Below are 144,179 nucleotides of genomic sequence, written 5' to 3'. Positions count from 1 at the left end.
CTTTTTAGAAATCAGCAAAGGGGGACCATGAAATTGATGAAGAAAGGGAAAATGGGATATGAGCACAAACTAGCGAAAAATATAAAAACGGATTGTAAAAGCTTCTATAGGTATGTGAAAAGGAAAAGACTGGCGAAGGTAAATGTAGGTCCTTTACAGTCAGAGACGGGAGAATTTATAATGGGGAATGAGGAAATGGCAGGGAAATTAAATAAGTACTTTGTTTCTGTCTTCACGGAGGAAGACACAAAAAACCTCCCAGAAAGACGAGAAAACCAAGGGTGTGGCGAGAATGAGGAACTTAAAGAAATTATTATTAGTAAAAAAACAGTACTAACAAAATTAATGGGACTAAAAGTCGATAAATCCCAAGGACCGAATGACCTACATTCTAGGGTTTTGAAAGAGGTGGCCATTGGGATAATGGACGCATTGGTTGTCATCTTCCAAAATCCTATAGATTCTGGAATGGTTCCTGCAGATTGGAGGATAGCAAATGTAACCCTGCTATTTAAGAAAGGAGGGAGAGAGAAAACGGGGAACTACAGACCTGTTAGCCTCACATCAGTAGTTGGGAAAATGCTGGAATCTATTATAAAGAATACAATAACTGGGCACTTAGAAAGATTGGGCAGAGTCAACATGGATATATGAAAGGGAAATCCTGTTTGACAAACCTATTTGGAGTTCTTTGAGGATGTAACTAGTGGAGTAGACAAAAGGGAACCGGTAGATGTGGTGTATCTGGATTTTCAGAAGGCCTTCGATAAGGTCCCACACAAGAGGTTGGTGAACAAAATTAGGGCACATGGAATTGGGGGTAATATACCAGCATGGATTGAGAATTGGTTAACAGACAGAAAACAAAGAGTAGGGATAAACGGGTCTTTTTCAGGATGGCAGGCTGTGACTACTGGGGTACCGCAAGGATTGGTGCTTGGGCCCCAGCTATTCACAAACTATATCAATGATTTGAATGAGGGGACTAATTGTAACATTTCCAAATTTGCTGATGATACAAAGCTAGGTGGCAGTGTCAGTTGCGAAGAGGATGTGAAGAGGCTTCAAGGGGATCTCGATAGGCTCAGTGAGCGGGCGAGAACATGGATAATGTGAAGTTATCTACTTTGGTAGAAAAAACAGAAAGGCAGAGTATTTCCTAAATGGTGAAAGATTGGGGAATGCAGATGCTCAAAGGGACCTGGGTGTCCTTGTACATGAGTCACTGAAAGTGAATGTGCAGGTGCAGCAAGCCATTAGGAAAGCAAATGGTATGCTGGCCTTCATTACAAGAGGATTTGAGTACAGGAGTAAAGAAGTCTTACTCCAATTATATAGGGCCTTGGTGAGACCACACCTAGAGTATTGTGTACAATTTTGGTCTCCTTATCTAAGAAAGGATATACTTGCCATAGAGGGAGCGCAACAAAGCTTCACGAGATTGATTCCTGGGATGGCGGGACTGTGCAGCATCGGCAGCGGGTGGAGGCGGAGCAGCGTGGCAGAGCGACTACAAGAGGCCCCAGAGGCTCAGGTAGGCCTCAGTGCGGCATCGGCAGCGGGTGTAGGCGGAGCATCGTGGCAGAGCGACTACAAGAGGCCCCAGAGGCTCAGGTAGGCCTCAGTGCGGCATCGGCAGCGGGTGGAGGCGGAGCAGCGCGGCAGAGCGACTACAAGAGGCCCCAGAGGCTCAGGTAGGCCTCAGTGCGGCATCGGCAGCGGGTGGAGGCGGAGCAGCGCGGCAGAGCGACTACAAGAGGCCCCAGAGGCTCAGGTAGGCCTCAGTGCGGCATCGCCAGCGGGTGGAGGCGGAGCAGCGCGGCAGAGCGACTACAAGAGGCCCCAGAGGCTCAGGTAGGCCTCAGTGCGGCATCGGCAGCGGGTTGAGGCGGAGCAGCACGGCAGAGCGACTACAAGAGGCCCCAGGGGCTCAGGTAGGCCTCAGTGCGGCATCAGCAGCGGCGGGAGGCGGAGCAGCGCGGCAGAGCGACTACAAGAGGCCCCAGAGGCTCAGGTAGGCCTCAGTGCGGCATCGGCAGCGGGTGGAGGCGGAGCAGCGCGGCAGAGCGACTACAAGAGGCCCCAGAGGCTCAGGTAGGTCTCAGTGCGGCATCGGCAGCGGCTGGAGGCGGAGCAGCGCAGCAGAGCGACTACAAGAGGCCCCAGAGGCTCAGGTAGGACTCAGTGCGGCATCGGCAGTGGGTGGAGCAGAGCAGCGTGGCAGAGCAACTACAAGAGGCCCCAGAGGCTCAGGTAGGCCTCAGTGCGGCGTCGGCAGCGGGTTGAGGCGGAGCAGCGCGGCAGAGCGACTACAAGAGGCCCCAGAGGCTCAGGTAGGCCTCACCAATCTCCAATCTCAGGCAAGGAGAGAGGTAAAAAGTATTCAAGGAGTGACGTCACCACAAAACAGGTAGGTGATTGGTTGGAGTGTTTCTCTCGTTTTTAAACTTTAAGTCTGTGGTTTATAGTTTTTAAGGTTGCTGTGGTGTACCAAGGCCTTTCTGGTGCAGAGTGACTGTTGGTAAACCATTTAACTTGTGTAACTAGAGGGATTGATTTAATTTAAATCCAATTAATTAAAGGGGATACGAGCATCTAAAATCGGGCAGAGGGTGTCCATAACTAACAATAAAAAATGTAATTAATTACATAGAATGGAGCAGGTGATGTGTTACTGTTGCGAGATGTGGGAGCCGGTGAACCCCATTGAGGCTCACGGTGATTACGTCTGTGACAAGTGTCTGCTGCTACAGGAACTCCAGCTCCGTGTTGATGAGCTGGAGTCTGAGCTTCAGACACTGCGACACTTCAGGGAGGGGGAGAAGTACCTGGACTCTGTGTATCAGGAGGTGGTCACTCCTATGAAGTTAAGTAATTCAGATGTAGCCCATGGTCAGGGACAGGACGGTGTGACTATGAGTGAGGCAGGTATGGGGATCCAGGAGTTAGAGCTGGAGGAGCCGCAGCCCTTGCTCTTGACCAACAGGTTCGAGGTTCTTACTCCCTGTGGGGACAGGAGCAGGGACTGCAGGGAGGATGAGCAACCTGGCCACAGCACCGTGGAACGAGGGGCCATTCAAGAGGGGGGAGTAAATAGAAATGTTGTAGTGGTAGGGGATAGTATTATTAGGGGGATAGATAGAGTTCTCTGCAGCCGAGAGCGAGAGTCCCGAAGGCTGTGCTGCCTACCCAGTGCCAGGGTTAAGGACATCTCTGGGCTGGAAAGAAACTTGCAGTGGGAGGGGGTGGATCCAGTTGTCGTGGTCCATGTTGGTACAAACGACGTAGATAGGACTAGGAAGCCGGTTCTGTTAAAGGAGTATGAGCAGCTAGGGGTCAAATTAAAAAACAGAACCTCAAGGGTAATAATCTCTGGATTATTACCTGAGCCACGAGCGAATTTGGCTAGGACAAATAAAATTAGAGAGTTAAATGCGTGGCTCAAAGACTGGTGTGGGAGAAATGGGTTTTGCTTCCTGGGACACTGGCACCAGTACTGGGGCAGGAGGGAGCTGTTCCGTTGGGACGGGCTTCACTTGGCCAGTGCTGGGACTAGAGTCCTGGCGGATCATATAACTAGGGCTGTAGAAAGGGCTTTAAACTAACTAGTGGGGGGGAGGTTCCTAGAGAGCAAATAATAAAAATGACAACAGAGAAGGTCATAGAATTAGGTAACAGTGGGGAAATTAAAAACCAGAGCGTGTCAGGAAGGGACAGAAGGTATGGAGTAAAAGGTAAAGTAATAATTAGCACTGTTGCCTCACAGCGCCAGGGACCCGGGTTCAAATCTGGCCTCGGGCGACTGTCTGTGTGGAGTTTGCACATTCTCCCCGTGTTTGCGTGGGTTTCCTCCGGGTGCTCCGGTTTCCTCCCACAGTCCAAAGATGTGCAGGTTAGGTTGATTTGGCTATGATAAATTGACCCTTAGTGTTAGGGGATTAAATACATGGGGTTATGGGGATAGGGTGGGATATGTGTCGGTGCAGGCTCGATGGGCCGAAATGGCCTCTATCTGCACTGTAGATTCTGTGATTCTGTGATTCTGTGAAAACATATTTGAAAGTTCTCTATCTGAATGCACGTAGCATTCGTAACAAAATAGATGAGTTAATGGCACAAATAACTACATATGGGTATGATCTTGTGGCCATTACAGAAACATGGCTGCAGGGTGACAATGCCTGGGAATTAAACATACCAGGTTATTTAACGATCAGGAAGGACAGGCAGGAAGGAAGGGGAGGTGGGGTGGCTATGTTAATAAAGGAAGGAATCACTGTAATACAGAGAAATGATATTGGGTCAAAAGATCAGGATAATGAAACAGTTTGGGTGGAGGTAAGGAATAATAAGGGGAAAAAAACACCAGTGGGCATAGTCTATAGGCCTCCGAACAGTTGCAACTCTGTTGGACGGAGTATCAATCAGGAAATAGTTGAGGCTTGTAATAAGGGAGCATCTATAATTATGGGGGATTTTAACTATCATATTAATTGGACAAATCAAATTGGGCAGGGCTGCCTTGAGGATGAGTTCATTGAGTGTATTAGGGATGGGTTTCTTGAGCAGTATGTAACTGAACCGACCAGGGGGCAAGCAACCTTAGATCTGGTCCTGTGTAACGAGACAGGATTAATTAAAAATGTCCTAGTAAAGGATCCCCTTGGAATGAGTGACCATAACATGGTTGAATTCCATATTCAATTAGAGGGTGAGAAGGTTGGATCTCAAACAAGCGTGCTAAGCTTGAATAAAGGAGACTATGAAGGTATGAGAGCGGAATTGAATAGAGTGGATTGGGAAAATAGATTAAAGGGTAAGACGATACATGATCAGTGGTGTACATTTAAGGAGTTATTTTACAACTTCCAAAAAATATATATTCCACTGAGAAGAAAAGGATGTAAAAGAAAAGACAGCCATCCATAGCTAAGTAAAGAAATTAAGGATAGTATTCGACTAAAAACAAGGGCATATAAGGTAGCCAAATCTAGTGGGAGGATAGAGGATTGGGAAAACTTTAAAAGACAGCAAAAAATAACAAAAAGATTGATTAAGAAAGGGAAGATAGATTATGAAAGTAAATTAGCAAAAAATATAAAAACAGATAGTAAGAGTTTTTATAGTTATATAAAAAGAAAAAGGGTGGCTAAAGTAAATGTTGGTCCCTTAGAGGATGAGACCGGGAAATTAATGGTGGGAAATATGGAGATGGCAAAAACACTGAATGAATAATTTGTATCAGTCTTTACAGTAGAAGACACTAAGAATATCCCAACACTGGACAAACAGGGGGCTATGGGGGGGAGGAGCTAAACACGATCAAAATCACTAAGGAAGTGGTACTCGGTAAAATAATGGGACTCAAGGCGGATAAATCACCTGGACCTGATGGCTTACATCCTAGGGTCTTGAGGGAAGTGGCGGTAGGGATTGTGGATGCATTGGTAATAATTTTCCAAAACTACCTGGACTCAGCAAAGGTCCCGGCAGACTGGAAAACTGCTAATGTAACGCCCTTATTTAAAAAGGGCAATAGACAGAAGGCTGGAAACTATAGACCGGTTAGCCTAACATCTGTGGTAGGTAAAATTTTGGAGTCCATTATTAAGGAGACAGTAACAGGACATTTGGATAATCATAATTTAATAGGACAAAGTCAGCATGGTTTTATGAAGGGGAAGTCATGTTTGACAAATTTGCTGGAGTTCTTTGAGGAAGTAACATATGGGGTGGATAAAGGGGAACCAGTGGACGTAGTGTATTTAGACTTCCAAAAGGCATTTGACAAGGTGCCACACAAAAGATTATTGCTTAAAATAAAAAATCATGGGATTGGGGGTAATATTCTGGCATGGATAGAGGATTGGCTATCTAAAAGAAGGCAGAGAGTTGGGATAAATGGTTCATTCTCGGACTGGCAATCAGTAACTAGTGGTGTTCCACAGGGGTCAGTGCTGGGTCCCCAACTCTTTACAATCTATATTAACGATTTGGAGGAGGGGACCGAGTGTAACATATCAAAGTTTGCAGATGATACTAAGATGGGAGGGAAAGTAGTGAGTGAGGAGGACATAAAAAACCTGCAAGGGGACATAGACAGGCTAAGTAAGTGGGCAGAGATTTGGCAGATGGAATACAATACTGGAAAGTGTGAAGTTATGCACTTTGGCAGGAAAAATCGTAGAGCAAGTTATTATCTTAATGGCAAGAAACTGGAAAGTACTGAAGTACAAAGGGATCTGGGGGTCCTGGTGCACGAAACTCAAAAGGTTAGTATGCAGGTGCAGCAAGTGATTAAGAAGGCCAATGGAATGTTGGCTTTCATTGCTAGGGGGATAGAATATAAAAATAGGGAGGTATTGCTTCAGTTGTACAAGGTATTGGTGAGACCGCACCTGGAATACTGCATACATTTTTGGTGTCCATACTTAAGAAAAGACATACTTGCTCTCGAGTCAGTACAAAGAAGGTTCACTCGGTTAATCCCGGGGATGAGGGGATGGACATATGAGGAGAGGTTGAGTAGATTGGGACTCTACTCATTGGAGTTCAGAAGAATGAGAGGCGATCTTATTGAAACATATAAGATTGTGAAGGGGTTGGATCGGATGGATGCGGGGAGGATGTTCCTGATGATGGGTGAAACTAGAACTAGGGGGCATAGTCTTAGAATAAGGGGCTGCTCTTTCAAAACTGAGATGAGGAGGAACTACTTCACTCAGAGGGTGGTAGGTCCATGGAATATGCTGCCCCAAAAAGCTGTCGAAGCTACTTCATTACATAAATTTAAAACAGAAATAGACAGTTTCCTAGAAGTAAAGGGAATTAAGGGTTACGGGGAGCGGGCAGGAATTTGGACATGAGTCTAGGTTCGGATCGGTCATGGCCCTGTGGGTAGCGGAGCGGGCCCAGGGGCCGTGTAGCCTGATCCTGCTCCTATTTCGTGTGTCTAATTCTGTGTTAGATTCAGGAGATGGTTCTGTGATAGTAGATTGGCGGTTAGGATCAGATCAGCCATGATCTTATTGAATGGTGGAGCAGGCTCGAGGGGCCGATTGGCCTACTCCTGCTCCTATTTCTTATGTTCTTATGTTCTTATGTCATATGAGAAGAGATTGAGTAAACTAGGCCTGTATTCTCTTGAATTGAGAAGAATGAGAGGGGATCTCATTGAAGTATACAAAATTATTACAGGGCTTGATAGGATGGATGCTGGGAGAATGTTTCCCTTAGCTGGGGAGTCTAGAACCAGGGGCCACAGCCTCAGGATAAAGGGTAGGCCATTCAGGACTGAGATGAGAAGAAATTTCTTTACACAGAGGGTGATGAATCTTTGGAATTCTCTACCCCATAGGGCTGTGGAGGCTCAGTCATTGGGTATATTCAAAACAGAAGTCGATAGATTTATGACTAGTAGGGACATCAAGGGATATGGCGATAGGGCCAGTGAATGGCGTTGAGGCAGAAGATCAGCCATGATCTCATTGAATGGCGGAGCAGGCTCGAGGGGCTGAATGGCCTACTCCTGCTCCTATTTCTTATGTTCTTATGTTCTTATGTAATGATATCCCTTCCCCTTTTGTTAGGTAATGGTATCAAGGAATGTGGAGCTACAGTGGGTAAATGGAGTTCAGGTACAGATCAGCCATGATCTAATTGAATGGCGGAGCAGATACGAGGGGCTGGATGGCCTCCTCCTGTTCCTATGTTCCTAGTAGGTCTGAGGCAACTGACAGGTGGGGCGAGGGGTTGATGGTGCACGGAGTAAAGGAACAGAGAATTTAGATGGGGATATTGGGCTGAAGGAGATCACAGAGATAGAGTGAGATGTGATCATAGCCAAAGATGAGGATTTGAAATCTAATGTATTGGGGGTACATGGAACCAATGTAGGTCAATGAGGACAGGGTTGTCTGGCAAGCAGGACTTAGTGTGGGACAGAATACAGACAGCAGAGTTGGAAAAGTTTGAGTTTATGGAGGGTGTAGGATGGGAGTCCAGTAAGAAGGACATTGCAGTAGTTGAATCTAGAGGTGACGGAGGTATTGTAAGTATGTCAGCGGAGAAGCGGCTATGGTCGGGACAGAGTTGGGCAATGGTGGAAATAACTAGTCTTGTTGATGGGTAGGATGTGGGGTTTAAAGCACAGTTCAGGGTTGAATAGGACGCCAAGGTTGTAAATGGTCTGGTTCAGCCTGCGTGAGTGGCTGAGGAGGGGGATGGAGTCACTGGCCAGGGAACGGAGTTGGGAGCGGGGGCTGAAGACGGTGGCTTTGGTCTTCCCAATGTTGAGCTGAAGGTAAATTGCAAATAATCCATGATTAGCTGTCGGACAAGCAGTCTAACAGCACAAGGCAGTAGAGAGGTGGTGGAGAAGTAGAACTGGCTGTGATCAGCATGCATGTAGAAGGTGACCCTGTATGTGCAGATGATGTTGGCAGTATACAGATGGGGAAGAGGAAGGAACTAAGGATGAATCCTTGGGGTTTCCCGAGGGGGGATAGAAGAGAAGCCATTGCTGAATATATGCTGGGTTCTGATAGGTTAAGAGTGGAACCATACATGGGCTGACCCATCCTTCAGAAAAGGAGGGGATCGGGAGACAAAATTGGAGAAAGCATGGCAAGAGAAATAAATATAAACGCAATCAAAACTGCGTTGTGGAGTTCCCCCAATATCTTCTAGTTTTAAGGGCGAGACCATATGCTTAACACGTCGTTTAATTGACGCAATCGAAATGTTTCCCACCGTTCAATGTGAGAACTCAAATTGCAGAGGCTGGTCGATGTGCAACTTCGCCGCTTGGACCATTTTGCAATGCTGAGCCGGTTGGGCTCTGCACGCTTGTGCAGAGAGCGCGCTGCCTGCCATCTGGGGCCGAAATGTAATAAAATGCGGACGTGTGGCTGGAATCTGTAATCAGTTTCGATTCGACGCTGACTTTATTTGCCTCGGAGGGGGTCCGGCCACCGGCTCGCGCCGTTTGATGGAGTAAAAATGTCAGTCAGGACTGGCTTTTACAAACAAGAATTAAACAAAACGATATGGGAAGTGCCGGAGAGGTACCAGAATCTGACTCCCGTTGGATCAGGAGCTTATGGATCTGTCTGGTGAGTAAAAGATCTCTGATTGTCCTGAACCCTAATAGATTCACCCAGCGGGGCTTTATGAGGTTTATGTTGGTTTGTGGCTGTCTTTAGATTTTTTTGCCATAATATGCACACTTTTTGCAGAGTGCTCAATATCGAATCAAAATTGTGGTTTTAAATATATAGGATTTGTGGTGTTCGTGTGTGGCCCTGTTCTAATGCTGCTAAACGTCGAAATTGATCTTTTGAAGTGTGTCATAGCAAGCAACATCTGCGCAATTTCTGTTAGACTGCAATGATTAAAAATTGCAGTGACTACTTTAATCCGGATCCTGGGGATAAATGGAAAGGTAACCATATTAGAATGGGCTGTATGGGCGTGGTTTGTACAAGCCAGTTTCTCGATGTAGATGTGTGAGTGCACTGTATCGGTGCGATTCTTGATATAGAAAGGGGGTTTTAATACGTGCATTTTGTAATTGCACCGTGTGAGCAGTGAAACAGCAGCGGCACGATCCCTTCATCAAAGATATTTGCACAAGTAATGAGTCTTCATGTCGGTCCCTTTGGCCTGGTGGCGAGGCGCACACCATCAATTGTGTCTGCGTTCAACTGTGACAAGTGACTGTAATCAGTCCTGTCCATTGGCAAGCCTTTTATCAACCAACTTTATAACAAGACAAAATTACATCATGGACAATTTAATCTTCTGTAATTACTTTATTGTAATTATTTGCCTTTTATTCTGCCACATATCACAGCTTTAATTGCGATAAGGGTCCAAATATAACAGTGCTTAGGTTAATGCTATTGCAAACGGCTTATTAGCCAATGTTTTCCTTATTAAAATATGTATTTAAATATACACGTATGTGAAATTTTATTCCTGAAATAATATTTCAGTAAGTTTAGTGACTGAAAGCGGATATAGCGCTAGTTATGATTTTTCTACTGATGATGCTTAGAACCTCTGTATGCCTAAAATATATCTTACCTCTCTGATCTGTCTATGGTACTGCTGTATGTAATCATTCCACATAGTAGTTAGAATGATATAGCACAGAAGGAGGCAATTCAGACTTTAGTCCCTGTGCCGGTTCTTTGAAAGAGCTATCCAACTAGTCCCACTCCCCTGCCCTTTCCCCGTAGCCCTGCAAATTTTTCCCCTTCAAGTATTAATCAAATTCCTTTTTGAAAGTTATTATTGAATCTGCTGCCACCACCGTTTCAAATCAAAACAACTCACTGTGTAAAAGAAAATTTGCCCCATCGCGCCTCTGGTCCTTTTGCCAATTACCTGAAATTTGTGTCCTCTGGTTAACGAACCTTCTGCCACTGGAAACAGTTTCCCCTTATTTCCTCTATCAAAATCCTTCATGATTTTGAACACCTCTCTCATATTTCCTCTTAACTTTCTCTGCTCCAAGGAGAACAACCCCAGCTTCTCTAGTCCCTCAACATAACTGAAGTCCCTCATCCCTGGAGCCATTCCAGTAAATCTCTTCTACACCCTTTTAAGGCCTTGCCATCCTAGTGTGATGCCCAAAGTTGAATACAATACTCCAGCTGGGGCCTAACCAATGTTTTATAAAGCTTTAGCATAACTTCCTTGTTTTTGTACCCTATGTCTATTAATAAAGCCAAGGATCCCATATCCATTTTTAAAAGCCTTTTCAACTTGTCCTGCCACCTTCAGAGATTTGTGTACATACACCCTCCGGTCTCTCTGTTCCTGCACCCCATTTAAAATTGTACCATATAGTTCATATTGCCTCTCCTCATTCTTCCTACCAAAATGTAGCACTTGACACTTCTCTGCATTACATTTCATCTGCCATGTGTCTCCCCATTTCACCAGTCTGTCTATGTCCTCCTGAAGTCTGTTACTATCCTCATTGTTCACTACATTTCCAAGTTTTGTGTCATCTGCAAACTTTGAAATTATGCCCTGAATACCCAAGTCCAGGTCATTAATATATATCAAAAAGAGCAGTGGTCCCAACACCGACCCCTGGGGAACTCCATTCCACATTTCCCTCCAGTCTGAAAAACAACCGTTCACCACTACTCTCTGCTTTCTGCCCCTTAGCTAACTTTGTATCCATGCAGCCACTGCCCCTTTAATCCCATGGCCTTCAATTTTGCTAACCAGTCTACCAAGTGGCACTTTATCAAATGCCTTTTGAAAGTCCATGTACACAGCATCAACCGCACTATCTTCATCAACCCTCTCCGTTACTAGTTGGTGTATTTCTACTCAGCTTGCACACCCGGATAGCAAATTATTATTTTAATGTGTCATTTATATATAAACACAGCTCCTGCTGGAAGTGTGCTGGAAATGAATTGTGCTCCCCTAATTCATCAGCACAAAAGTAAGAGAACATAATTCTTTGGCTGCACCTTTTGGTCTTGCTTGTGTTAATAAATAAATGAGTTTTGGTTAAAGTTATCAGCAAAAGAAAGAATTTTGGTTAGTTTTATCGGTGATGCTTTCTCACTCGTGTGTAGGGTCTGTGGTACTAACAGTTTTACGGTGGTGCAGCACTGTGGCTGGTCAAGAACAGCATTCATTTTTATTATACGTTCTCTGGTTGTGGGTGTTGATGGTGAGGCCTGCATTTATTGCTTATCCCTAGCTACCCTACAAAGGTAATGGTGGGTTGCCTTCTTAAATCTTTGGTAGCTGTTTGATTCAACTGAGTGGCTTGCCAGCTCACTTCAGTGGGCTGTTAAGAAGAAGTATTAAGGGGCTTATCTTGAAAGTAGTTAAGTCACCAGGCCAGGATGAAATGTATCCCAGGCTATTAGGAGAAGCAAGAGAGGAAATAGCGGAGGCTCTGACCATTGTTTTTCAATCCTCTCTGGCTGCAGGCGTGGTGCCGGAGGACTAGTAACGTTGTACTGTATTTTAAAAAGGGAGAAAGGGATAGAATGAGTAATTACAGGCCAGTCAGCCTAACCTTGGTGGTGGGCAAATTGTTGGAAAAAATTCTGAGGGACAGTATTAATCGTCATTTAGAAAGGCACAGATTACTTAAGGACAGTCAGCATGGATTTGTCTGACTAACTTGATAGAATTTTTTGAGGAGCGTTGATGAGGGTAGTGCGTTTGATGTAGTTTTAACAAGGCTTTTGACAAGGTCCCACATGGCAGACTGGTCAGAAAAGTAAAAGCCCATGGGATCCAAGGGAAAGTGGCAAGTTGAATCCAAAATTGGCTCAGTGGCAGGAAGCAAAGGATAATGGTCGACAGATGTTTTTGTGACTGGAAAGCTGTTTCCAGTGGGGTTCCACAGGGCTCAGTACTAGGTCCCTGGCTTTTTGTGGTATACATCAATAATTTAGACTTCAATGTAGGGAGCATGATTAAGAAGTTTGCAGATGATACAAAACTTGGCCGTGTGGTTGATAGTGAGGAAAAAAGCTGTAGACTGCAGGAAGATATCAATGGAGGTAATGCATTTGGGGAGGGTTAACAAGGCAAGGGAATACACAATAAATGGTAGCATACTGAGAAGTGTAGAGGAACAGAGGGACCTTGGAGTGCATATCCACAGATCCCTGAAGGTAGCAGGACAGGTAGATAAGGTGGTTAAGAAGGCATACGGGATACTTTATTAACCGACGCATATAATATAAGAGCAGGGAGGTTATGCTTGAACTGTATAAAACACTAGTTAGGCCACTGTGTACAGTTCTGGTCACCACATTACAGAAAAGATGTGATTGCACTAGAGAGGGTTGCAGAGGAGATTTATGAGGATGTTGCCAGAACTGGAGAATTTTAGCTATGAGGAAAGTTTGGATAGGCTGGGGTTGTTTTCTTTGGAACAGAGGAGGCTGAGGGGAGACTTGATTGATGTGTATAAAATTATGAGGGGCCTAGATAGAGTGGATAGGAAGGACCTATTTCCCCTGGCAGGGAGATCAATAACCAGGGGGCATAAATTTAAAGTAATTGGTAGAAGGTTTAGAGGGGAGTTGAGGAGAACTTTTTTCGCCCAGAGGGTGGTGGGGGTCTGGAACTCACTGCCTGAAATGGTGGTAGAGACAGAAACCCTCATCGCATTTAAAAAGTACTTGGATATGCACTTGAAGTGCCGTACCCTACAAGGCTACGGACCAAAATGTGGGATTAGGCTGGATAGTTTTTCGTCTGGCACCGACGCAATGGGTCAAATGGCTTCCTTCTGTGCTGTAAATTTCTATGATTCTAAACCCCTTAATACTTCCTCTCTCACTAAGTTTATCTCATCTAATATTTCACACTCCTCCTCCTCAACTACAATGTTTGCATCGTCCCTCTCTTTTCTGAAGATAGACGCAAAGTATTCATTAAGAACCATACCCATGTCTTTCATCTCACCGCACAGGTTATCTTATGACATGCATATGTGCCAGAAATTCATTTTAATTGGGTAATTAATATTAATTCAGCAACATGACTTAGTGCCACCGAATAAAATTAAACTTGGTTGTCACGGTGTTTAGAATTATGCTTCCTGTCTGCTCTGTCAAGTGCAAACAGCTCAATGCATTTCAAGCCTTAAAAAAAAATTGTAAAATGCAATTCCATGTGCACTGAGTACCGGAATCAAACTGGCTTTTTCCCTCTTAAGCTACATTACATTATTCCTTTGCACTGGGGCATAGCAAAATAAAATGAATTTTGTTTGTCATTCACCAAAAGCCTCACCTGTGACCTCATTAAAATGCATTTTTACAGGCACAAATATAATAAATGAGAAACTTTTCTTAGTTTTCCCTTTTAATGATAACTGCAGTAGATCAATATAACCAAAATATAGAACCCGATAACAAGGCTTTTTGCTCAGAAAAGGTTTACTCCCAGGAACACATTGGGCCATAATTTTTATTAATTATTTGTTCATGGGATGTGGGCGTCGCTGGCAAGGCCGGCATTTATTGCCCATCCCTAATTGCCCCTGAGAAGGTGGGGGTGAGCCGCCTTCTTGAACCACTGCAGTCCTTGATTTGCCCTTGCCCGTTTAATCTCAATGATATTTTGCGCCACATGTTGCTGAAAGTGCGAGTTGATAACGGCGCAGCAAGGGAAACCGGGCATCTGGGACCTGAGTGAACAGGGCAAGCAACTGTGCATCTCCTTAACCAATCAGATTGAAGGATTGTGAAATTAACAATGCAAGGACTGAGAAGGAAATGTAAATTAGAGTGAGTGAATTCAATATCAAATCGGGTACAGAAGGAGAAATAGAGAGGGAAAGAAAGATTGGATTAAGAGAGAGAGAAAAAAAGAGACAGAAAGGAAAAGTTAAAAAAACTAAATTTCACATTTTTAAAATATCCAGGAACAATTGAAATGTAAAGGAATTAGACCCCACACATGTAATGGTTATTTTTTGGTGCTAGATAGGTTCATTGATAGTAATTAACAATTAACAGATCATTAAAAGAATCTCTGATAGCTAACCCAGGCTTAATTAAATATGCGCAAAAAAGGCTCCAAAACAAGCTCTTGCATCACTTGAGACTAGCTCTAACTTTCTGCGGTGAGTTTAGTTTGTATCTACCGTGCAAGTACAACAACATCGCCCAGTGCATTTCAATGGTGAGGCAGACAGCGAGATGCCATTTTCGCAAAGCTAACTGCACAGTGGCGTATCTCCGACAGCAACTTTTGGATTTCCCCAGTTAACCGTGCATCTGCCCTCGTCTGAAGTTGCTGTGGCATTTGCGCATAATTATTTTGACAGTAAATTATGGGCCATTACCAGTGGTGTTCCCCAGTAGTGTGCTATATCATCATATATTATTTGAAACTATTACGTTAAAACTTCACGTCATAACGTATGTGCATTTAATTTAGAAAACTGAATAGAAATGCATGAGGAAAACATTCCAAAAGGGATGTGGTGGCATTCAGTGTCAGGTGAACTAACACAGAGCTAGAAGCAAAAGCTGCAAGCGTGTTGCAGCTCTATCAGCATCTGATAGAGAAAAGCTAATGGGTGCGTTTCATTCATCAGGATTAAGGCAGTTCTGTTCTGAGAATAAAGAGCATGATTTATAATAGCAGAAGTAAAGGTGGCAGCAGCAATAGGCCAGTCAGCTCTAAAGTTCTGCCAAATTACACTGACTGCGGCCAATATCACTATGTATAGAGGGGATGTAGACTATTGTTGGGCAGGGGGTGGGGGTTCATTTAGTTACTGTGGGCTCCTGGAACTTGTTTGATTGCCTTTGGGGATTGGAGAAGAATTTCCTGGTGCTTTTCCCCCTAAATTGACCAAGGATCTGTTTCCTCTCCCAGGAGATTGTGGCTGGGGTGGGGGGAGGTTCATGCTGTGTATAAATTTCAACTGATGGACCAATTGGTCCTGTCCGCCATTTTCATATGTTCATAAAGTGTTCCCAGTATAATATGAAGCCATTTCACATTCGCACGAATGCGATTGTGACATTGTTCGAAGTATATATAAATGTTACGTGTTAAGATGGGGGTCAAAGATTCCCATAGGCACTCCTAGTGGGATAAATTCAGTGTCAAATCTCGCACATGAATATTTTTATGTAATCCTATGGGGGATGTAAAGGAAAACGACGTCATTTATATTTGTTAGATAGCGTAAGTTGATAATTCACAACAGAATATCAAATCCAAATACCACTAATGTTCTGTGCTGTAGAACTCTCAATTTGTTATTTGTCACTTGGGGAATTTTCCAATCTCAGCAATGCATTTGGGGAAGACAGAATGGATACTAGAGAAAAATGTAGGGCAAGTCACCCAGGGTTGCTGTTGCACACTTCCCAATTCAACAACGGCATTGGCACAGACTATAAAACAGGTGTTTTCTTTTACATGCCAAAGATAGAAGTCCAACCTCTGGATGGCCTTTACTCTGCACTGTTGATTATTAGTAACGTTTTAAATAGCTGGTATCCTCAAGGAAGCAGTCAGCTTCCTGTCGCATTTGGGCAGGACTCCATAAGAACATAAGAAATAGGAGCAGGAGTAGGCCATGTGTTTTGAGCTAAGGGAGGGACAAAGAAATTTGCTTTGTTGCAACCCAGTCACCGCTGCACTATTTGTCTGAATTTACCACACTGTCCTTACCACTGACAGTCGGTCCCTCTCTAACCTAATATTGGCAGCACATCATTAGGTGGACCGTCAAATATTCCAATATGCCAGTTACAAATGTTAGTGGAAATTTGATGAATCCCCAGTAATATTTGTCACCATCTACCCAATGTTGAAATGATACTCATAAATACCAATTAACATAATTAATGAGAAGGAAAACCCCAGTGCCAGAGCATTCACACTATAAAATCTGTGGATTAACTTTTGGGGGTATTAGAGCAAACATGTTTAAAAGATCACTGGGAATGGTGCTCCAAAGAGCTGTGCTACAAAGTGGCCGGATGTAGATGCCCACACAATGGTTTTCTGACTTCAGCTATAACCCTGCGATAGTCTTACATATTTTCTAGTAGCTAGTTATGGAGCACCGTGGCAGATGCATGGGAGCAAGTTTTGCAACCACCCATTCGGCTGGCAAATGTGCAGCACCGGTAGATTTCTAGCAAGAAAATACTAAATAACTTACCCGCTTTGTTCTAACTTTATATGGTCATTAGGAAATATGAAATTAATGAGGTGACATTGTGGCGTTGCCACATTGGGGAAACACTGTGTATGTAGATAAACCTGTATAATCCCCTTTTAACTGCTGTATTCCCCTCCCCCCGCAAGACCGTTGCAAGCTGAGAGGAATAAGGCACGTTCAGACTTGCCTGCTGCTGAGGTTCCGGCAGGTGACCAATCCGTGAGTCATCCAGGGTGCCTTGGCACATTGGATACAAAACTGGCTTAGTGGCAGAAGGCAGAGGGTGATGGTCGAAGGTTGTTTTTGTGACTGGAAGCCTGTGGCCAGTGGGGTACCACAGGGATCGGTGCTGGGTCCCTTGCTGTTTGTGGTCTACATTAATGACTTGGATATGAATGTAAAGGGTATGATCAGTAAGTTCGCGGATGATACAAAAATTGGTAGGGTGGTAAATAGCGAGGAGGGTAGCCTCAGTCTGCAGGACGATATAGATGGGTTGGTCAGATGGGCGGAACAGTGGCAAATGGAATTTAACCCGGAAAAGTGCGAGGTGATGCACTTTGGGGGGACTAACAAGGCAAAGGAATACACAATGAATGGAAAGACCCTAGGCAAGACGGAGGGTCAGAGGGATCTGGGTGTGCAAGTACACAGATCCCTGAAGGCGGCGGAACAGGTGGATAAGGTGGTAAAAAAGGCATATGGGATACTTGCCTTCATTAGCCGAGGCATTGAATATAAGAGCAAGGAGGTTATGATGGAGCTGTATAAAACACTGGTTAGGCCACAGCTGGAATATTGTGTGCAGTTCTGGTCGCCACACTACAGGAAGGATGTGATCGCGTTAGAGAGGGTGCAGAGGAGGTTCACCAGGATGTTACCAGGGCTGGAGCGCTTCAGCTATGAAGAGAGACTGGGCAGGTTGGGTTTGTTTTCCTTGGAGCTGAGGAGGCTGAGGGGGGACATGATTGAGGTGTACAAAATTATGAGGGGCATAGATAGGATGGATGCTGAGGAGCTTTTTCCCTTAGTAGAGGGGTCAATAACTAGGGGGCATAGATTCAAGGTAAAGGGCGGGAGGTTTAGAGGGGATTTGAGAAAGAACTTTTTCACCCAGAGGGTGGTTGGAGTCTGGAACTCACTGCCTGAAAGGGTTGTGGAGGCAGAAACCCTCATAACATTTAAGAAGCATTTGGATGTGCACTTGAAATGCCATAGCATACAAGGCTACGGGCCAAATGCTGGAATATGGGATTAGATTAGACAGGGCTTGATGGCCGGCGCGGACACGATGGGCCAAAGGGCCTCTATCCGTGCTGTATTACTCTATGACTCTATCACAGGTTCGCGGGCTTCACGAATTCAGTACTGTATTGTGAGAGTTGGAGTAAAGACCTATTTCTTGTAGCTCGCTGTGTTGCCTATTTCTTTACGCAGGAGACCGTAGTCCCCCACATTGGTGACCCCGAATGTCGGCGGCCGAAGCCCCCGACTCACGCAGCCCTACAGAGGCCAGCAACGACCCGATGGCAACCAGCAGCAGCTTGATGTCGGCCGGCGCCGCGTCCTTGAAGCTCCCCACCTTCTGGGAACACCAAGCACCAGCTTGGTTCGTGCACTCGGAGGCCCAATTCACCCTTCGCAGGGTTCAAGACGATGAAGAAAGGTACCTCCACGTAGTCTCGGCACTAGCAAGCTCTACCACCGCCGAAGTTCTCGACCTGCTGGGGAACCCACCACAGACCGGCAAGTACTCAACCATTAAGGGCCGCTTGCTGCAGGCTTACGGCCTGTCCAAGGAGGAGAGGGCCCGCAGGCTTCTCTCACTACCAGGCCTCGGCGATTCTACCCCGACCCAGTTGATGAGCCGGATGCTTGCGCTCCTGGGCTCTGAACCGCAGTGCTTTTTGTTTCGGGCCCTTTTCCTCAGCCTGCTTCCTCAGCAGGTACAGACTGCCCTCGCGGGGTCCCCGATCACGGACTGCGTACAACTGGCAGCCGCCACGGACAAAGTTTTCACCGTCGCCCAACTCGGCTGTGCAGCCGCGAGGCTCCCCGACACCACCGAGCGTGCGCCGCCACGCCAGGCCGCAGAACTATGCTACTACCACGCGCGTTTCGGCCACAAGGCCCACCCTGCTCTTTCGATCAAACCAAGATGGCCGCCCGGCCCAACGCACCAGTCCCGCGCCGCCGTCTAGGCCCGCTTGACCGCACCCCCGCCGCCACGATGGCCATTGGCACCGCAGGTAAACTGCTGTACATAACCGACTCTCTTTCAGGGCGCAGATTCCTTTGCAATACCGGAGCCCAATGCAGCATAATTCCTGCCTCCCAGCTCGACATCCAGGCAGGCCGCAGCGGCCCACCCCTCGTGGCGGCAAATGGCGCAGCCATCGCTACTTTCGGAAAGCGACGGGCCGAGGTTTGTTTCAACGGCCGGCGATTTACGTGGGATTTCGTGACGGCCTCGGTGGCACATCCTTTGCTGGGCGCCGATTTTCTTTGCGCCCACGGACTTCTGGTCGACGTCCGCGACAGGCGCCTGATCGACGCAGCAACTTTCGCTTCACTGGCCTGCCAGCAGAGCAACAGCCCGGCCCTCGTCGGGTCCTGCTCCGCCCCGGCGCATGACGACTACGCCCGCCTACTCGCCGATTTCCCGAGGCTCACACAACCGACCTTCTCAGCCGCGGCAGCCAAGCATGGGGTCGAGCACTACATCGCCACTACGGGACCACCAGTGTTTGCTCGAGCCAGACGCCTGGACCCAGCCAAGATGGCGGTGGCCAAGGAAGAATTCACCACGATGGAAAAACTGGGCATCATCCGCCGCTCGAACAGCCCTTGGTCGTCCCCCCTCCATATTGTGCCCAAGCCGGGTGGTGGCTGGCGTCCCTGCGGCGACTACAGACGGCTCAACGATGCCACCACGCCCGATAGATACCCCATTCCGCACATCCAAGACTTCTCAGCACACCTAGCAGGAAAGTCCGTCTTTTCCAAGGTCGACCTGATTCACGGCTACCATCAGGTCCCCGTCCACCATGCAGACGTCCAGAAGACGGCAGTCATCACCCCCTTCGGACTGTTCGAGTTCCTGCGCATGCCCTTCGGGCTTAAGAATGCCGCACAGGCCTTCCAACGGCTCATGGACTCCGTCCTATGGGACCTGAGCTTTCTGTTCGTCTATCTGGACGATATCCTCGTGGCCAGTACCAGCAAGGCCGAGCACATCGCGCATTTGCGCTCCCTTTTCCAGCGCCTCAGCCAACACGGGCTAATCGTCAACCCGGCCAAATGCCAGTTCGGAGCAGCCCAAATTGACTTTCTCGGCCACAGAATCTCGCCAAGGGGAGCCATTCCCCTACCTTCCAAGGTGCAGGCGGTGGCGGACTTTCCCCAGCCCACCTCGGTTAAGGCGCTGCAGGAATTTTTGGGGATGGTGAATTTCTATCATCGGTTCGTGCCCAAGGCCGCCGCACTCATGCGCCCCCTCTACGAAGCCACCAGGGGTAAAACGGGCAAAGAGCAACTCACCTGGTCCAGCGAGATGGCGACAGCCTTCCACCAGACCAAAAGCGCCTTGGCCAACGCCACACTACTGGCCCACCCCATCCCGGGCGCCAAGACCGCCCTCACCACGGACGCCTCGGATTACGCCGTCAGCGCCGTCCAGCAACAGTGGGTCGAAGGCGCGTGGCAGCCACTGGCATTTTTCAGCCGACCGCTGCGCAAGAATGAGCAGGCTTACAGCACGTTCGACAGAGAGCTCCTGGCCCTGTTCCTGGCAATCCGGCACTTCCGTTTCCTTCTGGATGGCCGGCCGTTCACCGCATTCGTGGACCACAAGCCGCTCACTTTCGCCATGGCAAAAGTAACCGAACCCTGGTCCGCGCGCCAGCAGCGCCAACTCAACTTAATCTCGGAGTTCACCACGGACATCCGCCACGTCGCCGGCAAGGATAATTTGGTGGCCGACTGCCTCTCAAGACCCTCGCTCCACGCAGTGCACCTGGGCGTCGACTACGCCAGCATGGCGAGAGACCAGGCTGCCGACGTGGAGATTCAGGCCCTCAGAACGTCAACTACCAGTCTCACCCTGGCCGACATCCACTTCCACGCAGCCGGCACAACCCTCCTGTGCGACGTCTCAGTCCTTTCGCTTAGGCCGGTCGTTCCATCCGCCTGGCGCAAGCAGGTTTTCGACATCATCCACGGCCTCTCACATCCAGGGATGCGTGCGTCTCAGAAACTTATGTCTGCCAAGTTCGTCTGGCCTGGACTCCACAAGGATGTGAGAGACTGGACCAACACATGCGTGCCGTGTCAGCGCGCTAAGGTCCAGCAGCACACCAAGGCGCCATTGGAGTGTTTCCCGGTGCCCGAGAGGCGTTTCGACCACATCCACGTCGATCTGGTAGGCCCCTTGCCACCGTCGCACTGTTTTACACACCTGCTCACGATCATCGACCGCACCACCAGATGGCCCGAGGTGGTTCCCCTCGCCTCCACCACTACGACCGACGTCGCGCGAGCATTCGTCTCGACATGGGTGGCCCGGTTCGGCGTGCCGACCGACATATCCTCGGACAGAGGCCCCCAGTTCACCTCCCACTTCTGGAATGCCATCATCGCCGGCCTCGGCACCAAGTTGCACAGGACAACAGCCTACCACCCGCAGGCCAACGGGTTCTGCGAGCGCTTTCATCGTTCTTTGAAAGCCTCTCTCCGCGCCAGCCTGGTCAATACCAGCTGGATCGACAAACTACCCTGGGTTCCCCTGGGATTGCGTACTGCGCCCAAAGAGGACCTCCGCGCCTCTGCGGCCGAGATGGTCTACGGCCAACCACTCAGAGTACCAGGCGACTTCCTCCCCCTGACAACGGAGCCGTGGTCGGCCGCCAGACAGCTTTCCCTGCACCAGGACGCGGCCCAGCAATTCCGTCCAGTGCCCACTTCGCAACACGGCCCGCAGCCGTTCTACGTGCCTCGAGACTTACGACATGCGGAGTTCGTCTTTGTGCGCCGGGACGCGCACAGAGACCCGCTGCAGGCACCATACACCGGCCCCTTCCCAGTATTGGAGACGGGGGACAAAGCTTTTCTTATCGATGTCGGCGGGAAGCCGGACCTTATTTCAGTAGACCGCCTCAAACCGGCGCACCTGGACCTTAGCTTCCCGTTTCGGCCGGCTCTTCACCCACGGCGGGGCAGACCTCCCGCGTTGGCGGCGGCCCCACAAGAGGACCAAGACACGCCAGAACCTTGCTTTCCGGCCGCCGCCCCACCTTCGCCGGCAGCCCGTCCAGCCAGCCCACCAGCCGCCAGACCAGCCGACAAACCAACCGGCCGACCTCCCAGACAGCCCTCCTCACACGCCAGATGGCTACTACGGCCGCTTGGTCAAACCTCCGCAGAGACTGACTTTTACAGTTAACGAGGATTCTGGGGTGGGGGGGGGCGGGCGTATGTGGCGTTGCCACATTGGGGAAACACTGTGTGTATGTAGATAAACCTGTATAATCCCCTTTTAACTGCTGTATTCCCCTCCCCCCGCAAGACAGTTGCAAGCTGAGAGGAATAAGGCACGTTCAGACTTGCCTGCTGCTGAGGTTCCGGCAGGTGACCAATCCGTGAGTCATCACAGGTTCGCGGGCTTCACGAATTCAGTACTGTATTGTGAGAGTTGGAGTAAAGACCTATTTCTTGTAGCTCGCTGTGTTGCCTATTTCTTTACGCGGGAGACCGTAGTCCCCCACAACATAATCTTGTACAATCATCATCATCTGAGATAGAGTGGATGGCATCCCATTGCATGAATTGTAACTGAGCATGTGCAGGATGGTGGCACTGACTATTGCAGCACTGGTGCACAGGACCAGGGAGTGGAGGGAAACAGACTTGATGGTCTAGAAGTAAAACGGGCGCCTAAGGGCCCAATATGGCAGGCAGCGTGCGCATGCTCATTCCGCGCTGGAAGTGCGCCGCCCGCCATATTAATTATGGCTCCTCCATAGGGGTCGTGCACACCTGAAACTGGCATTCGACCCATTGCATATGCAGATCGGGGCCTGACCGTCTGTTTCAGGCCCCTTTGCAAAATTGGACTGCGAATGACCACAGCGAGCGCCATGCATGCTGTGGTCAGTTTTTTCAGGAGCTCAACAGGTGAACCAGCTATCCTAAAAGGGACCATGTGGAGGCAGCCACTTGAAATGTAAGTTTATTAAGTTGTTTTTACTTCATTTATTGTGGAGCCAGGAGGAGCGTACTTGTTCCTCCCAGTTGAACATTTAAACTGTGGGTAGCTGCCGGTCACCGATTGCCTCGCCACCGACCCCCCCCCTCCGGACCCTCCTCAGGCCCTCAGCCAGCATCCGAGCTGGCCAATCTTGCTGCACCCTCCGTGAACGCTAAACTGCCTCAATCATGCCATAAGTGAAAATATGCTCAATAAACTGCCATATTGGTGTACAATCCGGCATGGACTGGTTGGGCCGAATGGCCTGTTTCTGTGCCATATATCCTATGTAATATGCGATGCATTTTTAAATAAAAATGAGTAATTTGAGTTTGGAGAGTAGTCGCTCTGTGAGTCAGTAATTCCCCCCCACCCCGCCAAAGGAAAGCTCAGGTTTAAGGGGCTGCCTATATATATTTGGATGCAGTAGCATTTTGATTTTATTTAGGCTTATGTGAAATTTTCCAACAACATCATCGACAACCCATCAGGCTGTGATAGCACTGCAGGGTGGGACAACCGGTATCCACCCACTCAGAATCATAGAAACCCGCAGGTGAGAATTGCTTCGGTTTCTATGTGCAGCTACATTGTAATCACACTGGTGACGCTTTCCTCTGGTATTTGTAATTTGGTGTTTTTAGAATGAGTTTGCAATTTTGCGAGTAATCTTCACAAGCACATTTACAACATCATTAAATATACTGAGCAGAGGAATTTTTACTCTCCAATGACAAGAGTCCAATAGCCCCTGTGAATTGAATATTTGCTTCCCTAAATCCTGGGACTGCCCCTCCAAAAGCAATAGATTACTGACTAGATATGTTGGAGCCAAGGGCAGCTGACAGATATAATTGCAAAGTTCTTCTGTCATCTACTCATACTTCCCAAAATGACATCTCAATTCTTTGTTGCATAATACAGGTTGACTATCCCTTATCCGAAAACCTTGGGACCAGCTGTGTTTCGGTTTTCGGAAATTTTCGGATTTCAGAAGGTATTATTTCAGACTGGGAAACTCTGAACATTAAATTAATTTGGTAATTAGTATTTGTATTTAATATAAATTTTTAAAGTTCAGGCTACCTCTTGCGACTGTTGCGTGTCTCATTCCCCTTCCTGCTTCTCTGTGCTGCCGCTCCCAGTCTGTTTACAGCTCCCCCTGCTCCGTATCTGAATTCCTTGACTTAGCGGGGATCTGGGGCTCGACTGCCGCCGCCAGTTGTGGGAAAGCCGGATATCGGCTGACTCCTACGCTAAGCTGGCCCGCAAATCAGGTCAGAAAAGCATCGGCCGCGCCGGGTCATGTTTGGCGCCACTCGGGTTATGTCGTGCGCACGACTTACGCTCCACAAAAAAACTTTAGGTTTTCAGAGGTTTTCGGTTTTCAGAAGTGCGGATAAAGGATAGTCTACCTGTACATCTGTTTATCTTATGTAGTCAAATTATTAGGTTATGCGTTTTGATTCTCAACAAAACAACCTGCACTTCCAGGAAATTTTGAGCATTTAAAAACAATGAAGGAATTATTACGGTTAGATGATCAGGCCATGGAACGGAGTTTGCAATAAGAATGTTAGTAGGCATTCAGCATCTGTGAAGAGAGAAACAGAGTTAATGTTTCAGGCTGATGACCTTTTGTCAGAACTGGAAAAAAGCAGGAAATGGAACAGATTTTTAAGCAAGTGTAGAGGCTGGGAAAGGGGGGAGGGGATGAAAGAACAAAAGGGAAGGCCTGTGATGGGATAAAGGCGGAAGAGGTTAAGAGACATTGGGGGAGAAATTAGGTGAGTAGCGCCACCTGTTAACGCCTAAAGAGGCAGTCAGTGGCTGTAGCGCCACTGGCTGCGTCTCCCGCGATATTCAGTAGGGGCGCTAATGGTGGCATTAGGCATTTGCGCTGCGCCGTCACCGATGACGTCATCGGTGTGCGCAGCGCCCCATTTGCACCCCGTTCGCGATATTTGGTAGCGCACTCCACATTTGCGCCGCTCGCTACCCGCGCCCGGTTCACGGGGCCTTACTGTGCCGGCAGCGGCGCAAGTTAAGGTGGAGGTGCGGGGCGGCCGCCACCTCCGTCCCCGACCTCCTAACCACCCCCCCGCGGCATTGCCGGCTGTTTCCCGAGAGCCCGGCACTTCTCCTTGGTGCCGGGCTGATTTGCCGGCACTCGCGAGCGGGGATCGCGCTGTTGCAGGCACCTCCCCCTTAACAATGGGAGGAAGGCCTGCAGTACCGCAGCGTGCCGTGCCGCAGCGTGTGGCGCTGTGGCATGTTGTGCTGCGATATTCAGTTTCAGCGCCCTAAGAGGGACGCGGAGCGCCTCGAGCCTTGCCCCGTGTCCCTCGAGGAGCAATGAAACTGAATATCTGACGATCGCTAAACCCTCGAACGCTGCGCTAAATCCTGCGCTCAGGCGACTTTTGCGCCACTTTGGCGCCCCAACCCAATTTCTAGGCCAATATTAAGCGATATTCAAGGCAAAAGGAGATGGTAATGAGACAGGTTAAGAAACAAAGGATGGCTCTAGATGAAGTGTAAATTGCGCTGGCAGAATGAAAGACAGCTGCTGGTTATGATCTGAAATTGTTGAACTCTATGTTGAGTCCAGAAGGCTGTAAAGTGCCTAATCGAAAGATCAAATGCTGTTCCTCGAGCTTACGCTGAGCTTCCGTGGAACAATGCAAGAGGCCGAGGACGGTGAGGTCTGAGTGGGAGTGGAGCGGTGAATTAAAGTGACAGGCGACCGGAAGCTCGGGGTCCCCCTTACGGACTGAACGGAGGTGTTCCGCAAAGCGGTCACCCAATCTGCATTTGGCCTCCCCAATGTAGAGGAGACCACATCATGAGCAGCGAATACAGTATACTAAATTGCAAGAAGTACAAGTAAATCGCTGTTTCACCTGGAAGGGGTGTTTCGGGCCCTGGACAGTGGGAAGGGGGGAGGTATAAGGGCACGTGTTGCATCTCCTGCACTTGCACGGGAAGGTGCCAGGCGAAGGGCAAGCGGTGTTGTAATATAGGAAACACAGCAGCCAATTTGCACATTTTCAAGACAAGTTCTAATGGGCATCATTCAGTGCTGAAAACAATTTGAACAGTGCTTTTGGCAAAGGTTCATCACCTATGCCTTCTCCGATTCATTTCTCAAAGACTTGTGGCTAGAAGCTAGTATCCAGGCTGTTTTAAATATTTTGTAATAGATGCTCAGCTCTACCATAACAGTCTTGTGAAGGTCAGTAACATAGTGAGAGGCAACAGCATTATTTAGAGGAGGACAATTCTTGTTTTTGCCTCACCTAAACTATTTCCCTGAAGCCCTCAAATCACTGTCTGGGATTTTTGCAGATTACAACACTCGGGGGAATTTTGCAGGGGGTCAGCGTGCGCGATCGGTGGCGGGTCGGGTGGAAAGTGTTTTTTTTTGACAGTGGGTCGGGCCCCTGCTGTCAATCCACCACCACACGCCTTTACCAAATGTCGGGTCTCTCAGTGCTGAGTACCCAACACGCAGTGGCGGGGGAAGCAATTAAAATCATTAGAGGCTTGTTTACAGCAACTTAATGCTTTTTTTCCCAGCTTTTTGGATTTGACATGTCACCCACCAGCTTCCTGCTGTGCCTAGACCTCATCTGTAAAGCTGAGGTGGGAGGTCACTTGCCATTGTTTCAGCTGATGAGCTGACAGCTTCAAATGTCAAGTCAAAGCTCCCAGCTGATTAAGAAATGTTCCCTTAACCACTAGCTTCTCTCGACTGCATTTCCACGACAGATTCAAAATGCTGCAAGTCTTTACACAAGTCTCCATCCAGTCTGACCTCATTACCTCTCCCGCCATTGACATATCGCTTCTGTCATCTCTACTTCACCTGCCATCTATTACATCAGCATTGGTGCACTTTATACTCTCTCACCTTGGTCCTCAGAATCCCACCACAATCAACCCCATCACTAGGCACACCAACAGCACCAAGAACAACACCAACCTTCTCCGCAATCAACTGATGTTGCACAGGACACAAGTTATCAGCATCTGACCTCATTGCTGTCCTGGAGGCCTGGGATGGCCTCCCCATAGCCAGATTTACTTCACTTGACACTACACCCTGGCTGCCACATGATGCGCCAGGTTGGCAACACCCCACACCAACACCATAAAGCATCCCTACAATGTCCAAGCCATTCCTATCACACTCATGTCCATTGCGTTTGGGGGGGTGGGGGGTAACATTATGTCTCACCATTCACTACAACACACTAAGTCACTTCCAAAGGTGCACACAAATCTGTTCAAGAACGCAAAGTGTTGAAAATAAAGGTTTCAATGTTTGACAGCACATTAACAGAAACTTTACATGAACATTGCATAAAACACACAAGTGCCTACCCTTGTGTGTTGTTAGTTGGTATGATTGCATTAGGATGAGGGTGAGTGTGAGGGGTTGCTAGTGAGATGGGGATGTGATGAGAGGCACAGCAGGATGAGGTTGAGTGTGGCTTTTTACTAACGTTTTGTGATCTACTGAGATCATTGAAACATTTGCGGCACTGCACCCAGGTCCTCCTGACCACATCCCTGCTTGTGCCCGCCTCTGCAATGTGCAACCAGACTGCGTTGATCTCCTGGGGAGGTCTCTTCCACCCATGGGAAGGGAAGAGAACCTCCCTGTGCGCTGTGACTCCCTCCATAAGCATATGGAGGGAGTTATGGGAGAGCCTGGGTGCAGCCCTGCATCTCTGTGCAGTGCTTGTCGGTGTTTGCAGCACCTCAATGCTGTAGAACACTGACAGCTCAAATGTCAAATTAAAGTTGGCCATGGTCCCTTTAAGGAAACTGGCTGATGACACGTCCTCAATAGACGTCATCAGACCGGCTTCCTTCAGTTGGCCGGGAAACTTGCTGGGCGGGTTTAACGAGCCCAATCAGGGGGAAGTCATTCCACACAGTGGAGTGGGGCCGGGACCCACCGCCGACATCGCCCATCCCAGACCCGCCGTGGTTGGTAAAATCCAGCCCTCTGTCTTTAAGGGTAGTGGAGTACAGAAGCAGGTTTCAAATTCACAAACTTGATATGGGGAAGTGTAAAATATTTGGGAAGGGTCCAAGTATATATGCTTTGCCTAACTACTGAGAAACACAATATACCGAATGAAAGTATCATAAGTTTCTGTTGTCAAATAATTTCCTTGAACTGGGTAATAATAATGGGAAGCAGCATCTTGAGGGCCACTCGCCTCTGGGGGCCTTGATTTGAATCTGGCCCCAATAATGGCCTCCTCTGTCCAATGTATTTCAACCCTCCTGTCCAGACAATCCCAGTATTGCACAATGAGAATTATGAAGTCTGAGTTGGAAAGCACCCTGTGCAACAGCAAGTCTACATGCCAAAAAGAAATTAAGAAACAGATTACTGTTTTCTGCAGAATGACAGGAAGCCTGAAGAACATCTCAACTGAAGGGGCTAAAATGACTAATCCTGCACTTCAGCTGCCATGGGAAGATAGGAGCTCACTTTGCATGATGCACGGTGCTTTGTTTTATATTGGCCTTTGTGAGCATCATAACTGCACTGCAGCTTTGTTTACTGGACTGAAGTTTCATTAAACAGGAACCTCTGATACCAGATGGCTGAATAGCTGGTTTCCTTTTATAGCACTGCTCCTTTTTTCTTTGCACTTCATGTCATGAAAGTTCTTGTGGTTGTCAGCTCTCTTCAAATGGTGCATCACTGAACATGCATGTAAAACATCTGACCTTTACACATGCCCAGCTCGGGTACAGACCGCAAACTTTCACACGTGGGATAATTGCTATTTTTGTCGTTCCTCTAAAGGGTTACACTATTCACCCAAAATAAAGGAGAAATTTGACTTCTGCCCTAAACAGGCGGTAAGTCGATGGAACGATTGCTCTGCGCACCTGTCCGTGTCGGCCTAAGGCCGGAGCCAATTTCGGCTTCAGACATGCATCCCGATACAACTCACCGGTCAGGGCCTGAGTAATTGCAGCTGGCTCTGAATCCGGTCAAATCTCTATAGCCCTGCCACATCCAATCATGAATGATGGTGGACAGTTAAGCGACTAATGGGAGGAGTAGGAAGGTCCATGAACATCCTCTTTCTTAATGATGGCAGAGTTCAGCACGGGTGTGAAAAAGACTAGGCTGAAGCATTTGCTACCATCTTCAGCAGGAAGTGTCAAGGGAATGATCCTTCTCTGCCTCCTGCTGAGTTCCCCACCATTACAGATGCCAGTCTTCAGCCAATTCGATTCACACCATGTGGCATCAAGAAACAGCTGACTGCACTTGCCACAGTAAAGGCTACGGGCCCCAACAACATCCTGGCTGTAGTGCTGAGTACCTGTGCTCCAGAACTAGCCACGACACTACCGTACTGTTCTCGTAAAACTACAATACTGGCATCTACCCGGAAATATGGAAATTGACCAGGTATGTCCTGTCCGCTAAAAGCTGGACAAATCCAACCCAGCCAATTAACGCCCCATCAGCCTACTCCAAATCATCAGCAAAGTTCAGAGAAGGTTCACTAGGTTGATTCCGGAGATGAAGGGGTTGTCTTATGAAGAAAGGTTGAGCAGGTTGGGCCTATACTCATTGGAGTTTAGAAGAATGAGAGGTGACCTTATTGAAACATGTAAGATTCTGAAGGGGCTTGACAGGGTAGATGCAGAGAGGATGTTTCCCCTCGTGGGGGAATTTAGAACTAGGGGGCATAGTTTCAGAATAAGGGGCACCCTTTTAAAACTGAGATGAGGAGAAATTTCTTTTCTCAGAGGGTCGTGAATCTTTGGAATTCTCTTCCCCAGAGAGCTGTGGAGGCTGGGTCATTGAATATATTTAAGGTGGAGATAGACAGATTTTTGAACGATAAGCGAGTCAAGGTTATGGGGAGCGGGCAGGGAAGTGGAGTTGAGGCCAAGACCAGATCAGCCATGATCGTACTGAATGGCGGAGCAGGCTCGAGGGGCCAAATAGCCTACTCCTACTTCTTATGTTCTTATGCTGTTAAAGTTATGAAAGGAGTCATGAACAGTGCTATCAAGTGGAACTTACCAATAACCTGATTAGCGATGCTTAGTTTGGGTTCCACCATGGCCACTTGGCTTTAGACCTCATTACTGCGTTGGTCCAAACATGGACATGAGCTGAATAAATATCCACCACCAGCATACCTTGTCTGCAGTGTGTGCCATCATTAAATCTTTACTAGCTTTGTGCCAATTCTGGGGACTGCATTCAACTACTGTGCACTCTCCTCCCAGGCTTCCTCTCAGTCCTTGATTTGGAAGTCTTGACATCAATTCCAAATACAGACTTCTAGCACTAGTAAGTCTTGGCTTTGTTGCTTTTTCTTCATTCATTGTGCCATTTTCTGATTAGCAGTGCTGGCATCACTTAACTGGGTTGAGGGGCTTATTTTCTGTTTGTTTAATATTGACTATTACTGACCTCCACTGAGGGAGTGGTGTAAAATGGCAATTGGCAAACTAAGGCATTTTAGAAACAAAAATGGAGCACTGTCCACTTAGTGTGACCGGTATAACGTTGCCATCACAAATCCATTTGAAGTCCTTTTGCATCTCACGGCAAAAATACAGCAACATATTTCTTCTAAAGTACCATGATCCCACAGAATGCTGTATTTCAAATTACTGTGGCTGCTGTTTGGGAATCTGTTGCTGAATAAAGAATGTGACTGGCTCCTAAAATACAGAAATGCATACAGATTCCAAAGGGAATCACAATCATTTAACAGCTAAATGAGATACAAAGGAGAACTTTTCAGATAACTGCTTAGAAAGCTTTCATCTTGTATGTCACGGTTTATTTTGTGCTAGAGCAGTCTATGCAGTAGGCGGATTCTAAATGTGTGCTGTTTTGTTTGTTTAGCTCTGCTTATGATACAAGAACACGACAGAAAGTAGCTATAAAAAAGCTATCCAGACCATTTCAGTCTCTGATCCATGCAAGGAGGACATACAGGGAGCTGAGATTGTTAAAACACATGAAGCATGAAAATGTAAGTGAATATTTTATTACAGTTTGCTGACTATGTGTAGTGACATCATAATTACAATCAAAAAGATGCTTATGATTTTGTTAAAAATAGCAATCAGTGCAATTATTTTTATTCTTGCAAATAAAACAAAAATGTGAGAAATTTTAGCAATACGAACTCTGCTATGATCACTGATGTTGATTTGACATGTAGTCTTCAAAATCTCATCCAGTTTATTGTACTTTTTTTCTCCTTTTAGGAAGCCTTCAGGGTAATTTTTTGACATTGCACTCCCAGTGGAGAGCTTCACATGTTAAAATGCCTAATGAAAATTTAGGTGCACAGTGCCCATGATATCAAACAGACGGAAAATTGTGGGTACTGTGAACCCGATTTTCCAATATGTGCTCTCTGTGGAGCACAAAGTTAGAAAATTGCCCCACTTACACTATACACTATTTACCATATGAGTGGGCAAGTGATCTCCTTTTAGGATTGTACCAATTTCATTCTGCCACTGGTTGCTGGGAGATCTCTAACAGCTGCCCTCAATTTTTCCCTCCTCACTGACATCTTAGCCCCGTAAATCTTCAGCCCTACCAGCACATTCCTGCCATCACCTCAGCGGGAGTCTGCCGGAAGGGCCGCAAATTAGGCCAAGGCCCAGATAGGCTCAGCCCCAGTCTAATATGAGAGTTCCTGTTTGGCTTAGATGGGGCAAAGCATCTGAACACCCAAACAAGTCCATCGTTCTTACGTTGGGAATTCCCACTTTCCTGGCCCTCAGAGGGACCCGACACAGAGCTGGTAGAGCTACGCCTAGGGAGACCAAGCATGCCTACCCGCCGAGGGGAAGAAATGGAGTCCAGCTAGCAGTCGGCCAGGATCAAGTCCTGGACCCTCTAAGAAATATGTCAACTTACAAAGTGGTCAATGGGGGGGGGGGGGGGGGTGTGGGAGGGTTAAATGCAAGTTTGCAGGGAATTCGGCCGGTTTCCCCTCCCCTGCAGGCTACTCTTCAGCCAGACCTTTGGGCCTCTTCACTGGATGGGCACTTGTCACTGCCATGAAAAACACAGATACCTTTCTTACCCTGCCAAAGTGGCAGAGATCTAGGTGGGTATGTCCCAACACTTATGACAGATTGTGCCCTCCTTATATCCTTCCATCTCCTGGAGCAGACAATATTAACATTTTATATAGTTTGCTCCTATGCCAGCTGCATCACGCACATCTGGGGAGATTTCCCACATGGTGTCTCCCTCCTCTGCCTCACTCCAGGCTAAGTTTCCATAGTTTCATCTGTGAATCTGTCTTTTCGCTCTACGGCTAAATTTATCAGCAAAATTGCTGCGTTGACAGCTGGTCTGGGTGTCCTTTGTTAGATTTCAGGATTTGAGTGGCTCATTGTTGTATTTAACGGTGCTCCTTCACATTAATTAATGTGGCTCCCCACTGGATGGGCCACTCTGCAGGTGTTCAAGCATTGAAAATGGTAAAGCAAGGTGTTAAGCAGCTTTCTTTTATAAACCTGCAGAATTCTAAAGTAATGTTCAGTTAACCCTTGATTAGCAAATCAACAGTAATTTCTAGGCTATAATTTTTAACCCTTTGCTCAATCAAATAATTGATGATTTTATATTTCTAGAATGACCTTAAATGTCACAAAGTAGTTGACAAAATCCAGTCGCATTCCGTACGTGTATGAATAACAACAAAGGAGACACAAAATATCCTTCCAATAGACTGTAAAATACTAGACTTGTTCCGCCAGTGACTGAGGTACAGCCACCATCTCTGAGGCAAACAGACCAGAGAAGTCCCAGGTTTCATACTTGGATTGTGCTGGGTTAGCTGATCTCAGGCAGGGAAGCAGTAGGAGCACAAGAACTGGGTTTCGGAAGGGAAAACCAGCCAGAGTTCCCATTCCTCATCACTTTAGAGTGACCCCTGCTTGAACTGCTCGTATGTGGCTACCAGGTAAGGTTAGGATCAGACCCAGCTGCGATGTTGTTCATTGCCTATTCACTCATTGTTAAAGCACACGTGAATAATGGCTACCTGCCACCCATGGAACCGTAGATCTGTAAGGGAATCATTGCTATCAGGAGACAAGAAGACAGCTTAATGGGCAAGTGTACTATGTGATATGATGCTGTGCCATACAAACCAGCAATATCCCAATGCTGAATAGCTTGATATTCAGCAAAATCATGGTGGGAATACTGCAATTGGCCCCAGTGTGCCTGGCTAAGGAGGGAAGAAAAAAATCAACATCTGATTACTATCTCATGATCTTTGCTGGAAGTGTGAGTGACTAGTGTGGACTGGAGGTGCTCTTGACTGACGCTGCCCAGGCACACATGTGAAGTACGGCCATTTGGAGAGCCTTTACTTTGGACCTCCAATGCTCAGCATGACTTTCTGCCCTCAGGAGAGAATATCAGAAATGTCTTTATTAATTTCTAGTCTCTGAAGAAAGTGTATTAATTCAATTTGTGGAAATACATTTATCTTATTGCCCATTTCCTAAATTTTACTGATTAGTTTTTGGCCTGATGTGTCACAGCCATTTAATTAGTTCCGAATGGGAGGGTCACATGACTACATGGTCTCGTAAGAAGGAAATATCGTATTATTTGGCTTTGGCAGAATTAAATTATAATGGTCTTTAAGGAGAGCAATGCAATTCAATAATTGTAGATTTTCTAGTCATTTTTAAAATTTTATTAAAGACTATTAATATATACCACTATCTTAGAACATTTTAACAAGCACTTAAAACTGTCACAAAAGTATAGAGAAGATGATGAATGAATCCACTGGAGGATTAATAGCTACTTGTTAAATCCTTAATTAATAGCTGTCCATTGTCTCACAAATGGGTCTGTGAAAATTTCATCCTTATATTTAAAAGCTGTGTAAAATCTAAGGTCATCCCATAAACTGCATTAATCTGTTGATTCCTTTTAGGTAATTGGATTGCTAGATGTCTTTACACCAGCAGTTACATTGGAGAACTTTCGTGAAGTGTAAGTTGAATCGAATTTAAAATACAGACTGTGGTGAAGATTTCTTCTGTTCAGTATTTGCAGCTCCCCAGTTTATACTGGAGTGACTGTGGGCCTCTTGAGCAGCCTCGGAATGAGACCTACCCCCGAGAATGACTCGCAACTGATTCTGAACAAAAGAGCTCAAACCGTTTATAGTGGCAAATGACTGCAGATTTGGGGATAAATCTGGACTTGTTTTGTTACTTAGGAACACGACATAGGTTGTTTAGCTTTTTTGGTTGTGGTCCATTAAATCCTCAGAGTTGCTTGGTGAAATCCTGTACCGGGTGATTAGTCAGGGTAGGAGAAGGATGAAGAACTGACACTGTCTGACACTCCTTGTTTGAACCACACCTCCTCCAGCTGGATGTTAGGAGAGCACCATTGATGGTGGTCACTGAGTGGTAAACAGCTCAGTCTCCTGGCTGGAGTAGAAGTGGAGTAATAGATGGTCGTTTGAGGAGTCAGGCTTTGGTGCTTAAATGCTGTTACAACATGTGTCTTTTTTGGAAAACATATGCAACTTATTAAAATTAAAACTGGTCTGACTGCTCATGGAAGTGATACAATATTAAAATGCTATAAGATGTATGTAATGTGGAGAGTTCTTATTGTTTGGACATGATGGGCTCAATTACCTTGTTCTATGCTGTAAACTTCTACGGCTCTATGTTAGACACAATTTCCGTGCATTACAATTTATAATTAATAACCACTAGTGCAGCATTTGAGAGGCGAGTTTCGATGTTAGTTTATTCTGGCCAGGTATACCTGAATTGATGAAGGATGAGACCTACCCCTGGGATTAATTTCATTGGCCAGAAGCAAGTAAAAGAGCTCCGACTACTCATATTAGCAAAAGCAGCAAGGGTTTACAGACAAACCTGGACTTATGTTCTACTATAGATAAGATGTAGCTAACTTGTTTCACCATGATTATTCATTCATTGATTTTTGTCTCCTAAAAATCTACAGAACACATGGTATATAATTTGGGCAATGTTTAAATGATTTGTAGCTCAACGATGGTTTCCTTGGTGAACCAAACGCACCTGACACATTGCTCCCCAGTGAAGTTAAGGTAGGAGAAGTGCTCCCTGAAGACCTGCTGTGGATGTAGCCTCCTGCACCGTGTCCTCTCCCCTCTTCTTCCTGCTCTCCTCTGTCTTCTTCGCTGCTCCCCCTCATCCTCCAGCCCCAAAGGCAGACCACCCATGACAAAAGCAGTCCAGCGCCAACAAAAGTCTCTTAGCAGAAGTCACAATTGAGTTGTAGAAGTCAGAAAATAGGCAAAGAAAAAATACCCAGAAATAAAGCAGCAGCCTAAAAGGATAAACCTGTAACTAACCTGTTTGGAGGGGATGAGCCCTTTAATTAGCAGGGTCCATCTTGACTGTTAACACCATGGTCTGTTGAATGAATTTATCTTGTGGCAAATCACAGACCAACAAGTGTAGGACCCTGAAATAAAAAAAGAAAATGCTGGAAATACTCAGCAGGTCAGGCAGCTTCTGTGGAGAGAGAAACAGAGTTAACGTTTCAGGTCGATGACCCTTCGTCAGAACTGGAAAAAGCTGGAGATGGAACAGGTGTTTAAGCAAGTGTAGGGGCAGGGACAGGGGGGAGGGGGGATGGGAGGAAAGAACAAAAGAGAAGGTCTGTGATAGGATGGAAGGCAGGAGAGATTAAGAGACATTAAGGGAGATTAAGAGATGGTGCAAGGCAAAAGGAGATGGTATTAAGTGTAGGACCCTTATTTAAACATTATACTGAGCATGATCCAATTTGGTGGACGGTGCACTTCCTTTGCAGAATGAACACGCTCATGTTGCCCACTATATTGGGCCATTAGGCGCCTGTTTTACACGTATAAAACGGGCACAGGGCGATGGAATTTCTCGGCTCTAGTATAAACTTATCCTACTGCAATTCCACCCTCTTGCCAGTGGAGGTGCTGAAGCGGCATTGCTGGCGGGAGGTGTGCTTGCACAGGCAGCTCCCATTATGAATGCGGACTTAGGAATTTATAACAGAAATACAAATATAAGGACAGAATGTATGATTTTAAAATAGGGACTGAATTATGTCTGCGCATCTGGTTCAATTATCCCTGGTAACCTTACCCCGCTTCATCTGAAGACTACTCTTGGACACCACTCCCCATGTCCCATGTGCAATTCGACGAAAGATTGACTAGTAATAAGAAATAATACTAGGTTTTGGATGGATTTTTTTCCTTCTCTCTGTTTATCAGCGGAGCCACACACGGGGAGTGGGAGCTGGTAATCTATTGCTAATGTTTCTGCTGATGTTTTCTTTAAATGGCTGCAGGGTAAGAATAGCCCAAGATAACTTGTCTTTTAAGGAGGAAGCAGTTGATGTCCACTTCCTGCATCTCCCAACTGCGGAGTCAGGAATAGAAACATATTAAAAGGGGAACTGTAAGGTTGAACAGACACTCTACTGACTTGTGACAGCACATTGAAGTGTTCTGATGGGCTATTGGCAGTCGTTGAGTGTATTCAAGACAGAGGTCGACAAATTTTGGGGAATTAAGGGATATGGGGATAGAGCGGGAAGGTGCAGTTGAAGTAGAAGATCAGCCATGATCTTGTTGAATGGTGGAGAAGGCTTGAAGGACCAAATGGCCTACTCCAGCTCCTATTTTTTATGTTCTTATGAATCCATTATAAGGCATTTTTAAAGAGACCATTTTGAAATGTTTCTTCAAGTATTTACTGATACATTTTTGCTTCCTGATCTCCAGTTAAAAATTATAAACTTAGGAACAGGAATAGGCCATTCAGCCCTTCAAGACTGTTCCTTCATTCAGTTAGATCATGGCTGATCTGTATCTTAACTCCACTTACCCACCTTGGTTCATCATCCTTCAATACCCTTACCTAACAAAAATCTATTAATCTCAGTTTTGAAATTTTCAATTGGCCTAGCCTCAACTGCTTATTTATAAAAAAAAATTAAAATCCATATGATTTTTTTTAGGTTCTATTTTGCAATGGGAAAGGAACTGTTATTGAAACTCAACAATTATGATGCTGGAAAATCCAAACTATGTGACATGTCAGAGAAGCTACTGCATATTTGGGGAAAGGATTTTATGATTAAAATGGCCTGTGTTTGCCCCCATCAAGGATTACTGCAAATGTTGGTAACATTTCTGTCAAACTGTTTTGTTAAAATGTTTGTCTAAAGCCAGTTGTATTTTTATTACTCTAGGTATTTGGTGACGAACCTCATGGGTGCAGACTTGAATAACATAGTCAAGTGTCAGAAGCTGACAGATGATCATGTGCAGTTTCTTGTGTATCAATTACTCAGGGGACTTAAGGTACAGAAATCAATGTACTCTGTGTAGAAATAAAATTAGACTAACACTGGACAATTAAGAAGGGTGTGTGATTCTCATTTCTCTCTCCCTTTCTGTCCTATGCATACTTTTAGTGTTGTTTCAATATAATTTATGTATTTACTCCGTCTTCTATTCATTTTATCCTCTCTCTCATCTTCCAATCTAATGCTACATGAGACTCAATGACTGACTCCAAGCATAGCCCACATATACACACCTCCATTAGTCATTGTCCCAGCAGCAACCCATTTTCTGCCATGGATTGAAGCACTGATCACCACATAACTAATTTAGAATCATAGAATAGTTACAGCACAGAAGGAGGCCATTCAGCCCGTCGAGCCCGTGCCGACTCCTTGCAAGAGCACTTCAGCAAGTCCCACTACCCCGTCCTTCCCCCTGTAGCCCTGCAAAAAAAATTTCCTTCAGGTACTTATCCAATTCCATTTTGAAAGCCACGATTGAATCTGCCTCCACCACCCTTTCAGGCAGTGTATTCCAGATCCTAACCACTCACTGTGTAAAAAAAGTTTTTCCTCATGTCACCTTTGGTTCTTCTGCCAATCATCTTAAATCTGTGTCCTCTAGTTCTCGACCCTTCCGCCAATGGGAACAGTTTCTCTCTATCTGCTCTGTCTGGACCCCTCATGATTTTGAAAACCTCTATCAAATCTCCTCTCAACCTTCTCTGCTCTAAGGAGAACAACCCCAGCTTCTCCAGTCTATCCACATAACTGAAGTTCCTCATCCCTGGAACCATTCTAGTAAATCTTTTCTGCACCTCTCACATCCTTCCTAAAGTGCGGTGTCCAGAATTGGACACAATACTCCAGTTGAGGCCGACCCAGTGTTTTATAAAGGTTCATCATAACTTCTTTGCTTTTGTACTCTATACCTCTATTTATGAAGCCCAGGATCCCTCATGCTTTTTTAACTGCTTTCTCAACCTGCCCTGCCACCTTCAACAATTTGTGCACATATACCCCCAGGTCTCTCTGTTCATGCACCCACTTTAGGATTGTACCCTTTACTTTATATTGCCTCTCCTCGTTCTTCCTACCAAAATGTATCACTTCGCACTTTTTTGCGTTAAATTTCATCTGCCACAAATCCACCTATTCCATCAGTCTGTCTATATCTTCTTGAAGCCTATCACTATCCTCCTCACTGTTCACTATACTTCCCAGTTTTGTGTCATCTGCAAATTTTGAAATTGTGCCCTGTATACCCAAGACAAGTCATTAATATATATCAAGAAAAGCAGTGGTCCTAGTACCGACCCCTGGGGAACACCACTGTCTACCTTCCTCCAGTCTGAAAAACAACTGTTCACCACTACTCTCTGTTTCCTGTCACTTAGCCAATTTCATATCCATGCTGCCACTGTCCCTTTTATTCCATGGGCTTCAACTTTGCTGGCAAGCCTATTATGTGGCTCTTTATCAAATGCCTTTTGGAAGCCCATGTACACCACATCAACTGTATTGCCCTCATCAACCCTCTCTGTTAGTTCATCAAAAAACTCAATCAATTTAGAATAGTTCTTTTTAAGCATTCCCAATGCCAAAGGCTATATTTCAATGCACAGGTATTTATAAATATTATTTAAGGTATTACATTGGTGCGATACCACTATCAATCTCAATTACATACAGACACAGGAATTTTAGAAGTGAATCCTTTCAGGTCTCACTAAGCAGCAGATAGTCTGTGTCACTGCACAAAACATAATATAAGCCTTTTAGTGATACAGAATAATTGGAATACATCATCGTGCATTAATTAGTTGGTGAAAATATTACCATGGTTATCAGTAATTACATCTTTTACTGTGGGTGTTATTTTATGAGTGAAAGCTAAAACGGTCATTCATGTGTGAAATAATAAGTTCCAGTGTGTGTACCCCACCTGCCTTCATCAACTAGAAAACCACATGCCTTATTCAGAAGAATCTTTTAACTGGAAAAAAGCAATTCAGATGTTGTGACAGAACATTAACCTGCCTTTTCTCTCTACAGATGATGCTTGACTTATTGGCCCGTAATTTACGGCCCCTACGGGTACATACGCACCCATAAGGGCCGCGCAAGTTCCGGGTTTTCACACACGAAGCGCATGCGTGAAAACCCGGAACTTGTGGGACAGATCATCCGCATCCCCGGCAAAAGGGCATCCGCGGGCGGAGAGTTGTGCTATTTGCCCAACTTCTGCCCGGTGAATGCCTGTGAAATTCTTACACCTGAGTAAGAGTTTAAATGAACATAAAAATAATTATTTTTCAATCATTTAAACATTAAAACCCTGTGCAATAAGGTAAGGTTATTTTTAGTCCATTTAAAACATTTACATTTATTTTTCAAAAAATTAAATATTTAATTAAATGGCATTTTAATTAATTTTAAAATATCTATTTCTTTTTATTGATTTGATGTGTAGATGTATTTTTTGGGGTATTCACATTCATGCTTATGGGGTTTCTGTACATATGGAATCCCCATAAGCATGAATGGGGATCCCCCTTCTTTCATTGGTTGGGCCGGCCCACGTGATCCCAGGGGCGCTTGCGAACCGCCTGCGCTCCTGGGATACGTGGGGCCTCTGCACGTGTCTACATTTAAAGGCCCAGGAGCGCGAGTCTCCCTGGATCCTGCGGCAGAAGGTACATTTGTAGATTTTTTGCCGGTCGGAGGCCTCCGCCCGCGGGAAGCCTCTGACCGCAATTTCAGGCCCACTGTGTATTTCTAGGTTTTCTTGTTTATGTTCCAGATTTTCAGCATTTGCAGGTTTTTTTTCATTTTTCCCCTTTTTATTTATCATCTGAGATACTTAAATACAGAATTACATCATTTACAGAATTCTTTTCAACTACAAAACTTACATTCACCTATGTCATTAGTGAGTTATAGATTTCTCACATAAACTAAAGAACCACCATAATCCGTGATCTTGGCCAAGTTATTCTTGTGATTGGGCAGAAATTCCTGCTGGCAAAAGTACTTTTATCAGTGGGAACTGGGCCCAAAAATAGCTCCCAAACAATTGCACACAAGATTCCTAATCTGATTATCAGCTGGTGAGTGCTTTCTCTTGCACAGAAAGGGCTTCTATTCCATCAATGGTACTTGGTCAGTGATCAGGAACTTCCTATAATGTAGGTCAATGATGCTCCCTGGGCAGCAATCACATTGCTATCATTTATGCCAGGTTTGTTTGAAAAGGAAGGCAGACTGCAAGAATGGATCCTTGGAGACCAAAGCTACCCTCTCCTGCTTTTGATTCAAGGCAATATTGCAGCAGCCACAGACAGCGTCAGTGTCTGTCTTACCTAAACTTTCAGAATGATCTTACTTTCTGTACAACTGGCTATACAGCGTCAGCCATGGCTCAGTTGGTAGCAGAAGGTGAGGGTTCAAGTCCCACTCCAAAGACTTGAGCACAAAAATCGAGACTGACACTCCAGGGCAGTACTGCCTTTTCAATGAGATGTTAAACTGAGGCCTCGTCTGCTCTCTCAGGTGGACTTAAAAGATTTCACTATTTTGAAGAAGAGCAGGGGAGTTCTCCCTGGTGTCCTGACCAATGTTTATCCCTCGATCAACATCACTAAAAACAGATTATTTGCTCATTATCACATTGCTGTTTGTGTGCAAATTGGCTGCCACGTTTCCTACATTACAACAGTGACAATACCTTAAAAGCACTTCATTGGTTGTAAAGCACTTTGATTAGCTTATGAAAGGCACTATATAAATGCAAGTCTTTTTTATACAAAACTGAACCCCTGCATTTTAGCTTTCAGCGCATAGAAAGGCAAGCAGAATGGGCAGACAAGTGGCTGATGGAATTTAATACAGAGACGTGTGAGGTGATGCATTTTGGCAGAAGGAACAGGGAGAGGCAATATACATATAATAATGGCACAGTTTTAAACAATGTGCAGGGACAGCGGGACCTGGGAGTTAATGTGCATAGGTCCCTGAAGGTGGCAGGACATATTGAGAGAGTGGTTAACAAAGCATATGGGATCTTGGGCTTCATAAATAGAGGTATTGAGTACAAAGTAAAGAAGTTATGCTGAACCTTTATGAAGCGCTGGTTAGGCCACAACTGGAGTATTGCGTCCAGTTCTGGTCACCACACTTTAGGAAGGATGTGAAGGCCCTTGAGTGGGTACAGAGGAGATTTACCAGAATGGTTCCGGGGATGGGGGATCTTAGCTACAAGGACAGGTTGGAGAAGCTGGATTTGTTTTCATTAGAGCAAAGGAGGTTGAGGGGTGATTTGATAGAGGTGTACAAGATTATGACGGGTTTGGATAGGCTAGACGGGGAAAGGCTGTTCCCACTAGTTGATGGTACAAGGACTAGGGGACACAGATTTAAGGTTTTGGGCAAGAGATACAGTGGGGAATGTGAGGAAAAACTTTTTTATGCAGTGAGTGGTGATGATCTGGAATTCGCTGCTGACGGAAATGGTGGAAGTGGAGACACTCAATGTTTTCAAGGGGAGACTGGATAGGCACTTGAGGGAAATAAACTTGCAGGGTTACGGGGATAGAGCGGGGGAATGGGACCGACCTGTCCAATAACATTAATCAGCATTGAAAGGCGTTTTACTTTTCTCTACCACCACCTCTCCCTCTCATTCTCCATCCTCCCTCGTCTTTCCCAGTTGTTTGTGAAAAAACAATTGTTCAAACTTTTTCATAAAGCAAACTTTAATTTATTGTCTTTGACAAGTAATATACAAATGTGATGAGGTTTTTGATTTATAATGTCTTTTTTTCCCTGTTTTCCTTCTGACAGTATATCCATTCAGCTGGTATCATTCACAGAGTAAGTTTTGGGTTTTTTTATACACTGCACCCGGTGTAAAATATTTATCTTTTCTATAGCATGTATTGCTTAAGTAGAAGTTTAATAGGACCAAAATAAGTAATGTGGGGCAATCAAATCAGTTAAAGACCTTGGGCCGATGGAGGAAAGGTAGTTTCACCGTGCGGGTGACCCAAGTGTCTGGTCCCATCAGAGTTCCCGGGGTCAGGCCATTTGTTTAGTGGTGATGGGCCCCCCCGCCAGTTTTGGCGCAACTTAGACACTTGTTAGATGGGGTCAGCAAAAGGCAGCCTTACCAGCTGTTTGCAGGCAAAGCTGGTAGGTCCAGCTGTAAACAGCTGCAACATTTTGAAAATGGCCCTCACTTCGAAGACCATCAATTTCCCAGTGGCCATGACTTCAGCCTTGGGAGTGTTTCAGGCCATGAACCTGGCCTAGAAGGGTCTTGTGGATCCCACTCCCACCATTCCAATGGCCAGTATCTTGCCAGCGTACAGTGCCTCGAGACACAGGAGGCCGGTAGTTGAAGACCAGCCAGAATTCCAATGGATGACACCATCCCACCCAATCTCCCTCCTTTTAATATGCCAGGTGGCAGACACAACTACCACGCACCCCTGCCTCTAGAGGGTCCCACTTTATTTGCCCCCTCCTCAGCATCACCAATCCAGGATTGGAGCAAAGCACAGGAATGAAGACCTGAATCAGGGACACAATTTGAGGCATGATAAGGGGCTATAAAAATGCAAATATTATTATAATTAGATTCCAGATGGGGCTCCTGTTTCTGGGAAACCTGTTTCAGTAGCTAATACAGGATGAGGCTATAGCCAATAGGAATGGTGACTGTGAATGTTTGCATAGATCTAATAATATTACAGCAATAACAGAAACAGACTTAGCAAAAATACAGGACACAAGGTTTATTTCTTCATGCTATAAGGTTGATCAAGTTATCATAAAAGAAGTGGAATAAGAAAATCCTGTAAGTTTCAGGATGACTGCAATCACAAAGTAATAGAAAATGAATGACCAAACCTACATAATATAGTCCTGTTCATGCACTTCAAAGTATTCAATGTTTCTAGATCAGTTTGGACTTGTATTAAATATTATTTTCCCTTTGCAGGACCTGAAACCAAGCAATTTAGCAGTAAATGAGGACTGTGAACTACGAGTAAGGATAACATAGTTCCCTTTTTATTTAATGTATATTTGAGAAAGAACAATTTTTCTTTTTTTTACCTCTCCCTCTCACTCCGCCTCTTCGCTCTATATATAGTTTTAATATCGTTGATCTGACTTACAGATTCTAGATTTCGGGTTGGCCCGGCAGACCGATGACGAAATGACTGGTTACGTAGCAACTAGATGGTATCGAGCTCCAGAAATAATGTTAAACTGGATGCATTATAATCAGACAGGTAAAAGTGGCACTTATTCCTACAGAAACGCTGCACAACTTCCAAAATCACTGCCCCAGGTGATTTAAATGTAGATTGTAGGGCACATGTTCCAGCCTCGAGGTTGTATCACGGGACCGGTGCTCTGCACACTTTGTACTCTCATGTTTTATGAAGGGTGACCCCTGCCAGATCTTTTGGGTTTGGACTAATTATATATTCAGTGCAAGCTCCCATCCCCAATTGGGCTTCCCACCAGCAGCTCACAAGAGAGGGGGCAGAAAATCTGGCGCAGTCACAGCTGCAAATTAAAAAATGAATCGGATGAATTTTCCCATTTTTTGGCACATTTCCAGTCCATAATCGGGACAAAAATTTTTTGTGTCAGGAAAATCGGGCAGAAGCTCTTTGTCAGCTATTTTATGCTGTAAAACTGATGGAATCAGCTGTGAATCCACGGAAGTCATCATAACGTGGGTTGCAAAAAACAATCTTGAATTGTAACTTGTTTTTCCGGTGTCCAAATTGCGCATTGTCCCCACTAACTTTTCCGTAAACTCTTCCTTGGCATCCATGGCTGCTAACTTTTTATGAGCTAAAAGCTTTCAGTAGTGGTACTTATGTATTTGAATAATCCTCTGATCCATTCGCTGGATTAAGGGCATGGTGTTTGGAGGAAGAAAAGCTAACTTAATGACTCAATGTTTTCAAGGGGAGACTGGATAGGCACTTGAGCGAAATAAACTTGCAGGGTTACGGGGATAGAGCGGGGGAATGGGACTGACTGGATTGCTCTAGAGAGCCGGCGTGGACTCGATGGGCCGAATGGCCTCCTTCTGTGCCGTTATGACTCTATGACTTGTATGCCATTGACAAGGGTGGGCAGAGCAGTTATCGACTAATAACACTATTTTTCGAGCATTTTGAGACAAGTTTTTGGATCCATCTTGTAAAAAAAAAGTCATTCAGACTTTGACCATCCTGGCCTTGGGCTAATGATTGACTTGAAGATGTTTCATGTTTTTCTAGCATTGCGTGTTTTTTGACTTCCACACTACAAAAAGCTGTAGCTTATCTGCTCCAGTTATGTTGGCAGTGACGAGAATTGAAACATTAAACACTTTGGCCTAGAAATTCACTAGCCTTAGCGCCGCTTTTGAGGCGCTAGAGGGACTAGCGCCAGAGTTATGGCCAGTTGAAAAATTCCCTGGGGCCCTAAAGCGGCGTTGCACCGGTAGCGCTGCGCCGGCACCGATGACGTCATCGGTGTGCGCAGCGTCCCGGTTGCCATGCCGACGGGCCCCAGCGCCGAAATTCGGTTGCGGCCGCCTCGCCCGTGGCAGCCGCAACTAAGACTCTGGCAACAGAGTCCAACATGTGTTTGCGCCGGCGCATTAAAGGCCCTGCGGCGGCCGGCCCCTTTCCCGCCGGCCGCCTGCCCGCAGCTCCCTCCCCGGACTTCTCCTCCCCCCCCCCCCCCCCCACCCCCCGGAAGAGATGCAAGCCCGGCACTTGTCCGAGGTGCCGGGCTCATTTTAAAACAGATTTGCGCGGGCCGCGGCCGGGTGCAGGCAGCTCCTCCTTAACGGAAGGAGGAGGCCTGCACTTCCCCAGCCTGCCGCACCGCATCGGGTGCCGCAGCGCCGGAATTGCGGCGCTAAACGGCAGTTAGCGCCCTTTTCCAGGCGCTAAGACCCTTCAGTAGCGCCGGCAGCCGTTTGGGCGCGGCGCTACTGAATTTTTGGCGCGCCCAGGGGGACTTAGCGCCGGCACTAACTTCCGGCGCTAAAGCCCTGGCTAAGCCAAAACCCAATTTCTAGGCCTTTATGTTGTTTCCCACCAGTACATGGTTGATGCAGTAGTTTTGTCCATATTGCAGTTGCAAAACAAGGCTGTCTCATCGATAGTAGAAATATGGCCCGAATTGTAGTCCTACAGAAGTTTGTGGAGACGAACCTTCCATTCGTCGAGGAGATTTATCCTCACTGCAAATTTGCAGCAAATTTACCCTCACCACCAATTTTCTTGTACACAACACCATGCCGAGGTGTGAAGTGACTAAACCACCCATTGCTGGCTGTGAAATTTTGCTTGCCTAGCTGCTCAGCAAAAGCCTTGGCCTTCTCAATAAATATGTTGCGATCGATTGTGATGATGGGATTTTGGATGAGTTTTTCATTAAACCGCTTGGCTAATGCATCCTCAACATCTTCATATTTTGTGGGTTTTCTTTTCTTGATCCGTTACGCGTATGTTCCTACATTGTACGCGGCGGATTTCCACCAGCTGTATAGGCTGCTGTACTTCACAGAGAAAGTTTTGCAGACTTCTTTTCTGGACTTTGCATTCTCAGTTGCTTTGTACGATACTTATCGTCGAGTGTTCTGAAGTCATGTTTCCGTTTAATTGCAGCCTTGCCATTCATCTTAAGTAAACTATGATGGGCACTCGCAACCTGGCTAATTTATAGGCCTAAAATGCAGGTGGCACACCTGTCAATGTAAGTGGTAATAACAAAAGGCCTGTAAATACTGTTGGGGATTTGCAAATCTTGTCGAATTAGACGTGTCAGAGTTTATGTCAATGTCGATATTCGTGGTAAGTTTTTGGTATTAGCGTGCGGAGTTGGGACGGTATTATTTTCTTCTAAATTCCTTTACTTTTTTTTCTAGTTGATATTTGGTCTGTTGGATGTATAATGGCAGAGTTGTTGAAAGGAAAAGCGCTTTTCCCAGGAACTGATTGTATCCTTGACAAATTTTGCTTGCTCTACAGTATTTATTCTGATTTTCGACTAGCAAATGGAATGAACTGAAAGTAGAATGACTTTGTTCCTGAAAGCATTTGAAATACCAATTACCGGGAGCTTCTCTGATGTTGTAATAATTACGTTTACCATCAAGTATAGTACTGATCCGTACAGACCAGTGGTAAAAGTCAGATAGCCAGGTGGTGAAGGAGCGAATACTCGAGCCTAGTCTTCATTCGCTTACAAGCCTTTACTTACAGAGCAACACATTACACACCGTGCACCCCCAAGATGAGGCTCTCCCACTCCCTGAGCCTGCTCCCATATTATTGAACACGAGTCCCCCATTAATGCCTACCACCAATGCTTCCGCTACGCTGCGCGGCTGCCTGGAGGTCCCGCGCAGGCCACTTAATGGCTTTTGAATGGGAGGTTTCATGCATGCGCAAAACTTTGAATGGGCCACACAGCCAGTTAAAGGGACCGCGCACCCAAAAGAAATTAGGGGGAATATTGCCCACCACCTGACTACAATTAACACCAGTAAGGTGCGTGATGTGACCAGTCTGCATTGTGTTGGCTGATTTCAGCCAGGTCACCAATGGGGACATTCGAGATAGCCCCAGTGTTCCTGGGCCAGGGAGGGGAAACATCAGATAAAGGCCATCTCCTGGCTGTTGTCCATTGATTCCCTGGCAAAAAAGTGTGCCTGATTGGATGTTGGACAGGATCAGGCTCAACTGAAATGCCACTTATGAAGAAATTACCTTGCCATTGCTAATTGTCCAGGCTTACTCATGCTGCAATGTTACTTGGGTGAGGGGTGGGGCTGGCTGTCAGCTGTAAAACTGTACCCTAACTTTCCAGTGCTGATAATGTTGTTTATAAAATGAGTGTGTTTTTTAAGTGGGTAATGCAGTAAGCTATAACACCTTGGTATAGTAACACAGAGTGTTGGAGTATTCTGTGTCACAGAATGGTCAGATGTAGGTTTACTCTCATAATCATCCATATGATAAATTACCAATTTCAGTTCTCTAGTCGAACCCATAATTTTCCTATAAAGAGGGAGAGTAAATCAGAAAAACTTGTCTGCTATTTCTTATTTTCCCTCTTTCCCTGACAGGCTGCTGGATTGCCTCAGTCCAAGACACATCCTCGCTTGTTGCAGCCAACTCGAGTCTCCACTTCATCTCTTTCCAGAGGAGAGAAACTGTTGGTGGCTCCTGCCCCATGACCTGACCACAACTTCTAGCCCCCTTTCTAACAGAGAACCACCTTCTCTTCTCCTACTCCAACCCCCTGCATAGTCTTCTCTAATACCTCATCGATAAAAAACCTCTTCCTAATATTTTGATGCGTAGACATTCGCTCCATAAAGCTGACCACTTCAGCCTAAAGTGCATCGACCAGCTTGCTGTCATTTCAGATGAATCACTCCAGAATCTGGGCCTGGAACGGAAATATCTCACAACTTCTACAGCACACAAAGTATTCTCTCCTTATGCAACTTTAAAGTTTTATGCTTGTTTCAGTTTTAAAAAAATCTTAAGGAGAAATTTAAGACAAAGGCAAACCCCCTTCAATTGCATTTCTTGAATTTCCCCTTCTCCTTTTTTGCTTTTGTCCCTTGGTTAATTTACTTGGCACCTCCTTCCCTCTCTGAACCTAATTCCCACTCTCACCAAGTTACCATTTTAGAAGTTGCCTCTCTGTTCCCACCTCACTCCGCTCCTGGCTCACACTGCTGTGGTCTCAATGAACAGATTAGTGCCTCCATTAAAATAGCAGATGGAGGAATGTCATGCGAGCACATTAAGGATTTGTACACTAATACCAGTAACCGTCATTTTTAGACTTTGAGGTTTCAATTGAGGGGCCATTTTTCAGCTTCGTGCTCCGAGCCAGTGAGGCTCCGAGCCGGGGCACGAAGTTGGAAAATTAACCCTCAAGTTAAACCGCGAGGGCAGTAATAGAGAAGTTTTATTTTTCACCTACTTGTACTGGAGCTGATCGAGGAGAGTTCGATGTGATTCTGACATTAGTTACTAAAAGTAAAAACTCTTATACTCCCCAGCATCGATATTCTTGGTATATACAAAAAACCTGCCTTCATTTTTTTTTTTAAAGTACTGCAGTTAATAGTTAAAGTGTGAATTAGGCCATCCTTATTTTCTCTAGATAATAGCCTTTTCCAATCTTGTATATAAAACTTGGTGAGAGTATATTAAGCTACAGAGAGAGGTATTGTGACTTATCAACAAGAAGATTCTCTTTTCTCCTTTTTATATTTTCCTATAATGGCACAGATATTGACCAACTGAAGCGAATAATGGAAGTTGTTGGAACACCCAGTTCTGAGTTGCTAAAGAAGATATCTTCAGAACATGTAAGTTAATGTTTCAACCTCACACTAAATGCTTTTCAACAAGTAAAGCTGTTTATCTCCACATACAGTCGTCAGGGACCAGATTGGAGAGTAAAGTTAATGAGACGATTCTGCCTTTGTCTTTATTGGATAGATATTTTTCTCCGTTCCCTCTTGTGTATGTTGACTCTTTTCGTGGATTATGGTTCCAGGGTAATTGTGAGAACAGATTGGTCAATGTTCCCATGTGATCCTTAGAGGTGTGTGTTAGCAGGCTATTCAAACACATGAGCTATCCTAACCAAGCCCAATCCTGTGCTCACTTAGCATAAACACACTTCCAGCAGGGATTTGCTCAGGAGCAATCAGCCCACAGGAACCCAGATACTGTAGTTATTCCTTCTCTAATCTGGGGTTGCTGCAGCCAATTGCATTGCTCCTGCTACTGCCCTGGCTGAGATCTGCTGAATCATCACGGACTGGGAATCGATGTTACATAGAATCACATTGAAATTATAACAGGCCATTTGGCCCAACCAGTCCATATTGGTGTTTATCCTCTGCACAAGTTATCCTAATCCCATATGCCCACCCCATTCCCATATCCCTTTTATCCCCCTTTCCTTCAATCACCCATCTGACATATTCTTAAATGTTCACATTGTCTCCACTTTAATCACTTACTCCAGTCTCACAACCCTCTGGCACAAACTGCTCATGATTTTCCATCCATTTATTTTAATGGACAGAAAATTGCAACTTGTATTCGATTTTGCAATAAGGGATTCCACAGCCCCTTGTCAAGCTATCATACCCATTGCTAAAGAGGAATCTGCATCATTCTATTTATGGGGAGGGAGATCGTGACACCACAGGGCTCAACTTTTTTGAGTTCCACCCCATGCTAGCTGGTTAATCACAAAGCACCATTGAACACAGCCATGGTCTGAGTTGCACTGCCCACCCAGCCAGAGAAGATTCCAGGGCTTAGAGTCACTTGAATGTAAAATAAGAGAAATTTGGAACTCTCTTTTATATGTTAAATATAAATGGTGACCATGGAAATTAAATTAGCCGATTGTGAATCTATTTAGTTTGTCACTACTTTATCATATTCTACACTCCTTTACTGTTGGCTGTCCTTTCCCAAATCTCAACATTCCTTAAAATAAACTGGTGATATAAACCTAAAATGAATTACCCACCGTGTCTTAACTTTCACCTGTACAGTAGTTTGAGATAACTTACATGTTAAGTAAAGAACTGGCTTGAAAACATCTCGCTGTACCTAATGCAAAATAATATTTTGGCATTGATTTTGGAGATTCGCTCTCATTTCTACTATTGTAAAAGTTAAAGTTTTAAATTTATATAAATGACACTGAGTCACTGAGAGCATCAACAACTGTTTATGGTGGCACCTCAGTAGAGTCAGAAATATGCTGGTTGCTGTCTTATTGACCCCAAAGTCATCGATCATGTGGAGGGAGCCAGAAAAGAAACCAAAAGATTGTTCTTCTTACCTTTGTTGTATCGCTGCAAAAATCAGAGAACACAGAAACAGCAGCAGATGGAGAGAGACAGAGCTAGGGCAGTAAGGGAACAGTAACAGAAACAATGGCATACAAATGGAGAAACACAGAGAACAAATAAGGAAATGAAAGAGAGTAGCAAGAGGGAAAGAATGAAAAAGTGAAACAGCAAAAACAAAATAGACAGAGACACTTGAAAATGAGGAAACAAAGAAGAAAATTGATGAAAAGGTGCTTAATTCAAGAAAGAGTGATTTGAATTAGGCTTTTATTGCAGGAAAACACAAGAAAGATGATTAAAGAAAGTCAGAGGAACAAATATTCATTGCACAGAGAGACAATGCCAATAGCGCCTATAAACAGACCTCATTAGGGACTTTGCAATGCACGCTTTCTACAGGTTATTTTATTTCTGACCTGCATTTGTTCTCTTTTTATGTTTGTGTGATTTTATGGATTAGTTAGTCTAAACATGTTGATCCCAAGGCTTGCGTAAACATTAGTAATCTTCATTTATTCAAAACACCATTCAAATTTTATCTGGGATTTTGTTTTAAACATTGGAGACTTTGTTTCCACGTTAATTATTTACATGGAAATAATGTGATGTCGGCATCAAATTCTAAATAAACATCCAAGAAGAAAATTGACCTGCAGCTTACGTTACCAGAGCCTTCGCTTCCCAGCTAACTAGCAATATGAATTCTGAAGGTAATTAGTTGCTATTGAGAAACAAAAATGTTGGCATGTCGACAATTTGGGATTGCCCAAACTCGAATTCTAACCTGAATTTCAAGATCTTCTAGTATAAATTAATTTTTGAACCTGAAATTCCAGAATCCCATTTCTTTGGTGAAGCAGAAGCCCCCATGGTTAAGGACATAGACCCGCATCTCAAATTGCGGGATACGGTCATTTGTATGGCTGGGGTGGTCCCCTGGTACCTGTAAGGGCACTTTAGTGGTTCCTACCCCGATCGGCCCTTGTAAGGTGGAGCGGCCCCCGATTCTTAACCAACTTCGAACTGGCCTCTAGAAAATGAAGGAGGCTTTACCAATATTTGGCTGGATATTTTTTACAAACCTTAAAACCCAAATCCAAAATAAAATGTAAGCAGTTTATGCAGAATCCCAGCTGTTGTAATGATTATGTGCAATGGGTTAGCATAGATTTATTGCTCATTCACAGTCAGTCTCGTCTCCCAGACTATGAGGGGGTTATCAAAACATGACAACGGCTTATGCTACTTTAAAATGAATTACTATCCTACCAAAAACATATGGGGGTCGAATTTCTGTGGGGGTTGTCCCGATCATCCAGCATAACTTTGGCAGAAGAACCATGGAATTCCACTTACATTGCTCAATCTGAGATTTCTGTGGAAATTAATTGCTATGTATAGTAATACATATCCTAAGTACCACACAGGAAACACAGACTTTTGCCTACAAATACAGGGGGGAATTTTTCAGGGGGTCAGCGGGCGCATTCGGTGGCGGGTTGGGTGGGGGAAAACATTTTTGACAGCGGGTCGGGACTCCAAGTGCCTACCCTTGTATGTTGTTAGTTGGTATGCTTGCAGTAGGAAGAGGGTGAGTGTGAGGGGTGGCTAGTGAGATGGGGAAGTGATAATGTAGATAGAGAGGGATGGGTGGAGGTGCAAGGTAATTTGGTGTGAGTAAGGATGTGCAGGGGTAGGGAAGGCAGAGTGATGGGGATGCGATGAGTTGCACAGCAGGATGAGGTTGAGTGTGGCATTGCAGAAACATTTCGTGATTTACTGAGATCATTGAAAGATTTGCACCATTGCAGCCTGGTCCTCCTGACGACATCCCTGCTTGTGTCCTCCTGTGCAATGTGCAACCAGGCTGCGTTGGTGTCCTGGGGCGGTCTCCTCTGCCCATTGGAAGGGAAGAGGACCGCCAAGCGTGCTGTGACTCCCTCCATAAGCACATGGAGGGAGTCATGGGAGAGCCTGGGTGCAGCCCTGCACCTTTGTGCAGTGCTTGTCAGTGTTTTCAGCACCTCAATGCTGTAGAACACTGACAGCACAAATGTCAAAATCAATTTCGCATGGTCCCTTTAAGGAAACCGGCTAATGACGTGTCATCGAATGACATCATCAGACCCGTTTCTTTCAGTTGGCCAGCAAACGCGCTGGGTGGGCTTAAGACCAATCAGGGGAAAACCATTTTGGAAAGCGGGCTGGAGCTTGCAGCGGGGTCGAGACCTGCCAGCGATGTCGCCCGCCATGGACCCGCCGAGGTTGGTAAAATCCAGCCCACGGTGTTTGAAATAAGGGAACCGTATTCTGGATTCTTGCTGCTGCTGGAGAGTCTCGGTGACTACATAATCAGAAAACCAGGATTTTCCATCATTAATGCAAGGTGTGGCCAAGGCTTTCTGCCAGAAGCATGAACTCAGAAAATTGGCATTTAAATCGATGGTTCTCAAAGCATTCGGATCATCTCTTGAGCCTCACCCTAAAATATTCATTAGATAGAATCTGTTGGTTATATTGGAGCTCAAAGTCCCTTCTTTGTGCTTTTACCTGTGCTACAGCACACCCGCCACCCCACAGTGACCATGTGAGACATTTCTAAGTGACGAGGACAACAGTCACACAGCCAGACACATGCCAGTCCCCAAACTCCATCGTAACTTTCTGCCTTCACTAAAAAACTTCACACAACTCGTGCTGCTCTGTTATATTAAAAAAAAAACTCTCCATGGACCAAGAACACATGCTACTCAAAAATACAAACTTATTAAAACTGAATTTCAACCACTTTCCTCTCTTTGTCGCAGGCCTATGTGCTTCTTGGCTCAGCTGGCAATGAATCGTTTGTCTCCCAGAATCCTATATTATGGCAATCCGAAGCAGTGTTTGCCTTGCGTGGGCCCCGTGCAATGTTTCGGTTTGGGGCCCCTACATTTTACTAGACAATGGCCGGAATTTTGCCGGCGCTCAGAGGACGTGATCGGAGGCGGGTCAGCTGTCAAATTCAAAACGATTGACAGCGGGTCGGGAGCCTGCTCTCAACCCACCTCCACGCGAGTCTCCCAAGTGTCGGGTCTGTCAGTGGTGAACAGACCCAACCCCAAGCAGCGGGTCAGGCAGTTAAGCTCATTAAAAGCAATTTAAAAGGTTGTTACACACAATTTTACCAAGTACTTACTATTTTTACACCTTTTTCATGAGGTTCATGGTGTTCGGAGATCACATCAGGTAAGTAGGGCTGGAGTTCAATGACTATCCATTCTTCTGAATAGTTGACAGCTGCAAATGTAGTATAAAAGCTACCATTTCACATCTATTCACTTTCCAATCTCAGAAGCTGCAGGTTTCAGGAATTGGAAGACACATTTGACCTTTATGCAGTTTGGAAGTGTGTGGAGTAAACTCTTTATCCACTGTCACCTGTTTGGAATAACCTCTTTCCCCATTGACAGATTGCTTCTGTCATCTCAACCTCCTGCCATATATTACATCAGAATGGGCATGATTTATACTCTCTCACCTTGGTCCTCAGAATCTGACCACGATCAGCCGCAACAGCAGCAGAACCAGGCATACCAGCAGCACCAACACTAAGAGTGCCAACTTCCTCCTCAACCACCTGATGCTGCAGAGGGCATCAGCGCAGGGCTGCAACTTGCCGGAGGCGATACCCCCAACACCGGGTTTACAAGCAGAGGATGAGCTTCCTCAACATGACTGAGCACCAGTGCCAAAGGAGGCTCAGGCTATCGCGCCAGGTCTTCGCCGACATTTGCACATTGCTCAAGCAAGACCTGCAGCCCAGAGGAATGGGTGGACACCCCCTACCAGTGGCTGTCAAAGTCACCACCGCCCTCAACTTCTTCACCTTAGGCTCCTTCCAGGGATCTGCAGCAGCCATTTGCGGCATCTCCCACAGATGCATCACGCAGGTCACCGATTTCCTCTTTGACAAGTCCGCCAATTATATCCACTTTTCCACTGATTAAGTCAGTGTTACTGAGCGGGCCTTTGCCACTCTGGCTGGCTTCCCACGGGTGCAGCACGTCATCGACTGCACACATGTGGCCATCAGGGCACCCCATCAGAACCCAGCAGTATTCGTCAACCAAGGGCTTCCACTCCCTCAACGTGCAGCTGGTCTGCAACCATAGGAAGAGCATCATGCCTTTGTGCACCAAGTTCCCTGGCAGCTGCCATGACTCTTACATCCTGCAGTAGTCCACTGTCCCTCAGCTCTTCGCACCGCCAAACGGACTTTTTGGCCGGCTCCTTGGAGACAAGGGCTATCCACTGAAGACATGGCTCATGACACCTTTGAGGAGGCCAACAAATGAGGCTGAGGAACATTTATAATCAAAGCCTCATCTCCACCAGAAGTGTCATAGAGCAGACAATAGGTATGCTCAAAATGCGCTTCAGATGCTTGGACAGATCTGGAGGGGCCCTTCAGTACGCACCAGTCAGGGTCTTAAGAATCATCGTTGTCTGCTGCGTCCTGCACAACATCGCACTGTAGTGAGGATTAGCGCTGGATGAGGAACAAGGCGTAGAGCGCACAGCCTCTTGGGAGGCGGAGGAGCAGGATGAGGAAGACCTGGAAGAGCCGGTTGTCCCAATTCGACCAGTACGTGAGCACATTGTGGCCCGTGATGGCCTAATCAATTCCAGGTTCACCTAACTTTATGCAGCACAGACATGCGCATGCAGGTTGGCATCGCCCCACTTCAACACCATAGAGCAGCCCTCCAATGACCAGTGCATTCTTTTCATTGTCACCGCCATTGCTGGACATAAAAGGAGCCCTGACCGTTCACTCTGCCACTTGCAATTATGAGCACACATTTGGCAATGAATTCAAACTTTCCAAAGTAAATGGTTTATTACAAAAAATTAAAACAACATTGTTAATTTAATCATTTTTCAGGAAACACCCAAGTGACTACCCTTGTGACAATTTATGTGAGATCATTCTTTTCCAAGTGCTTCTACATCGTGCTACCCCTGTGGCTTGAGCAGAGGTGGAGGCAGCCTGCTCAGTTCTCTGCCGCGCCTGCTTAGATGCCTTTGGCGGTCGTCCTCTGTGTTTTGGAGCCTATGAGGGCCCCGCCAAAGTCTGCTGCTCCTGCGGCTGTGCAAGGGCCGACTCGGCCATCACTGTCTGGGGTTCTGACCGAGGGGATGGCAAGGGGGTGGAAGTTTGAGTGCTTGGAGAGGAGCCCCCACTTCCATGTCCCCTCCCACCATCATCCCTCTCATGGGCCACCCACACTTCTCAGCTAGCAAGTAGCTGGAGAGCATCTTGCGGCACATCAGTGGGGCCATGAGGACCCATGTCTATACTGACATTCCTCCTACAAGGACGTCAATGAGCCTCTGGTTTCTCTCCTCAACAGATGCCCATTTATCCTCCATAGATGACCATCTATTTAGAAGTGTTACCATGTTCTCCTGAGTCTGGCGATTTATGTCCTCCATGGAGGTGGCCATCCTATCCATGGCGGAACCTATAGTTGCCAGTGCATGCGCCATGGTGGTGCTCAGATTTCAGATGGACTCCTCCATTCTCTGCACACTCGCAGTCACTGCAGTTGCTCACCATGTCAGAGCCTCCTGCACTTGTTCCTGAAGCTCCAGGATCGCCCTCTTCCTGGATGGCCCCCGAGGCTCAGCGTCTGCATGCGGCGTAGCAGAGCTCGGAGACTCCCCCACTTCCAGCTGGTCCACCACTCTGGTTAATTCTAATGCAGCCTCCTCTGCATTGGTCAAAATTGCCATGGATTGAGGGTCTCCTCCCATTCTCTCCTTCTCCCTCTTATTGTGGGCTCTCTTTTCCTGCAATGGGGGAAAGAAGAGAAGTTTGAGTGAGAGTGATGGAATGAGTGTAAAGAAGGGATGGGATAGATGTTTAGAGGGAGACTATGATGGAATGGGCTGCCAATACCAAGTTGCCTCCATTTGTGTTAGTTGGTGTCATTGCATTAGGATGAGGGTGAGTGTGAGTGATGCAGAGTAAGATGGGGATGTGATACTGTAGATGGAGAGAAAGGGATGGGTGAAGGTGCAAGAGATGTTGAGGTGAGTACGGATGTGCAGGAGTAGGATTGGCAATGCAGAGTGATGGGGATGTGATGACAGGCAAGCAGCATGAAGGTAAGTGTGGTTTTATACTCACCTTTTCCTGATCATATAAGATCATTAAACCTTTTGCGGCACTGCACTCCGGTCCGAACTACCACTGACCTGGCCGTCACCTCCTCGGCAATCTGCAGCCACGCTGCCTTCGTCTGCTGGGAAGGTCTCTTCCTACCATCCGTAGGGAAGAGAACCTCCCCACGTCCTCTGACTTCCTCCACAAGAACATGGAGGGAGTCATCGCTGAGCCTAGGAGCAGCCCTCTGCCTTTCTGCACTCATTCTTCACTGATTATGGTACCTGCAGCACTGAAGCCCTTGAAATGACAAGTGAGAGCAAATGGGGCCATGGCCCCTTTAAATATACCAGCAACAAACGCGTCATCCGCTGACGTCACCAGACCCTCACCTTGTAATTGGGCCGGGTAACACGCAGGGCGGGCCTAACAAGGTCAATTACTGGAAAATCTTTTCTCAGCGGGATCAACACAGCAGCAAGGTCGTATCCCGCCAACGCACTCGCTCGCCATGAACCTGCACAGGCAGGCGAAATCGCGGCCAATGATACTAAATACTATCCACTTAATCTGGTGTCAAATCCACACATGTACGATCATGAAAAGCCATGTTTGCAGTAGGCAGTAGTCGGGGTCCCTGACTGGCTTGAAGCCCCATGCAAGTACCTATCAATAGGTACAAGTTGGAGGGTAACAGTGAGTGTAGTAAGTACACCATGGTGCAGCCTCACCTGCTGCACATTCGTTCTTTGCTTCTTCCTCCAACCAGCACAAATACGAAGGGATTCCTATTGGGATATCCATGCTGTCCCATTGAGAAGGCACAAAAACAAAACAAAAACTGACATTGCCGCCAAATGAATCTTAACAATAAAGTAAAAATAAAATATCCTTAGTGCAGGTTAAAAACTGGAAACAAAAACAAGGCTGCAGTACAGCTTTAAATCTTCAGTGCTGTCCTGACAAAATCTAACAACCCTGACATCTGTTTTACAATGGCGTGATTAAGGCACAATAGAATTTCAGCCTTATCGAAATGTAATTATATTGTAGTGAAGCTTCCGTCTGTTGTTGGCAGGAACTTTCTTGCACGAAGCCTCGTCCAACTGGAAGTTGTCAGGGAGCATGTGACGACAACAGGGGCAGTGAGCACAATCTTCACTTTACTTCCACCTCCGCCCGCACACCCCGACCGAGTTTACAATTACACCCTTAGATTTGCAATCAGATTTTTGCTGTCCACATTGTTGGCGGCAGAACTTCTGACTCATCTATGTACCAGCCAGTGGGCTGTAAGCACCTTATTACCTGGTATTTCAGTAAATGATCTATTAAGATCGCAGCAGTCACCCTGGGAAAGCCATTTATGCCCTTTCCTGGAGACTAGCTTGAACATTACAACAGTGACTACACTCAAAAAGTACTTCATTGGCTGTAAAGCGCTTTGGGGCGTCCGGTGGTCGTGAAAGGCGCTATATAAATGCAAGTCTTTCTTTTAACAACACTAAAGAGTGAATATTAACGCGGAGCGGGTTTCGGGCAGGCTGGGCGAGTGTGAAACGCACCCGCTGTTATAAACTTCAGGCCGGTGGTATTTTAACTCCTGGGCCTTGTTCGGCAGGTTTCCCATCCAATTGCATCAGGGAAGGCACCTCTTAAAGGGAAATTGCTGTCTTTTAGTGCTGCAAATGGGAAGATGTGTCAGAAGCAAGCGCCTCCTGATGGCTGCTGCTGGTGCTCTTCACTCTTCTTCCCACCAAAACAATGACGCTAGAATGGCACATATGATAAGCTGTGAGTGCTTATTCAGAGCGAGTAAGGGGAAAAAAATCAGAAACAAGCAATTTCCAAGCTCAGAAATCTCTTGGCAATCCAAAAACACAATGGCACCCCGATCCCTATGATCCAAGTACCGGCACCTAACTACCCCTTTAAATGGTGCTTCCAGTCAGCCTCTGAAACCAATCCCGCGAGACTTTACTCAGCGAGTGGGGCAGGACTTCCGATTTCTAACATTAAAAAGGTCTAGGGTCATAATGACATCATGGAACCATGATTTACATGTGTTCATGAGGCATCTGCCTGCTTCAGGCAGCACATCAGCCACCTAAGAAAACTGCGAGATTAAAGCAGCGGTGGGCGGAAATCAAGCGGGAATGGGGCAGTAAGATTTTGGAATTTATATTAACTGCACACCTGGCCTGTTCCAGTCGGGAGGGTTGTGTTAAAATCCCCCCCCCCCCCCGCCCCCGCCCCCTCCAAGTACTGGTTTTAAATTATTTCTTTGAATTTGAAGATTTGTTTTGTTTTTCTAAACCATTGCACTGTGCCGGTTCTCCAAATGGTTAAAAGGTGATAACAGACTTTGATTTTATTACAAACGGCAACAATACCGAGAACTCGCATGGTTGGTTGCGGCTGTTGTACTTTGTTATGGAATCATTGTACTTTGCACAATCAAGCACTGAAATATTTCCATTCCTGTTGCTGCAAATGCTTGAAACAGTCTTGGGGGGGGGTGGGGATTACAAGTTTGTGACATTTCTCATAGTTGTATTATTCTAAAAGTGTTATATTGATAGTAGACTTATTTTAGGAAATTCTAATCTGTCATATGACCAATGGTTAACTCGTTGCAGGCTAGAAAATACATTGAATCTTTACCATACATGCCTCAAAGAGACTTGAAAGAGCTATTCAATGGTGACAATCCTTTAGGTAAGACTTTTGCATTTAAACTGAATGTAAGTGTTCTGTAAAGAGACAACTGTTGTGGTTTGTGGGCTTAGTCACTTTCCTGTCATAAATACAAAATGCCATTGCATGAGTGAACAGTAACGTACTCTGTCATTGTCGTTTATTGGCCTTGGCCCTTCACCCAGATGTCTCAGTTGAAAATTAATCTTCAGAAAATAAACCTGTCAAATACAGACTGTTATTAATTATCGAATGAAATATGCTTAATACGTAATTCCAAAAATACTTAACAGGATATACACTTAAGGAAAGCCTGTACAAAGAATGCTGCAATTCAGCATGCTATGTTCAGGATTAAGTCTAATTTTTTTTTAATCTAGTTTAATATACCATCAATAAAAATAGATATTTTAAAATGCTTATCTATTTGCAAAGCTGTGATTTAATAGTGAGGCATAGCATTCAGATTCATATGGCCACCTTTAACCTACTGTATGGTGGTGCTAAACTGACAGCAGTAGCAAAGTTTATACCGAACCTCTTTGTATAGGTCTTGGTCTGCTTCATTTACACTGCAGGAGCTAACCTCCAGCAGCAGAGGCAGCACAAACACTGGCAGCTGTCTGCCCTGCCCATTGACGGCCATTGTTTATGTTACTGTACTCCCTCTGCTGGCATCGGGGGAAGCCCACCTCCACACTGCCAGAAGCAGTAGCACTGCTGCCAGAGTTATAGCTGCTGGTGACATTGCTGTAAGGAAAATGCCATATCGGGATGAACATTGAAGGGTCCCGCATTTATACAGGTAAAACCAGGAGGATAGAAATTCGTCTATGCCTGTTTTGGGGCAGACAAGGGCAATGGACAGCTTTGGGGGGAAGGGGGGCAGATCGTGGCCAGCAGGAGTTCTGTGGAGCCGGGAGGGACAAGATGGCCGCTTGGTAGACCGCATCCACATCTAGAAAACCTGAGGCCGGTCCGATGCCTGCTCCGCTTAGGGCAGCCCAATTTCCCTGAGGGGTCCTAAAACAGGCTTAGGCCCCTCATTTGCATATGCAGTTGGACGAATGCCTGTTTGAGGTAGCTGCCCGGGGATGACTGAAAATCATCAGAAGCCAGTATGGCGTTGGACATTTTTCAGATGTCCTTGGGGCGGAGGGCACAGTCTGTGCAATTGGTCATTTTTGCCCCCCGTTTTCCACATGAAAAATGAGCACAACATTAATTAATTTAACCCCTAGGACAGTGAATCTGGTGTTTGTGATTGAGAAAATTATGAAGAACAAGCTTTCTGAACCAAGCAGTGAATTAGTTGATTGAACACGAGCAGAACCATGGGCTGAATGGTCCTGGGTGTTAAGGTGCACGACAGGTGTTTGAGAGGGTTTGCCTGGTGGTAACAGTCACCGCCAGCTACATTGAATTTCTTGCTGGTGTTGCCACTGGTCAACACTGAAGGGATAAAATAGAGAAATTTTGGCCCGGAATTTGCGGTCAGCATGAAGCAACGGCGCTCGCCGCCGACCTTGGAGAAAGCTGCCCACAAATATCTAACGATCTCTGTGGTGTGAATTTCACCTCACCCAACGTTCGATTCATTCTGGCGTCAAATTAAGCGAATCTCCAGCGTCCAACAATGGTGCTGTCATCAAGCAGGCTAAGCAGCCAATCACTTTGAAGAATTCTCGCAGACAGCAAATCAGGAAGTAAAATTCACAGCTTATAATTTACTGTTCATAAATTTTACAGCGTGCAAAATAAAGATTGGGACATACACATAGGATTAAGGTAGAAACTGAAATATCATAAACAAACTTTCTGTAATTCTTAACATTAAATAGAAAAATTTGGTATTCCACAAATATAAAATTTGTTTTTCAGGGTCAGATCAGTTGTTCAGCAGTCAATATGCCTTTAAAAACCCAGTTACAACTCTTTAGTAAGGCTTAACTTTTGAGGGTTTTAACAGCGTTTGCAACCATCTTCAGCCAGTAGGGCTGAGTGGATGATCCATATCGGCCTACTCCCGAGGTCCCCACCATCACAGAAGCCAGTCTTCAACCAATACGATTCACTCCACGTGATATCAAGAAATAGCTGAGCGCACTGGATACAGCAAAGGCTATGGGCTCCGACAACATCCCGGCTATCATGCTGAAGACTTGTGCTCCAGAACTAGCCGTGCCTCTAGCCAAGCTGTTCCAGTACAGCTACAACACTGGCATCTATCCGACAATGTGGAAAACGGCCCAGGTATGTCCTGTCCACAAAAAGCAGAACAAATCCAACCCGGTCAATTACCGCCCCATCAGTCTACTCTCAATCATCAGCAAAGTGATGGAAGGTGTCATCGACTGTGCTATCAAGTGGCACTTACCAAAAACCTGCTCACTGATGCCCAGTTTTTGTTCCGCCAGGACCACTCTGCTCCCGACCTCATTATAGCCTTGGTCCAAACATGGACAAAGGAGCTGAATTCCAGAGGTGAGGTGAGGTGAAAGTGACTGCCCTTGACATCAAGGTATCATTTGACTGAGTGTGGCAACAAGGAGCCCCAGTAAAACTGGTCAATGGGAATCGGGAGGGGGGGTGGGGGAACGCTGGAGTCATACCTAGCACAAAGGAAGATGGTTGTGGTGGTTGAAGATCAATCTCACAGCCCCAGGACATCGCTGCAGGAGTTTCTCAAGGCAGTGTCCTAGGGCCAACCATCTTCCGCTGCTTCATCAATGACCTTCCCTCCAACATAAGGTCAGAAATGGGGATGTTCGCTGATGACTGCACAGTGTTCATCGCTATTCACAACTCCTCAGATAATGAAGCAGTCCATGTCCGCATGCAACAAGACCTAGATGACGTTCAGGCTTGGGCTGATAAGTGGCAGGTAGCATTCGCGCCACAGAAGTGCCAGGCAATGACTATCTCCAACAAGCGAGAGTCTAAACACCCCCCCTTGACATTTAACGGCATTACCATCGCCGATTCCCGCACCATCAACATCCTGGGGGTCACCATTGTCCAGAAACTTAACTGGACCAGCCACATAAATACTGTGGCAGCAAGAGCAAGTCAGAGGCTAGGTATTCTGCGGCGAGTGTCTCACCTGACGCCCCAAAGCCTTTCCACCATCTACAAGGCCCAAGTAAGGAGTGTAATGGAATACTCTTCACTTGCCTGGATGAGTGCAGCTCCAACAACATTCAAGAAGCTCGACACCATCCAGGACAAAACAGCCCGCCTGATTGGGACCCCATTCACCACCTTAAACATTCACTCCCTCCACCACTGGCGTACCGTGGCTGCAGTGTGTACCATCTACAAGATGCACTGCAGCAACTCCCAAACCCGCAACCACTTCCACCTAGAAGGAGAAGGGCAGCAGGCACATGGGAACACCACCACCTCCAAGTTCCCCTCCAAGTCACACACCATCCTGACTTAGAAGTATATTGCCGATCCTTCATCGTCGCTGGGTCAAAATCCTGGAACTCCCTACGTAACAGCACTGAGAGTACCATCACCACGCGGACTGTAGCAGTTCAAGAAGGCAGCTTACCACCACCTTCTCAAGGGCAATTAGGGATGGGCAATAAATGCTGGCATTGCCAGCGATGCCCACATCCCATGAACAAATTAAAAAAAAAATTCCAGTGTAATAGGGGAAGTTTTTGCCAGGAACTACATTTCATAGGATATATGGCACAGAAGCAGGCCATTCGGCCCAACCAGGCCATGCTGGCAATTTCAGTGTGATTTGAATTGATTGTGGGCTCTGGGGAGTTCCAAAGCGCAACTTGTGGAGAAGTGTAGAATCACTGACCGCAACTTCTGGATTTCCGCGTTTAACTGCGCATGCGCTGAGTTCAGAGGTTGTGGTCACTTTCAGAGGAGTAATGACGACGAACCCTGACAGCTGTCATTACCACCGCAAAATCCGGGCCTATGTGTTTTCTGGTTGGGGAGAACCTGGTTTGATTGAATGCCAAAGACCAGCTTTCAATTGCTCCATTCCCCCCACCCTCCTCCAAAAGATGTTTCATCAAGACAGTGGATACTAGATTAACTTATTTGAAGTTCTTGTATAAATTGCTATGTGTCTATTATGAGGGCTAAATATAATCTAGATGTTGTATGTAAATCTTTTATATAGTTTATCTTGGTCCCTTCCAATCATAGCTGTAGATCTGCTTCAGAAGATGCTTATACTTGACACTGATAAGAGGATAACTGCAACAGATGCTCTGACTCACCCTTACTTTGCTCAGTATCATGACCCTGATGACGAACCAGAAGCAGAACCATATGATGAGTCAATAGAGAATAAGGAACAGACTATAGAGGAGTGGAAAGGTAGGTATATCTATATCAATTTTAAATTACATGTACAAATGTAGGGTTCAGAGAAAGATGACATGGTGTGTATTACAGACAAGGCAGGTGTCTACAAATTTCTTCTGCCAGTCAATTCACAGCAGCCATGGTAAGTTGCATAAAAAAATCATTGCATGTGAGCGCAAGCTGGCTACCAGAAAGTAAGAACACTTAGAGGGGTTGGCATTAGTTTGTTATCCCAGCCAGCTCTGAAAACCGCCCCTGGAATAAATGGGCAGTGTTTGGAGCCACCAGGAATACAGTCATCGGGTTTGATAACGGATCTTGCCAAATTCAGATTTCTTTCTAAATTCAAGTCAGTATAAAATCCTCAGTAATATCACAATCTCTAGTATAAGGTAGCTGGACCTCAGGCTTTTATTAAATATTTTGGGACATTCACTGTAGCACTCACTTTACGATGCTCCCAGGGACATGCCAGAATCCAGGAACATAAGCAACAATTTAACCAACCAGTTGATACTTGTACTGGTTTTTTGTTGTTACCTAAAGTGCAATATTTGAAAAATGTTCCTGCATAACAGCAAGTCACTGTACGTCAAAAAGTGATTCATTGTGCAGAGCACTTTGAGACTTTCTGACGTGGAAGGTGCTCCCTAAATGCAAGTAATATGGTGAATAATAGACGATAAAGTACATTTTTATGTTCACAGAACTTACGTTTGAGGAGGTACACAGCTTTGAGCTGCCACAATGTACGATGGATAACATGGAGATGGAACCCTAGAAGCAGCCTCACTATTACATCTGTAGTGGGGGAGATAGAAAATGTTTCAGCTGCCTGCTCGGACATGACTCGCCACAGGGCTACGTTTTTGATATAGTTCCATTTTCGCTGCAGTTCATCACGCAACAGGACTTATACCTTGGATCCCTAGCTGACTTAATCAAACCAAAAAAGAAATGATTTTTTTTTAATTTTATTTAGTAGAGCAATGTCGTTTTAGCATGACCGTCTTCTGTAAACAGTTAATAAACCAAATGGCATGTGGCATTCATGCTAAATTTATCAATGGCTTTTTATGTCTATATCAATACCTGAAGTTATGATTGCTATGGTTGGCTAAGTGAAAGTGACTCGTACAATACATTTCTTTTTAAGATCACAAATTATTTCAAGATGTTAATTAGTAACTACGATTTATTTTATGTGAGATTTGTGATCATTCTCCCTGCTTATGGAAAATACATTTAGGATGATGATGAACAAAGCACGAGTCAAAAAAATGCTCAGAATAAAACTATTCATTTTATTGTCTTCATCTCTGTTACACATTAATTCTAAAAGCATAAACATGGTTTCATGTATATTTTTGGTTAGTGGTAGCAAAGCACATTTTAGTCGGCACTGATTTTTACAACCATCATTTTTGGATAGTCAAAATACTAGGAACTTATTATAATGTAATTTTTGTGAAGATTCATGGAATCATACAAATTACAGCACAGAAGGAACCTATCGGGCCTGTGCTAGTGGCCAGCTCTTCAACTGGGGCTATTGACTCTAATCCCACTATTATGTAATGCTTAATTTCTGTTACGTTAGAAGCTTTGTTATCTCAGCAGGAGCGGGGACCTGAAATACTCAACATTTATCAAAGGACTTCTATGCAAACAAGAAATTCTTATTATATTTGGACTTTGAATTTACAAGAGATTGTTGCTAGGAATTCTTTTCTGTTAATATCATAGCTCATAAAATAACTAGTGAGAAATGTTTCCTCCCTGTACTATGTGTAAAAAAAAAAAAAAAAAAAAAAATTGCAAAAGAATTCTTTATAAACAGATTGATTCTTTTGTTACACGTAACATGGAGGGAATCTTTCACTTAGGCGTATCAATATTCAAAAGTCATTGTGTCACTTAGCTGCCACACTACAAGTTCAAGCGCACCCAAGGTGAGATGAGAAACTGTGTAAAAGTGCATTAAAAGCCACGTGACATGAAGAAAAATATTACAACGAAAGAAACGGCAGTCCCAATAGACATCTGAATGAAAGATTCATGAAATAAAATTCAAGTAATTTATAAATCTTAAAATCTGACACTGTAACAGGCCTCTGGCAAATACACATTTATTTTCAATCACAGGAATCCTCACCTCAAAATTCACCTGTCATAGAACAAAAAAAATCAAGATAATTGCTAAGAATTAAAAAAAAAACTGTCTCCTAATACAATCTCCTTTTACACTTACCTGTATCGTGCTTTAATTAGCACAGCTACAGTATGTATTAGCAGCTAAAGGGTGGGTGTTTATAACACTATCATTTTTATATTTTATTAAGTACCAGGGCAGAGGCTCAAGTGTAGCCCTGGCAATCCCATGCACTTCTCCCCATTTGGATATCGGATTTTATAATGGATAACGGTGAGACAGAAGTGTGACAGCAGGAAGGAAGGTTTTGTAGACAGGAAGTATGCAGGCAACATTTTAAATGAGATATTTTGGAAGAAAAGGTATTCTGCTGGAACTGTCAAGACATCTTCCACATTTATATCTCAATGTCAGTAAGGTCTATATGGGCAATAAAGCATCACATGCACATTCCAGAAATTGTTAGACCCTGGAGATGAACAGCCTTCATCCTCCAATATACATATGAAAAGTAATTTGAAAGACTGACATGTAGAGAGCAAAAGTCAACACTGGAGGCCTTTATGGAAAAAATTCAACATATGTTCCTTCAACAACTTGAAAATATTACATAAGTATTTCTGAGAAATGGTTAGAAAGAATTGATGAGTGTTCGAATCCGGCCTCGGGCGACTGTCTGTGTGGAGTTTGCACATTCTCCCCGTGTTTGCGTGGGTTTCCTCCGGGTGCTCCGGTTTCCTCCCACAGTCCAACGATGTGCAGGTTAGGTTGATTGGCTATGATAAATTGACCCTTAGTGTTAGGGGGATTAAATACGTGGGGTTATGGGGATAGGGTGGGATATGTGTTGGTGTAGGGGTTATGGGGATCGGGTGGGATATGTGTCGGTGCAGGCTCGATGGGCCGAAATGGCCTCTATCTGCACTGTGGGGTTTCTGGGATTTCTGTGAAAAAGGAAGGGGTGTGGCTGTATTTGTTAAAGATAACCCAACTGTTCCAGCGCGAGGTGGCTTTGTTTCACAGCTGAAGTTTTTTGAATTCAGGTGTCTTTGCCCAAAATTGCTCATTGGCACCTGTTCTACAACTCCAGGTTAAGGGGCCCATTATGATGAGACACTCGGCACAAATTATAAGGGATACTGAATTGGGGTTACTTTGGGCCAATAGAGTGGCACTGGGCATAAGCCAAAGCCTCCAAGACAAAAACCAATTCAAGTACCCCACTCGAGAGGAGGCCATCGCTACTACAAGTGGCCCAGTAAAACTAGAAGTACATGTGTAAAGTGTTAGGTTAGGATCTGCTATTCATTGTTGATGAGGCAGACAGTACCCAGTGGTGCCCACCGGTTGTAGAAGCAACTGAATTAGGTAATGTCTGTATAATTGAGAATTTTAATTTCCCAGGAATTCAATGGACCAATGGTGGTCCATCCAGTATTGCGGGCAGGACAACTGAAAGATTTGTAGATATAATGGCCAAGAAATTCGGGTCCCAACGCGTGAGTACGCACGGAGTACTCACGCGTGGACCCGATGGAAGTGCCGGTTTCTTGCATGCACTGCGCATGCGCGGGAAACCGGCACTTCCGTTCCTCTGAACGAAGGGGTTCAGAGGTCGTGCGCGTGGGAGTCGGCGCGTGCGCTTTGAACTTACGTTTTTTTTACAGGTTTTTCTGTGAAGGTAAGTCTTTAGGGCCTAGAAATTGAGTTGACGCCGCGCCAGGGTGTAGCGCCGGAAATTTAGCGCCGGCGCTAATTCCCTTGCGCGCGCCAAAAATTCAGTAGCGCCGCGCCCAGACGGCTGCCGGCGCTGCGGGCGTGAGTGCCTCCCAATGGGCGCTGAGTGCCGAATTGCGGCGCTAATCCGGCGCTGCGGCACCCGATGCGGTGCGGCAGGCTGGGGAAGTGCAGGCCTCCTCCTCCCGTTAAGGAGGCGCTGCCTTCACCCGATCGCTGGCCGTTTGATTTTTTCAAAAATGAGCCCGGCACCCCGGACAAGTGCCGGGCTTGCAGGCCAGACGCATCTGTTCCGCGGGGGGGGGGTGGAGGAGTCCGGGGAGGGAGGTGCGGGCAGACGGCCGGCGGGAAAGCGGCCGGCCGCCGCGCGACCTTAATGCGCCGGCGCTAACTTGTGTAAGACTCGGTTGCCAGAGTCTTAGTTGCGGCTGCCACGGGCGAGGCGGCCGCAACTGAATTTCGGCGCTGGGGCCCGTCGGCATGGCAACCGGGACACTGTGCACACCGATGACGTCATCGGTGCCGGCGCAGCGCTACCGGTGCAACGCCGCTTTAGGGCCCCAGGGAATTTTTCAACTGGCCATAACTCTGGCGCTAGTCCCTCTAGCGCCTCAAAAGCGGCGCTAAGGCTAGTGAATTTCTAGGCCTAGATTTTAGAAATGTAAAAACCAGGCATAAGGCCTGCATTTTAAAAGGTAAGTGGCCAATTAATTAAAATTAAAACGTTTTTTCCACAGGTTTATTATTTTTTAATGCTTTAAAGCAAGGTAAGTTTATTTTTAGCCCCGTTTTTTTATAAAATTATTTTTTTCAAAAATTTAAATTATTGTTTTAAATAGTTATTTAATGTAATTTATAGTTTATTTAAAAAGTGTGATATTTTTTAAAATTTATTTGAAGGTTTACTGTTATTTTGGGGCCCGTATATTCATAAGTTTAGACAGGTCTTCCTGTCAATCTTATGAATGGGCTTTTCCCTCCTCTGATTGGCTGCCCATGGCTCACGTGACCCCAGGGGATGCATCGCACTAACTACGCCCCTGGGACACGCAAGCACAGCGCGCCGGGAGTTGGAGCAGGCCCCGGAGCGGAATTCCACGGGAGCCCAGAGCTCAACTGCCGGCGCGCAAGGTAAGTGTAGGTCGGGGGCTTGCACCCGCGGGAAGCCCCCGACCCAAATTTCTGGGCCAATAAACGATTGTTTCCTCACACAAATTAGTGGGGGAACTAGGGGTAATCGGATACTGGACCTAGTTTTTAGTAGTGAACCCGATGCAGTATCAGACCTCCATGTGGAGAAACAGTGACCTGATGAATTGATCAGCCAAAACAAAGCCACTGAAAATTTACCAGATTTTAAGAATGTTAGATCTGGAATAATGGCAGATGACTTGAGCATAACTTGGGTGCTCCTACTGTTGAGGACATGAAAGACAGAAGAAAAATGGAATGCCTTCAAACCATCCTTATGCAAAAGGAAGCCATATATGTTACTCGAGCTAAAAGAAAGGCACACGGTATAGAGATAAGTATCAATCTCAGCTAAAGGCAATGAAAGCTGCCATCAGAGCAACCACAAGAACGTTGAAGATGATACTGGACAGCTGTGGTAGTAAGAGTAAGGTCATTTTCAGCTGTGGTATGAGTAAAAGGGCCATTAAGGTCTGTATTGAGCCATTCCTCAGGGCAGGTTCAGGTAGCCACCCAGGATATGGCAGAAATTTTAAATGGCTACTTTACGTCAGTCTTCACTACAGAGAATGATACTGAGTTACCAATAATACATCATTGGGTTAATGCTAAAGTTGGAAGTGTCAAAGTGCATGCTGATGTAATCCTGGCTAGAATAAGGAATCTCAAAACAAATTGGCTAACGGTATTCACAGGAGGGTGTTCACTGAAATACGGACTGTGTTCTGCAAGCTCTTTGTTCATATATTTAATAGCTGGCTGGGCTCTGGGATTGATCCATGGACTAGAGAGAGGCCCATGTGGTACCTATATTTAAAAAGGTTGTAAATCTGAACTGGGAGATTACAGACCCATTAGTTTGAATTCAGTTATAGGCAAGTTTCTGGAAGAGATCATTAGAGATACACTGTATGACCAGCTCGACAGAGGAGGAGTCATTAGAGAATGTCAACATGTCTTCTGGAAAAGAAGGGTCTGTCTCACCAACTTCTTTGAATTTTTTGAGGACATTACTAGGTTGGTATACGTAGGTTGCCTGATCAACATTGTGCATCTTGATTTTCAAAAAGCCTTTAACAAAGTGCCATACTATAAGATACTAAATAAGGTTGATTCCTGTAGGGTTGGCAGGTAGATTTTGGGTTGGATAAGGAAGTAGTTGCAAGGAAGGTTGTTATTAATGGCAGTAGTTCTATGTGGGGACTGAATACCTCTGGAATCCTGCAGGGATTGGCGTTCGGATCACTGCTCTTCACTCTCTTTATCAATGACCTGGATGAAGGCATTAGGGCAACTGTCTGCAAGATATATATGGGTATAAGGACCTTAGATGAGAAAAATAGATTACAGATGGATCTAGACACAATGGGAAATGGGCCCACATCTGGTAGATGTTATTTAATATAGATAAACTTAGTGTTATTCATGTGGGTAGGGGCAACACCAAGCATGTGAACTCAAGGCTGCTGAATGCAAGAAGGACCTGGGTGTTAGTGTATCAATCTTTGAAGATCCATGGCCAATGCCACAAGACATTGCAAAAGCAAATAGAGTGTTAGGATGTATTGCCACAATGATTAAATACAAAACACAAAATAATATCTCTGTACAAGGCCTTGGTAGGTCTCTGTCTAGCTTTAGTCCCCTTACACGGTGGGTGATATAACAGCCCTGGAAAAAGTTCAGAGGTAGGCAACTAGATTGATGCCTAAGTTCAAAGGCTTTTAGTTACCATGATAGGCGTAGAGGGCTGAAGCTTTTTTCTCTAGAAAAGTGTAGACTTCGAGGAAATTTGATTGAGGTCTTTAAAATAATGGAAGGATTAGATTCAGTCCATGTGGCTCCATTCAAGCTAGGTTAGGGAGGACTAGCGGACACGAGTATAAATTACGTAAGCATAGAACTAGGTTAGATGTCAGGAAGTACTTCTTTTTGTAGAGGAGTTAACCTGTGGAACAAGTTGCCGGCAAGTGCAGTGGGTGCACATTCAATGCAAGCTGGACGAATAAAGGAGCTGGACGAGTTCCTTGTATGGCCAATGTAACTATGCATAGAAGATAGATGGGTACTGTACGGATAACCGTAGCTATCGTAAAGACAGCGGGGTTTGATTGACAGCTGGTTGACGGCTGACATCATATCCAGGGGCGGGATCCAACGCCATCTTGGCCATTTATCCAGTCCTGACTCTGTGTCTCCTAGTACAGTACCTCAAGCATAGCCAAGATGGCGTCGGATCCCACCCCCGGATATGACGTCAGCCGTCAACCAGCTGTCAATCAAACCCCGCTGTCTTTAAGATGGATCCCAAGGACCTTAACACCAATATCAAAAGAGAGCACTACCAAATTCCAAAGCGAGAGAAAATAGTCAGCAAAATGACAGAAGCGAAAGTCTTCTCCAAGATGGACGTCTCGCATGGTTTCTGGCAGTTGAAACTTGATGAAGAAAGTGCTAAGCTGTGCACTTTTAACACCCCATCTGGTCGATACTCCTACCAGTGTCTGCCCTTTGGTATTCCCCAGAAATCTTTCACAGAGCAATGGAGCAAATCATCGAGGGCCTGGAGGGAGTGCGGGTGTACGTGGATGATCTGGTAGTATGGGGCTCCACTCGGGGAGCATGACACCAGACTGGAGAAAACACTTCAGAGAATACAGCAGTATGGACTCAAACTAAATAAAGACAAATGTCAGTTCAGTGTCAATGAAATCACATTCCTCGGAGACAAGATCTCTACAGAGGGGATTCAGCCAGACAAGTCAAAAGTAAAGGCTATACATGACATGGAGAAACAAAGGACAAGAAAGGGGTTCAGCGGGCCCTTGGCATGGTTAACTACCTAGGAAAATTCATTCCAAATCTAGCAGTGACAACTGTTCATCTGAGAAAACTGCTGCACCAAGAGACAGAGTTCCAATGGGGACATGAACATGAGAGAGAATGGAAGGGGCTGCTACACATTCTAGCAAGTGAACCCCTACTGAAGTTCTTCTGCCCTAAAAAGAGGACAAAAATGTCCACAGATGCCTCTAAGAATGGATTAGGGGCTGTCCTTCTACAGGAAGATGAAGGAGAATGGCAACCAGTGGCGTATGCGTCACGCTCCATGATGGCTACAGAGTGCCGGTACGCGCAAATCGAGAAGGAGTGCCTTGGCTTGGCATTTGGGTGTGAAAAATTTCATACCTACATCTATGGTCTTCCCAAGGTTATCCTAGAAACAGACCATAAGCCACTGCTAGGGATCGCAAAGAAGAATCTGTGTGACATGTCACCATGGATACAACACCTGTAAGGAATTAGCTCACGCTAATGGGGTTGGGGTTATTTGTCTCTGGCCAGTCAGAAGCCTCTGAGCTGCTCCAGGGACCCCCTTGTGGTTTTGAAGCGCTCCCCTATTCCTGAGTTCTGACCGCCAGACTTATTCGGTAGCGATGTAGACAGAAAACAACGTGACTCGTGGTTTGGGTGCAAAACAGACCAGTATTTATTGAAAACAAAAGAAAGAAACAACTTAGAAAAATTGATATAGCTCTTATGCCTGGTACAACACTTTTGCTTAATGCAATACCCTCAGTGTCCACTAGAGTGCTCCCTGCTCAGTGCAACACTACTTTATTTTAAATACACGCTGTATGCTCAGTGTCCACTAGAGCACTCCCTGCTCAGTGCAACACTACTTTATTTTAAATCCAGCACCTTTTGCTTAAAAACCCTTTGCTCACTGCAGCACCTTAGCTTAGTGGCTTTTACTTAAAAACAGCACTTTAATACAGCTGTAAAGTGTTCACTGAAGCACTTCTCTGCTTAGTGCAACACTCCTTTTAACAGCACTTTTAATATAGAAACACTTTGCTCACTGCAGCACCTTAGCTTAGTGGCTTTTACTTAAAAACAGCACTTTAAATACAGTTACTTAAAAAAAACAGCTAACAGTGTTCACCACAGCACTTCTTTGCTTGGTGCAACACTCCTTTTAATACAGTTTAAATACAGTACTTTGAAACAGCTACTCCTTTTTAATACAGTTTTAAATACCGAATTCAGTGTTCACTATAGCACTTCTCTGCTAGGTGCAACACTGTCTTATTTAAATAGGGGAGGAGAAACGGACACAGCGAAGGAAGATCGACTAAAATCACAGTTCTTAACAAAATTCCCTTTAATTCCCACCTCTATACCTATCCTAAGTTGCCTTGTGGAGGGCCAGAAAAATATATGCTCACCACTGGAAATGCCTGTTCCGTGCCCTGCGAACTTAGATCTTCACTGCCCTGAAGTAAAAAACACCCCAGTGTTTTAAAAGTAAACTGCTGGTGTTCTACTTCCTCAGGCAGGCTCCCACACTGTAGAGGCACACGGAGGTGAGGCCAGAGAGAGAGAGAGAGCTTCTGGGAAGCTATCTTTTATACCCCCATTTGGGGCCCGCCCAGATCCGGAGGTATCTGGGCTAAAACAAAAGGGATCCAACTGCCCCATTGTCCAGTAATGGGTTTGGATGAATCACCCATTCATTTTAAACTGTTCCTTTTCTCAGTTTAAATGTCTCTTCAATTGTCTGTGCTGAGCTTTGAATGTATTCCCATTCATGATTGATGGGTTTTGAATGGAGCTGTCCTGGTTTGAAAAAACATGTCTTTCTGTGATTACTATGTAAACAGCTTGGGAGGCTAGTGTAAACAGAAGCCATTGTTAGCCATTGCTCTTGTGGTCAGGCTGAAACCGCAGTCAAGTGGTTAATCCTTTGTGCAAACATCTTGTAGCAGTTTCTGTAAACATATCGATTGTCTGCGGCGGGGGGTGGGGCTCCCCTTTGATTGGCAGCTCCATTGAACCTTTCTCACAGGCACAGAAAGCTGTTTTCCAAGTCCTTTGTCTTCGGCCATGCGGTCTGACGGCCATTTTTGATCCCTGAAATTTTTCTTAAAGGTAAATCACTCAGGGATTCTTTAATCAAAATTAATCTTCGGAGCTGTAAATTATTGCGAAACCTTACACGCCTAATGATGAGACTTCAACGTTACAATTTTGAGCTAACATATGTGCCAGGGACACAAATGTTCATTGCAGACACATTATCCAGGGCTGCGCCTTATGCCACACAAAACAGTGAATCAGAAGAGGATGTGGCTCTTCATATGGATATGGTCTACGCAGCATTGCCCGCCACACAGGAACAACTATCAGTGATAGTCACAGAGACATCAAAGGACCCAGTTCTGAGTAAAGTAATGAGAAATCTTCAAGAGGGCTGGAAGAAAGGGTCATGTAAACAATATTATCACATTCAGTCTGAGCTCTCTGTGGTCAATGGACTACTGCTTAAGTGTGACAGGATAGTAGTGCCCACCTCTATGCAATGAGAAATGCTCAACAGGATACATGAAGGGCACCTGGGTGCAGAAAAGTCAAAAAGGAGAGCACATGAGGCACTCTACTGGCCAAACATGAACTCTGATATTGACCAGTTGATCGGTGAGTGTGCTACATGTCAGGAGTATTACTACAAGCAAACAAAAGAGCCCCTCATTACCACAGAGCTCCCATCACAACCTTGGGAAAAGGTCAGAACTGATATATTTCACTATGAAGGAAAAGACTATTTGTTAGTTATTGATTATTATTCCAATTATCCAGAGATGGCTCTCTTGTCCAGTAGCACATCAAGAGCTGTGATAACTCACCTGAAGTCAATCTTTGCCAGGCAGGACATCCCTCTAACCCTGGTCTCTGATAATGGCCCTCCCTATGCCAGTCATGAGTTTCAGTCATTTGCTTCAGAGTATGAGTTTAATCATGTAACCTCCAGTCCGCTCTATCCTCAGGCTAATGGAAAAGTGGAGAAGGGGGTACAGATTGTGAAAAGACTATTAAAGAAAGCAGCACAGAGCAACACTGACCCATATCTGGCCCTGATGTCGTACAGGGCGGGCCCACTAGCAAGTGGCAAGTCTCCAGCTGAGCTCTTATTGGGTCAGAAAATCCGTACACGACTTCCCAGTTATGTCACACCTGACCACAGAGATGAGGTGTGGGCAGACAAGGCTCGGAAACTACAACAGAAACAAAAAACACTTCATGACCGCACAGCCACTACACTAGTGCCTCTACAGGACAAGGATATAGTTCGCATTGAAGGGCCTGAGTCATGGCCTAAAAGAGCCACCGTTCTACAACAGGTCGCCCCTAGGTCATACAGTGTCATGACAGAGAACGGCAATGTGTTTCGCAGAAACAGGAGGCACCTACTGAAAACCACAGAGACCTTTCAGCCTCAGGAGGACAGAGAGGATGATGAGATGAGGGAACTGCCACAAAGAGACGAGATGAGGGAAATGCCACAAAGTGACGAAGGACACAGTAGTGATAATGTGACAAGGGACCTGTGTGGTACAGACATGAACTTAAGGGATACAACTGGGGTGGTTCAGCAAACACCCGTTCAGCCACGCAGGTCACAGTGCACCAGAAAGCCTGTAGTTAAACTTGACCTGTAGACAGGGATTGATAAGACTGTAAACAGTTAATGGACTCCTGGGTGTGGGTAAGGTTTATACCTACCTGCAATTAGTTCAACGGTGTAGTTACACTGACTGTTTCTATATGATGTTAACAAGTGTTCTATGTGTTATGTTATGTTATGTTGTTACTGTGTTATGTCTTCGTTGAAGGGGGAAGATGTACGGATAACCGTAGCTGTTGTAAAGACAGCAGGGTTTGATTGACAGCTGGTTGACGGCTGATGTCATATCTGGGGGCAGGATCCGACGCCATCTTGGCCATGCTTGAGGTACTGTACTAGGAGACACAGAGTCAGGACTGAATAAATGGCACTCCACTACAACTGCTTGGGAGACTCGTAATTACGTTATTATGATAACATTACAGGTACTGGGAAATGTGTCTTCCATTCACAATGGTCTCCTGGAACTTTCCTGATCGCCTGTGAGGTCAGAGAGGAATTTTCCAGAATATTTGTTCCTAAATTAGCCTAAGGTTTTCTCTCCAATTTTTTGCCTCTCCCCGGCTATTGTGTGGCTGGGGATTGGGAGCGTGAAGCAGATGGGTGTGTGGAAGTTACACCATAAACTCTATTGGACAGGCTCGATAGACCAGTTTTTTTCCCCCGTCCTTGGCTTTCGTATGTTTGTAAAATTAAATATAACCTTCGATAGTAAAACTAATATACAAATGATTGCTATTTTCTCCACTGCAATCTGAGGTAGCAAACTTAAATGATTACACGTTGAGTACAAAAAATGAAAACTTTTCTGCAATATTTCCAATGTAACAGTAATTCTGCAAATATTGTAACAATATGTTCAAAATATGAACTCTGATGATGGGACACCAGTATTAAAATATAATTGCATGTGGCGGATATATGCTTGAACTCTGCACTAAAATATCATTACCATCTTTATTTATAAACTGATGAACAACCTGTGAAGGGCTGCAGCAGTCAAAGGGTCAAGGGTCAGTTCTGCTGCAGAATATTAGGGATGCTGGTCCCAACACATCCACAGATGGGACTTTAGTGTGATTGAGGAAGCTCAGAATGCCTATGTCCCAGATAAATGTCGAGGGATGTTGTTGGTTTTGCAATATTGTACTGAGTAAATCTACTAACTGTGCTCAGCCTAAATGCATCATATATTGTGACCTACGCACTTGGGTATTTCCAGCATTGACATTCTCATTGTCAATGGTCTGCACAGGCAACCTCATACCATCTTCCACATGGTTCTGATACGGGGGCTGGGATATTGAAGGGCTCGGATCTGCCTCTTGTATCAAATATGTTGCCTGTTCTGGAGACATCCAATTCAACCATGATCTCCCAGAGAAGGCCTTGTGGACAATCTGCCACTTGACAGCATACAGTAGATTCCTTATGTGGCAAGTATTCAGTGGTAATAAAAACAGAAAATGCTGGAAATACTCAGCAGGTCAGGCAGCATCTGTGGAGAGAGAAACAGAGTTAACGTTTCAGGTCCATGACCCTTCGTCAGAATGAGTATTCAGTGGTAGTTGACAATTCTCTATTGCTTGGTTATCCTTCACCCTCCTGTGCTCTTACATAGTTATAATACTATTTTGGGTGAATGAACAAGATTGGAGTGCACATATATAGATTTAGCTCAGCAACAAGGTATTTCAGATTGCTTACATGGAGAATAATGGGTGTCTACGAGTAATTAGGTGGCAGCAATTTTATCAGAGGATTCAAAAAACATAAATGTGAGAACAAAGCCCAATTAGTACCTTACAACTGTTGTCTGAAACCTGAGATGAGATTACAGCCTTGAAATCCCGCATGTATATATTTTTACAGTTGAGTTCAGGAAGGTGGTTTTGGGGACAGGTTTGTTTGAGATTAGCAGGTGTTACACGATGTGCAGCCATGCAGAAGCATCAGTGGTGAGGTAATCACAACACATTCATTGACTGACAGTCAACAGTTGATCACTGGGAAATAGCACAATCATTGCATGCTTCAACTCACAATTTTCTTGGAGTGATTTTTTTTTCCTGTGGAATCCCTGAAGTTGGGATGAGAACCTGATTTTTCGCATCGAAAAAATGTACATAGATTTTTGGAGGAGGCTATAACATTGTGTCCCTCTGTCGTTACTGAGTTACAAGGGACTCTAGAAAAATGCATTCCATGAAAAATAATACAGCCCCAAAAATTTAGGGAGCAGAAGTTAAACGAATTATGCTTTTTTTTTTACACATTTACCTTTTGGCGCCTTTCTTTTTCCCAAGTGCCACGCCGTTTGATTGTGCTGCTTTGCTGAGGTGTGTGTGTTTTAATTGCATCTAATTATTGCAGAGAACACCATAGAACGTGTGCTCAGCTCCCAATCCCACAGCACACACTTGGAAGGTAGCAGTGATTATCGCCAGTCCCAGGGGCTAACATACATTTCGTTTGAGGCCTTCCACCATTGTTGGGCACCACAGGGAATGGACTTGGTAACAACATTATGATTCAGCTGGTAAGGGCCCCTTTGGTTTCATTGGGACTTTGTTACTTATTTTAGCATCTTTTAGTTGGATTGGACCACATGTTTGTTTATTATATTAGCGGTGCCCTTAAAGGCGCACTTGTGCTGCTGACTCTTGTCAGGGGACACTGGGGCAACTCAATGCCAGTCCTATTGATCCAATTAAAATAGGCCCAGGGGTCAGCGCCAACCTGTGACTCAGAAAGGGGCACAGCTGCAGGTAACTCCTCATTAGACAGATGCCTGGGACATTGGGCGACCAGGCAACCTGTGCCTGGAACAGAGAATAGTGCTACCAAAACATGACACTCTTTAATGAAAAGGAGAAGCTGAATATAAAAAGCTGCTATTTTGAGAATAATGGAAACTGAGACACCCAATTACTATCTGTGCAAGAAACAAGCAGAAGTTGTCTCTGAAAATAAAAAAAGTCTTTAATGTGCAAAAATCCAACACTGGCTTTATTTTAATTCAGAATAATCATTTACATTTCTATAGCATTCCTATATTATCATTTAGTTGTCGAAGTTTCCTTTTGTATGGTTAAGCTCTTTATTAGTTGTGCTCCTTGAAAAAGTGGCCACATTTAAAAATGATGGTTTTCAGTTGCTGGCACTACAACCCGGTCTCTTTATGGGTCCTCAGAAAAAGGCACATACAGAAAGATATCTGGAGGGGTTTTATTGAGTGCAGGAAAAGGGGCTGCCAATCACATGGGGGGGGGAACAAGGAAAAGAGATGGGGAGGATTGGGCTGAAAGCATGAACAAAGGGGAGAGTTTTTTAAGGAGCCAGTGGACTGGAATAATGAGTAAGTTTGGTAAAAAAAAGTGTGCCTATTAGTTAGGAAAGTTGAAAATAATAACAGGTTTATGGTGATTGGCAGAAGAACCAAAGGTGACATGAGGGAAAACGTTTTTACTCAGCGAGTGGTTAGGATCAGGAATGCACTGCCTGAAAGGGTGGTGGAGGCAGACTCAATCGTGGCTTTCAAAAAGGAATTGGGTCAGTACCTGAAGGAAAAACATTTGCAGGGGGGTGGGGGGACTAGCTGAAGTGCTCTTGCAGAGAGCCGGCACAGGCTCGACGGGCCGAATGGCCTTCTTCCGTGCTGTGACCATTCCATGATTAGGGAAAAAAGGTACCTTGTGAAATATCCCAAATGAAAGGATGAACTGAGAGTTCCCAGTGAGGTTTCTGTATTAACAGGCACCTCAAATACATTTTATATAACGTGTTCTATTTGCACTCTCGTTTTATCTCCAACAGCAAAACTGTATGTAAAATAATTGGCGCTAGGGACCATTAAAGGCTGAAGTCGACACTGAATTTTCAAACTGCGTTGCAATGATGGGTTATTTCCATTAGAGGGTAGCCTACAAGCCAGCTTCGGGCAGCAGAATGTTCGCTGAAACCTATCGAAACACCTCCTCGCAGCAAATATTGATCAGCCACGTGATTTAAAAAGTTCAAAGATTTTTTTTGAAGGAAACGATTGAATATTACAGTGCGAGAGAGCGCGAACTGGAAGTCACACTGTAACCGGAACAAAGGGGAGCCTGCCCCTGGTTATCCGAGGTCAAGTTGTACTCATTCATAGTCAATGAAGGTAGCGAATTCAATCGGTTCAGCTTAGCCTTGAGGCGGATGGCGGAGGCGAAATCGTGGTTTTGGAACTTGCAGTTTTGAAACGGTACAAGAAACTGCCGACACTTTGGACAACTCTTGCAGGACCCGAGTGAGCTCCAACGTTTGATAGATCGCTACGATGACAACAAGAAAGGGTTTCTACCACCAGGACATTAATAAAACGGCGTGGGAAGTGTTGGAGAGATACACGGAGCTCGTTGCTGTAGGCTCAGGAGCCTATGGAAGTGTTTGGTAAGTGGGATTTATTTTCTTAAGGAGTTTCGTTTCACAGTAAGCTTGTGCAGAGATGTGGACATTTTTTGAACTGGTTATTGGCAGACCGGTTTCCTCCGTTCTTCTGTTCAAAGAAAGACACGAGGATTTGTTCAGCAGCTTAAAAGTGCTTGACGACGAACACTTCTTACTTTTATATGCAACCTGTGAACTGCGAGAGTTGCTGAGCGGGCCACAACTCTTCCGGGTATTCAGGAAGCTGGAAACTTGCTTTTTTTCCTTTATCTAAAGTGCTGCTGGTGGGAATGACTATCTGTGCACCAAACTGACTCTTCCCTATTGTGATTTCGGCCAACAGCTCAGCCATTGATAAGCGAGGCGGCACTAAAGTCGCAATCAAGAAATTGTACCGACCCTTTCAGTCCGAGCTATTCGCTAAACGAGCTTACCGGGAACTTCGGCTCCTAAAGCACATGAAACACGAGAATGTGAGTAAATTGTCGTAAATGGGTCGCATTCAAATCGCAAATGCGGTTGCGACGAGATTATTATTGAGATTACAGCCTTTTGTAATAGAATTCTGTTCCTTGGGTTGCAAGGTGACATAGTAAACAGGGAGTGCTACTATCGTTTTTTCTTTCGAAATCAACACCTTAAATAATCTTGGTTTCTTTTTCTTGCCCATTCCATTTTTTATATTTTGTGTGTGTGTTTAAGCACCCAGTGCCAGTGACATAAGTGGAGGACTGGCTTGGCGGAGGGGCAGGAGGAATGAACACAGCAGTGGGAGGGAGTAAGGGGGAATGAGAAACGAAAGTTGTGAGATGATAAATGAGTAAGGATGATCATTCTGTCCATCCAGAATGAATCCACAGTCTCCTCCCCCTGCCTCACAACATTCATTTGTTAAATAATACCAGCGTTCTTGCCTCCACTGGTCTACCTGGAAGTCCATTCCAAGTGGTATGACTCATTATGTGAATAACTTCCTGATATCAGTCCGAAATGTGTCTCGTGGCCTAGTTTATAGTGTTCCGGGTTCTTTTCTATACTGTTTACCTTCTTGTATATCAGTATGTGGTCATCTCTCAGCCACTACCTTCCACATTTCTACAGTATTTCCTCATAAGTCAGGCCCCTGATGCTGGGGATCAGTCGGTTAACTCTCCCCTACACCAGCTCCCTGGCTGCAATATTTATTTTCCTCGTGTCTCAGTAATCAGTGTGGTCTGACTACAGTACTGTACAGTTTAACCATGATTTCCTCTGACATGTATTCTCATGTTTTGCACGTACAGTTCAACATTCTGTTCTATTCATTAAGCAGTAAATGGACGTGTTGAGTGGCAAGTCTAGTAATATCTTAGATTTCTGTCAATTGCGCCCATAACTATTTCACCACCATTCATGGGGTATTTATCAGCCATTTCTTTTTCTTCCTCTGTGCAGTACTTTATACTTGTCTGTATTGTTCCATCTACCATCGCTTCACTGTTTACAGATTTTCTATAGCTCACTCTGTAATTGCTGGACTACATCCACAGATTCAGCTCACCCTGCCAGTTTGACAATGTAGGGCTGGCTTTGTGAATGTGAAGTCCAATGGGGAGCATTGCTCACCGCTCATGCATGTTGGGAAATCACAACTGCAATAAGCATGATTTTCCATCTGTTCATGTCCGCTAAGGTTTTCTTTGCAAACAAAGAGATTGTTACAAAATAACATCTTGGAATGTATAAAAGGAAAGTGGCCCTACAGTGATACTTTCTTTTTTAATAATTACAAATTAGTTCATTCACACTGTTGGCTCAGTAACTCTTCCAAATCGCCCCCACTAGTTATGTCATTGCGATTTACATTTTAAATATACCTATTTGAAAAGCCAGTGCAAGAAAGAAAATAATCATAATTTGTTACGGTGCTAAACTCTGTAGTTACCTTCACCTTCAACCCAAGGTGCACCAGTAAGCTTGTCAGTTGTTTATATTAGTATCAGCTCCCTCTGGGTTGAAGATGGTAAATTCTCTAAAACAGTTTCTAAGCCAGAAAATAATGCTGTTTCGCAGTCCATGGTGACATTGCCATTGTTGTGAGAATTAGTATTGTGTGTCTTTTTTGGTAATAAGAACTAAAATTAATTCATTTTGTAGACAGTCCAATGTCCTTTTATATGGAGAAGGTTCAAGGACATACAATTTTGTTTCTGAATCAAAATGATAACATTCAGAATGGTCCTAATCTGCACTGAACCGAAGGAGCAATGTGGCTATTGAAATTCAATTTAGCAAAACATTTTTGTATGAGGTCTTTGCAGCCTTTATAAAGACAGTGCCAGCTTCTTTGTTCTGTCCATGTTCGGTAGCAGTGTTCAGCATCCAGATACTGTTACCATAGTAACATACTTGTATTGTTCCATGCTGTTCCCACACTTGTGCTAACATTCACACAATAGCAGAGCTTTTAAGAGGGGTTCACAAAGTGCCCACAAAATTTGCTGTATTTATGTGAAATTCTTCTTGTTAACTATCTTAGCTGAAAAAAATAGCAGGAGTGCAAAAACAGTGTTGTCATATTAGAATAAGAATTTTTCTATTTTGGTTAGTTTTTAAGGGTAAAGTTTTGGATTCTATGCATGTAATGTCAATTCAAACAAATTAATTATACATATTCATTCCTTTGATAATGCTAGTGTATTAATTATTCATCTAAACACCAGTTCAACAACTGATGATTACTACAACTGCTTGCACTTGTATAGCAACTTTAACGTAGAATGATGTCCTGGGGTCTTTTACCAAGGGAGGAAGGAATACAGGACAACCCTTTGCTCGGGGGAGGGGACATTAAGAGAAGTGACTGAAGGTTTGATTGAGAATTGGGGTTTTACAGAGGCTATTAACGGTGGGGAGAGTAGAGGCCAGGGATGGAGAGTTTCGGGGAGGAGGTTCCAGAGAGTAGGACTGAGATAGCTGAAGACTCTATTACTAACTAGGGAGAGAAGGATGCATATAAGGCCAGAGTTAGAGGACCAGAGTGCACAGCCTGGAGAAAATTGGCTGGGTTTTCTTAAGGCTAAAGGGATCAAGGGATATGGGGAGAAGGCAGGGACAGGGTACTGAGTTTGGATGATCAGCCATGATCTCATTGAATGGCGGAGCAGGCTCGAGGGGCCGAATGGCCTAGTCCTGCTCCTACCTTCTATGTTTCTATGTTGAAGGATGTGTAGGTAAGTATGAAGATTTGAAATTTGGTGCATTGGGGGACAGCAAGTTAGTTTTTAGGTGAGCAAGGTCCGGGGTGAATTGTGAGCAGGTCAGGATTTGGGTGGCTGAGTTCTGGACAAGTTTGGAGTTCATGGAAGTGGAGTTTTGGAGGACATTGGAAAAATCAAATCTAAAGGTGATAAAAACAGGGATAGTGTCAGCCTTGGCTCAGTTGGTAGTACTCTTGCCTCTGAGTCAGTTGTTTGTGGGTTCAAGTCCCACTCCTGAGACTGGAGCACAAAATCTAGGCTGACACTACAGTGCAGTACTGAGGGAGTGCTGCACTGTTGGAGGTGTCATCTTTTGGATGAGATCTCAGGTGGACGTAAAAGAGCCCATGGCACTGTTTCGAAGAGGAGTGGGTGAGGAGTCCTGGCCAATATCGACTAACACCACTAAAACAGATTATCTACTCATTATCAGACGATGTCACTGAGGGGCAACACATAGATTAGGAAGAGGAGGGGATCAACGTTGGATCCTTGAGGAAGTCCAGAGGTGACCGTCTGTGAGTGGCAGGAGGAGAAACCATTGTTGTACACGCACTTGCTCGATTGACTGGCAGTAGTGGAATGGCAAATTTGACCATAACAAAAGCCACCAGAGAGACCTTGTGGAGGGCAAAGAGCCATAATCTGCTGCAGTGAGAGTTGCAGAGGATCCCCAAACCCTACCCCAATCTATCACTATTCCTCTGGGTTCCTATTCTCATGTCATCATTCCAGGCTTGAATTCTTCTTGAATAATCCTACGGCTACTGTCTGTGCTTCACTCGACATTCTCTAAAGGGCCCTTCGAGGTACCCATTGCTGTCTCCTTACAAGCAGAAACTCCAACTACCTCATCCTCCTGGCTCGCTGACCTATAAACTCTCCTACCCATATTCACAGCCACCCACCTTGCCAACTCACGTGGCCTCTCTATTCGCATGGTCTCAATCACAGACTAGACCATCTCTGACTATTTTCTTGTATCCCTCACCACCCTCATACTCGTACCCCTTCCAACCCCACTTCCTTCTGTGTCAGTTCCTGGAATAAACTCTCCCTTAAATCACTTACAGCTGTACTTTCAAACTCCTGACTGTCCAGTCCTTCACCCTCCATTCATCACAATACTTCTGCAGCTGTCCATCTGCTCAACCATTCCCTCGCATCCACCTTTGATATCCTTGTTCACAGTAAAACCCTTACTCCCTCCCACCCTGGTCATTCCCCTCATATGGTCCCCATCTTTGCTCCCTCAAGTTGTAGGGACTGTTCCTCATAAATTACATGGAGTGCCTTCAGGAGATGGTAGGGAAAATGCCTTGTCAACTGCCTAAAGTGTGCCCAAAATGGAGTTTTAGCTTGAAGGCCGCCCACTCAATGTGGCGTTCAGTTGTTGAACTGCATTCTGGGATGTGGCTAGTCAACACGAGCTTCCAAGCATATTGAACCACAGGCTTTTAAGCAATTAACCCGAAGCTTCGAAGCTCATTACACCATGAAGTTTTGTGTAAATGTAATGCATTTCTTGTTGGGGTCATAAAGCCATTTTGAAGACTCGGGTGCAGGGAAGAAGCACTTAGTGAGTCGTAAACATGTCACATCCCTTCATATTTGTGTGAGACATTTTGATGGATAGACACCTTGATGAACGGTGTCCTATAAATTGCACGAAGAGTGCCTTGGAGATTCATAGGGCAAATGCCCTGTCATAAAACACAGTCTGATGTGCTTGGGATATTCAGGTTACTAACTCGAAGATATTCCAGGACTCTCCATGTTTATAAGGAGTGATTGACAGAAGAGGGGGTGGAACCCTTCTGGTACATGTGTCATTCAGATTGGTCAGTCTTTGTCTCTGTAGTAATACAAGCAGACTATCTCTTTGTCTTTGTTGTTAATCAGAAGATGTCTTTTGTTTATTTCCTCTAGTCTTCTTCTGTAAGAACTTTTATCTAGCAGATGAAGAAAGCAGATGAAGAAAGATGCCTTTACAGGCAGATGTGTTGAGGATGGAGATAAGTTAGAGAAATCATATACCAGCCAGTTACAAGCAGAGCTAAGTATGTTGTTTAACTGCAAAGAGCCTGAGATCGAGAAAGCCAAGAAAAAATCAGCAGATATTGTCACTTGTGCATAAGGTAGGTTCAGCTGGAACTAAAGACCCAAGTGGAACAGACAACCCCTCCACAAAGGGGCTCATTGACTTGTTGCTTCAGAAGTTAATGCCTCTGTTCCAGGGTAGGTTTGAAATCAACTCCGCCACACTGCTCATAAGGACAAGGTCATATAAGCTCTGGAACATTGCTAATTGCACAGATAGACTCTGAGCTATTCGATAGACTGGCTATCTAGTGTTGTTAACTTGTCTGCTATCTAGGATTTAACCCTAAAATATCCTCATCAATTGTAATAATCTCAAACTCTGATTGCTGCTATAATTGCTAACATTAATGCTGGTTTACAATGATGCACTAAATTGCCGGTGTAGCATCTGTTACTCATTTTCTTTAAGTAACGTTGTCCATCTATTAATCATTGCTATTCAAACTGCTAGAGGAACCTGACTACAACTACTCATTTCTATTAACTGCTCTCTATCCAAGATGTAACTTTAATTTGTGAATGTGTAGTCGTTAAATAGTTGTTAGTGCCTGATTCATTGTCTGGCTTCTTCTTTCATGGTTTGGCAACAAAGGGTTAATTTATTCACTCAGTATTTAGTGGGTATCCTAATTAAGCATTGGGAAGAAAATCTTATTGAATCCAAGCTGGTTAAATATGTGATGATTTGGAGAGCTGACTTAGACATTATTCACACCTAGACCTAATCTGGATGATAAAACTCTGAATGGTTCCTTAATGAAGAGTATAGCAAGGGTGTTATGGATTCATCTGGTTCCTTGGCATATAATTACCAGGACACCAAAATCCAGTGTTCTTACAAAGTCCAACAGGCGCAGTCTTGAGCATATCTGGTGCATAACTGGTTTAGCCATCAATCACCAAATCTGGCTGGACCACATCAAGCACTATCGGGCCTTGCTCTCCTTTGCTAAAACCATTTACTACTTCAGGATTATCCTGGAAAGCAAAGATAATCCCCATCTTCTTTTCTCCAATGCCAACCATCTCCTTAAACCCCTCTTCCCTGCCTCCTTCACTCTCATCTCCAACAACAAATGCGAGGAGTTCATGACTTCCTTTGCCACTAAGGTTGAGACCATCCATTCAACTGCCTTTGCCACATTCCTCCCTTCCCCTTGCCCGCCAAGATGAATCATCCTCTCCCCACCCTATCCCTGAACCTGCAACTTTCTTTAGTTACTCTCCTATCTCCCGTCACGTCCTTTCTGAGTTCATCATCTCCCATGAGACCCACCTCCTGCTCCATTGACCCCAATCACACTAAACTACTGATCACCCAACTTCCCTTCCTGGCCCCCATGTTAGCTGACATTACAAATAAGAACATAACATAAGAAATAGGAGCAGGAGTAGGCCATTTGGCCCCTCGAGCCTGCTCCGCCATTCAATAAGATCATGGTTGATCATCTTCAACTCCACTTCCTACACTATCCCCATATCCCTTGATTCCCTTAATATCCAAAAATCTATCGATCTCTGTCTTGAATATACTCACCGACTGAGCCTCCACAGCCCTCTGGGGTAGAGAATTCCAAAGATTCACCAACCTCTGAGTGAAGAAATTTCTCCTCATCTCAGTCCTTGGTCTGAAATTATGCTGTAAAATGCTGGCGTCATTTGAAATTCCTTCCTCTGCTGCTTCAGTGGAATGTTAACCCGTTTATTTTAAACTGGTTAAAGTCTCTGCTAAAATAGCAAAGGAAGGAATTTCAGGCAAATGCATTTAATATTCATGCGCTAGTATCCCAAGATAAAATTCTAGGGCCCGAATGCCACAGTTATATTGAGTTTTGAATCTTGGATCTGACCAAAAATTGGTGAAAGTTCAGCCTCCAAAATATGTCATTTACAAAGAAACGGCTTCAGATACATGTCATATTAAGAGATTGAATTTCCCCCTGTATAAATAATTAGTTCCGCTTTTCTCCAGCCTCTCCCCATTACTGTAAATTCAAATCATTACATCGGATATACGGCACAGAAACAGGCCATTTGGCCCAACCAGTCCATACCGGCGTTTATGCTCCACACGAGCCTCCTCCTGTCTTTCCTCATCTTAATGTATCAGCATAACCCTCTGTTCCATTCTCCCTCATATGCTTGTCCAGCCTCCCCTTAAATGCATCGATACTATTCGCTTCAACCACTCCCTGTGGTAGCAAGTTCCACATTCTCACCACTCTTTGGGTAAAGAGGTTTCTTCTGAATTCCCTATTGGATTTCTTGGTAACTATCTTATATTGATGGCCTCTAGTTATGCTCTTCCCCACAAGTGGAAACATTCTCTCTCTATCCACTCTATCAACATTTTTCATAATTTTAAACACCTCTATTAGGTCACGCCTCGGCCGCCTTTTTTCAAGAGAAAAGAGATCCAGCCTATTCATCCTTTCTTGATATGTATACCCTCGCATTTCTGGTATCATCCTTGTAAATCTTCTCTGCACCCTCTCCAGTGCCTCTATATCCTTTTTATAATATAGCGACCAGAACTGTACGCAGTACTCTTAAGTGTGGTCTACCCAAGGTTTGATACAGGTTTAGTATAACTTCCCTACTTTTCAATTCTATCCCTCTAGAAATGCTTCGTTTACTTTTTTTATGGCCTTGCTAACCTACATCACACCTTTTAGTGATTTGTGTATTTGTACTCCTAGATCCCTTTGTTCCTCTACCCCACCTAGACTCGCACCCTCCAAGTAAAACGTGACTCCCTATTCTTCCTACCAAAATGTAATACCTCACATTTATCTGTGTTGAATTTCATTTGCTAATTATATGCCCATTCTGCAAGTTTATTAATGTCCTCCTGTAATTTGTTGCAGTCCTCCTCAGTATTGACTATCACCCCCCCCCCCCCCAATTTGATGTCATCTGCAAATTTAGAAATTGTGTTTTTGATTCCAAACTCTAAATCGTTAATGTAAATTGTGAACAGCAGTGGTCCCAGCACTGATCCTTGTGGAACACCACTAGTCACCTTCTGTGAATAGCTACCCTTTACTCCTACTCTCTGCTTTCTGTCTTGAAGCCAGCTAGTTATCCATTCTGCTACTTGTCCCCTGACTCCGCATTCTCTGACCTTATTCATCAGTCTATTTTGTGTTACCTTATCGAAGGCCTTTTGAAAATCTAGATAAATTACATCTACTGCATTACCATTATCTACTCTCTCTGTTACCTCTTCAAAAAATTCAATAAGGTTGGACAAGCAAGACTTTCCCTTTTAAAATCCATGTTGACTATTCATTATTATATTTTTGGTTTCTAGATGTTCTTCTATTTTCTCCTTTTAGTAGGGATTCCATTATTTTTCCTACCACCGATGTTAAGCTGACAGGTCTATAATTCCCTGGACATGTTCTATCCCCCTTCTTAAATATCAGTATTACGTTAGCTATCCGCCAGTTCTACTACTGTAGTTCGTAGTGCTTCAATTTAAGTTTTAAATTTGTTCATGTGGAAATATGCAGCAAGTGTTTGTGCTCATATCCAAAAATGTAAATTAAACTAAGTTCTGCTGTGAAGTTATTTTCTCTCTCCATGGACATTGACCATTTCAGTTCTCCTGCTTAGTGGGGAGCTGTTCAGTTGATATTACCTACATGGCCGTCACCAACCAGCTCCTCTGGAATTCATCAGCTTGGCATCCTTTGCTGCCATGAATGCCGAGTGGGAGACATTGGAGCTGGGAACATGAAATATAGGCGGAGTACACAATTGAACTGGACTGGTCCACTTTCTTTCTCCTCAAAGAATATGCCACAAACAGTGAACATATGAGTGGAATTTGGGGTAAAGAAAATAACATAACAATTGAATTTAAGTGCTCTTTTTTATTCTAGTAAAATGGTTCCATTAGTGTGGTTGGCGGTCCCCTGTTGACTATTTGTCTAACCCATCAGAGCTAGGCTAATGAGGTGGGGGTGGGGTGGGGGGATCCAGCCTCCAGCCTTGTTTTCCTGTACCAACACCTACTGCGCAGGGGTGACTAAAAGACATGGCACTGTTGCTGGCCTCAAACGCCTGCCAACTCTATGGTCTGTGGGGGTCACAGGAGCAGGCAGGAGACAGTTAGGTAGGTCATTTTTTTCGAAACCGTTTTAACAGCCCCCTCTCACCAGGTTGTCCACATCCAGTTGGGACCTTCTTCCTGCCAAACTCCATCAATTGCCAGAAGGCCCTAATTTTGGAGACCTGACTGGGAGTACCTACATGGCCCAGTACAGGAAACCCCGATGCTCCCAGACATGAACTTGGGTGTGCTGCTCCTGTCCAGCGCCAGGATGGTGCAGGGGGTGAATCTGCACTCCTTGGTTTTTTTTGTTGTTTAAGCAATGAAAATTAATAACATTATTGGGGGGGAGCTAGTTTGGAGTTGTTACTGAGCCAAGCGATACAAGAGAGCTGAACTAAAATTGTAGAGTTATAAACATATAATTTAATTCAACAGTCTAACGGGATTCACTAGCTCATCCAAGCCAGACACCTGACGATATTGCTGGCACTTGCTGTTTAACCAATAAATATTTAAGAGAAAAAAAACGACAATTAAATTTGTGACTTTAGTGTTCTTTTCTCAAATCTTTGTAACTTTAATTTTTGAAAGAGTAAACAATCACTTCCAATGAACCATTGGGGGGTATAAATTTATCTTATGCAGTAGCGCAAAATGGATGATAGTGAAGCGGCAGCCCATTTTCCCTCCGCTTGACATCTTTTCCATAAAAGAAGTCAATGTAAAAGGAAATCGGACGGGCTTATCAAACGGGCTGCCAATTCGCTATTGCCCGTTTCACGCCCAAGACAAATTTATGCCCCTTTGCTGTTATGAAAATATGTTCGACAAACCTGTTTTTGTGTAGGGGGCTGAAGAACTCACATAGAGTCATGTGTCATTTTCAGCCAGATTCTGTCACATTAGAGTAATGCATTTCAACCACATGTTGCACCTCTCAGTTCAATGTACTCGATATCATTGTATTATATGTTCGACAAACGTTTTTTGTTTGTTTACAGACATTTTTTCGCAAAGACAGAACCTCCTTAGGTGTACTTAAAATAAAATATTGATTCATCATTTTTGAAAACTGCTGCAGAAATGCACATCACATGATTTGTGTTTTGTTTTGTTTTCTATTCCCTTCAGATGTATTGGATAATAATCTGTATGAATTTTGAATTGACAAAGTGTTCTGTTTTCTCTCTAGGTTATCGGGCTGTTGGATGTTTTCACACCAGATCTGTCCCTGGAGAAATTCAATGATTTGTAAGTTTTTATTAAGTAATTTATTTGGGAGCAACAATATTCTCCCTCCACACCCCAAAAGAAAACACACAGCTAAATTAAGTTGAAGCATTTTGTGCTATAGACTAAACAGTGTTGAGCTTTTCACCATTTTATATTTTAAAAAATGATGTGCACAAAACAGCCAAAGTTTTCTAGTTTTGGTCAACATGAACAAGGGAATGTATCCTGCCTCGCAAAGCACTTTACTATCCTAATGGAAACATTTTTTGCAGGGCTACGGGGAAAGGGCGGGGGAGTGGGACTAGCTGAAGTGCTCTTGCAGAGAGCCAGCACGGGCTCGACGGGCTGAATGGCCTCCTTCTGTGCTGTAACCATTCTATGATTCTATCAACTGAAATGGAGCAACTTTACAATATATATGGATAAAAAATGCTTTGCGTTGTTAATGGCTTAAAGGTAAAATCTGCATCTCTCAGCTATACAGAACAGGAAGGTTCCTTGTTTGTGCACAGCCACTTTATCTTAATGAGACTAGTAGTTAAGGCATTATAATTGGTCATAGCATCCTGAGCGAAGGAAGGGTTCCAGCTCCTGATTCTTGCACAGGTATGTCTCCTGGAAGTGTGAGTGTGTGTCAGAATGCTCCACAGTCAGACGGCCTGCTAACGCTCACTATTGAGGAAGTGTGAGTGTGTGTCAGAATGCTCCACAGTCAGATGGCCTGCTAACACTCACTATTGAGGAAGTGTGAGTGTGTGTCAGAATGCTCCACAGTCAGACGGCCTGCTAACGCTCACTATTGAGGAAGTGTGAGTGTGTGTCAGAATGCTCCACAGTCAGATGGCCTGCTAACGCTCACTATTGAGGAAGTGTGAGTGTGTGTCAGAATGCTCCACAGTCAGATGGCCTGCTAACGCTCACTATTGAGGAAGTGTGAGTGTGTGTCAGAATGCTCCACAGTCAGATGGCCTGCTAACGCTCACTATTGAGGAAGTGTGAGTGTGTGTCAGAATGCTCCACAGTCAGACGGCCTGCTAACGCTCACTATTGAGGCTTGCAATGAAAAATGGCCACTTGGGCAATGTTGTGGAGGCCAAATGGCCCTGAAAGTTTCTACCCCAGTCAGGAGGGTAGAAAACTGCAGAGACGAGGAAAGAAATGTAAAGTCATTGGGGGAAAAAAATTAAATGCAGAACCTAACAATATTTTTAGACAGCAGGAATCAATGTAAGCTTGTGTATGTTTTACCCATAGAAACATAGCAGGCAGGAGTAGGCAGGGCAGGAATAGGCAGGGCAGGGCAGGGCAGGAGTAGGCAGGGCAGGAGTAGGCAGGGCAGGAGTAGGCAGGGCAGGGCAGGGCAGGAGTAGGCAGGGCAGGGCAGGGCCACTTGATTATAGCACAGTGAGCGGGCACCTGCGCAACACCTGGGAGGCAGGAACGCATTGCTGGATGGCCACTTTAGGCCCTGTCCCCCACACAGGCAGACTTTTTTAGGAGGGCCAATCTGATTAGACAAAGTTATAGTTTCCAGGGCCTTCCAGGACTCTGGTCTGGTTACCTTAGCTAGGCCCCATTTCCACCACTCAACAGACCCATATGAGGACTGGGCCTGAGGAAATTCCCACACCTTTGACATCATGGGCCGTGTTTGAGGCAGACAGAAACTTGCGTTGTGGGCTGGGACCTGGTATATCTAGGTACGAGCTGATTCCCCTGCGGCATGCGTGTGCCCCTGGCCCTGCAGAAATCTGGGGCTATTGCAACCTGCTTGTAATGGACATGAATGTACAAAACCCTGCTTATTGTGGGAAAAGTTAACATTTTCCAATTTCCATAATGTGTAAATGCATTAGATAACACACTGCTAAATTATTATTCCCATACCATGAAATTGTGAGTGTTTATACATTATTTAGTCTATAAGATCGATTGGATACAATTTGCTGATCAATCAAAACCAGTTTTGGTCAAGTGCTTAATCTTGAATCTCTTAAAAGCATTTATTCCAGTTCAACTTTGAAAATTGAATTTCAGGATGATAATTGGTTGGTTGTGCTCCAAAGTACTGTATGTAGCCAGTCTGAAATTAGTTTCATAATCTGTAGCACATTTCTGTAATTAGCCCAGATTTCCTAATGAATACGGTCCAGTTCGGGCAGATGGGATGAGGAAATGGAGCAGGTCCATTATGCCGGATTTTAGTGCCGGCATAAGAAGTGTGGGTGTATTTAAATGTCACGATAACCACCTTATTTATGCTTAACCACAAACAATGTTACAAGATGCTTTAGAAAAGACAGAAGTGGATTTAAAGAGCTTAGCGGAAACTTTACAAAGATTCACAGCTTCCAGGAACAGGAGTAGGCCATTCAGCCCCTCGAGCCTGTTTCACCATTCAATGAGATCATGGCTGATCTGTGACCTAACTCCATATACCCACCTTTGCCCCATAACACTTAATACCTTTGGTTAACAGAAAGCTATCAATCTCTGATTTAAAATTAACAATTGATCTAGCATCAACTGCCGTTTGCGGAAGAGCGTTCCAAACTTCTACCACCCTTTGCGTGTAGAAATGTTTCCTAATTTCACTCTTGAAAGGTCTGGCTCTAATTTTTAGACTATGCCCCCTAGACCAGACTCTCCAACCAGCGGAAATAGTTTCTCTCGACTTACCCTATCAGATCAAATCACCCCTTAACCTTCTAAATTCCAGGAAATACAACCCTAGTTTGTGTAATCGCTCCTCGTAATTTAACCCTTGGAGTCCAGGTATAATTCTGCTAAATCTACACTGCGCTCCCTCCAAGGCCAGTATATCCTTCCTAAGGTGTGGTGCCCAGAACTGCTCACAGTGCTCCAGGTGCGGTCTAATTAGGGGTTTCTATAGCTGCAACATATCTTCTACCCCCTTGTATTCTCGTCCTCTAGATATAAAGGTCACCATCCCATTAGCTGTTTTGTTTATTTTCTGTACCTGTCCATGACATTTTAACGATCTATGTACATGGACACCCCAAGTCTCTTTGGACCTCTACTGTTTCTAGCTTTTCACCATTTAGAAAGTATTCTGATCTATCCTTTTTAGGTCCAAAGTGGATGACCTCACACTTGCTTACATTTGCCACAGTTTAGCCCTTTAATTTAATCTATTAATATCTCTTTGTAATTTAATGCTTCCATCTATATTGCTTACAATGCCGCCGATCTTTGTATCATAGGCAAACTTGGATATGTGGCTCTCTATCCCATCATCTAAGTCATTCATAAATACGGTGAATAGTTGAGGCCCCAAGACAGATCCCTATGAGCACCACTAGTCACATCCTGCCAATTAGATTACCTGCACATTATCCCTATTCTCTGTCTCTTGCTGCTCAGGCAATTTGCTAACGAGGTCAATAATTTGCCTTCAATTCCATGAGCTTCAACCTTAGCTAACATTTCTCAGCCAATTCATTGCGGACAACAGGTTTACCATTTACCTTTGTGCTTTCTGTTATGGGGCTCCCGTTACCCTAACCCCAATTCTGAAGGGTGCACCATTGCAAATATCAGTGTATCTTTGTTATCTGGAAGGAAGAAGAGGAGCAGCAGAGGGAGGCTGGGTTGGTCAGGCAACACAGGAGGTGCATGACACTTACCTGCTGATAGCCACCAAACAAGAATATAAAGACTGAGGTGCTCCTACCTCCAGTTGGCCCAAGAACAGTGCTTGTGGTGATTGTGTTTCACAATGGAAGGTATCAGCGATTTATGCCATGTGTTTAACAGCCCACCTCCATTGTAGGAACCACATTGCCAGTAGCTCAAAAGTCCATTACCACTGTGAACTTTAATGCAGAGGGTCATTCCAGCCTGCCACTGGGGATATCAGTATCATTAGCCAATCGGCTGTGCACAGATGCATAAAGCAAGTCACAGAGGCATTGTTTGCTACAGCAAGCCTTTTTCCCCATGAACAACTGGTGGCAGCTTGACCAGGCATTGCAATTTTAGAGTCTTAGGCCTAGAAATTGGGTTGGTAGCGCCGGCGCTGAGCGCCTAAAGAGACCTAGAATTGGGGCGAAGCGCTATGTTGGGGCGGACGCTATGAAGATAGCGCCAACTCAGATATTGACTATACATTTAGCGCCTGCGCTAAGTGTTTGCGCGCGCCCGCGAGCGCAAGCAGCTCATGACGTCATTTCAGTGTGCAACGCCTTTTAGGAGCACCTGAGCGCATATTGGGTGGCGCCCGGAGCCTTAGCGCCCAGCGCTATTAGTGACAGTTCGAGGGAGGGCTAACAGGCCCTTCTCGGAGTAGGGGGGCGCTATTTAAAGGGGACAGCTCTACTGCAGAATCTTCTGCCACTTGGCCTGCTCATTGCGCTCGCTGCTAGAGAGAGTTGGCGAGCTAATGTGGAGCGGAGTTCTGGGATTTGAGCTTTACAGTACTTGGGACCTTCAACCCTGTCCGAAGCACTTGCACCACTACACCTAAAAGCCTTTTGACCAACTGGCATCGGAATGGGAGCTTGTTTGGAGGGCGACGGACCTCATCTGCACTTTGTGCAGCAGTCATGACGACCTGCCTTGCCCTGCGGGGAGACGGTGGCCGAACTTGCCTATCCCCCCTGCGTTGCTCCATGCCGCTTGGTCCGGCAACTGGTTCATCCTCAGAGCCACCCCCCCTCCCCTCCAGGGGGCTACTATCCCCAGTCTGCAGATGTCTCCGCTCCCCGGATTCTGCAACGGCTGGTCCAGATTCCTCCTGGTCGTCGCCTCCGGTGGCACTGGCACTGGCAGCTTCAGCGCGTTGAGCCTGAGTTGGTGCTGCTTCATCTGAAAGTGGGAGGTGGAAGAGTGGCTTTAGCAAAAGGACAGGTTTGCTGAAAGGCATGCCAGATTGCGGCAAGGCTCTGACATGGCTGCACACTGAGGATGCATGCTGGCGGGGGGGACCAAGTGGAAGGCAACAGGTGGAAATGGTGAGAATCTTACCCTCGCTGTCAGTAATGGGGTCGGCAGATGCAGTGGTCATTGGACCAGACAGATGTCCTCCAAGTATCTGGTGCACTCTCTCCTCCAGATCCGTGAGAGTGACCACTTGTGCAGGTCCGCCACCGGTTCGACGCTGCTCCTTTCTAATCTGTGCCATCTTGGACTGCAGGGGAAAGAAGGGGAGGTTCTGTTACATGAGGCCTTGAGACCTCATCGCATTCCCCCCATGGTGCAAGAGCCCTTACATGAGGCCTTGAGACCTCATCGCATGCCCCCCATGGTGCAAGAGCCCTTACATGAGGCCTTGAGACATCTGTCCATGTGTGTGGCCAGAAAGGGCCATGGGTGCATACTGACAGATGGCCATTGGCGCATCATTGCAGCAGCGTGCCTGAAGTCAGCTGCAGATGGAGGGAAGCACAAGTTTGGTAAACCATCACTCACCCTAACGATCCGTGTGAGGTCGTTGAATTTCTTCCTGCACTGAACAGGGGTCCTGGTCGCCATGCTGCTGGAATTCACCCTCACAGCAACCTCCCTCCAAGATCGTCGATAAGCCTTCTGATTTGGCCTCTTGCCATTATACAGGACCTCTCAACGGTGTTCAACTGCAGCCACCAAGTGGTCCAGAGCCTCAGTGCTGAAGCGCTCTGCTTTCTGCCTAACCTTCTCCATAATGCACAAGTTTCTAACGCCAGACAAGGGCGAGCGCCGAATCTGAGGCCTTCAGGGCGTTGGGTGTTTAAGATCAGTCTGACTGACCCGCCCCTTTAAGAGCTGGCCGGCGCCTGTAGGTCTCGTGCTTTCCCGTAATTGAGTTCACCTGCGCTGCGCCCGTCCGCGTCGATATTGAGTAGCGCCTGACCTTTTGCGCCTTAAGAGCACCGTGCAACGGCTGATTTAGCGCCTCAATCCCCTTTGGGGGCGATGCAACCCAATATCGCGCCAGGCGGCGATAAGTTTCGTCTGGCTATAAACTTAGCACATCGCCAGTTCTAACGCCTCAAGCGGGGCTATACCCAATTTCTAGGCCTTAGACTGGGCCTTTGTGACCACCATACGTGCTCTATGGATCAATACCATTACGTAGGTCAACAGGAAAGGATTCTGAATGTCGATTATTTGTAACCCCTTCCCTACATCATGCAAGTGAATGCTCCTTTTCCTGGGAGCTACCATGATGCCTTCATTTTAAGGCAATCCATTGTGCCAGCATTCTTAACCCATAGGGCACCCCTCTGGGTGGCTCCTAGGATATCCGTGCTAGTCTCTACAGCTATGTCTGATGACACCACTGCACTTTCCCAAGACACCAGCTGAATACTGTGACAACGAGGTTCATTTATCCACCAGAGTGATAATAGAGCACACAACTGAAGGTGAGCTTCAGGAACTTGGATCAGTCTGAGGCTGCTCTGTAATATAGGAAATAAGCTGATGGTTGTATGCTGCCTAACACACAACAAAAAGGCCTCATCATGGAGGCTGCAGAAGAGGAAAACACCCAAGATTGGCAGAGGGTTCAGCCAGAGGAGGAGTCCCAGCCTGAAGAGGATGCAAAAGACAACTCTTTGCTGGCTGAAGTAGATATTCATGCCACTCTGATACAGGAGACCTTCTTTTGACTACCACATTTGGTCACTGCATGTAGTGTCCTGTCGACACCTTCCCCCTTCCCACCATAATTATGCCATCATCTACAGACGCTTTCTCTATATACATCAGCTCGCACAACTCCCATTCATACCACAGCATCAAAGCCACCTCCAAACTTTGCCAAGAATGCACAACAACCTTAGTGCAACCATTAATTCTATTTACCACTGATAGTGGGTGCTTACCTATTTCTTACCACTATGCTTCCTCTTGGTGCCACTGTGTGATGTTCAAATTTGTAAAACGAATTTCTGAGGTCTTACCTGAGTGGCTGGTTGTTGCCTCTCAGTACGAGCCTCTTGAAACTCTGTGGCCCTCATCTAATGACGGCCATGCCTAAGAAGGAGCAGCAGCAGACTGCACCTCTTATGCTGCTGCATGGGCAGTTTGGCCCTGCATCCTTTCTGACACATGTCCATGCGCCTGAGTGAGCTGGAGGGAATGCACACATTTGCTGCAATCCTGAAAGACAGCACCATCATGTGAACATATTCCTGCCACGCCGTAAGTATCAGGCACTGCCTCTGCAGGCCTAATGGCATGAATGAGATCAGTGAAACCCATGTCTCAATCTAAGCCCCAATCATTTAGAGGCCAGAAGAGAAAGCCCTCTCCACTCTGATACCAGAGGCAGTCTGACCATCCATGGAAGAAGTACAGACTGCCCTTAAGGCTTAAGTTGTGGGGACCTCTGCTGCAGATCTACCTGGAGTTTTTACACTCCAGTCTGGACTGCAGTGCACAAACGTTATCATTCTTAGTGCCATCTGCTGCACATTGTTGGAGACCATCCCTGGTGCCTGCATACACACCTTATACTCTGCAAGCTGGACCCATGAGGTTTAGGTCCCCAGGCTTTCAGCCAAGAGACCAGGGGGTGAACTTTCACTTTTACTCCTCGGCAGAAAACAGACGGTAGCAGCCCGGCTGCCCTTTTTACACCCCACTCGCTTTTATTTCCATTTAAGTGGTCAATTTCTCTCTGGTGTTTTGGGTGGTCTTTAAAAAGAATGTCCTCTGGTTGACATTAAATATAATCCAATTCAGATGTCAGCATACAGACCATAATGAGGATGGTGACAGATGCATACCGTGTGAGGCTTTTTGTGAGTTGCATGCTTGTTGGGCTCTGAATGAAGGAACACTTTCAGGTGAAAGCTGGGGAGGGTAAAGCGCTTCATGCTACCTCCTGGTAAGCTCTTGAAGCCTGTCAGCACAGTGAGGGGGAGATGATTGTAAGTGGCAGACATGCTTAGTATACAATGTATCCTTGGAAGGTGTGGTTGGTTCCACTTACCTTGCCTAACCTGGTAAGACATTAAGGGCTAGAAATTCGTCGCGGGCTGTATGGGATCGGATGCCCATTATACGAAGTGCCTGATATTCAGGCCTATTGCAGTCAATGGAACTGAATATCAGGCGCTGCGTATAACAGGCGGCCGATCCGATACCACCGGTATTACGCCACCGCCCGAGATGAATATCTAGGCCTAAGCTTTTTGCAACACCGTGGGGGCGATTTTCTGACGTCGGAGGAGGCGGGTTTGGAGGCGGGAAAATCCGATTCAAAGAGGTCGGGTTCAGAACCCGCCTCCGCGGGATTTTGCCGGTGATGGTTTTGGAAGTCGGGAAATGCTCCCGCCTCCAGCTGGCCATTGCGCTATTTAACATCCTTAAATGCTCATTAAGGGCCTCGCCAGCCTATTTTGAGAGGCCCTCGTGAATTTTCCAGCGTTTCAGCGTGACCCATGCACCTCCTAAACCATGCCAGTAAACCTGGCGGGTTGACTCATGGGTGGCCTCCTCACTGCTGCTGGTCTAACAAGACATTGTTTATTGCAGCAAGGATTACTTGCAGGTGCCAGATCTTGGTTTTAAAAGGTCTCTGAGCACTTTTAAAAGGCCTTCCGAAGTCGGAGGTGCTGCAACTTGACTCCATCAACTGTGGGACCTCCTTGGAAGACCCTCTCCCTGCTTGCAATGAGCATTTCCCTAAAGGAGGCATCTACAAGCAGCATGGGAACCATTCATTTTCTTTCTGCATGGACCTCAGATGAGGATCTGGAGGAGGAGGGGGAGGAGGAGGTCAGAGCCCGGGATGCAAGGGATGAACTTATCGGCCAGATTTGCAAAGGTTGCCCAAGTTGGCACATGTCCTTTGCTCCATCCTAGGACATCATTGACAATGGGCTCTCTGGCCTCTTTTCACTCAAGCCACCAACCTGACAACGCAAATGTGGTGGTGCCCACAATGTGGAGCTGCCTAAGGCGAAAGAACAGATGGCATAACGCCAATACTTTGGCTTTAAATCATTTTAATGCTTTCCAACAGGGATGGCATTTCGTCAATACACAGAAACAGTCTTCCAATCTGCACACAGATCTGGAGGTTATATCCCTTGCCAGCTGTACCCACACAGCCTTGGTTTCTTTGGCAGGCCCCTTCCTCCGAGATGAGTGGAAGAGCACCTCCATGCTAGCTGTCACCCTCTCCAACAACATTTGCAGCGCCTCATCCGAGAGCCTCAGGTAGGCCCTTGTCTTGGAGTTGGACATAGTGGTTTCTCAAAAGATGTTGGAGGAGACACAGAAATGCTGTGGAATGAGCCAAGGGAGCAAGAAGCCATAAAATCAGACTGGAAAAGTGCTGTCAACAGAGGCGAGTTTCAATCCCAAAACACTAATTGAGCAAGGGCATCCCACACCTCTGAAATCAAGTGACCAATCATAGGTTTCAAAAATTTGTGATTTTCCCATCAGTGGAGGCAGGTTTCAAACCCACCCAAACCGAAACCCGCCTCCATCTCGCCCCCCATGTTGCCGTGTGTGGGTTCATGGAGATAGCACACACTGTGCTGAAAGGCACTATATAAATTATATAAATACAAGTCTTTCTTTTCTTTTTCCTGCCACTGGGTCTGAACACATCCCTTTGAGGGTCGTCACTGCTCTGTCCCAAACAGGACCATCTCCTCTATCTCACAATGCGTACAAAACTGCTAGTGTGTGAGATTGCGCAAAGATTTGCCTTCACGTTGTGTTTTGCATATGCTGTGCTCACATTTGCTAAACAGTTTTTTCTTTTCCCGTACTACAAGTTTGGCTTCATAAAGTTTATTAATAGAAAAATTCTGAAAATAATTAATTCTCAATACAGACTTGCAAGAAAACTTGCAAGGATAAAATATTGGAGCTTTTGAAATATTTGTAAGATTAAACAATATTTCATATTTTAAAAGGTGTGGGAGCAAGTCAAGCACCCTCTGAGCTGCTGGTAGTGAGTGTGTTGGGAGGCCAGGTTGCCTGTAATTTGCAAATGTCACATCATACAAACTTGTTATCAGAAATAATTTCCCTGGTTCCAGTGAATCCACAGCAAAGCTCTTTGTGATGAATCATTAACCATGGTAACAAACTTAGTTAACGATCTTAAAACCTTATCAATAGTACTGCTGTATTAATGGTAAATGTCCATAACAATTTCAATTATTTTCCACACAAAAGAAAGCTATTATACAGTAATATAAAAAAACCTGCCGACAGTCAGATTGGACATGGGAACCTGTGAGGAAGAATTTGACAACTAAGGGGAGTGAGCAGATATGTGGTAAATGCAGCTCAAAATAAATAAATGTGAAGTAGTAGATATTGGGGATGGGGGAAGAACAGGGGATGGACGAACACCCAAAACGATAAGATCCTTAATGAAGTGAAAGAACAGAGAGATATCTAAAGGTGCAGATACACAGATCTTTCAAAGTTGGGAAAAGCCACACAAAGAACAAAACTGGATTATTGGTTTCATAAATGAGGCACTGAATAGGGAAGTAAGGAGATGATGATAAGTTAGTATAAGGCTGTAGTTGGAGTATTGTGTGCAGTTTTGAGCATCTCATTTGAGAGAAAAGATGCAATGTAGATTCACGAGGATAATGGCCGGGGTGAGAGGGTATAGTTATATTGAAGCTTTAAAAACAGTTGGAGTGTACTCACTGAAGCAAAGGAGGTTAAGATGGGATCCATTGGAATTGTTCAAAATTTTGAAAGGGGTTGAGAGGATAAATAGTGGCATTTTTTTCCACTGCTCTATGAACCAGCAACAAGGAGGTATAAACTCAGGGTAATTTCTAGAAGTATAAAGGAAGGATGTTAAGAGGATTTTTTTTGTACAAAGGGTTATTAGAATATGACATGCTTTAGCACAAATGATTTATGATATTTAAGAGGGAATTAGATAAACACTTCTACAAGAAACATTAAGCGATGCAAGGCAATGGGTCTAGAGTAAATGGCTCTGGTGAGGGAGTGAGCACTGACACAAGCGTGATGGGACAATTGGCCTCTTTCTGTATTGAACTTTCTACAATTCTATGGTACCACCAAACATCACATTAAACAAGGACGCAGCTCAATTAGCAAAGGCTGTGTATAACTGTGGCATACAGACTAGGGAGGGCTGGTGTTTAATACCCATTCCGTGCTGATGTAACCAATCTCAGTTGGGGAAACAGCAGAGGTGCTACATCTGGACATCACTCCCCAGAGTAAAGAGAATATATCAGCCGGGGGTTTCTGTTTTGGATTGCTACCTAGTTCGGACATTGGCTGAGGGCAGCACCAGGCTCAGCTGCGATGGCCTCCACGGTGGAATAGCAGGCTAACGCTCCGTAACTAGGCTAATGCATAAAGAATATCCACTTTAGCAAGATTCCAGTGGACAGCTGCCACCCTTGAAACCATTCCCCAGCACGAGTCAATGGCTTCAGGAGTGCACAGGAGAAAATTTAGAAGTTTACTTGTTTATCTCAGTCCCTGACATCCTCTTGAAGTAATTTGTTTGCTTGGTTGGAAAAATTTGATTTGTGTTTGAAGTAAGATCACATTCGCTTTTATATGCAAAAATGGGAAAAGCAATTCCTGATGAAATGCCTAATATAATCACACTGTTACAGAGTAACTTTTCTCTTCACGTAGAAAACAGAACCAATTGTATTATTAGAATCCAGGCTGGTTTTACTCCTTATCAGTGGTCGTGGATAGAGTTGCCATGTTAACAAACATTATTTCTATTGGTTAAAAACAATTACATTAACAGTAACTAAAATAATCTTCACTTTTCCTGATTAACCAATTGCAACAGGAATTCTAATCCCTGTTGCATAAAACATTTGCAACAAAACAGACAAACATTTGTAAAAACCGAGTTTGCCCTTAATAAAAAAGCACAGCTGAGGCCTATCCAAGGTCAAAAATTCCACCCAAAAGAAATCCACTGCACAGACAGTGAGAGCTCGTCCCTGATTCAGCCAGTGAGCCTCTCCACTCATACTAGTCGGATCCAGAATTGCTTTCAGTACAAATCCCTACTGTAAACATAACATTACAAAAGACTCTACCAAATGTGAAAATTAAAATCATTACATAACCCTCTATAAAACCTTGTTTAAAAATAAAATGTTGTTTAAAGTTTTAATTAGATAAACAGCATAAGTAGAATATTATATGGCATGGACAATATTTACTTTTCAAATGACCTGCTTATCTCACTTGTGTCTTTATTGTGAATTATGAGAATTATACTCATTAAATAGTTTCTATTTTCTACTGTACTACCAAATGTGTGGTTAGCTCTATACGTGCAATGTATTGTGTCCCAACATGTTGCATTTAACAAGACTCAACAATCATTTCAAATGACTACATAGAATATGCAATAGATTTGAAACCATTAATCAAACATTCCAATATATTAAACCAAGGATAAACATTATATCTGGCATGGCCCAGATCTGGCCTGACAAATATTTTGTACTGGTCTGTAAAGGCTTCAAAAGTGTTTGTGAAATACCAACTTGATTACTTCCACCATACACCACAAGCCTAATATAATGTGGTACAGCTGTGACACAAGCTTTCTTCCTGATTTTGCTTCAACATGTTCTCTGTTCCAAGTTTGGGCTTCACTCCAACCTCTGTCCATTTGTGAAGTTCCAGCTTTGCTATAATCTCTTTCCACTTGCCACGCCAAGGACCAGCGCCACTCCAAGGACCAGCGCCACTCTGACCACTGTCCTTTTTTGGCTCCAGATCCTGACTCTTGCCTAAGAAAGGAGAGAAAAGGAATATCAAAGTAAACAAAGAAAGAGAAACAGAAGTGATGGAAAGGAAAAGAAAAGAAGCGAAAAAGCAAAGAAAAACTATTTAAAAAAAGAAGCCAACTAGGTTTATAAAAAAAAGAAAAAAATAGAAAGCGAGAATCTGAAAAAGCTCTACCAATGTTAATACTCTATCATGGTGTGACACCAAGCAGTAGGGTACTGATTTGTATCCCTAATTCTTCAAACACAGTACTTAACTTTTGAAGTCAATAGAAATGAAAATTGGAAGAGGTGTTTAACGGGTGGTTGAGCCACTATCACCTGTTTTACACTATTGCCCAGTCACAATTACCCTCAGTGACCTCCTGATCTTAATGCCAACAAGAGGAGGCAGCAAGCACAATTTAAATGTCTCCTATATGGAGCAAAAATAAATTGACAGCCAAGCCATCCTGCTGCGTGCTAACTCGCCTGTGAGTGTGAGTTTGAATGGAACGAGTTATAGGTTCATCCATCAGTGAACTGGACTAGATGTATATTCCTGCCTCTGAAACTGAGCAAGTTGTCAACCCATACATTAAATTATTGATGATAAATGTTTTCACCCTAACTTAGGTTCAGTATTTCACACAGCATCATCCTGATCTTGTGCTGATCTTTCTCCAGCACATTTAGATTACATTTTAGGTTAGTTCCCCAGATATAATAATAAACCACACCTGACAATAAATCTTTCTGTCTGTTTCTGAAATAAATGTAGCTTAGTATGTGAGCATCTTCCGAAGGAAGTTCTATTCTGTGGCACTGGGCTACAAATTTGTGCAATGGTGCAGTCCGAATACGCGATCAGTTTACATGAATGTATTTTTTTATATTAGACAATGATCCTTAGTACAGGATACTTAACAAGGCTGAAAAAATAAAACAGAAGGCAAAATAATCAGGAAGTAGCAACGAAGTGGCATCTTGGTTGGCTTTTTAAAAACCTGAAGATTGTAGGAGGACTGGGAGAGGCAAATGAGTTCCACAGCTTTGAGGTCCTGGGATCGAATGAGTTGAGTAGGAGACCGTACAATGGATCTTGACAATGGTGGGGATATATTGGAGAAGGAGAAACATGTTACTGTACTTGGAAAGAACGGTAGATGAAAGTGCAGAGGAGAACTGATTAGAATAGTATTAACAAATTTCAGAAAGACAGGATGTGATGGGGTTAGAGGGGGAGTGAGGGACTGTCAGATAAAAAGGTTTTAAAGAGGATTTCAAAGTTATTTTGGTTATTATTTACAGTTTAACATATATTCATTTTCGCCACTGGATAATGCACTGCAATTGAAGTTGTACAGGCGAAGGATTGAGTTAGATCATTGACCTATCACTTTTGAAACCTGGGTTAGAATCTAGCCAAACTTGAAGCAATACAGGCTCCTCCTGTAGCAATAAAATTTGTATTAAAAATTGAGGTTGATGCTGAGAGTTAAATTTTCCTAATATTAGCAGATCTCCTGTGACACTGCTCACAATAAGTCAAAGGATGCACGTTTTAAAAAAATACCATGCAGTGCCACAATGCATTATTCTCCTAAAGTGCAGCATGTGTCAAAAAAGCTACAAAGTGTAACTGCTCTGCATTCATGAAATCAATTATAAGTCAAATTTGATTTAATTGTCTTATTTTTAAGCATGATTACTATGCTCAAAGGTTCAGCTCACTCCGATTTTAATTGTTGTTTGGTCAAGGAACCTTGCAGATTGACATCTACTTGCCAGTTTCAGGCTGCAGTTCAGAAGTTTAAATTATTTTGCAGCTGTAACAAAGTATGATGTCTTGAACGTGACAGCTAGACATAGCTTTTTTATATATGCAGATAGATGGTCCTATGGGATATTATCCTACATTTAACTGAAATTCCCCTCTCTGCCATTTTAGCAGAGATGATAACCATTTATTATAAAACGTTTTATATCTCCAGTACATTTCAGACAAACACATTTGAGTATTCATATGCTGGTATCAGATTGCATACTTTCGAGGCCTTGGTGTTCAATGAAGTGTTTGATGAATCTAAATGTGTTTCTCTTTTTAAAGTAGATCTGTTTCCTCCTGATCGATCAGTGTATATTCAGTACGACAACAGTGGAACTGCCATCTCCAGTGAAAATAGTTCAGTCACCATGGAAACTAGAGTAAATCAATTAGAAATTCGTCAAATAGTTAAGTACTTCCATGGCAACTGAGCTATTTTTCATTCAAGACAGCAGAAACTGTCAACAGGCAGCAGTTCTTGAAGTTCATTCAGTTTACTGAGCAGTTAAATCTCCATTATATTCTATTTCTAGCGAAATCGTAAATGAACGTATTAAGAACTTGTTTACAATTTCACTATAAATAGCGAGCAGTGGAAGTCTTCTTCCTAAACCTTATTTTACTTCCCATACCCAGGATCTGATCCTCAAATATTATTGCATCATTTCTTAGATGTAACATACTTGGCAGATGATGTCAATGCTTGGCAAATGACAGAAAATGCACAGAAAAGTATGAATCCAGAACTCTGGCCTCCATTACCATGAAACCACATGACTGGAGCTCTTCTCTGCTAAAGATGTGACTCCTGAAGTGGCTCAGTGGGTAAGTGTATAATTTGGAACTGGTGCACACAATCAGGAAGATCGTAGGTTTGATCACTAGCCTGTGCTGAGTTAGTACGTGTCTGGGGTGCTGTGGGAGATCTACAATTGACCACGATGACCCCAGCCTAGGGAGGGGGGGAAAAATCTGCCAGGTCCCACATCTAATCATTATCAAGTGAGCACATTCAAATAGCCTTGAGGGATAGACCCAAGGAAGGCTGCTAGTCCCTACAGAGCCAGACTTTCTATGAGCCAGCACCTTAACGAGTTGTATAGTGGCCAACCATGGTCAACTTTTTATTTTGATGTCTATTTGCATAGTGGCTGCTGAAGTGCCTTGTCTAGGTCTGGTGCAGAAGAGAGAAATTACGATACTGTATGCACTATTTTAGCAGCCAGTATATAAACGGGGGTTGGCAGGTAACAATTTAAAACATATCAAATAAACAGTGTCCTGCTGAGAGAAAAATTATTAAAATATTTTTAAAGCTTAGACCAGAATATTGGTTTTAATTTCATTCTGAATAAGTGAGATCTCATCTTGCTAGAAATGATGAGAAGTGAATTCTCTGATCCACAAGTAATGTAAGTCAGACAGGTTTTTTATTAACTCATATAAGGGCTCACCTTCCCACAAAGTCTACATTAATATTTGAGTTGAAATAGTTTCCTGAATCTTGAGCCTTGTAAATTAAAGGGTTCCTACAGATGTAAATCAACTATCTCTGGGAGATGCTGGACAGTGATTACTGGGCAGCGTTTGAACGGTACAGAAATGGAAGTGGCAGAAACCCACAGGATTTTTATTGAAACTAAATACTGCAGACGGCATATGTAATCAAAAATTTCCCACTATGCTGCTACACCTCTCGACTATACTCTTGCGATCACTCCATTTATTTAACTCTTAATCCTGCAATCAATGCATCTCCTAGCTTCCACCCCAAGGTAATGGCTAATGAAGCCATCTGGTGCTGTTTTCCTCCAAAGTTATTAATAAGGCAAATTGGGTACTGCAACGCATTGGACTGCAAATCAAAACAAGTCACAGTGACATTGCACAGATCAGTGACTAAGCCAGTGTTGCAGTTAGACAAGTAATTTTGATTATCCTGCCTCATTGATGCATTAGAAAGGATTCGGAGAAGCGTGTCTGGGATGATTTCAGGCTTTAGGCTACTAAGTTATGAAAAAAGGCTCCAGCAACGTAAATGTCTTTCACGGGAGAAAAGACTGAGGTGGGACATGATACAGATCTTCAGATAATAATGAAAATATAGATGAGGTGGAAGTAAATAAATGAATTATCTTGAACAATGAGCAAAAGACGAGGGCACAAACACCAAATTTACAAGTGTCAAACAAAGTTAGAGATGAGAAAAAATCATTTCTCTCCCCACAGTAGGGTAGTCAGTATGGATATTGTATCAATTGGACATTTGCTCCAGGATCTAACCATTACGTTAATAGTAACTGCCAAGAAAATATTAATTATCTCAGTAATTGTTTTTCAAAAACACCCAAGCAATTCAATGATGATTTGAATCCATCAGTAGATTGTTTCGTGAAATATCAGTTTTGTAATCTAGGATCAATTTTCACAAGCCTGGCTGCATGTTACTGCCAGATCTTTGCTTCTGCCACATGGGAATATTACAATTCTATACGAGTCTTGGCTGATGCATCACATGTGAGGCCATTTTTACTGAAGCATAACATTTTGCTAGTGTGTGAGGGAGGCATTTTCATTGTTGCCTCTCAGTTTTATAGTAAGCAATTTCAATTAAAAATACATCCCAAATCCTGAGAAATTTCAGCTGTAAGATGACATTGACAAACCACCACTGCACCTTTGACCAGGTTTATAACTCTGTAACCTAAATATTAAAGCCTTATGTTGTACATAGGACTTTCTTGCTGCATAATATTGCAGAAGACAGTGCGGCTCACTCCTGCTTTCTACAGTATATGCGGAACCGTTAACTAGCTTGGCTAAGTCAATAGCCCGACTATAGCACTTGAGTATACAATCTAGGGTGACTCTTCAGAGCAGTACTGGGTCCTTTGCTTTTTGTGGTATATATCAATGATTTGGATTTGAATGTAGGAAGTATGATTAAGAAGTTTGCAGATGATACAAAAATTGGCCATGTGGTTGATAATGAAGAAGAAAGCTGTAGACTGCAGGAAGATATCAATGGACTGGTCAGGTGGGCAGAACAGCGGCAAATGGAATTCAATCCAGAGAAGTGAGGTAATGCATTTGGGGAGGGCTAACAAGGCAAGGGAATACACAATGGGGCAGAAATTCCTCCCCAAACGCGTGAGTACGGAAGGGGTACTCACGCATCTGGCCGGAGGAAATGCTGGTTTTCAGCATGCACAGCGCATGCGCTGAAAACCGGCATTTCCTCTCCTCTAACCCAAGAGGTGAAGAGGCTAGCGCGTGCGCTGTAGGGGGCAGCGCGTGCGTCTTGGATTTCCTCTGTTTTGGGGGATTTGCGCATGTGTAAAGGCCTCCGGTCTTTACGCTTGTAAAAAGCACACGTAAGTATTTATTTTTACAGGTAAGTGGTGTTTTAGTGCAATTTAGAATTTTTTTTTCCACAGGTTTATTATTTTAAAGAATCTACAATAAGGTAAGTTTCGTTTTAGACCCTTTTTATTAAAAATTTATTTTTTTCAAAAAAATTGTTTAAATTATTTTTTTAAACTTATTTATGCTTAATTTAATGATTGGGATGTTTTTAAAAATTTTATTTAAAGTTTAAGTAGTGTTTTGGGGTGCAGTACTTACTCTCAAACTTATGAATGAAGTTTCCCCTCCCCTGATTGGCTGAACAGTGCTCACCTGATCCCAGCCGGCACATTGCACTAATTACGCCGCTGGGTCAGGTTAGCACAGCGCGCCGACATCAGAACCTGGCCACTGAAAGGAAATCCACTGCGGGCCAGGTTTCAGATGTCGGCGTGCAGGGTGAGCGCACATCGGGGGCTTGCACGCGCGGCAAGCCCCCGACACCAAGTTCTGGGCCAATAAATGGTAGAACACTGAGAAGTGCAGAGGATCAGAGGGACCTTGGAGTGCATGTCCACAGATCCCTGAAGGTAGCAGGACAGGTAGATAAGGTGGTTAAGAAGGCACACGGGATACTTGCCTTTATTAGCCGAGGCATAGAATGTAAGAGCAGGGAGGTTATGCTTGAACTGTATAAAACACTAGTTAGGCCTCAGCTAGAATACTGCGTGCAGTTCTGGTCACCACATTACAAGAAGGATGTGATTGCACTAGAGAGGGTGCAGAGGAGATTTACAAGGATGTTGCCTGGCTGGGGAATTTTAGCTATGAGGAAAGATTGGATAGGCTGGTATTGTTTTCTTTGGAACAGAGGAGGCTGAGGGGAGACCTAATTGAGGTGTATAAAATTATACACCTAGATAGAGTGGATAGGAAGGATCGAGTTCCCTTGGGAGAGGGGTCGATAATCAGGGGGCATAGATTTAAAGTAATTGGTCGGAGGATTAAAGGGGATTTGAGGAGAAATTTTTTCACCCAGAGGGTGGTGGGGGTCTGGAACTCACTGTCTGAAAGGGTAGTAGAGGCAGAAACCCTCATTACATTTAAAAAGTACTTGGCTATGCACTTGAAGTGCCGTAACCTACAAGGATATGGACCAAGTGCTGGAAAGTGGGATTAGGGTGGATAGCTCTTTTGTCGGCTGGCACGGACAAGATGGGTCGAATGGCCTCCTCCTGTGCTGTAAATTTCTATGATTCTATGGCGGTGCTATCTTTTGGTTGAAACATTAAACCAAGGCTCCATCTACCTATTCAGATGGATGTAAAAGATCGCCTGGTAATATTCAAAGGGGGAAGGAGGAGAATAACTCATGTTAGCTTCAATGGTGAATCACGGTACACATCAAAATTCTGGAAAATGCACCAAAAAAGTGTCAAAAATAAATAATCTTCTGGGGCACATGGCCCAGGTTTCCCTGGGAAATACATTTTGTACCACCAGAGATCATTTCTTCATTCAAAAATTTCTAAATCCCCCCATTGCAAAAATTGTACTTTTACACACTTTTGTTTTTAGCTCCTGCTTGGATACAACTGTGGGAATATTGGGTACAGCTCAGTTTATGTCATAACAAGTCTATGTACCACTGCACTCCTATTGTAGCAATTTGAGTTTTAGTTTTCACAAGAAGACAAATTGAATTGCAAGACACTAATAAAAAGTCCTGAAATTCAATGCAATGAAAGGTGTTAAACTTATTCAGTTGCCTTAAAGCAGTGGCCTTGGTCATTGGCCTTTATTTAGATCGGTTTTTCAGTTGGGCATTGTTTTTTGAGTTGTCAGCTCCTTGGGAGCTGTGTCAGCTTTCCTGAAGCTGTTCATCAGTTCTTCCAAGCTTTGTGGGTTGGCATGTATAAATTTGAGAGCAAAAAGGGGGCCGCTACTTTTATCAATAAAAAGTGGTGCAGTGAATAAGCTCGTTTCTCTGCTCCCTTAACATAAGAGGGCCAGGATTCTTCTCGGCAAGACGGCGGAGAATGAGGAAAAATCTGGGTAATGAGGCCTACTGCCACCTCCCCTCCCTGACCAGGATTTACCTCCCCTACCACTGCCAGGACTGCTGTTGGCCACTCTTTGCCCATCTATTGCATGGAAATGGGGTCCATTTCCCCCCCACACCCCTCACATGATGGGAAGTGGCAGTAAATGACCCAAGTTCTCCCAAGGGAGGGAGCCTTCTAGCTGCCACCTCTCCCTCCAATCTGGGCCCAGCTGAGACCTTCAGTGAGAGCCTTGATGCCATATTCAGGGCACCTCTGCTCCTTTAACGTCCCCTGTCACCTCTCTGGTGCTGCAGTAATGTCCCCGCTGCAGATCCCAACTACTGGGATTTTGTGCCCTCGCATTGGCGGGCTCCCTCAGTGGGAGACCTGCCATGCATCACAAATGAGCCCTGACCCAGGTAAATGGGTGAGGGTTGAGGCTGATTTGGAGGGGCAGGTGGAAATCCTGCCCCACCAGAGCTCTGCCCCAAAGAGGAGAATCCCAGCACAGATTTCTTCAATCAGCAAAATCGGGCACAAGATTTTGTTTTCCTCCACTATTGTCCTTTAATTTGTCTCCTTTCCCCTTCCCATCTGAAGGCATTGATCCTATTACTGAGCTAAGGTTCCATGGGTAGCTTGACCACTATCAGGGGAGGAGCGATCCCCTTCTAAAAGTACATGTGTATGGATAGCAGGTAAGATCATGTTGGGCTCAGCCGTGATGGCCAATGGGCAAACTGCTTGCTGGCACTCACTGTCTGGGGTCACAATAAAGACTGGCTATTTTGGCCAAGTACAGGAGTGTGCCTCTGGAATCACTGGCTCAAAGCCTTCAGAGCAGGAGGAAGGGAAGAACATTGGTGGAGAAAGGAGAATAAAAGAAATCTGATTTTTTTTAATGGATCTTTTTTGGATTAACTTGCCATACTTAGTAGATGTCACATTTTTGTGATATTCTTTGGAGTGACAGTATTTACAGCTAACCACTGACTGGAGATATTTAAACCAGTAACTATTGTATTAGTATATACAGAACATACAGACAAATAAAACAAATAGCCTGGTAAATATATTCGGTTGAGGGTCCCATTAGGGTTTTGTGCTTTAATTAGTTGGGTGTATGCTTGTCTTGTTCTCTCCAATTATTAAAGATACCTCCCTGGAATTTTTCCTTGAAAAGCAGGATATATAATTATTGGTAATCAGCATGACGGGTGATCAGAACTACTTACACACACACTGGTTTTCTAAAGCCTTCACAGTTATTTGAAGAAAATGCTAAAATGTGGAAAGATAGTAGAATCCTGTGTAGGTCAGGACAAAAAAACTGCTGCTAAGTCAGTGTGCATGGCACAAAATTGAATACAGCAGTGCTGTTGATTATTAAGTGAGCAAGTCAAATAGTAAAACAGATTTAACAATGATAAATGTGAAGTATTGCACATTGGTCAAAAAATGTGCATTGTAAATACACAATGAATAGAATTGAATTATCGAAGGAGACTTTGAAATGGAGATGAGTGATAGACCTAACCCCTCTGTATTAGGGAGGGGAAATTGGGCAGGGTTCCACTCCTCATTGCTATCCAGTGACTCCTGCTTGAAGTACACATTGGGAGTTGATTAAGGACAGGATTGGTCTCCACTGCGATGTCCCCATGGTTAAATAGCATTGATGTAATAAAACTCACTACGCACTTGGTTTGAGTATAAGGCAAGGCTTTAATCAACTTGTTTCACAACATGGAGGTCTAGTTGTCCTTCACTAGTTCCTTGTCTTACAAAATGTCCCTGGGCAAGCTGGGCCCACGCCCGAGTATTTATACTCCTTGGACGGCGCCACCAGCTGGCCGTCCAGTGTTATTTCATGAGTAGTTTCTTTATGGTGATGAGATTTATAACAAGCCTACTCACAGAAGAAGAATGGCTACTGGAGGATGACTGCTGCCCATACCCCCCACAAAGAGTTAATGGCAGCGGAGAAAATTGGCAAGTGGAGAAAAAGCAACATTGAAGTATCCACTAACAATGACAGATTATTAACTAAAATGTTAATAGTCGAGGGCAGATCACAGACCCTTCAGCTGATGTCACAGAAATGACACCTCTGTTAACACATTTTATAATACACACTTTGAAGTTCATGATTTGTGGATGTTTAGGTCCTTTGGGACAAGAGGGTTTTCTCTACAGTAAGTCTGTTATTTAATTATGCATATAGCTGGGAAAGATACATTTTCCAACCCTATCTCTTTGTTAGATGAGGTGCTTGCAGGGGTGTGTCCTGACTGCTAATTAAAGGATCTTGTTAAATACCAAATCATTTAATAATCTCTTGATTACTTCATTTTTTAATATGAGTCTTGTATACCATGGGCATAATTCTGTTTAATACAAATATGCAATCACTTGTGAAGGGTAAACCCATTATTACTGAATGTGCGCATCTTTCCCACATTACAAATCTTGTCATGTGAGAGTAGATAATTATATTAATACAAAAAAATAGCTAACAACAGTTAACTTGAAAAAGAAATTTGTACCATTTTGATTTTGTTTTGTGTATTAAATGTGTCATGGGATGATATGTAAAATTTGAAATTCTGTCCCATCAAAAATTGATGAGTGGAATCACAAACAGTTAAAATAAGAACATAAGAATTAGGAGCAGGAGTAGGCCATACAGCCCCTCGAGCCTGCTCCGCCATTCAGTAATATCATAGCTGATCTCCGACCTCAACTCTACTTTCCCGCCCGATCCCCATATCCCTTGATTCCCCTAGAGTCCAAAAAGTGTGTACCCTGGATGCTCTGCTATGTTGACATCCAACTTAATCAGAATGCGCTGCAGAAAATAGAAGTGCTAGAATTGCTCAGGGTGTAAAATGTGCAGTAATAAACTGGATTATCTTCACAATGGCCCAGATATTCCGATCGCAGGCCTCCCGCGGGCGGAGGACTGCGATCTGGAAAAATCTGCGCCCTTACCTGAGGGCTCCTGGGACACGCACAATTCCAATGCTGGTCCTCTCCAAACTGCAGGTGTGCAGGGCCCACGTATCCCAGAGGCGCAGGTAGTTCGCAGTGTCCCTGGGATCATGTGGGCCGTGGGGAGCCAATCACAGAAGGGAATCTCCCTTCATACATTTGACAGGAAGACCTGTCAAATATATGAATGGAGATCACCCCCAAAACATAGTAAAACTTTAAATAAATAAATAAAAAATCACATTTTTAAAATGACTTGAAAGTACAATAAATTGACTATTTTAAATAAAACATTAAATTTTTGAAAAAATAATTAAAGTTTTTTACGGGGCTAAAAATAAACTTACCTTTTTTTAAAAGTATTTTTAAATGATAAATCAGTGGAAATTTAAAAAAAAAAACTTTTTTCAACTCCTATCCTGGCAAAAGCAGGCCTTATGCCTGCTTTTACCAGGCGCAAGAATTGTAAGGGTTTTCTGCGGGCGGAGGGTCTCCAAAAAGCAGAACTATCCGCCCGCAAAGGCCCTTCTCCCGGGCAGCCAGAGGATCTGTCAAGAGCTTTCTTGACAAATCGGAAATGCCGGTTTCCAGCGCATGCGCAGTGCATGCCTAAAACCAACATTTCCGATATCCCTACGGGTGGGTTCACAGCGCGTACCCACCCGTAGGGATCGGAATATCCGGCCCATTATTTTGCTTGAACTTCCAGTTCTTAGTTAAATATTATTTTCAAAATAGATTCTTAATATAGAGCTTAAATTTGCATAATTTAGAAAATCTAAAATCCTGTAAATCACCTGCATTTTTAGAAGTTATTCTCAAACCTTAACCGTTAAATCTCTCAGTCTAGAACAGCTTCATTTTTACATCCCGTGCTGTGTCTAGGACTTAGCTTATCATAGACAAATAATTACCAGCCAGTCCTCTGGTTACTGATTATCTAAATTTTACAACAGCTGAATAAAGTAACTCTTGTTCTGCATTACAGTTCTAAAGGTCACGTTGATGCTATGTTTATTATTTTGCCTTATTTTGCAGTTATTTGGTTATGCCTTTTATGGGAACAGACCTTGGCAAATTAATGAAGCATGATAAACTGACTGAAGACCGGATCCAATTTCTAGTGTACCAAATCTTGAAAGGCCTAAAGGTCAGTTTGTCCTCCAGTTATTAATTTTGACTATGCGTCTGTGATACTAATCCTAGTTAATATCCTAATCAGTTTTAAAATGATAAGTTTAAGCTAATCTGTATAAATATGGGGAAGTGAGTTAGTTACTTTCCATCTTATGGCCTTCTTGTATTACTTTGTCACACATTATATTAATTTGCTTCGCATTTAGAGTTATCCATAATTGGATTTTTCTTTCCACCAGAGTACAATAAACCACATTCTTTTGCCCTTTCCTCTCCCAAAAGCGTACACCAGAACAATGATCTAATTTGTTTTATTATTCTGGGGATGTGGGTGTCGCTGGCAAGGATGGCATTTATTGCCCATCCCTAGTTGTCCTGAGGTGGTGGTGATGGGCCTTCTTAACCACTGCAGTGGTTTGAAACAACTGAATGTCATAGTCATAGAGTTATACAGCACAGAAAGAGGCCCTTCGGCCCATCGCGTCCACGCCGGCCATCAAGCCCTATCTATTCTAATCCCATTTTCCAGCACTTGATCCGTAGCCTTGTATGCAATGGCATTTCAAGTGCTCATCTAAATGCTTCTTGAATGTTGTGAGGGTTCCTGCCTTTACCACCCTTTCAGGCAGTGAGTTCCAGATTCCAACCACCCTCTGGGTGTCTTGCTAAGCCACTTCTGAGGGCAATGAATAGTCAACCACATTGGCATGGGACTTAAGCCACATATAGGCTAGAATGGGTAAGGACAGCAGGTTTCCTTCCCAAAAGGACATTAGTGAACCAGTTAGGTTTTTATGACAATTATGACATGATGCCAGTTTTCTTTTTCCATATTTTTGTTTAAACTGAATTCAAATTCTCAAATTGCTTGGGATTTGAATTCACGTTCTCTACAGCCCCCTGGATTACTGGTCCAGTAATATAATCACTACTGTACCCGATCATTATTGATATATCACACACATAAAGAAGGATACATTTAAGCAATACATAAGAAAAACATAAGACGTAGGAGCAGGAGTAGGTCCTTTGGCCCCTCGAGCCTGCTCCGCCATTCAATAAGAACATGGCTGATCTGATCTTGGCCTCAACTCCACTTCCCTGCCTGCTCCCCATAACCCTTGACTCCCATACCTTTCAAAATCTGTCTATCTCCACCTTAACTATATTCAATGACCCAGCCTCCACAGCTCTCTGAGGAAGGGAATTCTAAAGATTCACGACCCTCTCAGAGAAGAAATTCCTCCTCATTTCCGATTTAAAAGGGTGCCCCCTTATTCTGAAATTATGCCCCCTAGTTCTAGATTCCCCCACGAGGGGAAACATCCTCCCTGCATCTACCCTGTCAAGCCCCTTCAGAATCTTATATGTTTCAATGAGATCCCCTCTCATTCTTCTAAACTCCAATGAGTATTGGCCCAACCTGCTCAACCTTTCTTCATAAGACAACCCCTTCATCTCCGGAATCAACCTCGTGATTCCCTTCAGCACACATGTTCTTTGTAGTCTTGTGAAATGAAGGATGGCGCCTACCAGAGTTTGAAGCTTTGTGAAAAATGGCAATTCTTTGCAGTTTCAATGACAATGAATGAGAAGTTATGTGATTTAGTGCTTTGGCACCAACAACAACGTTCATGTGTGTAGAGTCTTTAATGTAGAAAATATCCAAAGGTGTTTCCCAGAGGAGAAATAGCTGGCGAGCATCAGTAGAAGATTTGAGAGAGATGAGCAAACACATGGTCAAAAATATAGGTTTTGAGGGGGCTTTTGGAACACAAAAGTACCATGGCTGTAATGTGCTTCCAGAAGTGAGTCTGCACCCACACAAGAGTAATTTGCAAGTGCAACTCGCTCATAAAACAGCACAATGTTACTCTGCAGCTGGCTGCAAATTTGACTTGAGGTTAGGTAGGTGTCAAATTTTCATCCTATTCTTTCATTTATTGGCTCACAGAAATTTGTTTAGCTACCAGGCATTTATTGCAATAGGGTTTTCACAAAGTTTTTTTTTAAAAAGACTGCTAGAGGCAATAAAGAATCTGACTTCCAGTTAGTGTAATGTGTTAATTTAATTAAGGAAGTAACTTAAATTTATATGTAAAGGATATTAATATGTGATGTCTGAAATTCGAACCACAAATTTCTCAGACTCTCCGTTTTGTGTATTTTAAAGCAGCACCACATTTTGCGTTGGTAGGAAAATTCTATGAAAAGATGTGGGTAACGCACACAAAGTCTACAACATTAGGAATCTTTAATAAACTAGTATGTTAACTCCTTTGTCATTATAACATTTTAGAAATTTTAAAACACAGGAAATAATGTGAGGCGCTGAAGTTTTAACATTCCCCTGGCTCCTGGATTGTCAGCCAAGCAGAAGAGGCATTTGCTGTATTTACCTGGATTGGATTTGTGCTCCGGTTCTAGTGGCGCTAGACTTTTTCTCAAATTTTGCACCAACTGGTCTGCCAAGTTTTTTTTTACCGGTCACTTTTTAAACCCATGAGGACTGCTGAAATGTTTTGTCATCTTCTCAAAAATTAACAGAACGTTTAAATTTTCTCCGGTGCCTGCTACAAACAAAGAAATACGCTTGTACTCTAATGTTCAACATTTCACCCGCGCTCTACATTTCACCCGCGCACTACATTTCACCCGCGCTCTACATTTCACCCGCGCTCTACATTTCACCCGCGCACTATCCGCAGGCCCAAGGAAATGTCTGCCTCCTTGGGCCTGCTGGTTTTATAAGTTTTCACCTCAAACATTGTAATGCGGAATGATGAGGAGAATCTTTTTTACGCTGCGAGTTGCTGTGATCTGGAATGCACTGCCTGAAAGGGTGGTGGAAGCAGATTCAATAGCACCTTTCAAAAGGGAATTGGATATATTCTTGAAAGGGAATAATTTGCAGGGCTATGGGGAAAGAGCAGGGGAGTGGGACTAATTGGATAGCTCTTTCAAAGAGCCGGCACAGACATGATGGGCCGAATGGCTTCCTTCTGAGTTGTATCATTCTGTTTTGGACGAGAGCCAGAGGCACATCTATGGGGCAAGCAGAAAATTCTGCCCCACTCTAGATCAGTCCCCAAAGGCCTACCCTGAAATTCCTAGGCTTGTACGTTCTGATAATGGTACTCATTTATTCCTCTCCACTACCATTATGGCTGCCAAACTTTGCTGTGTGGTTTCACATCAATGTGCTTGTAAACTGTTACCAAAAATAATACACTCATTCACTGAGTTGGAATATTACTTTATATTATTATGTTGAAATAAAAGACTGTCTAAATGTAATCCATCAATTTGTAGCACATACATAAATTCTTAAGACATTACACAAGTTCTAGACGCCTCCTAAAAAATAGCAATAATCCATCTATGCACTCCACCAAATTCTACAAACTTTGGTCTTTCTTCTTTGCTCAGTATACACATGTTATTATACTGAGCAATGAAGACACATTCTGTTAGCTGTGCTAACATTTATATTCACGTGTATCCACAAAATATGTAAATAAATAAATATAGTAAGGTAACCAGATTCCAAATTCCAATGGTGAAGTATTTATAGTAAAAAGAATCGCTAACCTGGGCTAGTTGGATGTGTTATATAATTAAATTTAAAGCATTTTTTTTTTTCTTTTTAACAGTACATCCACTCTGCAGGGATCATCCACAGGGTAAGCCATCCTCCATGCTATTTTATGTTCAAGAAATAACTCCATAAAATAACGACTGATTTCATTTGATTGTAATTGTATTGTATTGTCACTGAGCATTACGCATACTAGACCAACATTACATAGTCCCATTCAGGTGGCGTTGCGAGGCTAAAAAAAAATCTCAAGCATTACAACATGTTAGCAGCATCTGTTCATGATTTGAAATAATGTGCGATGCTCAATCTAGTAGATGCTCCGATGCTGCGTTTGAGGCCCTGTTAAAGTCACGAGTTGCTGGGTGAGTTTATCACGTGGTGAGTCAGGCACTGGAGCAGCCCAATTATCACAAATGGGTCCTACAACACGTGTAGGACCCTAATTTGAAGCTTTATATTGTAGCTCATTGCTATGTTAGAATACAGTGCTGTAGACTTTTCTTGATGGTTGGGTTGGAGGGATCACAATTCAGCCCTGTTTGTTTTAAAGGAAAGATGTGATATTTAAAACTTAGTTTTCTTAAAGGGAAGGATGTTTTGTTTTAATTTGGAGCTCCTCCAATAACTGAAAAGGACCCGCACAGCCCAGGGATTGAGAGATCCCATCACAAGCCTCGCGGGATGGACAGAAAGCTTAGACCACTCATGGCCAGAAATAGTGGCATCTGCCGAGAGCAGTTTTTATATTAGTTACTGGCAGTGCTATTGCTTCCAGAGATGCCAAGGAAGACCACCTTTTGAGGGGTCTCCAGAGCCAGCAATGCCACCTCATTGACTGCACTGTGGCTGAAATCCGGGCTGCTGTGGATATAACATAAAAACAGACTGTGACGTGGAAATGCTTCACCAGCAAAGATCTGTTTGCTTGGTCTAACTTGAGTGTTCACGGTTGATCTGTTGTCAGGATCTTAAACCTGGGAATCTGGCCGTCAATGAGGACTGTGAGTTAAAGGTAAGCTTGATATTTGGATTACAACTCAACACATTGATTTAGAAGCTGGCAAAGCATAGACCACAACATTTTTCACTATCATTTTTGCATGCCCATTCAAAGTGTTAAAAACCATAACGTGTTGTGACATCTGTGGTACAGATGCAGGCATTGTAGTTTGTCCAAAAGACTTATTTATCGGAAAACTGAAAAATTCCGCTTCCATGTACATTCCCTTGATTTTCTTTCCGACCGCGTGTGGCTTTGAGAACCTTTAGTTTCCTGTTTATGCTCAGTGCTGTTGCTGTTACTTGAAGTCACAATGCTGCCCCTCTGAGGAAGGAACTAAGGATAAAGAACGAGGCTTGACGTACAACACTGGGGGAAGGCCTGGGGAGCACATTTTGTTTTCTAATTTCTTCCTTTTCCTTCCTGGAGACAGTCAAGTCATGCTCAGTATGATTCCACAGGTGCCAGTAGACTTGAAGTACTTCCTCCATGTGGCTAACCTTCCTTTGAGTAGACAGTTAGTGTCACACGGCTATTTTACCATGGCGGGGGTGGGGGGGGGGCACCATTAGCAAAACTCAATGAGGGAAAAATTCAGTATCGCCCCATTTGGGGCGCCATTATCGGCTGTGCGCAAAGTTTAGCGCCTGGCGCTAATTATCGCCTCCGACAGCAAACTTGGCTTTTATCGCATCTGGAGGTGATTGGAGCGCTAAATCAGGCGCTTCACACCTGTCTTAAGGCGCAAAGGCCGAGGAGCAAGGCGCTACCTCAGAGCGCTGGCAAAGCAAGGAAGGGCAAATCAAAATAAACCTGCAAAGTGCTGCTCAGTACTCAAAACTCCTTCACACAGCGTTGAATCTCTCCAGAAGTCTCTCTCTCTCTCAGAATGCGTGGTGCAAAAATGTCAACGACAAAAAAAGGCAGGAAGCAGTCGCCTTTAAATAGTGCTCCCCTAGTCCCTTTCTGACAGCATAACGCTCCCCTCAACCTGTCGTTGCTAGCGGCAGGCGGTAAGGCAGGGGGCGCCACTCAATATCCGGTCCGGGGCGCTAACGGGGCGTTGCGCACTCGACTGACGTCACAATCTGCCGGCGCAGGAGATCGTGGCGGTAGTGTTTAGCGGCCCCGAAAATATCTAGTTAATTTCACGAGCGGCGCAAACATCACCACGCCGGGCGCTAGTTGCTTTGCGCCCCATTAGCGCCCTCTTAAGGCGCTAACGGGAGGCACAAACAACTGAATTTTTCCCCCAATGCTTTTCTCACTCAATTTTTGCACACACCTATTTTCCAGCCAGTCATTGGATAGCCATCAGGAGTGAGAACCCGGGATGACTTTTCCACTCTCGAGCCCAGGAGCACTGCGGCTAATTATAGTGTCCCTACTGCAGAACCTGGCTAGGATCAGCTAACTGGCCATTTACTCACTGAGCCACCAGGGGTTCAATGGAGACAAATGTCTTAAACACACAGGTGACTTTTCTCTTTCTCCCTCCTCCCCCATGGTAAGCCAGGCCTTCATTGTGTGCTGAGCCCGCAATACACTGAGAGCAATGCAGTCTAATCTCAGAGGTCAAAAGATATCTGCCCCACAGCAGTAAATCCTCATTAAAAGGTACTCCTTAGGAGCTAGACTAAAATGAAATTGGGGTGGGGGGCGGGGAACTTTAATGACCAGGCAGATAGCGGGAGCTCTGGTCCATTTTGAGGGCAGGGCCGCATTAACTTGCATCCAGAGTCCCAGACAAGTGTCTCGCTGCAAGCCGTCGCCTCCGGGTCCAGCACAATATCGGGTGGCCCGGAGACCGACCCGGAGAAAGGCAGATCCGGGGGTAGGGTTTGCGGTCAATGTTCCCAGTAATTTTGTTTGGGTGCGCGGTCCCTTTAACAGGCTGCGCGGCCCATTCAAATTTTCACGCGTGCGCGGTTTCTTGCATTGAAAAGCTGGTGAGCGGCTTGCGCGGGACCTCCAGACCGCTGTGCAGTACTTAGTGGGAATGTCGGTTGCAGTTGTGTAAAGGGGTTCGGCGGCGGGGGGTGAGCCTGGGGTGGCAGCTGCCCATATTATTCTTGTGGAGCCCAGAGGAACATGCCTGATCCTTCTGGCCTCATAGAAATAATTTTAACACTTACCTTTCCGGGCCTCTTCCTTGTGCCAGCCTGGTTTTACTGAGCAGAATGTCCACGGTGCATGCTCCACCCAGTAGGCCATTAAAATTGCATTGGGCTCCCATGTGTACCCTAGGACCCCAATTTGCATGGATTCAGGCGAGCCTATGAAAATATGGTGACAGACGATAAGTCCACCACCATTTTAACTCCACTACCTCCCCACCCCCCATTTCCACCAAGCAAAGGGAGTTAAAATCGCCCCCGATGTTGCAATGAGCGAGCATTATTTTATGCTGTCATTATTCTTCTGCGTTCGTGGTGATGATTAAGTTATTTTTTTAACACAGCATTAGTTATGTGTTGCTCCCCACCCAGGCTTGATGTTGTTACTGCTGTGCAGCTGCTGCCATTTCCATATAATTAGTTCAAACAGTACGGTTGGTGCAAAGTGCCCCAGGTGTGTGTGCTGTCAAAAATCGCTCTCTTTGGGGATGAATTAGTAACAAGCATGTTAACATATTCACATGAGACTCTTTTGTCTCGCCTTTTATCAACAAAGCTAACCCGTTTATTTCTAACGGATTAATATCTTCATTAAAGTGAAAAAAAAATACCTTCATTAAATAACAGACAAAAAGTTCATACAAACACGTTATCGCACAGCACAAGTACAGTGTCTTTGTTCCCCCACTCGGTACGCATGTGTTCTCTGGATCAGATCTTTTCCTACGTACAGAAAACTCTCGTTTAAACGGCACCTAAATATCCGGAATTCTCTATTAACCGACAAAATTCATACTCCGAAAACAACACCTCAATAACCAGAAATGTTGCCAAGTCCGAGTCTCCCGCGGTGGCCGAGTTAGTCAGTGGGGGTAGTTCTCCAAACTGCCACTACTCGGCTTCTTGGCGCTGTCGGGAGTCGGAACACCTCAATAACAGGAGTCTGACTCGTTGTTTGTTAAAAATAGCCTCGGTAGATAACCCTCTCCGTCATCCGGAATTTTTAATCAACTGGCACCATCCCGATCCCGTCGGTGCCGGATACCAGAGAGTTTCCTGTAGTTTTAGCTTTTACTCAATCCATATTCTTGTCTCCCTCTGATCGCAGCATCTCTTATTGTTTACCTCGTCTGTAAACACAAAATTCTGTGAAACTTGATTCACACTCAGTGCCATTACAAAGTGGTTCCAGCTTCACATCGACGCTTAACTTGTGGAATGCAAGGCAGGCGTAAAGGTCCAAACTAACTTCAGAGCAAAGCAGACTGGGACTACCTCTTCCGGGAAGTTTCCTCTCTGATCCGGTATCAATTCAAGCCCTAACTCTGGATTCAGGCAACATTTACACTGTAACTACAGGGTCAGAATGAAGTGGCAGCACTCTGCACCAACACTACAGTTACAGTGTGAGTGAGCCATTAATGGATGTGTGTGAAGTGGTAAAGGAGTAGAAACAGCATTTGTTGATATCCACTTTATCCACATTTAGCAACTGTTCGTAATCTCTATGCAAATGCTGTTCACTTCAAGGAACCAAGAAAACCAACCCTCGGGTTTAGGCTTATGCCACAATAGTAAACAAGATCATTGTACATAAGTATAATAACATAGGGATGTGTTTAACTTGTGACATTTTTAACGCTCTTCACTTTGCATTATAGATTCTGGATTTTGGGTTAGCAAGACATGCAGATCAGGAAATGACTGGTTATGTAGTTACCAGATGGTACCGTGCCCCAGAGGTTATACTTAACTGGATGCATTATACTCAGACAGGTAATCTTATACGATAGTTCTGAAGAAGGGTTTCGACCTGAAACGTTAACTCTGTTTCTCTCTCCACGGATGTTGCCTGGCCTGCCGAGTTTTTCCAGCTTTTTCTGTTGTTATTTCAGGTAATCTTATACCCTCTACGGTATATTTGACAGAGATGAGGAATCACTACATTTTCCTTTTTTTTCCCCCAGCACTACAGACATAAATCAATTCTCTGGTTTATTTTACAGTTTTATTTGTGTTCCACTTGTGTGTGAAACTGAGAGGTCACAGATTAACCTGAAGCATGTGCAAAGAATGCTCAGTGTTTCAAACGACAGTGTTTAGATTTTGAATTTTGTCTGCCATTATTGGCAGCTCACGCATTTTTGAACAAAATGCCATTAGCAATAAGCAACTTGCATTTTCTGTTTGCAGTACCAGCAGACCTCTCAAGTATTGTACAATAAAGCACATTAATGAGAGCACATTAGATGAATTGGGGCGGGGGGGGGGGCATAAAGCGTGGCGTCCGTGCGCTGCACCTGCCCGAAGGGATCGACAGGGGGCCTGTGCCAATTTTTGTGGCCGGGCCTAACTTAAAGTAATGGTCGAGCTGCCAACACTAATCATGCTTTCTGTGGGCAGCTCACCGATTGGCAGGGGCAGAAAATCCAGCAAGGCAGTCACTGGGTCAGGTGGTTCCTGATAGGAGTTATGAGCCAAGTGTGCAGGGATAGACCTTGTCTCCAAGCAGCCAGCCTCTTTGCAGGCACAAAGTGTGGCAGAAGATGGCACATTAAAACATCATGACAGCTACTGGATAAGCAGACACAGGCCTGCTTGTTGAGGCCTCATGTACTTATTAAGCTCCTAAATCATTAAGCTAATGTCTACATTTTCGCATAAAAAGTTTTGTTTCCAATATTGCAAACTGTTGATTATATGAAAGCAAGTTCACCCTGTCAGTGTAATGACCTTTGTATAATTTGTATATTTGCAGTTGATATTTGGTCTGTTGGCTGCATCATGGCGGAGATGATTACAACCCGGCCTCTTTTTAAAGGCATCGATCGTATCCTTCGTAACTATGACAGACACTCTCCCTGCTAATTACTAATAGATGGCTAAATGTATCGCAATAAATAGCTGGGGCATTTAGGTAATTACTAAAAGGCCGCGCCTGCTGCCAACAAAATGAAGTCGTTGCGCGCGCTGTTCCAGAGGTTTTTATTGGTTCTTTGCTAACTAAAAAGAAAATATTGTCAGCATCACAAAGAAAACACTTCCAACAATTGACTGAATACATCAAGCTAGCTTTTATTGACACTAGATAGTGAATCAGTTTGATTTTAATTGTGCTTTAGATGCAAGGAGAGAGAGAGAGCTCTTTATCTTCCCTGGGAATGACAGAGTCAATGACCAAGGGGGACTCCTGCACCAGCAAAACTCAGCAAATGGCCATTTTTATTATTTTTCTTCTCCTTTCCCTTCACACGGAGCTCGTGCTCCAAACACATATTTCCCCCCCCCCCCCCCGATACTATTATACATTAATACTTAAACCAACCCAGCGCTCCGCAGATTTATATTCAGAAAGCTTCTGCGCAGCTTTCTGTTCATTGGCAGCAGCTTCCGGTTTAACAAAAAACCTTACACAGATGAGTAATGTAACTAGAAAATTAGAGTTTCGAGTCCTACAGCAGCCTGCAGTTTACAGTGGGTGGCTGAGGAATATATTATTTTCAGCACTGAGAAATTCAAGTCCGAATGGCCCCCTTCTGTGCCGTAAATGTCTATGATTCTATGAAATTTCTATAAGTGGCCCACAGTGTTGCGGACCTCTATCACGTAAGAATTGCAAACTCGTTTTAGTTTTAAACATTTGCCTTGATACCAAACTGCACCCTCGCCAGTATCAGAGAGGTGTGGCCAGTCTGTCGTTCCTTTAAACTCTATTGGAGTGAATTTTAATCAGCATTCTCCCGCACGTCTGCCATTGACCCGTAGAAACCCCAAGAAAATGGGATTTCACATTTCCACTGCTCCTCTGCTGATATTAGGACAGATGAGGTGAACCTCCGTGGAAATTGACCGCCCCCCGATGGATGGAGCAGAAATATCAAAATTTACACTTGAACCAGACTCCATGTTTGTGGCAGGAACCGAGAAACTGCTGCAGCTGCGCCTCAATATTCTGTATCTTTCCAAAAAGAGTGCAAAACTTCGCACTGTGCAGCTACTGCCTGCGGTTCCCTCTTCCATACAATCGGATTAAGAATTCTTGGGGCCCTGGGTGCCTCCTCGGGGACCTCCTCTCTGCACCACCCCCCCCCCGCCCCCCCACGCAATACCTCCTCTCTGTGCGCACACACACCCCCCCCCCCCCCCCCCGCGCAATACCTCCTAAATATGTGTAACAAAATATGAAAAATTACAAATACACAAAATAACTTGAAGTTTGGTTGCTGGAGGAATCCATAATCACACAGGGTTTGCGTATTCTAGGCACAGCGGAGCGTGGCGCCAATCCCCTAGCAACTAGGGAAGGAGGTACAAGGATCACCTTGATATAGTTCTGGAGAAAAGATCAGGGTGAAAGGATAGGGTTCAGTTAACCAAAATGGCAGGGAATAAGCTGTACCCTTTGTTTATTGACAGTACTTCTCGTCCTGAGCACTACGGGAGAATGTTACCCAGTCTTGAGATGAGCCTTTGAGAGACATCCTTGTGTATTTAGAATTGATGGTTTGTTACTTTACATTATCCCCTGCCATGGAGTTTAATCTGAATATCTACATTCTCAGTTTAACCTGTTACCAGTCAGCACACGTACATAACAGCAAATTGTGTCCTACAAAACACTGAGTAAAGTTATGTTCACTTTTACTTCACAACAGAAGTTACTTACCTGCAAAGTAACAGTGAAGGCAGGAGGACAAGGAGTAAAACGAATAAATTCAGATTACTGTAGCACGGCAGCAGTTTTCATGAGACTGGGAGTGGGAAGGACTTGTGCCAGAAGTTGTCACGCCTCCCATGAGAATTTCTTTCCCAGGAGGTGCTAGCGAACCCCAGACTCGATACACAGACTCTAATTCCTGATTTTTCTCCTGGGTTGCTCACTTGCAGCAGTGTCCAGGCCCATCTGTTAATCCGCCTCTGGCCTGGTGGCATCATCGGCAACCCTATCCTTTCAAAGCAGAAGTTCAAATGCAGTTAATAATCACTTGCTGATCCAAGATAGGCTTTAGGAATCTTCTTCTTCTATAGGCAGTCCCTCAGAACCGAGGATGACTTGCTTCCACACTAAAAATGAGTTCACAGGTGACTGAAGAGTCCAATGCGGGACCTACAGTCTCTGTCTCAGGTGGGGCAGACGGTGGTTGAAGGGGCGGGTGGGTGGGGTGCTTGGGTTGACGTGCGCTCCTTCCGCTGTTTGCACTTGGCTTCCGCTTGCTCCCGGATGCTTCTGCTTCACTTTGTGCGGTCTTGGGCCAGGGATTCCCAGGTGTCGGTGGGGATGTTGCACTTTTTCAAGGAGGCTTTGAGGGTGTCCTTGAAGCATTTCCTCTGCCCACCTGGGGCTCTCTTGCCATGTCGGAGCTCCGAGTAGAGCGCTTGTTTTGGGAGTCTCGTATCGGGCATGTGGACGATGTGGCCCGTCCATCGGAGCTGATCAAGCATGGTCAGAGCTTCAATGCTGGGGATGATGGCCTGAGCGAGAACACTGACGTTGGTGCGCCTATCCTGCGAATGTATTTGCAGGATCTTGCGGAGGCAGCATTGGTGGTACCTCTCCAGTGCTTTGAGGTGGCTGCTGTACATAGTCCATGTCTCTGAAGCATTCAGGAGGGCAGGTATCACTACTGCTCTGTAGACCATGAGCTTAGTGCCGGGTTTGAGGCCCTGGTCTTCAAACATTCTCTTCCTCAGGCGATCGAAGGCTGCACTGGCACACTGAAGGCGGTGTTGGACTTCGTCATCGACGTCTGCCCTTGTTGACAGTAGGCTCCCGAGGTATGGAAAGTGGTCCACGTTGTCCAAGGCCTTGTCATGGATTTTGATAATCAGAGAGCAGTACTGTGTGGCGGGGGCAGGTTGGTAGAGGACCTTTGTCTTACGGATGTTTAGTGTAAGGCCCATGCTCTCGTATGCTTCGGTGAAGATGATGACGATGGTTTGGAGTTCGACCTCCGAGTGAGCGCAGTCGCAAGCGTCGTCAGCATACGGTAATTCAATGGCAGAGGATGGGACGACCTTGGATCTGGACTGGAGGCGACGGAGGTTGAACAGTTTCCTGTTTGTTCTGTAAATTAGCTCCACTCCAGCGGGGAGCTTACTGAGGGTGAGATGGAGTATTGCAGCAAGGAAGATCGAGAAGAGCGTTGGTGCGATGACACAGCCTTGCTTGACCCCGGTCCGTCCGTGAATTGGGTCCGTGGTGGAGCCGTTGGTCAGGATCACGTTGACATAACATTGACTTCTCTGTACAATTTCTCTACTCTGTGTTCTCAGCAACCACCAATTTTGCGCGACATTTGCCCTGTTCCGGGTTGTCTTTAGGTGTGCCCTCTTTTTGTGACAATATGCAAAAGAAAAATGTTGTCTATCCGATTTAGCTGGATTTCATGAGTTTTCACTGAGAATGGAACATTGGAAATAGTGTTGCATCGTTGTCAATAATCACTCAGTTGAAATAAAGCACTATTTTGCAGAGTGGAGAAAAATTTAAGGTCCGGCTAACTCGCTAGAATTCTGTCTCTTCCTGGAAAGGGTTGGATAGGCAGTTACCCTGAAGAGGTCCTCAACCAAGAACATCTTGGGGTAGAGTTTCCGTTAGTTTTATCAGCGCAATCTGGGTGAAATCAGCCAAACCATGCAAAGGATCGTGGTAACTCGAGCGTAAGTTATGTCAAACGTAAATCTTTAACGCTGGTTTCAAAATCATTTTGCCTGAAGCCGGCTCTGCCCACAAAACTGGCCGTTCCCCCAGATTAAATTAATGAGGATTCCAAGTTTCAGCCGATTCCGCCCGTTCGGGAAAGCTCTTCAAATTGAGCTGCTTTTTAGGCGCACAGGCACTAGTAGGCACGTTTTAAAAGTTTTTACATATTAAAAAATATTTAATTTACTTGGAAACTGACTAGTGTACACCAATGAAACTATTAAATGGTTCAGTATAGTTTGTGTTTTAAGTAATTTTCAGTGATTTAAAATCAGGTTAGTCACCGGTGGTGGACTAGACGCTCTTATTAAAAATGCTGATTTTTTTTTAATGTGATAAACCCATTTTCAGCTGAATTAATAAAACTGCACCAGGTTACCACTATTAAATACATCAATCAATATTTTTTAATGCAAAAAAAATTACGTTCTATTACACTGACCGATTGCGCTGGTTCACGGAAGTTTTACGTTTGTGATTGTGCAAATGAATTTTAGCGCCAACTTGAACTGTAACCTAACCAATGCAATTTCAAGTGCAATTTCCTGATTGCACCCAAAGCGGAAACTCTATCCCCTGATTTGGCGGACATATGTTGATGGGTGACTTGCAAAGGATCAAGAACTGGGTGCATATTAAATAGTGGTTTTAATTAAGAAGCATCGTTAACTCTGTCCTACATTCTTGTTCTAAATGGCTCTTTATTGTTCTCCCAATTGTGTGTGTCTGCTTTTCACAGGTGATAATACCTTGGATATTTGATTGATGTGTGGCACTCAGCAGACTCACACAGGGTTACAGAACCTAATTAACTTAATTGCGCATCAGGGTATTTGCCCTGCTGCTAAATGGTTCATAGAACATGATTCTTGACTCGTAGTTTATAGATCTAGATCAACTGACAGAAATCATGAAAATAACAGGTACACCGGCCCAAGACTTTGTTCAGAAGTTGCAAAGTCAAGAGGTAAGCAGAACATTTAAAGCCTACAAAAAGTAACAAATGGAACTTTTTAACTCTTTAATGGTTTCTTTATTGTTATGGTTTTAGACTAATGCTGTCCTTTTGATCATTCTTGGCATAATGCACTGTATATTCCATGGACCTCTGCTGCCCAGTACATTGCCCAGTCTAAACTAAGCCAGCATTGACTTAAATGTGTCATATATACATCGAAATGACAAAAAGCAGTTCTAGAAATACTCTTGGAACATTAGGATCATGAGTAGGCCATTCAGCCCCTCAAGCCTGCAATTAGATCATGGCTGCTCTGCACCTCAACTCCATTTTCCAGCCTTATCTGAAAGCTCTTGCGTAGAAAAGGGATCATATCAGTGACAATCACTCCAGAGTATGCTTAAATGGTAATGAGTTAATGGTTGTTTACACATTTTCCTACACAAATTGTTCTGTTACTTTAGTAATTGTAGTTGGTGATACACTCTTCTAGCTATATCAGAAAGCAAAATAAGCAAAATGTGGCACTGAATCATTTTTAAGATGCAGATTGTTTGACATCTGATTACATGTGCAATTATTGGTTAATTATATATTTCCCATTTGGCTGGTTTGCGTCACGATGCTCTTTCTATGAGCCTGCTAATTAGATTTAATGCTGTTTTCCTTCTGCAGCAAGAAAAGGGTTCAGTTCCAGAGATGGGTTACCATAGCAACAGATCCATGTTACCTGCCAAATCAGGACTACATCAGAGCTGAGCTTCTAACGAATCTATTTTTTACTGAGGCTGAATCAATATACTTATATCTTGCATTTATTTCAGGAAGCTAAGCAATGAAAAGTGCTACAGTCTGGAAATTGATATTTTTAGTGATGCCACTGATTTAAATATTACATTTTAAATATGGAAACATCAATAGACTTGCTCTTAAAGCTGCATTTCCCTCAATTTATATTGTAAAAAGTGAACACTACTCACAAAATTATGTGGTACCAAACAGTAGTCATGATTCAGATATGCTTAGTTTATTGACTAATAATTCTCCAAAACTGTAACAGGGAGGGTAGAAAGTCAAAACCCTAAGGGACGTGTATGGAATTGAAAATGAGGATGAAAAGTCAGATTTAATATACTAAATGATTACTTCTTTGAAGTTGTTTTTAACCAGAGAAGACATTAACAACATTACCAATTAGGGGCTGGATTTTACCTTAGATTCGGAGGTTGAGGCGGGATTGCTGGTTTTCAGGTTTCAGTCCCGCCCCCAGCGACGTCTGATGAACAGATGCTATTTTCCCCTGATTGGCCTTGTTAAGCCTGCCCTGCGGGCTTGCCGGCCAATTAAGGGAAAGCCGGTGTCAGATGACGTCAGTGCATGATGCTTCATCTGCTGGTTTTGTTAAAGTGAGAGGCACCATAATTTTTTGAGATGAATTGTCAGTGTTTGACAGCATTGAGGTGCTGTCAAACACTGACAATCACTGTCCAAAGGTGAGCCCTTGCACCAGGCTCTCCAATGACTCTCTCCTTAGGATGAAACAGATGGCAGCTGCATGTGAGATTGCAGAAGCCATCTGTCACTTCTCCCGATGAGATGAGGCTGCACAAACACATGACAGCTTGTCAGAAGCATCAAACCACAGTAAAAAAAAATTCCCCAACATTCTCTCACCTGTCATACTTACCAATGTCCCATTGCAGCCTTCACACTACCTCTGCAGCTGTCATTTCTACAGTTACAGTACAACAGACCCACAGCTCACCTCACTCACCCTGGCAGGGTTTCCCAATGTCAGGAAGCCTGCAGCAGTAGGTGCAAAATGGGAAAAAGCCTCTTAACTGCCCGCCGCTAGGAGATGGGTCCCTGCACAAATCGGGGGCCCGCCTCCCGGGAAGATCATTTGGAGGCGGGTTGGGAGCAGGTTCGGGACCCGCTCCCATTTTTTACCATTTTGCCACCGGTCCCGCCTCCAAACCTACCCCCTGAGCACCAGCAAAATCCTCCCCCCCCCAGGTGTCGGCCTTGCCTCACTGGTAGCACTCTTGCCTGAGTCAGAAGGTTTTTGAGGTTAAATTCCACTGCAGGATTTGAGCACATAACCCAGGCTGATATTTCAGTGTAGTATTGAGGGAGTGGTGCACTGTCGGAGGTGCTGTTTTTTTTTTGGATGAGACATTAAACTGAGGCCCTGTCTGCCCTCACAGGTAGACATAAAAGATCCCATGGCACTATTCGAAGAAGGGTCCTCCAGGTGTCTGGCTAATGTTAATCCCTCAACCAACACCACTAAAAACAGATTATCTGGTCATTATCTCATTGCTGTTTGTGGGAGCTTGCTGTTCACAAATAGGCTGCCGTGTTTCCTACCTTACAACAGTCACTCCACTTTAAAAGTACTTCATTGTCTGTGAAGCACTTTGGGATGTCCTGGGGTTGTGCAAGATGCTACATAAATGCAAGGTATTTTTATACTGGCCAGCATCAAACATGTGTCATATGCGTTTTGGGACTTTCACATTAGTGAAGCGGAGACTTCAAGTGTAGCTTGAAGATAGCTTCAAGGGACTGAAAACCAATAAATCCCCATTCTAATTTCAGAATTGAACAGATTTGAATCATGGCTTCATTTTTAGGGACTTCATAACCTAGTGAGTATTGTTGATTTGACTTTAATAGAAATAGTAAAGAGATGTGAAAGTTTTAACAAAAGGAATGCTACTAATTGAAATCGCAATAGTATTTTTAAGGGCCTAATGATATTCCCAATTTTCAAAATGTATAAGTAAGTATTTTAGCAATTTAACAGCTTACTACTTACAGGAGAAACATTAAAACAGTGAAACATTGATGTAAACAGGGCTAAAATCACAAGCTATGTCAAATTGCCCTTATTACATTTCCCAATAAATATTTAGGATTTTTAAAATTTTGTTATAAAATTTACATTGGCTTAATCCTGAAAAAATGGCATCAGGTGTTTATATAGATCTTGGAACATGCTGAATTATCGAAACTAAATGTTTGGGGCGTCAATAGTTAACGGTATTAAATGCTCGTGTGCTACCAGTAATAATCTGTGTTAAACAAAACCTCAACAATGATGTTATACTTTTGTTCCCTACAGGCTAAAAATTACATCAAAAGTTTACCAAGGGTCCAGAAAAAAGACTTTAAGGCCCTGTTTGCAAATGCAAATCAAGTGGGTAAGAAACACTTTTTATAAGCTGATAAGTTTTAGTGAAGAAGTTAGGTGGATTTTAACAAATTAATTCTTCAATCAGCGTAGCAATGAAATGTTATTCAGATAAGGTAATTTAGGACTTTTGTACCCTGGTTACATGGGCAATTGGAGGTTGAAGCAACCTTTGCCTAAAGTCCCTTTTATACTTCCATTTCTTTAGACAGATTCCAGAAGACTGGTGTCCATGACCCACTCCTTTGTTTACATTAATAAAACCAACTCCCTTAACACAGGGTACAAATGTACACTCCGTTTTTTGTGGGTCTACGCTTTGGCCACTGGAATAAAGGAACCTGAATTAGTAGTGTAAATACCAGGTGCTGGCTCAAGGATCTCCTAGAATCTGAACAAAACAAGCACCAGTGTAAAAGCAGCATAAATCAGCGATGTGATAGTAAACAGATGAATTGGTGCACTAAATTCCACAGCTGGTCTGTCTGGAGGGGTAATGAATGGAGGTGAAATGCTTGCAATGTTTTTTCTACAAATCACAAACCCGCAGCACAAAACTGCCCTAAATTCATCAATGATTGCCTGACCTCCCTCCAAGGGAGTGTGTGAGTGAGGCAGAGTGGGCATGGCATGTTCATGGATGTGCCTTTGATAACCCAACCGTCATTTTGTTACTGATTGTACCTATGAGTGTGCCAACCAACTGTGCCATCCAACCCCAGCTCAAACCAATGGGTTAGGACTGCTGTAGATGAGGGTGCTAATCTGAAATTAGATTTTCCCCAGATGGCTGGTAGCCAATTCAGTGCCATTGGCACTGGTATTTGCACCTCACAACAGCAGTACAAAAATTTAAATCCATCCAGCCAGTTTGTGCATTTTTGCCAGTATTTGTCAGTGTGAAATAGAAGCTGCTAACAGATAATTGTGCCTGTGTCTCTTTTTAGTTTTGGCAACGCAACTGGTGAATCGCACCAATGTTGTATTAATATACTTTACATCTAACGTGTGCCTTAAGTGACATAAGCTGGGTATGCTTGATTCTGACAGTGGGTGCATCCTTTCTCCTTCCTGTGATTAATAATAAGTATTTATCTGTGTATCTTGTTCGTTACACCTCTGTGAAGCAACATAGTACATTTTTCTACCTTGAAGTTGCATGTGGCACTGTACAGTACTAGCTTATGTAATGTGTGCGCACAGTCATTCTTTCTAGTTTAGAATTTCATTTGTTTGATAACCTTAATGTTGTTGACGACATTGTTTCTGAAAACAGCTGTCAACCTTCTGGAAAAAATGCTTGTACTCGATGCTGAAAAACGAATAACTGCTGCAGAGGCTTTGGCTCACTCTTACTTCGAGCAGTACCGAGATCCTGAGGAAGAGACCGTGGCAAAGCCGTATGACGATAGTTTTGATAACATGGACTGCACTATTGAAGAATGGAAATGTAAGCATACTGCTAACACTGATTTTTTTTTTTTAATTTGTTCTCGGGTTGTGGACGACACAGACATGACCACACGTATTGCCCATCCCTGGTGGCGGGCCCCACTTCAGAGGGTATTTGGAGTCAACCACATATGGGACCGAAGGCATGTGCAGGCCAGAAAAAGCTATCTGATTCAATGGTTCTCAAACTTTTGTAGCTAGGCCCCATCAAAATGGTCTCCGCCTTTCACATTCCTCAAGCTAAGGCTGCTGGTAGGAGTAAATCTGCAAAATATGTCAATCGCTCCTCTTTTTTCACTCTCCTTCACCTTTGTTTCTTGCTCTTTCCTTCACTACTGAAATGTTCATATTATTCATAAGTTTCTGCTCTTAAGGCAAAATCAGTTTCAGCTGGGATTGGATGGCACAGTTAGTTAGGACATTCATAAGTACAATCGGTTTTTAAAAAATCACTAAAAATATCGTTGCAGGTTAATAAGGCCAGTTTAAAAAAGCAAAGCACTGGGGTTCATTTCTAGAGGGATAGAATTGAAAAGCAGAAAAGTTATGTTAAAGTTGTATAGAACCTTGGTTAGACCACATTTGGAGTGCTGTGCACAGTTCAGGTCTCCATATTATCAAAAGGATATAGAGGCACGGGAGAAGGTGCAGAAAAGATTTACAGGATATTCTGAGAGGTTCTAACTATTAGGTCACCCCTCAGCCTTCTCTTTCCTAATAGAGGTCTTTAAAATTATGAAGGGGTTTGATAGGATAGACAGAGAAGATGTTTCCACTTGTGGGGGGTCCAAAGCTAGGGTATAAGGTAGTCACTAATAAATGCAATAGGGAACTCTTCTTTATCCAGAGAGTGGTTAGAATGTGGAACTCGCTATCACAAGGAGTATTTGAGGTGACTAGCATAGGTGCATTTAAGGGGAAGCTAGTTAAACACATGAGGGAGAAAGGAATAGGTTAGGGTTCGATGAAGAGAGGTGAGAGGAGGCTCGTGTGGAGCATAAACGCTGGCAGAGATCAGTTGGGCTGAATGGCCTGTTTCTGTGCTGTACATTCTATGTAAATCTATGTAAAATGATGGCTGGGACAGCAGAGGAACATCTACAAGCATGCCATGCTCACTCGCTGCCTCACGGTTAGTCATGGTCTGCCTTTATTTAAGGTTTGCCTAAGCCAATTGCCCTTCTTGAAATAAATTTGAACAAAACTATCCAATTTGGTGGCCCACAAACTTTTTCACTGAAAAGCTCTCAACTTCTTGCACCCCTCTAAATAAATATACCGAGAGTGGTAAGTCTGCAAAAAGATCTGTCTCTTCTCCTTCACTTGTTTCTTGCTCTGCCCCCCACCCTCTCCTTCACTTCAATTTCTTGCTCTGCCCCCCCCCTTCTCCTTCACTTCAGTTTCTCGCTCTGCCCCCCTCTCCTTCACTTCAGTTTCTCGCTCTGCCCCCCCCTCTCCTTCACTTCAGTTTCTCGCTCTGCCCCCCCTCTCCTTCACTTCAGTTTCTCGCTCTGCCCCCCCTCTCCTTCACTTCAGTTTCTCGCTCTGCCCCCCTCTCCTTCACTTCAGTTTCTCGCTCTGCCCCCCCCTCCTTCACTTCAGTTTCTCGCTCTGCACCCCCCTCCTTCACTTCAGTTTCTCGCTCTGCACCCCCCTCCTTCACTTCAGTTTCTCGCTCTGCCCCCCCCTTCACTTCAGTTTCTCGCTCTGCACCCCCCTCCTTCACTTCAGTTTCTCGCTCTGCCCCCCCTCTCCTTCACTTCAGTTTCTCACTCTGCCCCCCCTCTCCTTCACTTCAGTTTCTTGCTCTGCCCCCCCTCTCCTTCACTTCAGTTTCTCGCTCTGCACCACCTCCTCTTCATTGTTTTGCCCTCACTCCTTTACTTGTTTTTCTCATACATGTTTTCTCTCCTCTAACTTTTGTCTGACTCTATCTCTCTCCTTCCCATTTCTTCTCTTTCTCTTACAATTCACTTTTCCTTTTTCTCCTCTTTCAGACCTCGTTCTTGGTTTTGCCTCTTTAACCGTTTTCTTTTCACTCTACTTCACAGCTTTGGAGCTCAAAAATGAGAGCCAATGCAACTTTCCAAAGACAATGGGGAGCGGAGCATTAAAAGAGAATGGAGGATGGGACTTTAAAAGAAAGCAGAGAACTAGTAGAGGGACTTTCAATTGAAAAAGGAGTGTTGGGGTGCAGGAAGTTGGCAAGTCACTTCTTGCTAAATGTTGATTGGAAGTGTTCTGGCCATCCCATGTAGTTATTGTGGCTTTGAACACACTGTTCATTTAGAACATAAGAACATAAGAAATAGGAGCAGGAGTAGGCCAATCGGCCCCTCGAGCCTGCTCCGCCATTCAATAAGATCATGGCTGATCTGATTCTAACCGCGAATCCACTATCACAGAACTATCTCCTGAATCTAACAGAATTAGACACACGAAACAGGAGCAGGATCAGGCTACACGGCCCCTGGGCCCGCTCCGCTACCCACAGGGCCATGACCGATCCGAACCTAGACTCATGTCCAAATTCCTGCCCGCTCCCCGTAACCCTTAATTCCCTTTTCTTCTAGGAAACTGTCTATTTCTGTTTTAAATTTATGTAATGATGTAGCTTCGACAGCTTTTTGGGGCAGCATATTCCATGGACCTACCACCCTCTGAGTGAAGTAGTTCCTCCTCATCTCAGTTTTGAAAGAGCAGCCCCTTATTCTAAGACTATGCCCCCTAGTTCTAGTTTCACCCATCATCGGGAACATCCTCCCCGCATCCATCCGATCCAACCCCTTCACAATCGTATATGTTTCAATAAGATCGCCTCTCATTCTTCTGAACTCCAATGAGTAGAGTCCCAATCTACTCAACCTCTCCTCATATGTCCATCCCCTCATCCCCGGGATTAACCGAGTGAACCTTCTTTGTACTGACTCGAGAGCAAGTATGTCCTTTCTTAAGTATGGACACCAAAACTGTACGCAGTATTCCAGGTGCGGTCTCACCAATACCTTGTACAACTGAAGCAATACCTCCCTATTTTTATATTCTATCCCCCTAGCAATGAAAGCCAACATTCCATTGGCCTTCTTAATCACTTGCTGCACCTGCATACTAACCTTTTGAGTTTCGTGCACCAGGACCCCCAGATCCCTTTGTACTTCAGTACTTTCCAGTTTCTTGCCATTAAGATAATAACTTGCTCTACGATTTTTCCTGCCAAAGTCCAAAACCTCACACTTTCCAGTATTGTATGCCATCTGCCAAATCTCTGCCCACTTACTTAGCCTGTCTATGTCCCCTTGCAGGTTTTTTATGTCCTCCTCACTCACTACTTTCCCTCCCATCTTAGTATCATCTGCAAACTTTGATATGTTACACTCGGTCCCCTCCTCCAAATCGTTAATATAGATTGTAAAGAGTTGGGGACCCAGCACTGACCCCTGCGGAACACCACTAGTTACTGATTGCCAGTCTGAGAATGAACCATTTATCCCAACTCTCTGCCTTCTGTTAGATAGCCAATCCTCTATCCATGCCAGAATATTACCCCCAATCCCGTGATTTTTTATCTTAAGCAATAATCTTTTGTGTGGCACCTTGTCAAATGCCTTTTGGAAGTCTAAATACACTACGTCCACTGGTTCACCTTTATCCACCCTATATGTTACTTCCTCAAAGAACTCCAGCAAATTTGTCAAACATGACTTCCCCTTCATAAAACCATGCTGACTTTGTCTTATAAAATTATGATTATTCAAATGTCCTGTTACTGTCTCCTTAATAATGGACTCCAAAATTTTACCTACCACAGATGTTAGGCTAACCGGTCTATCGTTTCCAGCCTTCTGTCTACTGCCCTTTTTAAATAAGGGTGTTACATTAGCAGTTTTCCAGTCTGCCGGGACCTTTGCTGAGTCCAGGGACTTTTGGAAGATTATTACCAATGCATCCACAATCCCTACCGCCACTTCCCTCAAGACCCTAGGATGTAAGCCATCAGGTCCAGGTGATTTATCCGCCTTGAGTCCCATTATTTTACCGAGTACCACTTCCTTAGTGATTTTGATCGTGTTTATCTCCTTCCCCCCTATAGCCCGCTGCTTGTCCAGTGTTGGGATATTCTTAGTGTCCTCTACTGTAAAGACTGATACAAAATATTCATTCAGTGTTTTTGCCATCTCTATAATTCCCACCATTAATTTCCCGGTCTCATCCTCTAAGGGACCAACATTTACTTTAGCCACCCTTTTTCTTTTTATATAACTATAAAAACTCTTACTATCTGTTTTTATATTTTTTGCTAATTTACTTTCATAATCTATCTTCCCTTTCTTAATCAATCTTTTTGTTATTTTTTGCTGCCTTTTAAAGTTTTCCCAATCCTCTATCCTCCCACTAGATTTGGCTACCTTATATGCCCTTGTTTTTAGTCGAATACTATCCTTAATTTCTTTACTTAGCCACGGATGGCTGTCTTTTCTTTTACACCCTTTTCTTCTCAGTGGAATATATATTTTTTGGAAGTTGTAAAATAACTCCTTAAATGTACACCACTGATCATGTATTGTCTTACCCTTTAATCTATTTTCCCAATCCACTCTACTCAATTCCGCTCTCATACCTTCATAGTCTCCTTTATTCAAACTTAGCACGCTTGTTTGAGATCCAACCTTCTCACCCTCTAATTGAATATGGAATTCAACCATGTTATGGTCACTCATTCCAAGGGGATCCTTTACTAGGACATTTTTTATTAATCCTGTCTCGTTACACAGGACCAGATCTAAGGTTGCTTGCCCCCTGGTCGGTTCAGTTACATACTGCTCATGAAACCCATCCCTAATACACTCAATGAACTCATCCTCAAGGCAGCCCTGCCCAATTTGATTTGTCCAATTAATATGATAGTTAAAATCCCCCATAATTATAGATGTTCCCTTATTACAAGCCTCAACTATTTCCTGATTGATACTCCGTCCAACCGAGTTGCAACTGTTTGGAGGCCTATAGACTACGCCCACTAGTGTTTTTTTCCCCTTATTATTCTTTATCTCCACCCAAACTGTTTCATTATCCTGATCTTTTGACCCAATATCATTTCTCTGTATTAGTGATTCCTTCCTTTATTAACATAGCCACCCCACCTCCCCTTCCTTCCTGCCTGTCCTTCCTGGTCGTTAAATAACCTGGTATGTTTAATTCCCAGGCATTGTCACCCTGCAGCCATGTTTCTGTAATGGCCACAAGATCATACCCATATGTAGCTATTTGTGCCATTAACTCGTCTATTTTGTTACAAATGCTACGTGCATTCAGATAGAGAACTTTCAAATTTGTTTTGTGACACTTAGTTCCTGCTTTTGCCCTTTTTATTACTTTACCTTTTACTCCATACCTTCTGCCCCTTCCTGACACGCTCTGGTTTTTAATTTCCCCACTGTTACCTAATTCTATGACCTTCTCTGTTGTCATTTTTATTATTTGCTCTCTAGGAACCTCCCCCCCACTAGTTAGTTTAAAGCCCTCTCTACAGCCATAGTTATATGATCTGCCAGGACTCTAGTCCCAGCACTGGCCAAGTGAAGCCCGTCCCAACGGAACAGCTCCCTCCTGCCCCAGTACTGGTGCCAGTGTCCCAGGAAGCAAAACCCATTTCTCCCACACCAGTCTTTGAGCCACGCATTTAACTCTCTTATTTTATTTGTCCTAGCCAAATTCGCTCGTGGCTCAGGTAATAATCCAGAGATTATTACCCTTGAGGTTCTGTTTTTTAATTTGACCCCTAGCTGCTCATACTCCTTTAACAGAACCGGCTTCCTAGTCCTATCTACGTCGTTTGTACCAACATGGACCACGACGACTGGATCCACCCCCTCCCACTGCAAGTTTCTTTCCAGCCCAGAGGAGATGTCCTTAACCCTGGCACCGGGTAGGCAACACAGCCTACGGGACTCTCGCTCTTGGCTGCAGAGAACTCTATCTATCCCCCTAATAATACTATCCCCTACCACTACAACATTTCTATTTACTCCCCCCTCTTGAATGGCCCCCCGTTCCACGGTGCTGTGGCCAGGTTGCTCATCCTCCCTGCAGCCCCTGCTCCCGTCCCCACAGGGAGTAAGAACCTCGAACCTGTTGGACAAGAGCAAAGGCTGCGGCTCCTCCAACACTACCTCCTGGATCCCCGTACCTGCCTTGCTCGTAGTCACACCGTCCTGTCCCTGACCATGGGCTACATCTGAATTAATTAACTTCATAGGTGTGACCACCTTCTGATACACAGAGTCCAGGTACTTCTCCCCCTCCCTGATGTGTCGCAGTGTCTGAAGCTCAGACTCCAGCTCATCAACACGGAGCTGGAGATCCTGTAGCAGCAGACACTTGTCACAGATGTAATCACTGTTAGCCTCAATGGGGTCTACCGGCTCCCACATCTCGCAACAGTAACACATCACCTGCTCCATTCTATGTAATTAATTAAATTTTTTATTGTTAGTTATGGACACCCTCTACCCGATTATAGATGCTAGTATCCCCTTTAATTAATTGGATTTAAATTAAATCAATCCCTCTAATTACACCAGTTAAATGGTTTACCAACTGTCCCCACTACAGCACAGAGACCCTAGAAAAAAAACCCGCAGAATTTAAGCTTGTAATGACAAGAAAGAAAGAAATACTCACCAACCAATCCAACCAATCACTTACCTGCTTCCTGGTGACGTCACTCTTGGATTACTTTTTACCTCTCTCCTCTGCTGTTGAATTGGTACGCCTCACCTCACCGCTCACACCCAGGTCCGATGCTCTGGTCGGGCCTCGGGTTGCTGCCGGTTTTAAGCTCTGCCTCGCCTCACCTCACTGCTCACACCCAGGTCCGATGCTCTGGTCGGGCCTCGGGTCGCTGCCGGTTTTAAGCTCCGCCTCACCTCACTGCTCACACCCAGGTCCGATGCTCTGGTCGGGCCTCGGGTCGCTGCCGGTTTTAAGCTCCGCCTCGCCTCACCTCACTGCTCACACCCAGGTCCGATGCTCTGGTCGGGCCTCCGGTCGCTGCCGGTTTTAAGCTTCGCCTCACCTCACTGCTCACACCCAGGTCCGATGCATCTGATTTATGTTCAAATTCGGCTCAAAGCTATATGATGAAATTCTCTTCTGTCTGGCAGTTGTAAGGTTCTCAAGGAACGTCACTTTGGCCATTCTCAACACAGTTCTTAGTCGGCATGAGTCCACAAGGCAAACCGCTCACAATTTTGATGTAAATTTGTCATCCTTCGAGAGAATAAATGGAAAACTTCAACTGGTGCAGTTAAGGATGATCTACTGATATTTGGGTTAAATCACATAGTCAGGGTAGAACTGAGAAAGCTTTACTGCTTCAATCTGTATTTAATCTATGGAACCCAGGATTGTTTGTTACTGATACTGCATTGAAAAACTACATTCTCCGTTACTGGCATCCATCTTCTAGATGAGTGCTGGTACTATTACAGAAACTGCAATCTATTCTTTAACTAATTTCTGGACATTAATTTTCTGATTATAAAAATGAAGCTGAACTGTTCTTGTGTTTTATTGTGGTATAGTAAACCCTTTCATTCCACAATTAAATTTCTATCTGTATCTGCTGTTTCTTTTTCCTACTGGTATGTCTCTTGTAATAGTTTACTTATATTTCTGAGAGTTTCCCTGATTCCCTTGTTGGTAAAAATACCACCAGGTTTAGAACTATGATGCTCATCTCAGAAAGTCCAAGATTTGATTTTAGCTTCTTGTTGAGTTCAGTTCTGAAAAGGGTTCCACACTTGAAATACTAACTTCCCTGTTATCTCCACAGACTCTGACTGACCTGCTGGTGTTTCCAGCATTTTCTGGTTTTGGGTAGCTGATTTCAGTTCAAAGAGCAGTTGAAATTTTACAGTTGGCCTCAGTGCCCCTCGGCTGGAGAGGGGGGAAATTACCAGAGTTCCCACTACTGATTGCTATCCAATGATTTCTGCTGTGGACATGTATGGGCCCGTTTGGGGTCACTTGTGATGCTTCCACCGTTAAATAGTATACTGAAATTAAATGTTTCGACTCGCACATGAAGAATGTCTTCTTGGGCGAGGTACCTATAGAGACATGCTCAGGAAGAATCAGTACCTTCAGGAGAAATGGGAAAGGAATTGGAGAAAAAAAATCATGCCTCCTCTTTCTCGACCTCGCTGCAACCATTGGCACATGGTCAACCACAGCACCATCCTCCAATGTCTCGCCTTCGCTGTCCTGCTCATTGAGACTGCCCGCACTTGGTTCCAATCTTACCTATCCGTTCATAGTAACAGCAGCTCCAGCAATGGCTTCTCCATTCTGCCCCTGCACTGTAACCTCTGGAATCCCCCAGAGGTCTATCCTTGGCCCCTACTCTTCCTCATCTACATTCTGCCCCTTGTCAACATCATTCGAAGGCATGGGGGTTAAGCTTCAGTAATGGCATAAATTAGTGTATCCTTTGTCGGAGTATGTCCTTTACAGAGAGAGTGCAGACTGAGTTCTTCATAGGAAAAACTCGTAAAAGGCACCAGAGACAAATGGAACTATGAAATTTCTGCAATGTGTAAAACATGGTATATTGCAAGGGAATAAATCCACTTCTTTTCTCCCTAGGTCATACATATAAAGAGGTGATTAACTTTAAGCCATCAACAGGAGTACCAGAATCTAAAGAAACGGCAGTGTAGCTCTGGAATCGTAGCTATGGAACAAGACAGAAGAAGTATATATTCATGCAGTGAGCAGCTGTGAAAACATTAATTATTTTAGTTGTGTTTTGGTTTCAGCGTTTTGAAAAAAGAATGTACATTACTTTAATTTTATGCCTATATAGCCTGCAGTTCAATCACAGTGTAACTTTGTTTCTTTGAAGGTGAAACTGAAACTCTGCACCAGCATTCCTTGGAAAGCACTTCAGTGTTGTAACATTTTTAAACATTCTGCAGCACTTAGTGATTTTAGGCTGAAATTTCTCCAGTTGATAATTTAGGGGAAAAAACCAGCAAAAGCAATCTTGTCCTTATGCCAAACTTTTCAATAACCTTATCAACAGATTTGAATGTCACCCTCATCGCTCTTTCTTTAACTGCAGATACTTTAGGAGTAAGAATGACTCAAAACCTGAATTGCCAGAGCTGTATAAATAGTGGACTATTTGTACCATATTTTCAAGACCACGTTTTCTAACTGAGCCTCATTTGCAAAGAGACCAAATAATGTATTTGCACACATTTTTGTCTGATTATGCTCCTGTAAAGAGCCTTGGAATGTTTTACTACGTTAAAGGTGCTATATAAATGCAAGTTGTTGTTAGCAAAGGATAGTCTATTCTGTCTACATTGTCTTCAGTCTCTTGCATACATACACTCCTTATGTGGTGTTTCATGTTTTTAATGGGCATTCTATAAGTGCCATTAGCAAGATAATATAGAGCTATTGTTAACATTATTAGAGAGTTAGAATTATAACTAACATGAACAGGGTATCGAAAACTGATTAATCTATATGTAATTCCATTACAATGCTGGAACACTAATTAGAAGTAATTATCAGAGTTTACATTTTCAAATCCTTGCTTAGAATATGTGCGCTACTGTACAGCATTGGCCAGCTATGTGGGCTTTACTCACTCTTGGCTAATTAATTCACTTGTTTTCATTAATCTAACTAATAATGGTCATTCATTTCTATTTTCTTAATTTCAGTCATCTGAAATGCAGTTGGCCGTATAAATCCGTTGGGCGCTGTTCATTATACTTACCGTAGACTTTCTATGGGTTTTGCACTGGCAGTTCCTGTCAGCCACCTATTGGAAAAAGCACAGTGCCTTCTACAGAGCATCTGGGACATGTGTGAACAGGGCAGCAACTGTGTAACTCCTTAACCAATCAGATTAAAGAATTGTTCATGACCAGCACAGAGACTAAACCAGGAAGTGTCAGTTCAAATAATTAGTTCAATGTCAAATCATGTACAGAAAGCGAAATAAAGAGAGGGAAAAGGAAGATTGGATTGAGAGAGACAAGAGACAAAATGTTAATCTCCAATAATTAAAATCTGAAGGAATGAGACTCCACACTTGTTAACTTTACTTTCCAGTGGCAGAGAAGTTGTTTGGCAGTAATTAAGACTTTACACGCCATTAAAAATTAATTACACTGGAATGGACAAGTCCAAACTTTTTCAGGCAAGTTTAGTGTGTATCTATCATGTAAGTACAGCAACTTCATGCCATTCCTTGTGTTTCCAATGGTAAGTCAGTGAAATACCATTCTCGCGCAGCTTCTGAGGGAGCTGGGCATCTCGGACAGCCACTTCCTGATTTACGCATTTAACTGCGCATGTGGGGTCGCCGGAAGTTGCTGTCCGATTTACATGTTGATAACCGTGAGCGCTGTTAGGCTCACCGTTATTTCTACTGCAAAATCTGGCCAATTATCTTTCAAACCCATGAGTGCATACTTCAACAATTTCCTCAGGGATGCCATCTAGTTATTTACAGTAACTCTTCAATCGTTTCCTTGTGAGCTGTGCTATACATCAGCCAGTATTTACTCCAGGTATTCATCTTAGTGTATTACTAGCCTTATAACAGTGTGCATTCTTTGATACCTTATGGTAGTCGCACTCAAATGTGATATTGTGTTGCTGAAGGAGCAGTGTTGTAAACATCTTAGTAAACTCTGAACTGTATTGCAGATAAACCACCAGTAGGCTAAAACATTAAAATATTTTTTAAAGTTTGAAGAGTATTACTGTTTCTGCAAGCCACCTGTCTTCGTGCATTGGTATTCATTGTTTAAGAAAAGGTCATTACTTACTTCAATTACTGCAACACACAAGTGCGCATACACACACACACAATCTGTGGTACTTCAGCCACTCAGTAACACAATTGCAACATTTTGTCAATTTATTGTATCTTAAATATTAATGATAAGGCAAAAGTCAGAGCAGCAGCAGCTGCACCTCCAACAGAGGGCACTCGAGGCCCAAA

General features: G+C 44.3%; 2 protein-coding genes across 4 annotated transcripts; both read left to right on the top strand.

Annotated features, from left to right (window-relative positions):
- Window positions 1–8,624: 8,624 nt before the first annotated feature.
- mapk11 (mitogen-activated protein kinase 11) lies at window positions 8,625–64,764 on the top strand. Of its 3 annotated transcripts, XM_086010349.1 has the most exons (13): window positions 8,626–9,113; window positions 23,859–23,974; window positions 30,847–30,976; window positions 33,929–33,987; window positions 37,246–37,357; window positions 42,184–42,213; window positions 43,343–43,390; window positions 43,523–43,637; window positions 46,289–46,360; window positions 48,675–48,754; window positions 59,057–59,135; window positions 63,291–63,464; window positions 64,160–64,764. In XM_086010349.1, exons 1-13 carry the CDS (start codon window positions 9,048–9,050, stop codon window positions 64,231–64,233), a joined length of 1,155 nt encoding a protein of 384 aa, XP_085866475.1. In that variant the 5' UTR covers window positions 8,626–9,047; the 3' UTR covers window positions 64,234–64,764. The 3 variants fall into 3 exon arrangements, with proteins under 3 accessions (XP_085866477.1, XP_085866475.1, XP_085866476.1); XM_086010351.1 differs by lacking the exon at window positions 46,289–46,360 and having other exon boundaries at window positions 8,625–9,113; XM_086010350.1 differs by lacking the exon at window positions 23,859–23,974 and having other exon boundaries at window positions 8,630–9,113.
- A 13,772-nt stretch (window positions 64,765–78,536) lies between these two features.
- Window positions 78,537–143,929, top strand: LOC147105720 (mitogen-activated protein kinase 12-like). Its single transcript, XM_086010348.1, has 12 exons — window positions 78,537–79,426; window positions 79,767–79,896; window positions 90,018–90,076; window positions 114,025–114,136; window positions 117,777–117,806; window positions 118,689–118,736; window positions 122,503–122,617; window positions 123,600–123,671; window positions 128,432–128,511; window positions 131,630–131,708; window positions 132,975–133,148; window positions 141,797–143,929. The coding sequence occupies exons 1-12, from the start codon at window positions 79,314–79,316 to the stop codon at window positions 141,868–141,870; spliced, it is 1,086 nt and encodes a 361-aa protein (XP_085866474.1). The 5' UTR covers window positions 78,537–79,313; the 3' UTR covers window positions 141,871–143,929.
- Window positions 143,930–144,179: the final 250 nt, after the last annotated feature.

Source organism: Somniosus microcephalus, chromosome 17, assembly GCF_052327205.1.
Source record: "Somniosus microcephalus isolate GS21.2 chromosome 17, FLI_Smic_1.0, whole genome shotgun sequence".
Classification (NCBI taxonomy): domain Eukaryota; kingdom Metazoa; phylum Chordata; class Chondrichthyes; order Squaliformes; family Somniosidae; genus Somniosus; species Somniosus microcephalus.
Note: the sequence above shows the minus strand (reverse complement) of the source record. Positions and strands in the feature narration are given on the sequence as shown.

Coding starts and splice junctions, on each gene's coding strand:
- LOC147105720 (XM_086010348.1), top strand. CDS start 79,314: ATGACAACAAGAAAGGGTTTCTACCACCAGGACATTAATAAAACGGCG. Junction 90,077..114,024: donor CTGGAGAAATTCAATGATTT/GTAAGTTTTTAT, acceptor CTTATTTTGCAG/TTATTTGGTTATGCCTTTTA. Junction 131,709..132,974: donor TGCAAATGCAAATCAAGTGG/GTAAGAAACACT, acceptor TTCTGAAAACAG/CTGTCAACCTTCTGGAAAAA.
- mapk11 (XM_086010349.1), top strand. CDS start 9,048: ATGGGAAGTGCCGGAGAGGTACCAGAATCTGACTCCCGTTGGATCAGG. Junction 30,977..33,928: donor AACACATGAAGCATGAAAAT/GTAAGTGAATAT, acceptor GATTCCTTTTAG/GTAATTGGATTGCTAGATGT. Junction 59,136..63,290: donor CAATGGTGACAATCCTTTAG/GTAAGACTTTTG, acceptor TTCCAATCATAG/CTGTAGATCTGCTTCAGAAG.